The 144,179-nt window shown below is 32.4% G+C and overlaps 1 protein-coding gene across 1 annotated transcript; it reads right to left on the reverse strand.

The window, feature by feature from the left end:
* Positions 1 to 1,371: 1,371 nt before the first annotated feature.
* On the reverse strand, positions 1,372 to 76,772 carry KCNJ6 (potassium inwardly rectifying channel subfamily J member 6). The gene is made up of 2 exons (XM_031959278.1): positions 75,824 to 76,772; positions 1,372 to 3,487 (listed from the first exon to the last, which is right to left on the reverse strand). The coding sequence occupies exons 1-2, from the start codon at positions 76,719 to 76,721 to the stop codon at positions 3,165 to 3,167; spliced, it is 1,221 nt and encodes a 406-aa protein (XP_031815138.1). The 5' UTR covers positions 76,722 to 76,772; the 3' UTR covers positions 1,372 to 3,164.
* Between the last annotated feature and the right edge of the window lie 67,407 nt (positions 76,773 to 144,179).

The raw sequence follows: 144,179 nt of genomic DNA on the forward strand, positions 1-144,179 counted from the left end.
AGTTGTGAAGCATATTGTGGTGGGTATGAGAATACAAGGATTTTAGTCGGTATCTTGACGGAAATCTATTCCAAAACCCCTTGCCCCAGTAAGGAGACATTCATTCAGAATCATGTTCTGTCAGAATATGAGCAGACACTCTATGGTATTTTAGCCTAGTCTCCTACATCTCCATAAATTCTTAAAAAATTTACCTAAATGAATCAACAAATCAAAATATTAATTTGGGAGAAACTCTTGTTTATAGTGCAGTTACATTAAATCAAGTATATATTTTTTAAAATATTGGGTAAAGAATAGAGTGGATAGCAATTGTAGCATAAATAGTAATGAAAAATACCATTCAATACTTGCCACTTGGAAAATTCAGTCTTAATAACATTTAGTTTTGAAATTTTGATACTGAAGTTGAAGTATTGACACAAAATACATTGTTAAACTGCTTAATAATTGTAGAAAAATAGAGGCTGTTTGATAGGGACATTCTAGTACAAAGTTTCTGTGAAGCTTCCCCTTTTAAAGCCTAGAAAGCTCATGTTACAAAAAAAAAAAAAAAAAGATTTGGTAAACTTTCTGTCTCATACTACATTGATACCAAAGACACTGAGAGGGAGAGACATTAAGTTTTAAGTACCACAGTCACAAAAATAGAAGTTACACATGCACATGCCCTCAATGGTATAAAGTTTGTTTTCTTTTTATTTGTGCTAAAGGGCATGTAAAAGTTCAGTAGGACCCTGAGCTGCTCTTTCAACTCAGCTAACTAGGAAGATGTTTGAGAATTAAAAGTTAGAGGAGGGATGAACTTTTGATCACAGCTTCTTTTACTTTGCCCTAAAACCCAAAGCTCCAGAAATATTGATCCTTCTGGGCACTGTTGGTTATTTCCCTCACCACGAGGCACTCTGCTTATAAGGCTATCATTGATTATCATTCTCCACCATGAAATTGGTGATGGTGGTTTTCTTTCTGAGAAGCACACAATTGCTTTAGCATATGAAATGCTGAATTCTCTTTGCCTGGAGAACAGCCTTACATTTACAGTGTAAGTATGAAGAGAAGTATTCAATAGATACTCAATGCATTGTCATTCCCAGCAAAGGGAAACAGCCAACAGCAAATACAGCTTTGTTTCACTAAAGGAAAGGGCAAGAAAAAAGTTATCTTGGAGCAGACTCACCAGAGTAGGTGAAGACAGACCCTAGTCTTCCTCCAGAATTGTCATTTACTTTGGGGGAACCACACCTGCTTCTCTGTGAAGTCTTTTATGATAGACAAAACCTCCACCCCTACCCCAATATAGCAAAGGAATGTGTATCTCCATTGGGGAGGGGAGAGGAAACAGAAACAGTTTTGATCTCTTTTGATCTAGATGATGTAGAATCTCAAACAGTGCAGCTGTAAAAGCGGAAAATAAACACATCCACTGAATGAATAAGTATGATGGGCCACTGTGTTTAGGGACAGATAGTTTATAGATGTGAAATTAATGTGAAAGATCTGTCACAGTGCAAAATTTCCACCTGCCCACTAAGTTTCTCCTGAGTTTTTTTTTTCTTTTTGTGTGTGTCTGTAATTGTCACTTTATAGTTCAAATATTCTGTACAAAAAATACTTTAAAAAAAAGTGAATCCTTCTTTTTCAGACTAGGCAGATAAGATATATACATGCAATTTTAAAAATTAAGGCTGTAGTTCTTTTGTTTTGATTGAGGGGGACTTTGGGGTCAGATTTGTAACCTTCTACCCAATTCCAGAAATATTTTCTCAAAGGTAATGCAGATTAATAATCTAATTCTTGATTTGTAGTTCTTTCAGGGGAAAAAAATCCAGATACAAATCCTTTGTGACTGTCATATTCTTTTATATTGGTTTTATGTGATTAGTGATAGAAAAACATCTGGAAGGTGAAGGAATGTGTGTGAAGTAAAGATAGTTTTTTTTAAAAACATTCAAAAACCAATAAAATTACTAAGACCTTAATAAATGTCATTCATTGAATCTTTTCATGAAATCCTATAACTTTAGGTCTACCATGCCCACAACTAGCATATCAATTTTCAAAATTTTCAAATGATTATTCTGGAACTATTTGGACACAAAAAAGCTTTGAAAAAAATTTTTTTCCCCAAGCTATTATTCTTTAAAGGAAAAGGCTGATAAGATGTATTGATGGTTATGTGGGAAATAGCCTTATTCCCAAGAAACTATCATAAACCAGGTTGGTAGATGGATTGGTAGATGAAGACTGTTTTAGAATGACAGCTTTTCCTAATAAGAAAGATTAGTTTAGTAAATATTTTACAATATTCTGTAAATTTGTGGTGCTTTCTTCACCTCCTAATTCCAGCTACCCCCAGATCTATGGCTTTTTAGAAAGGATCAGTAAAGAAACATTGAGGTGATTTAAATAGCTGCCAGTGTGGAACACTGAAGAGAGGGCCATGCACCAAAAGGCCAGATAATTAAGGGGGACTAAAATAATTTGAGAAATACAAATGTTAAAACAGAAATTCCTACTATACAATGTTTGGTAGTTTTTTTTTTTTTAATTATTTCTAAAGTTAGGTGTCTAAACCTACATAAGTTGCACAACTATGTACATTATTTAGGTCTTCACTACAGTACCTGTGTACATGCTGGGTTTTATCACTAAGTGTGAAGAGAAAAAAAATTACATAAGGCATATGTACAGTGTCTTGTTAAACTGTAGATCTTTTAACATAACAGCTTTAGAAAGGCAATGCCCACTTTTGGCAAGCACATCACCCTATCTGTGAAATTTGCTGAAATATGTACAATTTAGAGCTACTTTCTACTCACTACAAGAATGATTAGGCACTAGAGATGGCTTTTCATGTTCCAGGTATTAAATATGACCCTCTTTTTTAAGCAACCTGGTATCACAGATCTCATGCACATCTCCAGCTAAAATCTACAAGAGTTTGAAAGTATGACAGTCTGAGAGGAGACCACTAACAGAGGTCACTGCCACTAGATCTTTAACTGCTTTGTGAAGCTCTGTGTTTGAGAATGGGCAGGCAGATATTTCACACCTTGAAGATTTCTTTTTCTTTTTTTTTTTTTTAAACACATTAAAATGAGGGAAAAAGAAAGAAATGAACAAAGGTTGTATGAGGACAAGGGGATGCTCCACCCAAGATTTTAAACTTTGGATTCATTCTCTAGTTTTGTCACATCACCATTTCTCTCTGTTTGTTCTTCATGATTTTTTTCCTCTTCAGTTTCCAGTTCAGCATGATGGTTGAGTTTGCTGGACACAGACCAACTTAGAGGCAGTTCAGCCCTGTTGGATAATTCTGCCAGCTCTTTGGCACTGAGAGATGGTGTGCTGGTCTCATAAGTTTCATGAAAGCTGTTGTAATCTACTTCATAGAAACCATCCTCCAGTGTCAGAACAGGAGTAAAACGATAACCCCATAGGATCTCACTGGTCACATAAGAACTGCGGGCTTGGCATGTCATTCCTGTGAAGAGAAGGAGAAAGCTTTAATACTTGTGAATGAGGACATTTCAGGAAAAGATGAATGAAATTTTGGTTTGTTTGTTTGTTTGTTTTTAACCAAGAAATCTCAAAATAAGAGAAGTCCTAAAAATTTTGGGAAACTCTGGTGCTGGCCAAATGGAATATTTTCATTTTTGTGGCAATATTACATTGTTCATACTTCCTCTAAAGAGTAAACTTTATGATATTTTTCAGAAAAGTGTATAGATTAATAACAAGTTAATATCATTTGCCACTGTGTGAGAAACATAAAAATGGAGAATGGGGGAAAAAGCGAGAGGGAAGGGGGAAGAGAGAAGATACTTTTCATGTCTTTAATAAGCTTACCTTCCAATCCTTTTTTAAAATGACAAAACTTATGACTTTTAAAATTCATAAAGTGTCAGTGTTATTCTTACAAATAGTAAGCTTTCCAGTAGGGGATGAATTTAATGGAAATTAAGACAACTCTGAGGTACTACTTCACACTTCTCAATTGGTGAAGATGACAGGAAGAGATAATGATAAATTTTGAAGGGGATGTGGGAAAACTAGAACATTAATGCATTGTTGGTAGAATTGTGAAATGATCCAACCATTCTGGAGAGCAATTTGGAATTGTGCATTGCCTTTGATCTAGAAGTCTCTACTAGGTCTGTATTCCAAAAAGATCATAAAAGAGGGGAAAGGATCCACATGTGCAAAAATGTTTGAAGTAGCCTTTTTTTAAGTGGCAAAGAATTAGAAATTGAATGGATAGCCCATCCATTGAAGAATGGCTGAATAAGTTATGGTATATGAATATTATGGAATATTGCTGTTCTATAAGAAATGTTGAGCAGGATGATTTCAGAAAAGCCTGGAAAGACTTACATGAACAGATACTAAGTGAAATGAACAGAACTAACAAAACATTGTACACAGTAACAAGATTATGTAATCAATTGTATTAGACTTGGCTCTTTTCAACAATTCAGTATTTCAAGGTAATTCTAATAGACTTGTGATGTAGAGAGCCATCTGCATCCAGAGAAAGGATGACAGGGACTTGTAGATCACAACATAGTATTTTCACTTTGTTGTTGTTGTTTGCTTGCCTTTTTCTTTCTCATTTCCCCCCTTTTGATCTGATTTTCCTTATGCAGCATGATAAATATGGAAATATGTTTAGAAGAATCGCACATGTTGTTGAATTATTTGTTGTCTAGGAGAGGGAAGAGGTGATGGGGGAGGGAAAAAAATTTGAAATACAAAGTTTTGTAAAGGTGAATTTTGAAAATTATCTTTGCATGTATTTGGAAAAATAAAATACTATTTAAAAAAAAAGTTGACTATAATTTCATTGTGGCCTGACAAAAAAGTATGTCTTTCTATATAATACAAGGTTTACTTGAGACAAATCTTTTAATTGAATGTTTTTAATAAGGAAAAATGATTTGTGGTCATAGGATTTATATATTAGAGATAATCTGGTCCAATTCTCTTATTTTGCAATGAGAAAATGACCAAATGAAGTTAAATGATTTGACTAAGATCATGAATAGAAGTAGTAAGTAGCAGAGTCAGGATTTGAACCCATGACCATTTAATTCTAAATTCCATTTTTCTTTCAAATAACTAACTAGTATTTTTGAAAAAAAAGTATCTTAGGTTACATCCAAGTCCTTTCCATATTACCTGGATTTTGAATAGTGTCTGTGTCTCATAGTGAAATCACTAGGCTGTGGAAGAGATAGTATCATACCCTTCATGAAAGTTATATGTTGTAACTAATAGCTCCTGTCACATAACCAATTATAAGAAAAATGTTTCTTTGTTTATGAATAAGAAAAGCCTTTGCAGTGGTAACTTAGTCTCTGGCATCTCCTTAACCCATCAAGGCAACTTCCTGCCTTCTTAGACCTGGCAGATTTTTTTGTGCTAACTCTGCTACACTCAAGCATGATCTTCTTGGAGAAAAAGAGAGACAAGGGAAGATTCTGGCTCCAAATTCAACCAGACTGAATCAGAATTAGTACCACCAACAGAGCAAGAGCCCTGTGTTCCACTAAAACTAAATCAACCTATTCTTTTGCAAAGCCAATGCTTGTGGATCAGTCATTTATAAAACCTTGATATTTAAAATTAGAATTGCTGCCAGCCCATTACATTTGGCACTGTGAGGAGGAGGATGAAAATGATTTCCTAGTTCCAATGAGGACAACAGGAAGACAAAGAATTGATTCTCTGAGTTCAGAGAGAGGATACACTAGCACAAGTTCTTATGGGGCACAAGAACTGTGGGCAGTTTTGGAGAAAAGCCACGAATGGAATAAAATGGGATACTCTGCCAAACCTCAGAAATTTGTGTGGTAGGTGTAGAAAAAAAAGAGATGGCGAAGTAGAAATGCAAGGCAATACCTCTAGGAATGAGAAAAATCTCCTGCCTCTCTGAAACATGAGGTTAACCCTTTAATCTTAGGACAAATTCAAGTTGATGCTCTGTGTTTCTCATAAAAGAGAAGTTTTTGATTTTATGTTTGTTCATTGTTGGGACTAGTGAACATATGTTGACAACAATACCTCTCTTCTGCATGTGATTTTCTGGAAAAATTTCCTTTTCTTGTGGTTTGATTTACCAAAGAAAAAAGATAGGTAAAATGAGAGTTTTTCAGCTAAAAGTTTCCAAACACTTATCTTTTCTTTGAAATCTAATCCTGGCCAGTTTGGAATGCAGAGATAAAAGATAGATAAAAGTTAAGGAAAGAGAAGTGCTCACCTTCCCCAACCAGTGGATTATGGCAGAATAAAACTGCACATAGACAATCTAGTGATTCAGGAACAATCTTTCAATTATAGATTTCCCAACTAGAACAGAAATCAATTTTGACTAGTTTTATGTGCTAAAATATCCTAGTGAGAATTTTGAAGATGCAGCTCTCTGGAATTGTTTACTAAAAAGTAGAGATTCTATGGAATTTATATACAACACACCTATATTTCCCCCTTTTATTCTTCAGGGAACTGGGAATATGTATTGTTTTATTTTATCTTAGGAAGGGAGTGAAATACAATTCTGAGTTTGTTTTTTGAACTATCTCTCACATTGAAATTTAATACTCTACTCCAGGCCCAGACTGCAACCAGAGCATTGGAAAGTTCTATTGTTCACAGATATTGCAAAGTTAATAACCACTGTGGATGGAAAGCTAAGCTGTTTTTTGGGATAAGGACAAAAGAAGTCTCATTATCTGCAAGAAGTTCTGTAGGAACTTATTAGCCTCTCTGAAATTTTGGCCTTGGATACATCACAAAACTTTACCGTTCTGTGAGAGAAGCAACTTCAAGAATATGTGTGGAACGAAGGAAAGTCCTTGTCAGTGTTTAACCAGAAAATGTATACTATAATAAAAAATGTATACTATAATAAAAAAAGATTCAGCTATGTTTTTTACTTGCTCCATTTGCTAGTTATAAAATGTTGAAAAATAGGGCAAAATAATGAAACAGCAGGTAGTTTACCTTTAGACCAGTAGGAGGAAGCTGAAGCTTTTTGAGTTTCTGAGGGACAATGATTTTATATGGAAAGCATTTCATTCCTAGACCATACACAAACATAGACACTCTACTTCAATATATTGAGAAGAGAAATGGCCCTGAAATCTACTAAGGAAAGGTACTCAGTAGAGACCATGCTTTCCCCAACTTCCAGGATGAAGAATAGGAGATCGCTAGACTGGCTAACGAGAGCATTTAGAGTCTTAAATAAGTGAATTCTCCAGAGTCTATTTTTGTAATAGCAGTTTTTGTAATTAACTTTGTACTCTGCTTTTTTGGAATTTGTTTAGAATGTTGCATTTAGTAACTAAACCATTAAATATTATTTTGAACTAATTAAAACTTCAAGTACTGGGTTCTCAAGGATGGGTGAGGTCATGGAATGACTGCTCCTTACCACAATTAAGGGGTGAGATTTAGTAGACCAAAGCCAGGATTGCATATTAACTAGTTTTAAGTGGACCCTCTGATCCAGAAAGAAATTTAAGAGGGATTTCCTTGGAATGTGGAGCAAATAGCATTACAGACCAAATAGTGATTATAGTATGATGTTGATCCATATTCTCTATCATGTAGGCAACTATAAGAGAAGGGTTTTTTTGTCTTATATGTAATAGAAAACTAAAGACTTTTCCTCAGTCCTTATTCTTAACTTCTGCATAGCCTTGGACACTGTGCAAATTCTTCCTTTTGATATTTTCTTCTCTACAGGTTTTTGGAGCACTTTTTTCCCCTCTTGGTTCTCTTTCTTCTTGTCAGACTATTCTTTTTTTTTTTTTTTTTTTTTTTTTTTTAAGTATTCTTTTCTAGATCTTCATTATGTTCACTGTAGGGGTTTGTTACAAAATGTCAGAAGAGGAACTCTACCAACTGGAATAATCAGAAAAGGTGAATCTTGATTAGTCCAAAGACATAGAAGTCAGAGATGAAATGTTTTTTTTACAGGGAACAACTGGAATGTCTGTACAGTTGGGGAATGGATGTACAGCTGGAAGAGATTAAGGAGAAAACACCAGATCTTTGTTAGGAGCAAGATAGCAGGGAGTATACTATCAAGAGAAAGTGTAAAATTTTACAATTTATACTACTACCTGAGGCAAGCAGGGAGGAGCACTGATAGCATTATCTATCAATCCTTTTGTTTTTAAGTAGGGCTTTTGTTTCTTGCATTGACAAAATCGTCATAACACTAAATTTTGCTTCCAATCAGGAAGCCAAATTATGATGTCAACCACCAAGATTGTATTTCCCTATACTACTCTATTTATAATTTCCCTCCCCCCTCACCCTCTCAATGCTTATTGGTAACCTAACTCCTTTTTAAGGTTAGCCCACCAGTCAATGGCATAATCCCTTTCATTGCCTTTTTCTCCTTGTTATAGCTAAATTGTAGGAATTTAGAGGCCAGTCAATGGCATAACCTCCCACTTGTCTTAATGGCATCTTACTCCTGATTAATTGTGAGTTCTGCTAGGGAACTTAGTTCTCCTCTTTCCTCTTAATTGATAAAACCACCTTTTTTGACTAAAGACCTTATGGATTTAGCCTGTTTTTTTTTTTTTTTTTTTTTTTTTTTTTTTTAGCAGTTTAAGATTATAAAGATTATAAAATCTTTGTCCTTTAATTTGGAGAAGGTATGTCTACAAATTCTTTTGAGACACCTTACTATACCAGTCTTTGACTCCAATAAACTTTTGAGGTTGAGCACCCCCTCTATCCAACAGTTGATGCCCTAACCCCAACAGAATCCTATTGTAAAGTATTTTAAATACTTGTGGATTTTGTAGTTTATTCTGTCCACAAAAGAGTATTAGTAAAGCTTCTTGTGTAAAGTTGTGATTTAAACATATCAATTTGGAGGAAGGTAAACCAGATAGGGGAGACCTGAGTGGCAAAGAAACCAATTAGAAAGGGCTATTGCAATAGTTTGGGAGAGAGGTACTGATTTCTTGAGTTAAAGAAGCTGTTGAATGGGTGGAGAGAGAAAGGATGCAGGAGATGTGGAAACTTAAACACTTGGCAACTGATTTGATTTGAGGACAGGAATGAGAAGGAAATCTGGGGATGATTGCTAAGTTTCAAATTTCTTGACTGGAAGAATGGAGAGTTTCTCAATAGAAAAAGGGGAGCTGGAGAAAGTTTAGAGAGAAACAAAAGAAGTTCAGTTCATGTTGAATTTAGGATGCCTGCAGACTGTCATGGGGAGATGCCTAGCAAGCAGTTTGAAATGTCAGTCTGATACTCAGGGAATATATGGAAGCTTGTTTTATAGCATGGATGTGTATGTGTGTGTGTGACACATACACACACACATACACATACATATTCCCCCATACATATAAATATATATATTTCAGATGATGATTGAAATCCTGGGGACCAATGAAATCATCTGTAAAGGGAAAAGGAGAAGGTAAAGGAAAGAACATGGACAATGATCCTTCAAGGATGACTGAGAAAGATCAGTCATAAGAATAGAAGTACAACTCAAACAAAAACTTGGGAAAGAAAATTTAATGTCCAAATATCAAAAATGGGACGAAGTAAAGGCCACTTGAATTGATAATCATTGGTAACTTTGTGGATAGTAGTTTCAGGCAAGTGATAGGCATAGAAGATGAATTACAAAAAAAAAACAAAACAAAAACAAGAATAATTGGGTGGGAGGTAACAAAGTGACAGCTATGATGCCAACGGCTTTTTCTAGGAGTTTGTGAAATGGATGAAAGTAATAAAACAATAGCTTGAAGGGATGGTAAGTTTTTTTGTTTTTGGGGGGTTTTTTTGAGATGAGGGATATCTGTTTATGCTTCTAGGCTTAGAAGTTGAAAATTAATGAGCTAGGTATGATTAAAAAAGCAAGTTCCCAGAGAAAATGAGAACACTGAATTAAAGTCACAAGTAGAGCAGTTATTGGCAAAGATAGAGATCATTTCATTTTCTGAGATTGGAAAAGGGGAGAATAGAACAGGAGTTGATGTTGAGGTGATTCTATTTATTATATAACATTAATTCTCTTGATCTTCTGTTTTCCCCTCTCTATCCAAGGCCAAAGTAATAGCTATTTAGATTTCTGGTAGTTCTCCTTTCCTTTAAAGCACCTCTTAGCCCATCCCCCAAGAACAAGCAGTGAAATAGGATATTGTGTTCAGAAAGGAAATTGAAATACAGGGAAGGATGCCAGAGTGTTGTTCTGCATAGTTTATCTGTATAAGATTTCTGTGATTTAATATTCCTTTAAGACTAGACTGGTTGCCTTTTTCTGAGAAAAGAAATTTTGGAGCTCAGTTTAAGGGAAAATATTACTGGAGATAGATCTTTTTCAAATAATTCTGTCTAACCAGGTATCCCTAATTTTGTACTTTTAAGTTGATTTATTAAATCCAAGTGTAAAACTTTATGACAATTATAGTTTATATTCACAGATTTAGCTCAGTATTCTAAACTGTTAAGATATTTTTTCAGTCTGATTCTGTCATCTAATAGGTTAACCTTCCAGATATTTCATATGCAAATTTGATTTGCACGTCAATTATGTTTTTCTTCAAGTCAGTTAAGAAAAAGGTAAATAGCAGAGGGCACTCTAAGATAGATCACTCTATTAAGACTTCCAACATAACACTATTAAGCCTCTTAATACTATAACTCTATTAAGTCCTTCCAACTTAACATTAGTAATAATTACTCTTTGGATCTAGTCTTTTCCATTTCAAATCCTTCAAATTCTCTTATTCCCTACATCTTTATTTGTTAAATAAAGAATGGCAGAAGAGAGATTGTAAAATATTTTATTAAATTGTAGATGAGCTATCATATTTCTTTAATCTAGTAAAAATGAAATGAGGTTAAATGGTAGAGTTTATTCTTGATGAAGCAAGGCTGACTCATTGTTCACTGTTTCCTTCCCACCAAGCTCTTTTCCCTTTTTCTCTTTTCCATTCTCCTTTCCTCCCTTCCCTTCTCTTTTTCTTTTTCCCTTTCTTCTCTTTCTCTTATCATTAGTGATTTGGATCACATTTCTTGTGGAGCACTTCTTTTGAGAACTGTGTGTTCATTTGCATTTGACCATTTCCTTTATTATTTCAGATGCATTAATTTTGTACGGAAGTTTTTTTTTTTTAGAAGAGAACATTGTATACAGTAACAAGATTATGTGATGAAAAACTGTGATGGACTTGGTTCTTTTCAACAATGAGGTGATTCAAGGTAATTCCAATAGACTTGTGAAGGAAAGTGCCATCTACATCCAGAAAGACAAAGCATTTCCAGAACTATGTCAAATAATACCAGGGAGAATTAACATCCTTGCTTCACCCTCATATTTATTGGAAATGTTCCCTTGCATTATTCCAATTGCATATGATGCTTCCTTTTGATTGTAGATAGATGCTTATGATATATATATATATATATATATATACACATATATATATATATATATATATATATATTTTAAAATTTTTTATAGGATTTTTAGTATAAAAACTGATTCACTTTGTCAAAGACTTTCTGCATCTATGAAAATAATGTGTAGTGGATGTTTTGGTTTTTAATATGATTATGCTGATTTTCCCCTCCTAATGTTGGACCATATTTGCATCATTTGTATAAAGCTCACTTGGTCACCATGAATCATTTCTTGGACAATTCTTTGTAGTCTGTTTGATGGGATATTGTTTACAAATTTGAGTCAATATTCATTAATGATTTTAGCCTATAATTTTCCTCCTGTGTTTTATCTTTCCCTGGTTTATTTCCCTAAGAATATATTTGTCTCATAAAAGAATTCTGGTAGGTTGCTTTCTTTCTCAATTTTTGAAGCTAATTTGTAAAGCACAAATGGGTATTAATTAATTTTTAAGAGTTTAATAAAATGCTTTTATGAATCTATCATCACCAGGAGTTCTCATGTCCCCTATCCTGTTTTGATGGTTCCTTTACAGCTAAATCTATTTTCCTATCTGAATTTAGGTTATTAGCAATCTTTATCTGATAGTTTGAGTGTTTTATATTTTTGAAGTTTTTTTCTATTTTGTATCTTCAATTTTCTTAAGAAATCACTGTACATAATATATTCTGATTTTTCTTTTCATCTCTTCTGGTTTTGATATTTTACCTTATTCATACCCTTGACTCGGATGGCAGTTTCCTTGGAGGCTAAATCTCAAAGTACCTCAGCCTCAGCTCCTTTTCCAAGTTGGGCAAATCACACTTCATCATCCTATATCTTGGTCCCAAATGAGTTTTTGGAGGGTGGAGGGAGGAAGACGCAGAATTGTTCTTCAGTGTGAGATTGAGCTCTATTTCGAACCCATACATGTGTCCTGTTCCTTTTCCTGAGTTCCTCTGTTTCACTGCAGAGATCTAATGCAGTCCCAAACACTGATTCTGTGGAGCTTTCTATCAGTTTCAGCTCTAGCAAGCTTCTGCAGACTAGACTGCTGCCACAGTGCTGGTTGAGACTTCTACAGCCTGGAGCTAGAATCTCCACAGCACAGAAAAGGGGGATGGGGTTCTATGGTAGAGGGTTTGTATATTAGATCCTTGAATTTTGTTGCAAGCCTATCTTGAATTTTTGAGTTAAATAGCTGTTTTGTAAGTTGCACGGTGGGTGGTAGGGGAAGGGGGGTTAAATTAATTTAGAAGAGGCATTAGTTCAATTTTTAAAAAAAAACTTTTGGATTCTGGGTGTCTTAGACCATAGAGATAGCTGAAGTTGCTTTATCTTTTGTACATAATTTCTGTTTCAGAGGTATTTGAGACTATGTGGAAAGTTTAGAAAATGTTTAGTACTCACTTTTTTTGGTTTTGTTCCCTAGATAGTTATTATTCATCACTTTAATAATATATTCTAGAGTTTTGCCAAGAATAGATGTTAGTCTCATCAGTCTATATTTTTCATATTCTACTTCTCCCCCCTTCCTTTTTTTCCCTACTGAGTACTATATGTCCCCTTCTTTAATCCTTTGGCACCTCCCCTAGTTTCACACTTTCCAGAGATCACTGACCATGGCTAAGCTATCATATCTGCCAGTTCTTTTCCTGTGTAAATCATTTGGGACTACACTGGTGGAAGCTTGTGAACTACACTGACCTAACAGAAATACTTCTAAAATCCAAGGCAGGATATGGGGACCCAAAGTGCCAGTTCAGACCAGAATTGGAGGAATAAGGCCAGGGAGAGTGTTACATGTCTTTAAAATCTTAGTTGGTCAGTAAATTTCCTATGTCTTTTTAGATAAATTCATATTTCTTCTGTACTGGAATTGTTTTCCTTTGTGTCTTTTGAGAATTTCATTTTTGAGCCTTTACTATCCCTTCTAGACTGAGAAGTCATATAATTCTTTAACTCTTATCAAGAACAGGTACATGATACATATATTGTATTTAACTTGTACTTCAACATATTTAACATGTATTGGTCAACCTACCATCTTGGGGAGGGGGTAGGGGAAGGAGGGGAAAAGTTGGAACAAAAGGTTTTGCGATTGTCAATGCTGAAAAAATACCCATGCATATAACATGTAAATAAAAAGATATATATATAAAAGAACAGGTACATGTACTGCAATTAAACCTAAATAGATTGTTTTGCCAATATTATCAATGCATCTGGGTCATGATAAAATGAAGAAATAATGAGATGACATTTCTGGAAAATAGTTGGAAAATACAAAGAAATAATTGTATTATATATGAGCTATTTTTGGACGTTACTGAGGCAGCTGGGTGACTCAATAGATAAATAGATTGCTGGACCCCGGGTCAGGAAGATTTAACTTGAAATCTAGCCTCAGAGACTCATTAGTTGTGTGATATTAGGCAAGTCACTTACTCTGACTTAATCTACTGGAGGAGGAAATGTCAAATTACTCCAGTATCTTTGTCAAGAAAACCTCGTCCTGGTCAAGTAGCATTAGGATATGACTGAATGACTGAACAATATAGAAATTACTATTCTGCTGTAGATTTCTGGTAATCTCTCTTGTAGATTACCTATATGCATACTCTGGAAGCTCCTATTTTCCTCTTTCTAATAAACTCTGTTATTTCAAAGATTATCTTCACATAGGTTTATTTTAAATCTAACAACATAGTATAATCAGCAGGATTCTTAGCAGTGAGGGAAAAGTGAGCAAATTCTCCATGGATATTTGTGGCTGTCTTCTAGTAGATATAAGATCCTGCTTTTTTTGTCTCCTTCATCTCCTCTTTCACCCCCTAACCTCTTTGTTTAATATCTCCCTCTTACATCTGGAAAGTTGATATTTATTAAAGTCCAGATTTGCAATAAATAAAAGAGAGTTCACTTAAAGAATGTAAGCTGCTTTATCAAAGGGAATTTTTAGAAAATCTGTATCCAAAGCAAATAGATATGGGATATTTTGGGATGGTTATATTAAGCCTTCAAAAAACTTAAGAATGAATTGGATTGGGATGGGGTGGAGCCAAGATGGTAGAGTGAAATAAGCAATTTTGCCTAGCTCCACAACCAAAACTTTGTAAATTCTCATTATTTATAAATTTCTTTGAAGACTTGCCACATTCTCTTAATTAAACTTGTCAAGTTCTCTTGATCATTAGCTTTATCAAGATTATAAAATCTTATCAGCTCTGTGAAAGAAGGAACTGCAAAAATGTGCCTTTTTCAAATTATTCATTTTTATACCAGGATATGTTTAAATTAGAAAAGAAAAGAAGCATGTTGAATGAATGTTTTGGGAAAAATCTTGTATGTACTTAATAGGTATGAAAGGTAAATGTTTTTTATTTATTGTTAATTTTTATTGCAAAAACAAGAAAAACACCTGTCTTAATAGTGAAACTTGCTGTGTGAGGTGAACTTCCTTGGAATTGTAATATGATTTGTTCTGAGTTTAATTCAGCTATAATTATTTTGAATTATTATGAACTTTCCAACATTCAAGGGAAATTCCATGAGCTACTTAAAGGAAGATCCATCTGGACTATAGATGGATGTGGATACCTGGGCAGGTTGAGAAGACAGATTTACGTAGGTAATGGCAAGAGTCTCTTGAATCAGTTTCCCTATCAATTCTGAACAGGAATATTTCCCACTTAGTTGATTCAGAGCCTGGCTATGATACCCTTTAAATAATGTAAAAATAATGTAAAATCTTTTGCATACCTTCCAAAAGGTATTTATGATTTACCTGAAATCAAACAGAGCTATAGCAATTTTGTCCTGGTATACCTTTGATAGGTTAGTCTATAATTTTAAACTTAGGACTGAGTTACTCACTGTTTTAGTCACATCCTTCTTCCTTTAAAAAATTAATATTTTATAATGGATTTTTTATTACAATCATGAAGCATCTCAACTAAAAATATGAAGGATTATATTGCTTTGATTTTACTGTCCTGAGTTTATGACCATTAATTAACTTCCTAGCATAGGCAGCTAAGACCAATAAGGTTTTAGACTTGCTATATCCTTGCTCTTTTGCTTAATAGTTCATATAATTCATGTAAAAATTATGATATACAGCATTACTTATCAATTTAATGAAGCGAGAACAACATATATCCTCAAAGGGGTGATAGAATAAAGATATGATATGTGTAAAAATTTCAATTTTAGTGAATTAGCAAATATCATAAAATTAGACTAGTTTCATTTGAAAGCTAAGAGGTAAGTGCCTGCCTTTTAAATGTATCTTATTGGGTTCTTAAAGGTCTTATATACAATTAAAATTGCTTTTGCAGCATTCTGCTACAATAAAAAACAATTAAAAAGGCTAAATAAAAATAATGATACTAAATAATATGTTTTGAATTTTATTCTGCAGGAATAGGTACTACCAAATTTTCTTTCAAGTTTACTTGAATATTCACAAATACTTACCTGCACCCGCAGACTAAATAATTTCTAAAGTTTCCTCTGGTACTAAAATCTATAAGGCTCTGTATTTCACAAGCCTCTATTCACCAACATAATGATGATAATATTGACATGGTTACTAGGAAAAGGGCATACTAAATATGCTGTACTGAAATCCACATAAAATAAATATATATATTGTTGGTTATTCAATTGTGTCCAACTCTTCATGATCCCATTTGGGTTTCCTTGGCAAAGATATTAGGGCAGTTTGCCATTTCCTGAGGAAAGTAATGTAAACAGGGTTAACTGACTTGCCCAGGGTCACAAACTAGCAAGTATTTGAGATTGGATTTGAATACTGGTCTTTCTTATTCCAGGTCTAGCCTGGTGTCTTCTACATCATTTATCTGTTCCTAAAAACAAATATTCACTAAAACTTTTAACAGATGACTTGTTTTCCTGAAATTTAAGAAATGATTACTAAAGATAACTGTAATTACATAAAAATTATTTATGTAGAGGCTTATTGTAGGTTTTTATGTGTCTTTATGAGTAAGGAATCATAAGAAGAAAGACTATTATGTTTTATCTGCTATGATTAACAGATAACAATATTTTTTCAAGTGAAAATTTGAGAATAAACAATCAATTAATTACTCCTTTCTCAGAAAAATCCATTTTTTAAAAATAACAAAATGCCCTTGGTCTTAATCCATTATGATAGAAGAGAAGAAATGTTCCAAATATATTGGAAGAGCAGCTTTTAAAGAGTTTCAGGGGACAGAGGAAACCAGCTCAGGAGGGATAGTAGAGGCTTACGATTGAAATTCTGAAGACATTAGAAGAAACAAGTAACAATGAGGAGGAAAAATAGATTTTGTCTCTTGAAAACTTGAGAACTCATCAACCAATTTTTAACAAGGAAGCTCTAGAAAATGGAAACATCTAAGTAAAGATGAATATAAAAATGTGGAATTGTCTTGTTTCTAATACAAACAAACAACAAACAACTCCTTCAAACCCATCAAAAGTACTAATGATCACACTGAGCTTTGGTTGTCAAAAGAAGCTACAGACCACAAAAAGAGATTTTCTCCATCTCAGATTGGGGAAAAAAGGAGAATCTAAGGTAAGGGATCTATCAGTCTGTGATTGTAAGCTTAGATCTGAAGAAAGAGTCTTGATTTTGTTATGACAGTTTCTTCTTTTTATGGCAACTTTCTGGTTGGCTTAGGGAAACTAAAAATATATTATAATGGACCTTTTTGTTACAAACAGCAAGCATTTCTGACTTGGAGTGCGAGTATGGAAGACCCTTTTGCTTTACTTGTACTCTTAAATTTCTGACCATCTTGCCTCAATTTCTTATCTGGATGACTATGGAAAATCAGTTCTTAGACTTCCCTTATCTCCTTTCTCATTGATTTAATAGTTATATATTAATGTATAAAATTAGGTTTAAAAGTTATGTATTAATGTATAAAACTAGGCTTGTAAACTATTAGATCTTTTATGTATGACATAAATATATAGAATATATATGTGTGTGTGTGTGTGTATTTGTGTATATATCTATCCTCAAAAGGGGATAGGACAAAGATGTGATGCAACATAAAGATAAAACCATAAAAATTTTACTTTTAATGGAGTAGTAAACTTCTCTTTGGAGACAGCAACATGATTAGATTACTTCTACCTGAGAACTAGGAAATACATTATTGACTTTCAAATGTTTCATTTCAACTGATTGATTTCATTTATTATTCTTGTGAATAATAATGAAAAATATCCATTTAACAATGATAATCCTAAATAGTATATCTTAAATTTTGTCTTGGAGGTAATAGGAAACTACTAAGTTTCTTTAAGGCCAAATTGACTATGCAGAGATACATGTCTATCCATGTAGATGCCTAAATAGATAATATATATTTTATATTTATAAATATATATAGTACATACTTTAGTAAGTAATAGATTTTTAATATGTTCTACTAGGTTTTAGATTTTTATAATATCTGCTTTTAGATATGTTTTATTGATCACTTATAAAGTCTCAAGTTCAATTTAAGCTTTTACATGTAGAATTTAATTGTCAAAAAAATTTTAATACTATGATTTGATGCTATATAGATTTGAATAAAAGAAGGGAAACACCAGGATAAACTTATATTAAATAATACAATGGGTCTTTACAATCACACAATCTTAAAAAAATTTGTTTTAGGAAAAAGGTTTGTCTCAATATGTTGAAGTTAATATATTAAATGGGCCAGTTGTCCATAGCATTTCAGTATGTACAAGATGGTTAATTGGATGTTTAAAAATAATTTAAAGTCTGAAGTGTGGTTTAATTGCATGTTTAAAAGGTCCATTTTCAAATTAGAACAACACTAGAGTGTTTCTAATTATAATACTATATATTTTAAAATAAAGCTTTTATTTTGTAATCTGTTCTTAAATGGATTTTTTTTTCTGTTTGTACTCTCTCACTCTGATAATATCAAGAGACAATAAAGACATTATTGTTATTATTACTTTTTACAAAATCTGATTTTTTAGTCTATGGATAACATTATTCACCTGAACATTATAGTGTTCAGGTACAGACAGAACAAGTGGTATGTGAAAACTAAAATTTATTAAGCTTTTCGATGAACTCTAGGTAGCCTAATTTGATGTTCTTCCTATAGATGTACTATTTATAAAGTAAGATCTATTAGGTTTGAACTAGCTTTCATAACATGAATGTGAAAACAAATGTAATTAGATTTTGTCAGGTTCTATTGAATTATACTAACCTGCTGTTATTACCAGGTTTTAGTAGCATTACTTAGGCAACAAGTGATTTGCAATCTTGGAAGCAGATCTATTGGGAAAAACACCTCTCCAAAATTGCCTTAGGAACAATGCCTATTTTAGGTATTGTTAATAATAATGTCACAATTAAGGATGTTGATTCAGAGCTGAGTGTCTCTAAGACAGAGTGAATGGAACCCAACACTTTGTGAATAGTGGTCAAGAACAGATTCTTTTTGCCTTAGAATTTTCAAAGGAAAATGTTACCTAAAAGCAGATGACTTTATGAGGTAGAAAGCTAAATCCAAGATGACAGGATAAGAAATATGCTACTTAAATGGTCATTAACTAAATATTGCTTATATGTATTTGACCAAGACTGTAATGTTTCTTCGGTATCTAACATGCTTTGGGGACTTAGAGAAGGGTGTGGAGAATATTAAATATCTAGAGACATCTGACTGGGATATTTGGAGTCAGTTGCCAATAAATGACTGAATCAAAAAAATTTTTTAAAACTCTGTAAGCCAGTAATTGTTATTTTGTTTTTGCTTTGCTGTTGGATTCAGTGTTTCCTAATATCTTTATTTGCTCATGGAAATAGTAACCACAAATTTGTACTAAGACTTTGAGAGAGGAGGGCAATAAGATGTAAATACATATGGTCAAAATGCACAGATATTATGTTCATCTATGATTACAAACAGGAAATGTCATGAAAATTTTTAATATTGCCATTTGCTTGAGACAGTAAGTCACATCAGTAGGTAAAACTTGCATTTCAGGTAATTAATTAGTGATAGAAGAATTTCTGTTCTAGTTTTATTCTCCCTATTTACTTAAGCTATAAACTATCAACTATAGCTTTGGTTCTTTCTGGGTAGTTCCTGTTTTGCCTGCAAATTCCAGTTAAATCTTCTAGTATTTGCTGATCAGATTATTTTATTTTACCTGATATAATTCTTCCCCTTTGTGCTATCAGTTCTTTGATGTATAAATCTTGGTCTTTCCTCTTACCCTCTGTAAAATTCCAACATACCCACATTGCTGATATAACTAAGTTTAAATTTAAAGTTGTTGAAAATGTTATTTGGGGCCCATTGGTTTCTGTGTGCCGTAAGATGCTCTGAATATATAACAAACCAGTAATTAAAATGTTTTTTAATATTGATAAGAATGATTGACTACAGTACCTGTCAATAACTATCTGAACAATTTTATGCTAATTATCTATTAATCTATCATGCTATAAGGTTTACAAAATGTTTTCCTCAGAATGCTACTGTGAAGAAGATAGTCCATAGTGTGCATTTATTTATTGGCAGAGGTAAATGTAGGAGTGGAGAGAAATATGGATCTATGATTTCACTTGTTTCTTTAGGTCTAACAGAATTGTTTGGGGACTCAGGAAAATTAAGTGATTTGTCCAGTCATCCTGTCAGTATATGCCGGAAACAGGATTTGATTACAGGTCTTACTGTACCATGCTGCTTGTATTATCATCTTCACTTTGTATATGAATAAATTAAGCAACCTTCCTAAGTCATCCATCTAGTAAATGGCAAAGTTGGATTTGAATTCAAAGCTTCTTACATCAAATTCAGTGCTCTTTCCATTAAACTATGCTCATCTCTGTTATATTTACTGAATAGAATACTTTATTTAGTTTGTATTAATCTCTTATTTATCCAGAAAACATGAACTAAATATATGATTTTTTTTTATAAAATTAATGCCTGTAGTCAATAACAATTGCCTCATATATTAGATGTTTTGTTATTAACAGAATTAAAAAAAATTAAATAACTACCTTAGAGAGGCCTTGAAATGATACACTTCTTAACTCAGTCACTGGGTTTATTCCTAATACATTTCCCAATGCCCAGCATCATAGATTCATAGGTGCATGACTAAGAAGGACTTTTAAGTCCTAATCCCTTAATTCATAGACAAGGAAATTTAGCTCCACTGGAGTGAAGTGATTTATCAAAATCATACAAACCCTCTTCCCAACCCCACTTTTTTTTTTTTTTTTTAAAGGGGATTAGTGGTCTATCAGTAAGAATAAGAAGTGAAGAGTTCCTAAGAGATAGCTAGAAAGGGACATATGATAAGTTAGAAACAAAGATTAGAGATGATTCATTGCTTTGTTGTGGCTTTTATTCAACTAGGTTCAAATGTGATTATTTTGAATTATTCTAGTGTCTTAAAGAAGAGAAGATTTCAATAACTATTGAAAGTTCTGTGATTCAGTGATCTATTATTCCCAATTTTGCCTGCAAATCATACTGGGAAGATGTCGCCTAATTTGCAGCATTTGTATTACCTACTATCTGTCACATACCAGGTCACCCCCTCCCTACCTACATGTTAGGTAAAGCCTAACATGCATTAAACTTCTCTTATAGGTAATTGAGGAAAAGCTAAGATGCAATGGCTAATATTCTTTTGCTGACATGGACCTATCCACATTTTTAAAAAAATCTCATTATGAAATTTATTAATAAAAGCTGACCTCATTTTGAATCATTTGATGATCTAGAGTAATCAGCCTGTCAATGTGTTGCTACTTTGAACTGTAAGAAACTCCAACTCTTCCCCCCCCCCCCCCCCACCCCCCCCCCCCCCCCCCCCCCCCCCCAAGTTTTGCCTCATTAATCAGAACAAAAGCCTGAATACAGAATTTTCCTTTTAACAACTGTGAGTCAACAGTGACTTTTAAGGGTTTTAACCTCTGGCAACAGTTGTGGGTGTACCTGCTCTATCCCAGGAACTAGTAATCAGGTGCTTCCTGATAGCAAGATGGAGTGGAAACATTTCCCCTTTTCCTCCTTCTTCTGTCCATATTCTCCCTTCCTCAATGGTTAATTAAACCATGAAATAACTGATAATTAAGTTCCCCAAAACTCAGGATATGTTCCCAAACCCAAATTTTGATCTTTTTTGAAATTTGTTCATGAAGAAGGAAAGGCAAAAAGTGTGAGCAGGTGAGACAGGAAAAGCCTAACATACATTTGCATGGAAATAGTATATATAAAGAGGAGTGAATTTTCTGGAACTCTGGGTAAATGATTCATTAGGGAGCAGGAAGGCTTCCTAGAACCTCGCAGGTAGAAAAGGTGTAAGAGTTTGGGGAAAATCCTGCTGGTTTTGATATTCACCATTGATAATCAGTAATGTTAGGACTTCCACCCCAAGACTCTTCTCTTTTTTTGCTATTAATTAGTAGTCACCTTGTTTTCTAGAGCAAAGTCCCAACAAGGAAACTGTGCCCTGAGTTTGGCAAGGCAACAATCCTTTACATTCACCTGCAATGAACTCTGCAGCACCTAAATTACAGAACTGGCTCAAACCAGCCCCAGATGGTCCCTGAGGTGGGCAAGTCTCTGATCATAAAGCCCTGCTTTGAATAGATTTTTTGTCACTAGGCAAACTTGCCATATTGTTGCCTTATTTCTCACTGCTTGATTCTTGACTTGTCAGAACTGTTTATATTTGCCCAAATAAGTTATATGAATATTATGGAATATTATTGTTCTTTAAGAAATGACCAGCAGGATGATTTCAGAGAGACTTGGAGAGATTTACATGAACTGATGCTGAGTGAAGTGAGTAGAACTAAGACAACATTGTATACAGCAACAAGATTATGCAATGATCAATTCTGATGGACTTGGCTCTTTTCAACAGTGAGGTGATTCAGGCCACTTCGGATAGATTTGTGATAGAAAGAGCCATCTGCATCCAGAAAGAGGAGTGTGGGGACTGAGTACGGACCACAACATAGCATTTTCACTCTTTCTGTTGCTGTTTGCTTGCTTTATTTTTTCTTTCTCATTTTTTTTCCTTTTGATCTGATTTTTCTTGTGCAGCATGATAATTGTGGGGATATGTATAGAAGAATCGCATGTTTAACATATTTGGTTACTTACTGTTTGCGGGAGAGGATGGGGGAAAGGAGGAAGAAAAATTTGGAATACAAGGTTTTCCAAGGGTGAATGTTGAAAACAGTCTGCATATATTTTGAAAATTAAAAGCTAGTATTTAAAAAAAGAAAATGTAAGAACATAAACAAACAAAACAAACAAACAATAACAACAAACAACTATCTGTGTCAAGGTTTATTATTGCTGTCTTGGGTCTTCTCGGTTCTAGAGCAGATCCCAGAACATATATCTAGTTTTCCTTCCTTCAATGGAATAAGAAAACTTTTTGCTTTATAACTTCTGGGTGCTCTCTGATACTTTATTTTTTTTCCACAGTTGACAGTGGGAACTGAGAAAATTATGGTTTTTTGGCCAGATAAATTTTTTTGGCTAGATAAAGGACAGGACCTAAGGAATTGTATTCAGTCAAATATACATCCTAAACATGAATGGAAGGATATAGCCTAGGCAAACCTGGTATTTTCAGTGATGTTAAGAGAGCCTTTAAAATGGCAATTGCCCTCTATTATAAGAAAAGGGCAGCTAGATGGCACAGGAGTTAGAGTATGGAGTCTGAAGTCAGGAAGACTCATCTTTCAGAGTTCAAATCTTGCCTCAGACTGGCTATGTTATCCTGGGTCTAGTCATTTAATCCTTTTTGCTTTAGTTCCTCCTCTATAAAATGAACCAGAGAAAGAAACTTTCAAATTACCTCATCATCTTTGCTAAGAAGACCAAATAAGTTATAATCAGACATGACTGAAAAGCTACTGAATAGCATAATTATAAGAAAAAAATAGAAAACCCTCAAGGAAAAAAGACTAAGGGAAGCCATCAAGGAATAGAAAGGGAAATTTAGAGAAGCAAGGAAGAAGGACTAACCAATCCATCCATCCTGGGCTCCAGCCATCACCTGGGCTCAGGGTCTATTGTGGATGTTTTCAAAATGACAGAAATCAGTGGGAGATGCTTAGGAGTTAGGAATACCTTTTGGGAATGCTGAAGTAGAACTTTCAAGGTGTAAACATAAAAAAGTATCTCTCCTTTTTTGACTGTGGCCAACTTGGAGGGAAAAAGAAATTCAGTGGAGTGAGAAGTAGTTCTATCATCTGGGATATGATTAGTAATGGAAGTGTGAGATCAGAATATGAATAAAACAAGACAGATGCAGTCTTAAGGGACTTTAATCTAAGTTTTAGAAAGGAGTTTAAAAGCCATAGGAGCTGGGAGTGCCACCATGTGTCTTTAAAAATGAATTTATTGATAATAATGGGCTATCCTTTTTTAAGCTCAATAGTAATTGGCCCTTGGATGTGGTGAGGTTTAAGTATTGCTATTAGCTATTTTAAATTGGGACTTGATTTGGAACTGAAACTAAATCATACTGTGGTTTCATTTATAATGAAATTCATTCTTCAGTGAATAATTGTGGTAAATCAGAATTCAATGCATAATATATTCATTGTTTGGCATTTAGACAGATAAATAAAAATAAAAAATGCTAGAAAATGAATAGACCAAGGAAACTTGAGTTTCACTCTGATCTCATGGAATTTATTAGTTGTGTGACATCTTTAAAAAGTTACCTTATCTTGGCTTATTAATCTATAAAGTAGTAAAGGTATTACCTACCTTGAGGATTATTGGGAGAACCAAATGATATAAAATGATTGTGTAGTGCTTAACAAATTTGATAACTCACTGTATTAGAAATACTGTTACAAAGATGGGATTCTCTTTTAATCTGGTTCTTTTGTTAAAAGAATGATGCAAAATGTTTGAAAACTTTACTTAGAAATACAATTGATGTTAATAATTTTTTTGTTCTAAATTTGATATAGCAAAGATCTTTTAAAGATGTATTCATATCTGAAATGTAGAGCACTAAGATCTTATTGACCTTGTTAACAGTTTAAAGTGATTAAATTTCAGAAATAATGCTATGCACTTGCATCATGCTAACTGGGAGAGATTTCAATACTTTACTGTTTTGTTGGTTGAGTCTTTAATGAAATTTGTTTTGTACTAGTATGTTTCAAAACTATGAGGATTAAAAAATTAAAAGCCATGTATGATTGAACGTTTTTCTACAAAAATAATTTAAATAAGACCAAAAAACTAATGCAATTTGTCATCTGACTAGTAATGTTTTGTTTCTTGTTTTAAATTTGTGATATTGTGAATATTACTGTTATGTTTCTCAATTTTCTTGAATTGTAAATTCTGATAAACCATTGTTTAAGTGATGTTGTTTAGGGAATGATAAAATTGTGCCACTGGAGAGTTTAATTCCTTTTGATTCAGATACTGTAAGATTATTAAGTTATTAGAGACTCTTGTCATAATGTAAGAATCTATTGCATATTCATTTGGATATATTTTATTTTTTAGAATTTCATTTCTTATTTCAGTAAAACCTATGTGAATACACATTGAAATGAGATTACAATGAAATATAATATACTTTAGATGTTGAACACACAAACTATTACAGATTATTAATATTATAATATTATTTATATATAATAATATAATATGACATATATTATGTTCAGAATTGAACACTGGTACTTTACCTCATTTGAGCTGAACTGAAAAAAAAAAAGAGAGAAAGAAACAAGTTTAAAACTACCTGACAAAAATTCATGCCCAGCATGAACTTTCTAGTGAAAGAGTAGATTTGAGACTCAAATATATTCACAGATGCCAAGACTGGGTGAGTGGCACAGGCATATGTCAGCAAAGGCCAGAGCCAGATGCTACTATGTTCACAATTTAAAAAGTGACAGACTTATCACTACCATCCAAAGTATGTTACACGTAAATTCTCTAACAATAGGATGCTAAGTACAAAATTAAAAAAAAAAAAAACTTTTAATAAAAAGTGATTTATACAAACAAACCATTAGCTTATTTCAAGAAAGAAAAACTGAAAATCAGCCTAAGGCTTTTGTTTTTAATAAGTTTAAGCTTATTGTTATGATACAAAAATTTTTTTTAGGTCTCTTTCTTTGTTCTGTTGTCCTCTTTCAGAAGCTTTTAGATATTTGGATATATTTTTAAAAGGAAAATTGATAATTACTATGTGGGGAAAAATATAAAGATTTTGGAAAATCTTATTTGTAAACTTACAAGATTTCTTGAGACCATTGGCGTGATCAAGAACATAAAGCCTGATGAGATTCCTAACCAATGAATTGGCTTACTGAGAACATAGGATCCCAAATTCTACCCTTTGCAAAAATGGGGGTGAAAATTTCAAGCTTATTTATAGTGAAGAGTTTCATTTAAGATTATTTGCTTAATAAAATATATTAAAAATGCATCTTGACCCAAGTCAACAAACTCCAATCTTAAAGATTTATTTTTGCCTAAAGAAGTGAATATAAAATACCTTAAGAGATGGATATCTGTTAGTCTACACTTATATAGCAATTAGCTAGTGTTTTCCTAGGTTTTTGAATTAATTATCATATATTAACTATGTGAAATTCCAAAATGTGATTGTTTTCTTGATTTCTAATGGTTGATTTTTATATTAAAATGAGTTCAATCTCAAGGAGAAAAAAGAAAAGGAAAGGAAACAAAGGATGTTGAGTAGATGTTTAAAGGCCTGGTAAATATTTGTTATTGAAACATTTTGAGATTCATTATTTAGTTCTATACTATAGTTGGTTAAAATTACTATTTTAAGTAAAATCTTGTGGGACTGTAATCTGATATTATTTTGTTTTGATTTTAGATAATTTTCTGCATTGTCAGGTCAGATGTGTATAATTCTTGAACATGTTATGATAATAAATTCTAAAAATTGGATTTAAGCTTTTATATGCAGAATTCCATTGATAATTGTGAAGAAGATATAAAAATTGAAAAACTTCTGAAGTTTTGTAAGAATTAATGTGTTTTTACTTTTATGTTCTTCTTATAGCTAATATATATAGCTTATAGTTAATAAGACGAGAATCATGAAATTCTGGCTTGTTTCTACCATCTAGTTATTGGAAGAAGAACTTACTATTGGTAAATTTTTAGTAGAATTATCTGATAATCTATACAAGTGACCTGAAATTTGGGAAGAAAATCCACTGGAAGGAGAATTATCCTAAAAATGAAGCTTATTGTGGAATATCTAGAGGAAGATGGTTCCAAGGACCAGACAATTACTGAGTGGATGCCCATCAGTTGGAGAATGGCTGAATAAATTGTGGTATATGAATATTATGGAATATTATTTCTGTAAGAAATGACCAACAGGATGATTTCAGAAAGGCCTGGAGAGACTTACACGAACTGATGCTGAGTGAAATGAGCAGGACCAGGAGATCATTATATACGTCAACAACAGTACTATATGATGACCAGTTCTGATGGACCAGGCCATCCTCAGCAATGAGATCAACCAAATCATTTCCAATGGAGCAGTAATGAACTGAACCAGCTACGCCCAGAGAAAGAACTCTGGGAGATGACTAAAAACCATTACATTGAATTCCCAATCCCTATATTTATGCCCACCTGCATTTTTGATTTCCTTCACAAGCTAATTGTACAATATTTCAGAGTCTGATTCTTTTTGTACAGCAAAATAACGTTTTGGTCATGTATACTTATTGTGTATCTAATTTATATTTTAATATATTTAACATCTACTGGTCATCCTGCCATCTAGGGGAGGGGGTGGGGGGGTAAGAGGTGAAAAATTGGAACAAGAGGTTTGGCAATTGTTAATGCTGTAAAGTTACCCATACATATAACCTGTAAATAAAAGGCTATTAAATAAAATAAAACAAAAAAAAAAAAAAAAAAAAAGAAAAAAAAACCAAAATGAGCAACAGAGATTAGGATGATACAGTTGAAGAAAAAAGGGTGATATAAAATCAAATGTGGTTTTGCTCCATACTTGTTGTGGTTTTTTGCCATATATACAGTTAATACCAAATGGGAAGATTATTGAAAGTTAAGCTGACTCAGTGACCTATTGTTCCCAGGGATGCTTGTAAATCAGTGTTAAGGAAGTCTCTGTAGCTTCATATTAACTGCCTACTTCTCATGTACCAGGTCTTGCTTACCTACCTGTCAAACATCATGTACAGGGAATGGAGAATCTGAGATGCAATGGCTGGTTTTTTTTTTTTTTTTTTTTTTTTTTTTTTTTTGATATGGACCTGTTCAAATTTTCTTTATTTCATTATACAAATTATCAATAAAAGCAGACACCATCTTGAATTTCTTGCTGATTTCTAGTGATCAGCCAGTCAATGGCTTGCTACTTTGATATATTAAAAACAAACCCAACCAAATAATACTTTTAATTATTTCCCGCCTGCCCTGAATTTTGCCTCCTTAATCAAGGTGAAATCCCAAAGAAAGAATTTTCCTTTTAACAATCCCTTCAACTAGATTGTGAATATACAGAAGTAAATAATTCTCATATGGTAGTTTTTGTCACTGACATTCCAAATCCCTTCCAAAATCCCTTCCATGCTATGATTCCATGATTCTGGGCACTCTGAATTGTGTATTATCTATAATGACCTCTTTCTTTTACTTGCAAAGATATATTTCACTCAGAAATTTGATGTTCTAGTGGTACAGAATCAGATAGGCATTCTCAGGATTAATATGTTAATTTGTTTTTCTTGACTATACATGTTTGTTTCAAGAACAGCATCTATACATTTTAGGGAGTAGGAGAGGTGAGTTAAAAATGATAGATATTTTAAAGAGGAGAATGGATAAAAAACTTTTAATGTACAAAAATAAGTATAGAAGGAATAAAAATAAATTTTGTTACCTTGTTAAGCTTAATGTGTATATTCCTTTTTAAAAAAATCAACATTAACAGAGACAATTTCTTGCACATTCTTCCTGATTTTTTTTGTATTTTGAAGTGTGTGTTGATGATAAAGTTTAAATAAAAATCCTAAAAATGGAGTGCTATCTTTTAAAAAATAACAACAATGATAAATTCAAACACTATGAAAGTATATTAGAGTACAAAAAAATATGGTATGATAAAAGATTTGTGCTGGCAATATATGATAGCTGGTTCTGAGTAGGTAGTACAGGACACACATTTAAGTTTAATCTGTATTATTAATATTTTTCTATGATTAAGCTTAATTTACAAAAGAATAAATCAACTTTTATTGGTAGTATTTGCTAATTTCTGAGGCATAAATGCACACAATAAAAAATTTAACAATAATTTTCTGGCTTTCATACGCCCCTAAAAAACACATTGTTGAAAGTAATGCAAAAAAATCACCTTGGGAATTTGGGCTGAAAAAGACTATAGTAATATAATTGCCCCTAAATTTTCTTCTTCATGAAGGTTAATTGACTAAGACTGTCCCTCTTTTCTAGATATTCTCTTTAAGCTTTATTTAGCCTTTCAAATAATCTCTTCCTACCCCAAACTTCATTTGTTATTTGTTTTAACCTGATTTGATATTGCTCTAGAATGGGGATGTCAAAATCAGTAGAAATATAGGAAGGGGGAAGGCTCCTAATCCATTTATGAACATCCCTGAAGGCAGAATATTGACTTAGTTTTAAAAAGTAATGTTATCTATACTTTAGTTATTCTTATTTATTTTGTTAACTATTTACCATTTTAATCTGGTTTGGGCCTCAGGAATGTTGCCACAGTATTTAATAATTCTCTGGTGACTGAGCCTGAATGATGTGCCCAGCTGTGGTATTTCTAAAATTCAGGACTAGTAGTTAGTTGTATTACCCTTCACTGTCCTTTGACATACATCTTTCATGTATGTATGTATGTGTGTGTGTATACCCTTAATTTAAATTAAATTAAAATGTTTTTGTGTATAATATGATGAAAGATTTTTTTGTGTACTTTTGCTAGATGTAAAGGATCAATATGTTGTGGTGGATACAAAGTAGTGTCCGTACCTGCCCTCAATAGAACAGTATAAGTTGGGGAGATACAATAATATAAATTGTTAATAAAAACATACATTTCTAATGTTTTAGGTTTGCAAAGCATTTTCATTACAACAATCTATGAAACATCGACTAAAAATACATTGCTATATTTGTTGAGTGTCAAATAAAATGATATGGACAATAAATGCTATAAGAGAATAGAATGAGAAAAAACGAGTGTTCAGAAGAGAAGTGTCAAAAGTATTTTCTCATTCCTCTTTTCCTCATTTCCTCTTCCTCTGTTAACACAATACTTTGTCTCTACAATTATTGTTGCTTAATCTACCTTAATGCAGCCCTATTAGTACAATCTCTCTTCCCTTCACTTCAAATCTTACCTCTCTTGTTTGTTACCCCCTTAGTTTTTGAGTTTCACTTAACTTGTTGATTCCTTTTTCTTTTTTAAATTTTACTTTGCTATCTAATTCTTCTCCCTTTTCTTTTTTTCCTCTGTTAGTTAATTAAAATTCTCCCTCCTTCCTTTCTTTTGTTTATTTTCAAAAAAAGTTTTCTGCACCCTTTCCATAAAGAATTTATTGACTTTTCTCTCTTTTTAAATTCTCTTCCCTGTCTGTCTAAATATCTTCTTTTAAAAATGATCTTTATATTTATTTAACCTCTTTGTATTCTTCATTATTTTTAAAGTAACAATTTTGAGCTCCCTCTTCTAATTTCTGTGTTATTACTTGGTTGATCTTGCATCCTTACTTTTTTTTTCTCTTGAGTCTTAATTACTAAAGTTATTGATGAGGACCGAAGTATTGTCCCATAATAGAAATTTTCCCTTGTTCCTGATCCAATTTAGGGGATATCTTGTGCACTCAGTGATCATTTACTTTTCCATTTGTATTAGACTTTTCTTTATGAATTCTTCCATCTTCTTGCTGACAGGGGCTGATTTCCTTTCTCTTGGGGAAAGATGTTGATTGACCATGTTGACCAATCTATAGGAGAAAGTGGTCTTTCTGGACAACAAATCCCTCTAGATTATAATCATTGTAAATTTTTTATTACAGAATATAATTCTCCCCCAATGAGAGTGTTCCTTAATTCTACTACTGAGTTGAGATCTCTCTTTCTCATTTCAAATTCATTTCACTTCACCTGAGAGACTCTAGGAGGTATTTTCCCTTATCTATTTGTTATTTAAGTTTAAGTTTGTTAAGGTACATTATTCATCTTCTCTATCTTTTACTTTCCATTTCCCTTTTAAGCATCCTCCTATTCTGTAGTTTGATCCCATAAAGTACACTAGTTCACCTGCAAGAAGGATATTGTCAGGTTTTCTCCATTACGTATTTGTCAGGCTTGTTCCTACAGTCACTTCTGTTTCTTCAAATTCTATTTTTACTTTAACCCTTTATATGCTTTTGTAAAGAAATCATTTCATGGTCCTTTTGTTGTTATTTCTCTTAAAAAATCTCATAGGTATCTTTTCTTTTTATTTATTTTCTTCTTCTTAGTCTTAGAGGGTGGCATAGCTTATTGCATCATTTGTGCTTTCCTTGGTAGTTGTATTTTCCTCTTGCTGAGATGCTTGCAAGTCAAATACTTTGCTCATTTCTTTTGTTGTTGGTTAATGCCTCAAATATATTTTGTTGAATATCCATCTTTTTCATTGATGATTAAGTGCAAGTCTGCAGGATGTGCCATTTTGAATTGTATCTTAAGCTCCTTTGTTTTTGGGAATATGTTTTTCAGTTTTATTTTTATTTATTTATTTTTAATTGTATATTGGAATCTGAATTATTTCAATTTGTACTTTATTTTCTATATCAGAAATTCTAGGCAGTTTTCTTATATTATGTCTTGCATTACTATGTTCAGCTTTTACACTTGCCTTGTTCCTGTGATAAAGTGTGATGACACAAGTTCTTTGACTGCATCCTTTCTTCAAGATTAATACATATATATTAATATTCTTTTAATATTAATGCTTTTTGATTGTCTTCTAGTTTATCATTGTTAAATTTAAAAATAATACCTTTTTATTTTTTAAAATGCATGCTAAGATAGTATTTAACATTCACCCTTGCAAAACCTCGCATTACACTTTTTTCTCCTTCCCTTTCCACTCTCCCATCCTTTAGACAGCAAATAATCCAATATAGGTTAAACATATGCAGTTCTTCTAAGCATATTTCCACATATTGTTTTTCATTGATAGCTTTTCCACAAAATAGTTACCCAAACTTTGGTATCAGTTTGACTTAGATTAAAAAACTAAGACGCTTTATATACAATTTTTGTCATAGCTAAGAAATGGAAACAAAGTAAATGCCCATCAATTGGGGAATAGCTAAATAAACTATGGTACATGTATGTAATGGAATTTTACTGTGCTATAAGAAATGATGTATATAATGAATATGGAGATGCAAGATAAGATCTATGTGAACTAATGAAGAGTAAAGTAAGTAGATCCAAGAAAACAATAAACACAGTAACTACAACAAAAGGAAAGAATACATGGAAAGCAAATAGAAAGAATAAAAAATTACAAGTGAATTTAAAAAAATCACAAAGCTCAAGCAGGACTCAAAATGAAGACATGTGAGAAAATACCTCCAACTTATTCATTTGAAGGACTTAAACATTGCATTTTGGACTTTTCTCAATGTATTGATCAATTGTGCTGATGGGTTGGCTCTCTGGAAGGGGAAGGGGAAAAGATACATGGAAAACTATAGTAATAAGCTAGAGGAAGCTCTGTCAGAGTTACATGACTGACATTTTAAGTCTGAATGCTAAGGTTGTGTTTCAGTTTTGAAGAGCAAAAGAACTAAAATATCACTACATACTTTCTAAATACAGAAAGAAATAAGAGGGGAAGAAGACAGGGAGAGGGAAGGGGTAAGGATGGGACTTGTAGAAGGAACCCTACTCACATCAGATAAAGAGAGGACAAGACATACATTTAGAAGGGAATAAAAGTCTTCTAAATTTATAAAGAGGGTGAGGGAGGGGAGGTGTATAATTAACAGTAATGTATTAAGGTGTGTAGATTAATGGGAATGAGATAGAGAGCAACCAGTATTTGGAAAGCTATAAAAATATAAATTCAGAAAGAAAAAGGGCAAGAGAAAAAGGAGAAATTAAGCAGAGTTCTTTACCTTTTTAATTCTCTCATATTCTACCATGTACATGGCAAGATAGTAGATAGAAGTAAAGCAGAGGAATTTGGAGGGATAGGATATAAGAGATACATTAAACATAAAATAAGGCTTAGGAGTAAAATTTATTAGGTTAAAAAAAGCAGGGCTAGTAATCATCATCTTAGATAAAATTAAAACTAAAGTGGATTTAATCAAAAGAGAAAAAGAGGGAAACTATACTATATCAGTCATATTAATTAATAAAAGTTTTTAGGCTATTTAGAATAATCAGACAATAGAAGGTTAGAATATTACTGTAATATAGGAAATGAGTTGGTAGATTTAGAAAAACATGGAAAGACTTGGAACTAAGAAGGATGATGGTATCCACTGTACAATCTTGCATACATGTGAATGTATGAGTATATATGTGTACGATTATAGATATCTATGCACATGCATATATGTATGTGTAAGTATTTGTTTGTATGTATATGTCTATGTATCTATATATCTCTATGTTTCTATATATCCATGCTTAATTGTAGCTGCCTTGGGAAAAAAGGGAAGGAAAGGGGAAAAAAGAAATAAAAAGTGCACAACAGAGAACAAAAGAAAATCTGTAAGGAAGCAAGGAAATGCCAGACAGCTCTGGACACACTGTGTAGTATTTCCTGAAATGGAAATTTGCTCACTTTTTATTTTTCAATTTTGTTTTAAAATTTTAAGTAAATCAATATTTTATTTTTTAAAAAAGAAAGGAAGACGTACTAATCTGGGAGGCTTTGTACTTCCCCTATGAGCAAGTCAATCTTAGAATTGGTCACTTTTACATGTAAAATAAGGTCTCATATTTCCTTTGTCAGAAACCACAAGATGTGAGCCTTTTTTGCAATGATATTTTATGAGGCAATCAAATGGGAATTTGGCACACAGAATTTATGTTGAAGAACCATAGACCGCTTCCTTTTAAGTCCTAAGTCCCCACCAAAGGTAATGAAAAACATCTCTATTTGGTGTATTTGTAATGGATTTGAACATGGATTTGACATGCATTTCTGAAGTATTGATTTCCCTTTAGTCCTCAAGAAGATCAGCAAGAATCTATTTCTTGCTGTTCTATTTATTAGATTGCTGTATTTGCTGTATTTCTGTTCTATTTAGTTAAGTTTGTGTTTTGGCCTGACATTTCTACTTTATTTGGCACTGATTGACTTCTGAAGAGTCAATCTTCTTCATTCATTTATCTATTTATCTATTTATCTATTTATTTGCCTATTTATTTGTTTGTTTGGAGAAAAAAAGGAATTGCAGGGCTGTGGCACCTTTGGTAAAATAACTCAGAGACTCTCACTTTGGTAAATTCTGTCTTCCCAGCCCCCCATCTTGCCTGTGCCCTGAAATAAGACTGTGTTGTCTTTATTGGAGTCTTTAAGTTTACGTAAGTGGGTGGGAGAAGGAAAGCCTAGCTGCAACTGAGAGATGAAATACAGAAATGGCAATTTTAGGCTTTTAAAGACATTATCCCAATTAATGTGCAGAGCTTTCTTTCCAATCCGCCAAACTTTTCTAAAGTGAGCTATGATCCCCATCTGTTTTGACAAAACCAAAGGGGAAGAATATCCAGGGAATTTAAAACAGTTTAATTTTCTTTTGTGAAACTCTAAAAATTCTAACTATCCCTGAGAAAAAACTTCCAGAACCAGATTGGATTGCATGAGAAAAGGCAGTGTCTCCAAATCTGGCACAAATCCCAGGAAAAATATGTTTTTCTGTGTAAATGTGACTTCCACCAGACGTAGACATACATTTATCTCTGCCAGCAGGATTGGGAAAAATGTCTAGTCCTCCAGAGAGCTAAAGTGATGCAGTGGATAGAGTGTTAGCTCTGGAGTCAGGAAACTCAGTTCAAATTTGTCCTCAGATACTTAACTAGCTTTGTGTTTTATTTACCTCAGTTTCCTCAACTGTAAAGTAGAAATAATAACAGCACTTATTATGAAAATCAAGTAAGATAATGTTTATAGTGTTTGGCACAGGTCCTGATACATAGTAGATACTATATAAATGCTTATTCCCTTCCCATCCCCCTCTACAGTGTCTGAAAACTGTCCTCATACTGATCAATCAGTTATTGTTTACTTGTTTCTTTGAATGTTACAGACACTTGGGGTGGGGGAAAGTAGAACACTTCTTTTTCTGAATTCAAGGAATTATATCTGTTCACTTTCTTCCTCCCAATTTGTAAAGTCCCTAATTTTTCATCTAATTAGAAATTAGATCACCTAAAGTTATTTTGTTTCCTTTCAATTTGATTGGCCTTATTTTTAATGTATAAAAGTCTGTCTTCCCCTATATTTGGAGTCCAGGCCTATGATGAGGAAGGTCCTGATTTGTTGGGCAATCACCATGCATTGCTTAATAAATCAATTGTGCAAGGCAAACTGATCTTATATAAAATATTGATCTTATGATAAAGTATTGATCTTATTATAGATTGTTAGATTAGAAAGTAAGAATATTAATGTTTGCAATCAATCTTAGAGTAGTATTATTTTATTTCTTACTGATTACTCTTCAAATGAAAGATCATTTTGTTGCGCTATTGCTTTTATGTTCTTTGAACTAACTTTTTTTCTAACATTGACAAAGAATGTTTTGTGTTCAGAAAAGTTCTACTTTTGTTTGTGTAAGATATATGTGTAAGAATGTAAATTGTGGGACACCTAGGTGGTGCAGTGGATAGAGCACTAGCCCTGAATTCAGGAGGATCTGAGTTCAAATCTGTTCTCAGACACTTAATACTTCCTAGCTGTGTGACCATGGGCAAGTCACTTAACCCCAATTGCTTCAGCAAAAAAAAAAAAAAAAAAAAAAAAAAAGAATGCAAATTGTGTATGTGATTATGACTTCATTTCTAATTAAAAAAACTTGAAAGAAAGGTTAATAAGTAGGGCCTCACATAAGCTTTAGGAGATTGGGTACTGAAAATTTAGTTTCCTCAATTAATACATATATAGGGAGGGCATCCTTTAACTCTTAAGAAAGAGATTAAATTAATATTTATTATTATTGCTTTGTTTCTATCTCAAGATATTTCATGAATTAGAAACTCTGTTTTTAAGTTATGAGATGACTACCAGAAAATTTTCAAGATAGGTGTGCAGTTAAATTCTTGGGAAATGATTATTTAAAAACATTAAAATAAGATGAATTTGGAACATCATGTTTTCTCTAAAATTGTCTAAATATTTAGATTGTATCCTAGTATGCTGGGAATTAATTTAACTATGGGGGAAAACAAGAAAGCTTTTATGAATTTTGTCTTGAGAAATATAGACCATATCAACTAGAAATTATAATTCAGATTATATGATTGCTTTTTTTGTATAAATTACTATATAACTTTTGAAAATTTATTTAAATATAAGCTTGTCTGAACAATTTTTGACTATGGATGGAAGACATAATATTTGAGTCACCATAATGTAGGGACTATTTATTATTTAAAACATGTCTTGAACATGATATAGTTCAAAAGGACTGTGAATATTTTGAACAGAATTAAATTGTGAAAAGATTCCTTACATATTATTAGTCAAGAGGGGACAATTTTGATCAATTGATTTCTTTTCAGTCCAGCAAATGAAATTAAAGAAGAGACAGATAACAGAGGTAGCATATTTAGTATTAAAATCTTAAATAAAATATAAGGAAATGTATATCAGAATTTTTCAATTGAAACTGATGGAATTAAAAGGTATTTTAACTTTAAAAAGTTAGACATTTTCCTAAGTAGGCTGATGAAGCAGAAAAAGCTTTGAGGAAGTATGACCTCTGGTTTTGGAAGAATAATCTCTGGAGGGAATTTTTCTTTGCCTTTCCAGGTGAAACAGAAGAAATTTCTTTCTTTCCTTTTACACTGCTTTCCAAAGGTGTTATTCTTCCAGTGAGAGACACTGGAAAGACTCCATAGCAGGCCACTTCAGTCAAGGCTTAATACCAAAGAAGGGCTTTGTAATTTGAGAAGAGAAAATATTCTTGCTCATTTAGAGTTGAGATGAAGAAGCCCAGGGAGCTCGATTAAGTAATGTGATTAGTAGAAGTGCTATGGTTAAAGTGATCTATATAACACCATAAAAGGAGAAAAAATATCAAAGGCTTAATCTGCCAATTAATAATGGATTCTGTGTGGGCTTCTACTCTTCCTGATAACTCTGTGCATAGATGAGAGCTAGTTTATGTGGAGAATGGTTTCTTAACAATTTCTTTGTGAAGACATAAAAGCTTTGCTTTGAATAAATTTTGTCTGCTAGCTAACTGCTAAAGGTAAATACATTAGTTGGGATTTTCCAGCAATTTCACTGAAAGCGCCAACAGCAAGAAAGTGACATTATTGTGGAATCATTACATTGTATAAAATGCCCAGGGCCCTGAAACTTGCTTATAATACAATTTGACAGCTGTCTTCTTTACCTGATATTTAACCATTTATTTCAGAATATTGAAATACCAGCTTCAAAGATGCACACTTCCTTTTGGACATTCAGAAGTGACAAACATGTTGTGATGGCATCAATCATATTGTACAATTGTTTAAAAACATAAATAAGGGTTATTTCAATTTTTTAAAAATACACAATACAGGTTATATACTTTTAAATCTTGTAAGTTAATAATTTAGGAGAATGTGGACCCTCAGTGTACTTTAAACCTGGGGGCACTCATTTTCTTGGGGACTCAGTACATGAATTCAAGTTAGGAGGGGTATATAAATGACTTATTAGTTGAATAATTAATATAAATAGTGAAAGACAGTATTTTAATGATGCTATTTATTTCCTCATGATTTAGAATTGACATGTATGTACTGAATTATAATATCGAAAATATATTTAGTTGTATTATGGAGCTGGATTCTCAAAGTATGAATTCAGTCTGCTATTTTATTGTGAGAATGGACTTTCACTAGTAAAATCCATAAAGTCGGACTGATTGACGTTATTAACTTGCTAAAATATACTACAGTAAATTGTGACTATGATTTAAATTTTATGTATTTTAATATAGAATCATAGAGCCATAGATTTAGAAATTGAAAGGACCTTAAAGGCCACATAGTTTAATTCTTGATTTATATATAAGGAAACTGAGATTCAGAGAGTTTGAATGATTTGTCCAAACTCAGTCATGTGATAGAGACAGAGCTAAATTCTGAACCCATGTGCTCAGATCAGAGTCAGTGCTTTGTCCACTATATCACATGTAGAACCACAACAATTTATTTAATAATTACAGCAATGTAAAGGGATATAACTTTGAAGGATATAACAACTCTGGTGAATGAAGTGATAATTACGACTTGAGAAGACTGTTGATGAAGAGAGGTGTAGAAAGATATATACTTCAACCTTCCCATGAATAGTCTAAATTAATTTCCTAAAGTATTGACTAATCTGATCTCCTTCTGTCCAAGAGATTCACAAGTCTTCTACAACCATAAATTGAAAGTGTCAGTTCTGTGACACTCATCTTGCTTTGTAATCCAACTTTCACAGTCACTTTTCACATTGCTATTGTATAACTGACTATACAAATCACTTTTGTTAGCAAGGTGAAGTCTCTGTTTTTAGTATGCTCTCCAGATTTATCAATGTTTTCTTTCCAAGGAGCAAGTGTCTTTTAATTTCATGAGTGTGTTGCCATCTGTAGTGATCGTTGAGCCCAAGAGTATAAAATCTGACTCTCATTTCTTCTTCCTCTCTTTGCCAAGAAGTGATGGGACCAGTTGCCAAGATGCTAGGGGTTTTTTCACGTTTAAACTTCAAGGCAGTTTTTACACTCTCCTCTTTCATCTTCATCAAGAGACTTTCTAATTTCTCTTTACTTTCTGCCAGTAGAGTGATATCATCTACTTATCTGAGATTTTTGATATTTCTTCTGGGAACCTTAGTTCTGGCTTTTGAATCATCTATCCTGTCATTTTGCTCTTCTCATAATTCTTTGTTCATATATGGTTGAACCCTACCTTACAGAACCCTAAGTATAACCTTGCTGGTGTGTCAAAGGGAGCAATTGGTCAGTAATTTGAGCATTTCTTGGTATTGTCCTTTAGGTTTGAGAAATGAACTGATTTTTTTCCCCCAATCCAGTGACCACTGTTGTATTTTCCAAATTTGCTGGCAAATTGAATATAACATAAGATATGCCATCATCAGGCATATCTTAATGGATGGAGTCAGGTCAAATAAGTGTCAGTTTAAGAATTCTCAGGCCAACAGCCTCATTGTTCCAGTATAGGGCAGGAAATCTCAGACCACTATGCCATTGCCATCCTAGCACATTGGGGTGACAGTTGACCCTGATAGAGTGCGTATGGGCACAGACAAATGCTTTAATAGTTCTGGCTAGGCAATGAGACATGTGGGCCAGAGGGAGAGCAAACAGTAGATAGACTTCTTGAATACTAGAGATCATAAATGACCAACAATAGCTAAAAGATCAGTTAAATGTTGGAAGGTCTCCTAAGAAGAGCCTACAGGTATTATGACCAAGGGATGAAGTGTAGACAATATTCTAGCCCCTCCAGTTTTTCCTTAAAAAATATTAAAACATCTTTCTAGACTTTGTTAGCTTATTCTTTAATTAATAGCCAAAGGATATGAATAGATGATTTTTCAATAAAGAAATCAAAGCTATCAATAGTTATATGAAAAAATATTCTAAATCATTAATAATTAGAGAAATGCAAATTAAAACAACTATGAGGTATCATCTCAACTCTGTATCAATGAAATCACAGATCCATTCCCTATCCTTATTCTAGTAATTAAATTTCTCTGTTTGCCTTTATCTCCTTCCTTCCTTCCTTCCTTCCTTCCTTCCTTCCTTCCTTCCTTCCTTCCTTCCTTCCTTCCTTCCTTCCTTCCTCTCTTCCTTCCTTCTTTCTTCCCTTCCTTCCTTTTATCCCTCCCTCCCTCCCTCCCTTCCTTCCTTCCTTCCTTCCTCCCTCCCTCTCTTTTCCTTCCTTTCTTTTTCTTTTTTTCTTCCTTTCTTAAGCCTCTCTGTTATTAGTTTTGTGTTTGTTTGGTATAATTTTTAGTGAATCTGACTTTGGGGGCACTTTTTTCTATTATACAAGAAATTACTAAAATGGTTTGCTATATTATGAATGTGTATACCATTAATGAAGCAATTATTAAGGAAATGGAACATGATATGGGAACATGAGACATGATTCATAAGGTTTGGAATAAACTGTCGACATCCCTTTCTTTTCCTTTATAATTTTTTGCAACATTGATAACATCAAATATATATATATATATATATATATATATGTCTCTATGTAGACATATATATGTCTATATATATGTATATTTATTCCATACAACCTAATGTTACTATTTACTTAACTCATTCCTTAATTGCTCATATCCATTATTAAATTAAACACAGAATCAAAGGAGGGATTATTGAGGTTGTTGCTTATTTTTTATTTTTGCTAGTGATCAGATCTGGATTACTGTTTTGAGGTTATTATTGAATTTATTCCACTTGAACCCAACTAAAACTTTTATATCATTTTCTAGATAAAGCACTGTTTACCTATGCCTTCCATAACTTGTGAAACTGATTTTTAAAAATGATATTCCTATTAAATTTCATCTTGATATATTTGGCTCAATATTCTTATTTGTCATTTTCTTTTTTGAATCTAGACTTTGCCATCTGAGGTATTAATTATCCCTAATACTTTGTGCCATTCATATCTTTTTCCAAGTCACTAATACGTTAAATAGCACAGGAGCATTCCATTAGAGATCTCATTTTAAGTTAACATTTAGTCATTTTTTCTTTGGTTCAACCATTACCAAATCCAGTTACCTATACTTTCATCTAACTCCTATTTCTTTTCTTTCCATTTTGTCCATAGGAATAATGGAAATCATTCTGGAGAGCAATTTGGAACTATGCCCAAAGGGCTATCAAAATATGCATACCCTTTGATCCACCAATTTCTCCTGATCTTATTTCCCAAAGAGATCTTAAAAGAGGAAAAGGAAACACATGTGCAAAAATGTTTGTAGCAGCCCTTTTTGTAGTGTCAAGAAACTGGAAACTGAGTGGATGCCCATCAGTTGGAGAATGGCTGAATAAATTATGGTATATGAATGCTATGGAATATTATTGTTCTGTAAGAAATAATCAGCAGGATGATTTCAGAAAGGCCTCAAGAGAACTACATGAACTGATGCTAAGTGAAGTGAGCAGAACCAGGAAATTATTATACATGGCAACAACAAGATTATATGAAGATCAATTCTAATGGATGTGGCTCTCTTCAACAATGAGATGATTAAAGTCAGTTCCAATTGTTCAATGATGAAGAGAACCAGCTACACCCAGGGAGAAGACTGTGGGAACTGAGTATGGATCACAACATAGCATTTTCACTCTTTTTGTTGTTGTTTGCTTGCATTTTGTTTTCTTTCTCATTTTTTCCCCTTTTTGATCTGATTTTTCTTATGCAGCACAATAATTGTATAAATATATATGCATATATTGGATTTAACATTTATTTTTTAACATGTTTAACATATATTACATTACTTGTCATCTAGGGGAGGGGGTCAGGGGAAAGGGAGAAAAATTTGGAACACAAGATTTTGCAAAGGCCAATGTTGAAAAATTATCCATGTATATGTTTTGAAAATAAAAAGCTTTACTAAAAAAGAAATTAAAAAAAAATTAAAAAGGAATAGCATAAAAGACTTTTTAAAGGATAGTTAGATGATCTCTTTTTACTTAAAGTCAGCTTTTTAATAACCATTTTTATTTCATCTTTTCCTGTTCAAAAGCACTTTTCCTGAGATATCATGCTCAAAATCAGAATTGAGCAATTTTGCTTTTTCTCCTTAATTTGTTACCATTACAACACATTTTGTAATAGTTATATCTTTTTTTTGTACTCCTTCCCATCTCACCCTATTCCAAAAAAAAAAAAGTTAAAGAAATACTGTTCACTATATCAGTGTCTTTTCTTATTATTGTGCCTAAGTTACTTTTGGGCTTTAATTTACATGACAGTATTGTAATAAAATCAAGCCTTTTTTTTAAAAAAAAATATTTCTGACATTCTCTTTTTAAAAAATGTTGAGTTCCAAATACCTATTGAAAAGGCAAGCAATATGATATCGATTACACATGTGGAATCATGCAAATATATTTCCATATGAGCCATGTTGCAAAAAGAAAAAAGGAAGAAAACAAAGAAAATGAAAAAAATTATACTTCAGTATGTCCTCTGGAGATGGAGAACATTTTTCATCATAATAGTTTCAGAATTATTTTGAATCATTACATTTATCAGAATGGCTAAGCCTGTAATAGTTAATTCATCATTATCACAAGGTTCTTATGACTGCACACAATGTTCTCTTTCTGCTCACTTCATTTTGCATCAGGTTTTCCTGAATTCATTCCCTTCCCTCTTCCCTCCAACCTATAATTCCTTTTCCTTCCTATAATTTCTTATAGAACAATAGTATTTCTTTACAATCATATATCATAACGTGTTCAGCTATTCCTTAATTGCTGGGCATGGCCTAAGTTTGCAATTCTTTGCCACTACAAAAAGGATTGTAATAAATATTTTTGCATAATTGGATCTTTTCCCTTTTTCTTTGGATTAGAAATCTAGTAATGATTTTGCTGGATCAAAGAGTATGTGCAGATTTCTAGCCTTTTGGGCATAGATTCAAAGTGCTCTCCAGGATGGTTGGATTGGTTCCACCAACAGTGCGTTAGTATCCCTATTTTTCCACATCCCTTTCAGCATTTGTCATTTTCTTTTCTGTAATGTTAAACAATCTGATAGGTATGAGGTAGTAGCTGCATTTCTCTAACTAATAGTGATTTAGATCATTTTCATAAGAGTATAGATAATTTAAATTTGTCTTCTAAGCACTGACTACAGTAGGCCTTGACCATTTATCAACTAGGGAATGGCTTGTATTTTTACAAATTTGACTCGGTTTCTTATATTTATTTTTCCCAGTTACATATAAAACAATTTTCAACCTTTGCTTTAAGTTTTAAGTTCTAAATTATATCCCTTCCTTTTTTTCCTTTCCTCTCCCTAGGACAGGAAGCAATCTGATATGTTATACATGTGCACTCATGTAAAACACATTTCCATATTAGTCATTTTTGGGAGAAAATTCAAACTGAAAGAAGAAAGAAAAAAAGAGGAAAAAAGTATCATTAATTCTTTCTATGGAGGTAGACAGCAGTTTTCATTATGAATCATTTGGGATTTTCTTGGATCATTGTATTATTGGGAATAACTAAATCATTCACAGTTGTTCATTATACAATATTGCCATTACTGTGTACAATACTCCAGTTCTGCTCACTTCACCCTTCAGTTATTTTAAATGAAATTTCTCTTTTTATCTCTTTCTTCTAGAGAAATGCTGATGATTTATGTGGATTTCTTTTATAACATGAACTTTGCTAAAGCTGTTAATTTTTTAAACTAATTTTTCAGTTGATTCTGTGAAAGGTGATATTTTGTTTACTCATTGCCTATGTGTATACATAATAATCAGAATGACTTGATTGCTCAAAATTATTCTTAAAACAATATTGCTGTTACAACATTGTCTTGGTTCTATTCATTTTGTGTTTTATTGTTTTGTGCAAATCTTTCCATATTTTTCTAAAATCAAAATTTTTTATAATGAGTAATATTCCATCATGAGTACATACCACAGCTTGTGTAGCTAAATTTTTGATTGACAGACATCCCCCAAATTTCCAGTTTTTTTGCTAACATTAAGAGACACACAGATAGAATCTTTTCCTTTTTTTCTCCTAATCATCTTGGGAAACAGTCTTAATAGTGGAATTACTGGGACAAAAGTATAGGCAATTTAATAACTCTTTGGATACATGTCAGATTGCTTTCCAAAATGGTTGGATCAGCTCATCGAAGTATCAACAATGAATTAAGATCCTAATTTTTCCATATCCCCTCCAACATTTGTCAGTTTTCCCATCTATCATTATAGCCAACCTAAAAGCTTTAAAATGATATCTCAAGGCTGTTTTAATTTGCATTTCTCTATTCAATAATAATTTAGTGCATTTAAAAATTATGCCTAAAGAAAATGGAAAACGAGTGGGATGCCCATCAGTTGGAGGACAGTTGATTAAGTTATAATATATGCAATGTTAGGGAATATTATTGTTCTATAAAAAATGATTGGCAGGATAATTTTAGAGAGGCCTGGAGAGAATTACATGAACTGATGCTAAGTGAAATGAGTAGAACCAGGAAATCATTATACATGGCAATAATAAGATTATATGATGATCAATTCTGATGTATGTGGCTTTCTTCAACAAGGAGATGATGCAGACCAGTTCTTGTGATGAAGAGAGTCACCTATATCCAGAGAGAAGAGTGTGGGAACTGAATGTGGATCACAACATTGTATTTTTATTCTTTGTTGTTGTTTGCTTGAATTTTGTTTTCTTTCTAATTTTTTCCCTTTTTGATCTGATTTTTCTTGAGTAGTAATATTTTCTGGAAAATTATAGAAGAATTGCACATGTTTAACATACATTGAATTATTTGTTGTCTAGGGGAGAAAGTGGGAGAAGGGAAGGAAAACATTTGGAAAGGTTTTGCAAGAGTGAATGCTGAAAATTATCTAGCATATGGTTTGAAAATAAAAAAGCTTTAATAAAAAATAATATAAAATATGCCTATAAATCATTTTAATTTCTTCAATAGAAAATTGCCTGTTCTGATACTTTGACCATTTATCAATTAAGAATGACTTTCATTCTTATAGATTTGACAAAGTTCTTTGTATTTTTTTATATGCAGCCTTTATCTGATAAACTGCCTATAAAATCCTTTTCCTTCACCCTTACCCAGTACTTTTCTGCTTTCCTCCTGATCTTAACTACAATTATTTATTTTATATCTCACAATGCTCTATCTCATTTGTTCACAAATTGTCCACCTATCCATAAGTCTGCTAGACAATATTTTCCGTGTTCTTCAAGATTTTTCGTAGTGTCTCTCTTTAGTTCTAGGACATATATCCACTTGAAACTTATTTTGGTAAGTGGTATAAAATATTGGCCTATGCTCAATTTTTACCAGATTTCCCAGCTTTCCTGAAAATTTTTTTTTAATTAAATAATGCATTCTTGTCCCTCAAATTTAAGTCTTTACACTTATCAAACATTAGGTTTGTGGCTGTAAAATGTATGTTTATTCTGTTCCACTGATCTACTTTTCTATTTCTTAGCCAGTACCAGATAAATTTCGTAATTACTGTATTATTATATAGTTTAAGGTCTAGTATTGTTAAAACTCCTTACTTGACATTTTTTCAACATTAGTTCCTTTGAAATTCTTTTTTTTTATTATAGCTTTTTATTTACAAGATATATGCATAGGTAATTTTTCAGCATTGACATTGCAAAACCTTTTGTTCCAACTTTTTCCTTCCTCCTGACCCCTTCCCCCAGATGGCAGGTTAACCAATACATGTTAAATATGTTAAAGTATAAGTTAAATACAATATATGTATACATGTCCTAACAGTTATTTTGCTGTACAAAAAGAGTTGGACTTTGAAATAGTGTACAATTAGCCTGTGAAGGAAATAAAAAATGCAGGTAGACAAAAATAGAGGGATTGGGAATTCTATGTAGTGCTTCATAGTCATCTCCCAGAGTTCTTCCTTTGGGTATAGCTGGTTCAATTCATTACTGCTCTATTGGAACTGATTTGTTTCATCTCATTGTTGAAGAGGGCCACGTCCATCAGAATTGATCATCATATAGTATTGTTATTGAAATATATAATGATCTTCATTTCACTCAGCATCAGTTCATGTAAGTTTCTTTAGGCCTTTCTGAAATCATCCTGCTGATCATTTCTTACAGAACAATAATATTCCATAATATTCATATACCACAATTTATTCAGCCATTCTCTAATTGATGGGCATCCACTCAGTTTCCAAGTTCCTTTGATATTCTTGACTTTTTTCCTTCCAAATGAATTTTGTTATTTTTTTTCTCAGTAAATTTTTTTGTGCTAATTTAATTGAGATAGCATTGAATATATAGATTAATTTTGGTAAGATTATCATTTTTATTATATTGGTTCTGCATACCCACAGAAAATTAATATTTCCCTATTTAAATCTAATTTTATTTGTATATAAAATGTTATTAAAATTGATTTTGTTCATATATTTCCTGGGTTTGTTTTGGCAGGTGTACTCCCAGTTATTTTATACTGGCTAGAGTTATTTTAAATGGAATATCTCTTACTGCTTCTTCCTGTAGCATCCTATTGGTAATATATAAAAATGCTCATAATTTATATGAATTTATTTTATATCTTGCTATTTTGCTGAAATTATTGATTATTCCAATTAACTTGTTAGTTGAGTCTTTTGGATTTCCCAAATATAGCATCATATTGCTTGCAAAAAGAGATAGTTTCACTACCACATTCCCTATTCTGATTCCTTCTGTTTCTTTTTTTCTCTTATTATTATTGCTAGGATTTCTAATACAATATTGAATAATCAGTGGACATCTTTGATTCACGCCTGATCTTACTATGAGGGCTTCTAGCTTATTCATTACAAATAATGCCTGCTCTTGATTTAGGTAAATGCTTCTTATCAATTTAAGAAAACAAATCGTTTACATCTAATTGCTTTGATTTCATCTTCATTAGTGGTATATTACTCCTTTTCAGGATTTCTAGATATCTGTCATATCTTTTTTTTTTTTTTTGTCATATCTAACTTACCTAAAATTTTATTCATTTCCTTGATGTCTTTTTCAATTTTTTTGGGTTAGATTTATCTAATTCTGAGAGGGGAAGGCAAAAGTTGCCCACTATTATAGCCCTATTATTTATTTCCACTGCAATTCATTAAAATTTTCTTTTAAAAATTTGGATACTACATCATGTGGTGCTTTTAGATTAATACTGATATTATTTCATCATCTATGGAACCTTTTATCATAATGTAGTTTCCCTATTTATCTCCTTTAATTAAATCTCTTTTAGCTTTAACTTGTCTGATACTGAGATTGCTACCTTTTTTTTTTTTTTTTTGCATTGGGCTGAAGCCTAATAAATTTTATTCTAGCCCTGTATTTTAACTTATCTTTTACTTTTAAATGTATTTCTTATAAGCAATATATTTTTGGGCTCTGATTTTTAATCTATTCTGTTATCCTTTTTTCCTTTTTATTAGTGAGTTCATCCCAATCACATTCTATGTTATAATTATTCTATTTCCATCCATCCTATTTTTGCTCTTTATTCTCTTCTCAGTATCTTCTTTAACCTTATCCCTTCTGTTGTTTACTTTCAACCATTGCCTCCCTAATCCACAACCTTTTAAAGGATATATCTCTTAATCCTCCTATTCTTTATAAATACCCAATCCTTAAAGTCCCTCCCTTTTCCTCTTCTCCCTCTTTGAAATCTCTATTTATATAGCATCCTAAGAGCCTTCCCCCTTATCCTATCCTATTGCCCTGTTATTTCTTTATAAATTTAGAAGACTTTTACATTCTTCTAGATGTATACGTTGTTCACTCTTTAACCTAGATTTTATGAGAGTAAGATTTTAGCACTATCAACTCTCAACCTTCACCCATTTCCTCTATATCAATCCTTCTGCTCATGCCTCATTTGCATAGTTGCTCTCTCTCTCTCTCTCTCTTTTTTTTAACCTTTTCCTACCTTATTTTATTTTTTAGAATCACCCTATCATATTCAGCTTGGCCCCAACCTTCCTTTTAAATTATCTAGGTACTGATGACAGTCTTAAGTGTACTGATAACATTTTCATATATAAGAAGTGAACAGTTAGATCTTGTTGAATTCCATGTAATTGGTCTTATATTTGTCTTATATTTCTCCTGGATCTTATATGCCAAATTTTCCACCCAGTTCTGGTTTTCCTGTGACAAATGCCCCCAAAGCTTTCAATTCATTAAAAAAAAAAAAATTTTTTTAAATTCAGGATTATATTAAACTTTACTGAGAAAGTTATTTTTGTCTACAATTCTAGCTCTTTTGCTCTTCAGAATATAGTGTTCTAAGATCTTCAGTCTAGTGACTATTAAATCTTGTGTAATTCTGATTGTGGCTATGGAGTATTTTTTCTTGTTTTGCTGTTGTTGATCATAATATTTTTTCCTTAAGCTGGGAGCTTTGAAACTTGTCTATGATATTCCTGTAGGTTCTCATCCTGGGATCTCTTTCACATGATGATTAATGAGTTTTTTCCATTTTAAAATTTATACTCTAGAACTTCAGGGCAAATTTGTTTAATTATTTCTTGTAATATTGTATCAAGATTATTTTTTGATCATTTCAGTTAGTCCAATAGTTTTTATGTTGTCTTTTTTCTATCTGTTCTCTAGATCAGTTGTTTTTCTAGTTAGGTGCTTCACATTCTCTTTTATTTTTCATCCTTTTGATTTTGTTTCATTATTTCTTGGTCTTATAATGTCATTTACTTCCCTTTGCCCAATTCTAATTTTCAAGGAGTTGTTTTCTTAAGTTTCTGGTTCTTTTTTTCCCCCCAGTTGTTTGACTTTTTCGTAATTTTCTTAAATTACTTTTATTTTTTCCCTCATTTTCCCTTGCTCTTTCTTATTTGTTTTTTAAAGTCCTTTTAAAATTCTTTCTGGGCCTGGCCCCAGAATTTGACATTTTGGGATAAGAGTAGCTTTTTAAAAATCATATATATATATATATAAACTATATATACATTATATTATCATATTATTTATAATATATCATGACATATTATATTATTATATATTATATGATAATTATCATATAATACATAATATATATATATATATATATATATATATATATATATACACATAAATACTTATCTCAAATTACCATTCTGGATCAGGAATTAAGAGAGAGGGAGGGAGAAAATTTTAAAGGGAAAATTTTTTTTAAAAGAATGTTAAAAATTGTTTTTACTTGTAATTGGAAAAAATATTTTTAAAAGATTATCAGTTTATTGGCATAGAATTCATTAAAATATTTCCTAATACTTGTTTTGATTTCATCTTCATTTGTTGTGCATTCACTTTAAAATTTTTTGATACTTTTAAAAATAAAATTAATGATTGCTCTATTTTATTATTTTTCCCATACAACTAGCTCCTAATTTTATTTATTAGTTTGCTTAAAAAGCTTTTATTGATATGTTCTTTGATTATTCAGGATTTCTATTTTGATGTTTGAAGAATTTTAAATTGTTCTAATTTTAAAAATTACATCCTATTTGTTCTCGGTCTCTCTGTCTCTCTTGATATGAACATTTAAAGGTATAAAATTGCTCTTAAGTATTGCTTTATTTTCATTTCACAAATTTTAGAATGTTGTTTCTTTATCATTATCTTTAATAAAATTATTGATTATTTCTGAGTTATTCTTTGACCCACTCATTTTTTAGGATCAGATTATTTAATTTCCAATTAATTTTTAATCTATGCCTCCAGAGCCTTTCATTCAATGTAATTTTATCACATTTTGGTTCTGCATTTGTTTGTGAGGTTTTTATTCCCTTATGCATGATCAACTTTTATAAAGGTGCCATGTCTAGCTGAGAAAAAAAGCATACTACTTTCTGTTCTCATTCATTTTTTTCCAGAGGTCTTTCAAATATAACTTTACTAAAATTCTGTTTCTCTCAACTTTTTTCTAGTTTAGTTTATGATTTGATTTATCTATTTTTGAAAGAGGAAACTTGGTGTTCTCTACTAGGATAGTTTTGTTATCTATATTCTCCTTAAAACTATCAATTCTTTGCAGATGATATGATGTTATACGTAAGAGAATCCTAGAAAATAATACAACACCCTACTTGAAACAATTCACAGCTTTATCAAAGTTGCAGGATATAAAATAAAGTCACACAAATCGTAAGTATTTCTATATATTACTGATAAAGCCTATTAGCAAGAAATAGAAAGAGAAATTCCATTTAAAATAACTATAGACAAAATAAAATATTTGGGGGTCTACCTACCAAGACAAATGCAAGAACTGTATGAACACAATTACAAAACACTTCTCACACAAAGTCAGATCTAAACAACTGGAAAAATATCAATTGCTCATGGGTAGGCTGAGCTAATATAATAAAAATGACAATTCTGCCTTAATTAATCTATTTGTTCAGTGTCATACAAAACACACTGCCAAAAAATTATTTTATAGAACTAGAAAAAAAATAACAAAATTTATCTGGAAGAACAAAAGGTCAAGAATTTCAAGAAAATTAATGAAAAAAATACAAATAATGATGGCTTAGCAGTACCAAACCTAAAACTATTTTATAAAGCCGCAGTCATCTAAATCATTTGGTACTGGCTAAGAAATAGAGTGGTGGATTGATAGAATAGATTAGATATACATGAGACAATAATCAAGGCCTATTGTAATCTAGTATTTGATAAACCCCCAACTCTAGCTTCAGGAATAAGAACTCACTATCTGAAAAAAATTGCTGGGAAAGCTGGAAAATAAGATGTCAGAAACTTGTCACTGATCTACATCTCATATCCTGTATCAAAATATGGTCAAAATGGGTACGTGATTTGGGCCTAAAGGAGTATACCATAAACAAATTAGGAGAGCTATGGGTAATTTACCTATCAGATCGTTGGAGAAGAGAGGAATTTATGACCAAAGAAGAACTAGAGAACATTATGAAAGGCAAAATTACATTAAATTACAAAATTTTTGCACAAATAAAACCAACAGAAACAAGATTGAAAGAGAAGTACAAAGCTGGGAAAAAAATCTTTATAGACTGATAAGGCATTTCTAAAATATATAAAGAACTGTCAAATTTATAAGAATTCAAGTCATTCTCCAATTGATAAATGATCAAAGGATAAGAACAGACAATTTTCAGATGACAAAATTAAAGCCATCTATAGTCATATGAAAAAATTCTCTAAACCCACTGTTGATTAGAGAAATGCAAATTAAAACAATTCTAAGGTACCACCTCACACTTCTCAGATTGTCTAAAATGACAGGGAAAGATAATGATAAATGCTGGAGGGAATGTGGGAAAACTGGGATGCATTGTTGGTGGAACTGTGAAATGATTCAACTATTCTGGAGAGAAATCTGTAACTATGCCCAAAGGGCCATCAAAGTGTGCATACCCTAGCAGTGCCATACACTGATCTGTGTTCCAAGGAAATCATAAAGGAGAAAAAAGGCCTCATATGTGCAAAAATGTTTGTAGTAGCTCTTTTTGTGGTAGCAAAGAATTGGAAAATGAGTAGACGGGGAATGGCTGAATAAGTTGTGGTACATGAAGATAATGGAATATTATTGTTCTCTAACAAATGATAACCAAGATGATTTTAGAAAGGCCTGGAAAGATTTGCATGAACTGATGCTGAATGAAACAAGCAGAACCAGGAGTACATTGTAAACAATAACAGCAAGAATGTGCAATGATCAACTATGAAAGACTTGGTTATTCTCAGTTGTTCAGTTATCCAAAGCAATCCCAATAGACTTTGAACAGAAAATGTGTTTGCATCCAGAGAAAGAACCATGGAGATTAATATAAATCAACACATGCTATGTTCACTTCTTTTTTCTGTTTTTTTTTTTTTTCTCTCCCATGATTTTTCCCGTTTGCTCTAATTTTTCTCTCCCAACATGATTCATAAAGCAATGTGTATTAAAAATAAATAAATTAAGTGTAAGAAGAAATACAATGTTGGTAGAACTGTGAACTCATTCAACTATTTTGAAGAGCAATCTAGAATTATGCCCAGTTTTAAAACTTCCTATACTCTTTGACCCAGCAATAGTACTATTAGTTTTCTTTCCCAAGGTGATCAGAGAAAAAGAAAAAGAAACTATATGTTCTAAAATATTTGTAGTGGAAATCTTTATGGTGGCAAAGAACTGAATATTGATGGGATGCCCATTAATTAAGGAATGACTAAACAAAATATGGTATATGATTGTGATGAAGATACTATTGTGATATAAGAAATAATGAAATGGTTGATTTTAGGAAAAACATGGAAAGACCTTTATAAAATAATAAAGAGTGAAACGAGCAGAATCAAGAAAATGTAATATATAATAATAACAGTAATGTTAGAAAAAATAAATGTGAATGACCAAGTTATTCTGAGTATTATAAATACTCAAATCAACTACAAAGAACTCTGATGGAAGATTCTATCCTCCTCCAGAGGAAGAACTGATAAATTGAAATATGTGTAGTATGTTTTTGCATATTTTTATAAACCTCTGAAATGGTGGCCTTCACTAGTGCGGGGTTAGGAGGGAGAGAGTTTAGAATTTAAAATGTAAAATGTAAATTAAATTAGAAAAAAAAGAAATATAGGGGATGATTTTATAGAATACTTTATATGAACTAATGCAAAGTGAAGTGAGCAGAATCAGAAGAACAATTTATATTATAACAGCATTGTAAAAATAAGCAACTTAAAAACAAAACAAACAAACAAACAAAAACTTTGGAACTCTGATTAACACAAAAAACCATTGTTCCAGAGGACTTGTTAGGAAACATATTATCCACCTCCAGTTAGAGAGATAATGGTGTCAAAGTACAGAGTGTAGTGCAACCCCACTCTTTAGTCCTAATCTCACATGAGTTTCCATTCTTCTCACAATGGGAAGAAATGCAACTAATTCTTGGGATCTTTAATGACTGTCATTCAATTATTTCAGTTATGTCCAATTCTTTGTGATCCTATTTGAAATTTTCTTGGCAAAGATACTGGAGTGATTTGCAATTTCCATCTTCAGCTCCTTTTACAGATGAGAAAACTGAAACAAACAGGATTAAATGACTTGCTCAGAATCACATGGCTTGTATCTGAAGTCAAATTTGAACACCAATCTTTACCCATTTGCAGTTATGTTTAACAATTACATTTGTACTATTCCCCCAATTAGATTTAAAATTTCTCATAGGCAGGGTATATAATTTATGTTTCAGTACCTACTATTTAACTGACCACAGAGTAGTTATTTAATAGATGTTTGCATAATATGATTATTCCTGGCTGTATATTGCATAATTAAAACAGTCACAGCATTAAACATGAAATTTATTTTGTGACCCAAGTTTAAGTTCACAAAATGAACCACATCAAGGCTCCAATTCTTGTAAATTCATGATTACAACAGAAAAAGAAATTGATTTTCCCACAATGACAAAAGTTAATTAGTTGTAAGCAGGTAGAAGACAATTAACAGCTTTTAAGATGGTTGAAAATTTATTCTATGAGAATAAGTGGAATATGGAAGAAAGATAAAGACAACATAGGCATATGATCAAAATTAACAAATTGAATTGGATGATTAAAGTATTGATGCTTAGAATTGAGTGATTTTAGAATTTAACTGGTGTGATGGAAGTATTACCTCAAAGGATCTCTTTACACAGGCAAATATCTTTGTAAACTTCACACTGATTTGTAAATGTTTAACGTCATCAAAATATCTGAAATTCAGAAAATTTCACAAGCCTTGTCCCTTTGATAAAATGTCACAAGAACAAAGAAGTTTGAGATTTTGATAGAATAAGTATGGTTTAATCCTGAATATGGTTCTGTGATGCTTTTTTAAAAAAGTGTTTGGTGTTTTTTATTTTATGTTTTTATGAAATTGATAAAAAAGTTTTATATATGTGATCATCAAGATTCTCAATACTCATTTTGGAGTTCAATTGCCTGAAGAAGAACTGAAAGAAAAAGAAATAATACTGATAATGTTGATTTTATTTTTCGCTCTGTAGAATGATAGTATTTTAAAGCCTTGATTTATTTTGTGCACAGGGAAATAAACACAAAGCAAAAGTAGCTAGGACCATGAAGTCCAGGTCTCACTTAGGCCTGCACCTCACTTGGACAGGTGGCAATATACTTTCTGTTATGTATAATCAGCCACCAATATTATGAGGCATTTTAAGGAAAACTCATCTAGCTGCTATGTTGGATAGAATGCAGGGCCTGAAGTCAGGTCTGCTCATCTTCTTGAGTTCTAATCTATCTTCAGATGCTTAAGATGTGTGACCCTGGGCAAATCCTTTAACCCTACCTTCATTTCCTTACCTGTAAAATAAGCTGGAGAAGGAAACGGGAAATCATTCCAATGTTTTTGTCAAGAAAACCGCAAATGGGATCACAAAGAGTCAGACATGACTGAAATTCCTGAGCATAATAAAAACCAATCAAAATATTTGCAATTCATCTTATAATAATAACATTAGGTCCCTTTAAATGGTAGGTCTACTCCCTACGCCTTTTGCAGGAGGAAATGCCCTTTTATTGGCAATGAATCTAATAAGCTCAAAAATCAAATTAGTATTCCTAATGTATAAGACTGATCATGACACTTATACCCAAAAAACTCTAGAGCCTGATAGTTCTCTGTAGGGTAAGATGCAAATGCTTCCATTTGGCTTTTAATTTTATTTATTAGGTGCTTATCAAACATAATAAACATGAACATTTGATACAAAGAACCAAAAAGATGATTGTGTGTAAAATCATGAACTTCTGTTAATACAACTTTTTTTTTTTAAAGTATATACTACATGTAAAAAATAATGCCACCTCTGTCTTTCTGAATTGTCTTCTACTCCAGGTATGTGTACATATTTGTAAATGCATATATAAATACACATAAATATATCTATCATTTTAATATTTTATTTATCTTTTTTCTTACTTTTTATCACTGTTACACACCAGTTCTTTCCCAAGCAAATCACACTTCAAAATAAAACTGCAATGAATTGTAATTACATGTAATAATAATACATGCAATATAGTAATTCATGTAACTAATAAGTATAGTCAAACCAAAAAAAAAAATCAATATATTGGCCATATCTGTTAACTCATGTTTCATTTTGCATCTCTAATCTATCACTTTTCACTGGATACTGAATTTTGTGTTGGACGTAGAGTTGAGGAAGACAAGAGTTCAAATTCTGCCTCAGTTACTTACTAAATCTATAATAGTGGAAAAGTTGCCTAGCCTCTCCCAGCTTCAGTTTCCTTATCTTTTAGAGGGGAATAATTATAGCATTTACCTCCCAGTTGTTATGAGGATAAAATCAGATAATATTTGTGAAAAACTTTGCAAACCATCAACTTTTATATAAATGCCAACTATTATTATCACTGCTGGTGTCATTATTATGTTGTGGTTGCCATCAAGATATAAGAAGCAATCTTCTGTAGTCATTATTAATCATTGCATTTCCTAAAGTACTGTAGTCCTTTCAACTTATTGTTTAAACTATTTTTCTAGTTCTGCTCATTTCACTATTCATTAATTAATAAAGATTTTCCACATTTTTCCAATCCATAACTTTCAGGTGTAGTATTATTACTATTAATAACATGTCATCTTCATATACATAATTTGTTCAGCCAAATTGATGGTCCATCCAATTTGTTTCCAGACCTTTAATAAGAGAAAAAGTGCTGCTATATATAATTGTGTACATGTGGATACTTTTTGTTTATCTTTGATGCTTTGGGGGAATATGCCTTGTATTATTACTGTTGAATCAAAGGATATGCACAGTTCAATGGCTTTGGAAGTATAATTCAAATTGTTTTCTATAAAGTTTAGAAAAATTCACATCTCAGAGATCATTTTACATGGCAACAACAAGACTATATGATGATCGATTCTGACGGACATGGCTCTCTTCAACATTGAGATGATTCAAACCAGTTCCACTTGTGTAGGGATGAAGAGAACCATCTACACCCAGGGAGAGAACCATGGGAACTGAGTGTGGAACACAACATAGCATTCTCACTCTCTCTGTTGTTATTTGCTTGCATTTTGCTTTCTTTTTCAGTTTTTCTTTTCCTTCCTTCTTGATCTGATTTTTTTTTTTTGTGCAGCAAGATAACTGTATAAATATGTATAAATATATTGGATTTAACATGTATTTCAACATATTTAACATGTATTGGACTACCTGCCAGCCAGGGGAAGGGTTAGGGGGAAGGAGGGGAAAATTTGGAACAAAAGGTTTTGCAAGGGTCAATGTTGGAAAAATTATCCATGCATATGCTTTGTAAATTAAAAAAACAAAAGAAAAAAATACACATCTTTATTAACAATATATCATCATGCCTGTTTTCTGACAATTCTTCCAACAATTGTTACTTTCCTTTTTTTATTTTTGGTCATCTTTGTCAATTCAATGAATGTTAAATGAAACCTTAGAATTGATTTTAATTTACATTTATTTTGTTAGTGATTCACAGTATTTTTTTTTTTCATTTAGTTGTTAGCTTGCATTTCTTCTTTAAAAACAGCCTATCTATGAGAATGTCTGATAATTTGGTGTATTTATATTATGTTATGCTACATTACTAATTGAAGTTACTAAGTGTTTAAATTATTTTTAGTTGAATCTCTAGGATTCTCTAGGTAAACCACCATTTGTTTTACAAATATGAATCATATTTTTCCATTTTTGGACTACACTTATTACTTCAGTTTCAAAAATTTTATTTTATTGTCATAACTTGAATTTCTAGTATTATATCAGAAAATTATGACAACGGAAATTCTTGATTTACCTGAAATCATTAGAAAGGACTTTAGCATCTCTGGTAGAGATAAAGATTAGGTTTTGGTTTTCAATATATACTGCTCATTAAGCAGTTTGTTAAGAAAAGCGGTTTGTTAAAAAAAGGTCTATTTAGTCCTAGGGTTTTGGTGCTTAAAAAAATAAAGTAGGTATTTTGTACGCTGTCAAAACACTTTTGGTATTTATTCTGCATCTATGATTTTTATTGTTTTTATCATTAATATACTCTATTATGTTCATCATAATTTTCCTAATGTTTAACAGCATTTCATTCTTGGCATAAGTCCAGTCTGATCAAATGTATAATTAAAAAAATGTTTTTATATGATCTTTGATAATGTTCTTCAATATTTTTATTGATATTCCTTAGAGATAGTAATTATATTTTATTTTTCTACTTTATCTTTCTTAGGCTTAGGTATCAGGAATCATATTTGTTTTATGGAAATTTGGATTAAGATTTTTTTTCCAATTTTTCACAACCACTTTATGAAATATTGTCAATGTACTTTGTTAGATTTTGCTTTCTAATCCATTTTAGTATGCTCTTCTATTTTATGGGTGAGTTAATTTCATTCATTTTCATGAATTAATTTACAAGGTTCATTGTGTTTTTGCCTTAAGGCATCATCTCCCATTAAAATTTTTTTTCATTATATTCCATTCTCTTATTATAAAGAAAAAGGATGGGGTGAAATAAATGGATTTGGATCAAAACCAGTAATCCATCATTGGAGTTGTATGATCCTACTTGGTCCTTTGGCTCCTTTTAAAATAGTATTTTATTTTTTCTAATTATATGTAAAGATAATTTTTAATGTTCATTTTAACAAAATTTTGAATTCCAAATTCTTTTCATTCTTTCTTCCTCTCTTCTTTTCCTAAAGCAGTAATAAAATAATTGGAACTATGTTATATATGTATATTCAAGTTCTGAGAGAGGACAGTTGATGTCCCCCAATAATATAGTTTATTCTATAGGATTATTCTTTAGGATTAGATTATTTAATTTCCAATTTATTTTAAATCTGTTTTTTTCCACTGCCTTTTGTTGAAATTTTTTTATTGCATTATGATCTTAAAAGAATGCATTTAATATTTATGCCTTTCTAAATCTGATTTTGAAATTTTTATGCCATATTATATGGTCAATTTTTGTGTAGTTTCCTTGTACTGAGAAAAAGCTATATTTTTCTATTCTCATTTAATTTTCTCCAGAAGTCTGTTATGTCTAATTTTTCTAAAATTCTATTCACTGACCCCCTCCCTCCCAGTTTCTTTCTTGTTTATTTTGTGACTGGGTTTATCAAGATCTGACAGGGAACATTGAAGCTCCTCACTATTATAGTTTTGCTGTCAGTTTCTTCCTCTACTTCATTTAACTTCTCTAAGAATTTGGATGCTATACCACTTGGTGCGTATATGTTTAATATTAATATTACTTCACTGACCTTTTATCAAAATGTTGTTCCCCTCCTTACTCTTCTAATTAGATCTATTTTTGTTTTGTTTGAGATCATCATTGCTACCTCTGCTTTTTTTCACTTCAGTTGAAGTGTAATAAATTCTGTTCCATCCACTTAATTTTACTCTTTATGTACCTCTTTGCTTTAAGAGTATTTCTTGTAAACAACATATTGTAGGATTCTGATTTTTGATCCATTTTGCTATCTGTTTCTGTTTTATGATAGAGTTCATCCCATTCTCATTCACAATTATGATTACTAAATGTATAGTTTCTTCTATTTTTTCTCCTTTCTGTCCTTCATTCTTATCTTTCAATTATTCCCCCCTTATCATTGATTTGCTTCTGCTCATTGCCTTCCTTAATCTGCCTTCTTTTATGGCAGTTTCCTCTTTTATATAATTCACTCCCCTCTTATTTCTCTATAGAATAAAATAATTTTTATACCCAACTGATTGTATATATTATTACTTCTTTGAGCCAATTTTAATGAGAGTAAGGTTCAAGTGATGCTCACTGCTCACCTTCCCCTCCATTCTATTAGGTCTTTCACATCTCTTCACGTGAGATAATTTACTATATCCTACTTTTCCCTTCCTTCTAATCCTAATGTAACCCTTTCCCCCCCCCACCCCTTAATTAATTTTTAATGTCCCTTAAATTCGCTTTCTACTCACATACTATGTATATACTTTTTCTAATTACACTATTAGTGATACAATTCTTAAGAATTATGAATATCATCTTTCCATGTAGGGATGTAAAGAGCCTTACCAAATCCCTTATGTTTTCTCTGTTTTTTATGTTTTTCTTGAGTCTTGACATTAAAAATATGTATTTTTTTGTCCAGCTCCTGTCTTTTTCTCAGAAAAGCTTAAAAGCCTTTTCATTTCATTGAATAACCTTTTTTTCTGCTCTTGAAGGATTATGCTTAATTTTAGGTGATTCTTGATTGATTGAAGTACTATCTCCTTTGCTTCTGGAATATTGTGTTCCATGATCCCTCAATTCCTTAACATTGCAGTAGTTAAGGCCTGTGTAATTCTGACTGTGGCTCCCCAATATTTGAATTGCTTCTTTCTGGTCAGTTAAATTATTTTTTCTCTTTTTCTAGGAGTTCTCTGGAATTTGACTGTAATTTCCTGGGATTTTTCCTCTTGGGAATTCTTTGTAAAAAGTGATCAGTGGATTTATTCAATATCTATTATTTCCTCTGATTCTAGGACATGAAGGCAGGGTTTTTTTTTTTTTAAATAATTTCTTAAAGTATTATGACAAACTTCTCTTGTCCATCATGACTTTCAGGTAGTCCAATAATTCTTAAATTATTTCTCTTGCATTTGTTTTCTGGGTCAGTTGTTTTTCCAATGAGGTATTTACATTTTCTTCTGTTTTTTTTTTTTTTTTTATTCTTTTGATTTGAAACTATAGAGTCATCAGTGTTTACTTTTCCAATTCTAATTGTTATTTCCTTTAGTTAGTTTTTTTTAATCTCCTTTTCCATTTGGCCAATTCTACTTTTTATGGAGTTTTTTTTTTTTTTTTTTCAGTAAAGTTCTGTACTTCTTTTTCCATTTTTAAAATACTTTTATCTAGCTATTGGATTTTTCCCATGATTCTCTTGCATCATTTTCATTTTTTTCCTCAATTTTTCTTCTACCTCTCTTATTTGATTTTTAAACTTCTCTTTTGAGCTCTTCTATGAATTCTTTTGAATTTGGATCCAATTCAAATTTTTCTGAGAGCATTAAATTTAGACATTTTGACACTGTTGTCCTTTTTTGAGTTTGTGGTTTGATCTTTACTGTTTCCATAATAACTTTCTATGGTCAGATTTTTTTTTTTTGCTTTTGCTCACCTTTTCTAGCTTTTCCCTATACTTTTAAATTTGAGTTCTGTTCTTGGCATTGAAGGGAAAATGTCCCAAGCTTCTTATATTGGGCCTGCAGGCCATGACCTGGTGCTGCACTGAGGATAGAGTGGGGAGTGACTGATGATGCTGGAGGTGCAGGCATCTACTTATTCACCTGGCACTGATCTGAGGCATAGGGTGTTTCTCAGTGTTGGCATTTGCCTACTTGCTTGGCACTTAACTGGGGCTTAGGGCCTCCCTTTGGCTTACTGAGGATGTGATAAGGTTGCTTCCTGTCCTGGAATGCACTCCCCTTTTACCTTTTAAGACCCTTAATGCTCACTTTTCAAGTTTCTTGGGGAGACCTGTTTCATTTTGATGTTTTGCTGGTTCTGCCATCCTGGAATTCATTTTGGCATGCTATTTTATAGTTGTTTGGAGGTAAAAATTGGGGAGTTAGGCAATTTCCTGCTTGCTCCACCATCCTGGCTCCTGAAAATCTCCATCCTTTGCATTTTCATTCAACTTAGAGACATATCATGGATTCTTATACTATAGTACACATTTTTTGGTTTATATTCTTTTCCCAATTTCATGTTTCCTTTCAGACTTCTCTTACCTCTTTTTATTACTGCCTATTTTGTTGCTGAATTTAATGTATTTCTACATGAAACTTGTGTTTTTGACTCTGCGTGTGTTTAATTTTCCTTTCCCTGATTTATGATATCCCTGATTGCTGAACAACAATCTTTTTTTTTCCTTTTCACACACCTAATTTTAATAAACAATAATTTCTTCTCTTTTCCCCCTTATTTTTCCTCATGCTTTTTTTCTTTTAAAGAAACCATCAAAAAGAGCAAAAAATAGTATGTTTTTAGTTTCTCTTTTCTCCTATGTTTGTGTTTCATATATTCTATTTATCTCTAACCTCTTCATTAAGAATTTTAAAAATCCTTTATTTTATTAAGAGTTCACTTTCCCTCTATCATATTTTACTCAATTTTGCAGGATAAGTTATGGTTGATTGAAAACATTTTTCTTTTGTCTTATATTATATTCCAAGTATTTATATTCTTTGTAGAAATTTTAGTATAGTCATAATCTTGTATGTCTGTAATTGTGGTTCCATGGAATTCATTTTCTTTTCAATTTAGAGTTTCTTTTAGGAGTGTACAGGTAAATTCTTTCTATTTTCACTCTGGTTATAATGGTTGTGGGCAGTTTTTAAAAATGGCTTCTTGAATTATTATATCTAGATTTTTTGGGGGATGGCAGAGTTTTTTCCTAAATTCTCTTGTGGAATTGTAATTTAAAGCTGGAAAGAATTTTAGAGACCACCAAGTTTAGCCACCTCATTTTACAGGTAAGAAAAAGGAAATACACGGAGAGATTAAACAAAAGAGAAGTTAAGTTAGTAACTGTCTGAGGAAAGGCTTGAACCCATGCCTTTCAGAGTTTAAGTCCAGTATTTTAGCATGCTATTTCTTATCTTTGGTAATAGCTACTTACATGTTCTTCTTCTAATTAATTTAATTAAGAAGTTTAATTCTTCTTTCTCCATCTTTATCTTTCTTCTTCTTTTTCCTTGTTTCTCCTTCTTGTTTCTCCTCTTTCTCCTTTTTCCTTTTCCTTTTTTTCTTCTCCTCCTCCTTTTTTCTCCTCCTCCTTGTCCTTCTCCTCTTCTTCCTTCTCCTTCTACTTTCTCCTCTTCTTTTTTTCCTCCTCCTCTTCTTCTTTCTCATCCCCCTCTCTTTATATATGTATCTGCCTATCACTCTTGGGCTGGAAATGCAGTTTACTTCCCAAGCTGGTTCCCATTATAGATTATAGAGCTTGCTCTATTTCCAACTTGGGTTAGTTTACCTCCTTTAGGAAACCTTCTGACTTCTAAACTTTGTGTGGACTCACAATCAACATAACCCATTTCAGTTTAGAACTCCTTAGCTTCAGTCTTCCAGTGGGACTAAGATTACAAGCATGTAATCTTTCTGCTATGGTGGATGCTGTCTGGATGGGTGGTTCAGTTCTTTTCTCTTCATGTAGTCATTTGTAAAAAATTCTCTTTATCAAGTGCTGTAGCCCTAAATAGATATTGGGCTAGCTTTAGTCCTCTTGGCAGAACCTGAACTTCCTAAACACTTATTTCTTTATCCTTGAATATAGCTTTGTCTTGTGCTTCAGTTCTGATAGGCCAGAGTCAAAAGCCTCTTAGCTTCAGACCCTGTTACCAAGTATAGAGCTGACTTCAGACACCTATTATATACCTGTTATTTTATTTTCTTATTTTTGTATACAATTAGACTTGATAGGTGAAGCAAGGGGGTAATACAGTGGTTAGAGAACCAAGCCAGGAGTCTGCAAGATCTGAATTCAAATTCTCATTGAGACTCATGAAGGGTGAGAATGAATGAAACACTAAATAAATAGATTTGATAGAAGAAGTTAATTGTTTAATAGAATCTTTGATTTATCTGGTATACTTTTTCCTAGTTCCTGGGATATTTCTCAGGTACTCAGGGTTTGGATACAAACTTTCACATTAACACTTTGCTGGAAGTCATTTATTTGGCTTTTAAAGCAAGCATTTTTCAATATGGATGTAGCTAATCTTTCTGGAGTTATTGCATTCTAATCTTCATAACTCACTTTATTTTCTAGTCAAATTGACCTAAATATTGGTCACCGTACATAATTTCTATCTTCCATTTTCATGCTTTTGCCCATTCTTGGAAATGAGTCCCTCTTGACTTCCACTCTTTTGAATCCAGTTTCTTCAAGAATGACTTTCAACACAAAACTAACCCCAATCCTTCCAGTTGTCATTGAACCCCACCCCCACTCATCAAAAATATTTCATATTTTATTTGTGTTTATTTAGTATTTACTTGTCAGGGTTTATACTCTTCCCTCCCCATAGAATAAAACCTCTTTGAGGGTAGATGATGATTCATTTTTATCTTTTTAAATATAGCACCTAGTAAAATGCCTAGCACATATGTTAAGTTTCTTCAACTATAAGAAGAAAGGATTAGACTAGAGTGACTTTCAAATCACTTCTATCTCTAACTCTGTGAACCAGACATTTAATAAATGCTTATTAAATAAATGAATGACAATGAGATTTGGGAAAGTTAATCTACTCCTTTTCAGAATCTTTATTGAAATCTTATCTTGGGATTCAGCCATCTTTATTAGTGAGTGAATGTAATTTAACCCATTGTTTTTAGCTTGTTTCAGACTCTACACTATGGTGTAGTTTTATAACTATAAAAAAATTATATGCCTATGGGTGCTTTTACTCTTTCTTTGGTCTCTTTAGGGAATAGACCTTACAGTGGTTAATTCTGGATCAAAATCTAAAGATGCCTTTTTGGACACTGTTCCAAATTGCTTTCCAGAATAATTAGTCCAATTCCTAGCAGGATCTATAGTGCATTAATGAGATCCTTTATCCATAGTTTTCCAACACAAATTATTATTCTTTTTTGCTGATTTTGCCTTGGATTTGGCTTTAATTTGTATTTTTGTAATTATTAGTGATTGGACGGATTGTTTCACATGGCTATTGAATTGCTTATTCATATCATCTATTTGTCAACTGGGGAATAGCTCTTATTTTTACAAATTTGAGTTGGTTTCTTATATAACTTGGAGATGAACCAGATAGGAGAAATTTGTTGCAAGGATTTTTCTCCCTCTTCCTGCTCCAGCCAACTGTATTCTTTCTAATTAGAAAATGCCCCCACCCCTGCAAATATTATTTATTTTATGTAATCAAAATTGTTTAGTTGTGCACTCTTCCCCTTCAATAAATCTTGCTCCTCCAATTTGTTTATGGTGTCTTTGCGTCTAAATCATGCATCTAATTTGAGTTAATCTTGGTATGTGGCATGAAGAAATCTAATTTCTGCCATAATACTTTTTTCATTTCCCCAATAATAATTGTTAGATAATAAATTTTACCTAAGTTGTTGGGATCCTTGGTTTTAACAAACATTAAGCTACTGTGTTCACCTCTGTTCTTTATATATCTAATCTATTTCATCTAATCTAATCTTACCCCTCTTTTTAAATCAAGGTCAAATGGTTTTGATGATTAATACTTTATAGTAGAGTTTATGAATCCCTTATTCTTTGTAATTATTTTTGTGTTTCCCTTGAGATTCTTGCCTTTTTTCTTTAGATGAATTTCATTATTATTTCCCCCAATTCTACAAAGTAATCTTTTGACAATTACCCTAAATGTTTGCATTTAATATTTCTCCAATTATTTAGGTCAGTCTTTATTTGTGTAAAGAACATTTATTGTTTGTTTAAAAAAAGAATGCTTAAAATTTTGTATATGCTAAAATTTTATAAACTACTAATTTATTTTTATGTTTTACTATTTTAAGGTTTTTTCTTTTTTTTTTTTTTTTAAATCATTACATTTCCTAAACTGGCATTTGTATGATTCTTGTTTTGATAAATAGACTCCTAAATATTTACCTGTTCTCATTTTGTTTTAAGTGGAATTTCATTTTTTACATCTTGTTGCTGGATCTGTTGGTTATGTACAATCTTCGTGTGTTGTTATTTATGTGTGCTTATTTTATGTACTGTACTTTGCCAAATTTATTGTTTGAAATAATTTTTAGTTGGTTTTCTAGGTTTTCTAAGTTAACTATTATACCTACAGAACAGATTAATTTTGTTTTCCCTTTCCCTAGGCTTATTCTTTAAATTTTAAAAATTGTATTATTGCTATAGTTTGAATTTCTGGTCTCTTTTGAATCTCTTTGTTTTCTTTGATATCTTATTGGAAGGAACTTTATTTTGTTTTGCTCATTCTTAATATCTTATTTTCACCAATTACATGAAAATATTTTACCATTCATTTTTTAAAGCTTTAAATTTCAAATTCCCTCTTTCTACCCTACTCTTCTCTCATTAGGAGACAAGAACTTTGATAAAGGTTACATGTACAGTCATGTGAAATATATTTCCACGTTAGTTTTGTTATGAAAGGAAACAGAAACCCAAAAACCAAAACTTTAAGTAAAATAAAGTTTAAAAACGTTTGCTTCAATTTGTGTTCAGACTCCACTGGTTCTTTTACTGGAGGTTGATAGCATTTTTCATCATAAGTTCTTCAAAATTGTCTTGGACTGCTGAGAATAGCCAAGTCATTCACAGTTAATCATTGTATAATATTGGTTACTATGTACAACGTTCTCCTTGTTCTTTTTACTTCACTCTGAATTAGCTTATGTAAGTATTTTCAGGATTTTCTGAAAACATCCTGCTCATCATTTCTTATAACATGATAGTATTCCATTATAACTATAAACAACAACTTGTTCAGACATTCAGGGAATTCTCAATTTCCAATATTTCACCAACACAAAAAGAGCTGCTATAAATATTTTTATTCAAATAAGGTTGTTTTTTTTTTTTTTTTGAGTTAGTAGTGGTAATGCAGGGTCAAAGGATATGCATAGTTTGGCATAATTTCAAATTGCTCTCCAGAATGTAAGACTAATTCACAACTCGAACAACAGTGTACTAATACCAATTTCCCCACATGCCCTCCCACATTTGTCATTTTCCTTTTCTGTCATATTAGTTAATGTGAGATATGAGATTATATTTCAGAGTTGTTTAATTTGCATTTCTCTGATCAATAGAGGTTTAGATCATTTTTATATGACTATAGATAGTTTTGATTTCCTCATCTGAAAACTTCCCGTTCCTATCTTTTGACCATTTATAAATTGATAATGATATATTCTTATAAATTTAATCCAGTTTTCTATATATTTGAGAAATGAGGTATTTATCAGAGAAACTTGGTATAACTTCTTGAGTTATAATTACTGTGTATTTCTCTCCACCCTATTTTCTCCATTTTTCTTTCACTCTCCTTTTATACTGCCTTTCCTTAAAAGAGTGTTTTGAAACCTTTTGTGAAACAAATATAGTTATAATACCTAAACTAAGGAAGGTGAAAACACAGAAGGAAAACCATAGGCCAATATAATTAATAAATATTGACTCAAAAATTTTAAATGAAATCCTGTTAAACAAACTATATTGATTTATACCAGATATGCAACATTAGGAAGACAATCAGCATAATTAATATTAATTACTAAAACCACATTATTCTCTCATTAGATGCAGAAAAACCTTTTCAAAACATAATATCCATTTATGCTAAAAGACCTAAAATGTAAATATGGAGGAATTTTTTTTAATATCAAAAGAAATATCTGAAACCAAAAGAAAGCATAACATATAAGAAGTATTTACCAGATCCTTTTCCATTAAAAAAGAAATGGAAGCAAGGATATCTACTTTCTCCAGTAGCTCTGGAGATACTAGCAACGTTAATAAGAAAAGAGAAAGAAGTTAAAGATATAAAGACAGGAAAAGGGTGTTAAAAGATGGCATACATGGAAAATCCTAGGGAATTAGCAAAGACAATTAATAGCTTAACTAAGTTGCCAGCCACAAAAATCAACTACATTTCAATATAATAATAACAAAACCCGAGGAGCAAAAACAGAAAGAGAAATCCTCTTCCAAATACATACAAAATGCAAAGAAAAAATCTTGGTGATCTCTTGAAGCTCTAAATCTATGACCTTATTATTTTGCAAATGAAAAAACTATAAAAGTATGATTATAGAATAATCTAGTGATCAAGCCAGTAATAGAATGCTTTTTTCTTTCCATAATTTTTTTTATTCAGATCCATTTCTGTGATTAGCATATAAACCCACCAATTACCAGAATTATTAATCTTGTACTGGTTAATTCTATTTCTGTCCAAATAACTGGAACAATGGTTCATCCCACTGAAGTTTTGATCTCCCAGTTACTAATTTGTGGTTTTAAGAATAGAGAATCTATGTCACAAATGATATGCATTCCTTATCTTCTCCAAATATATTCAAATAAATGGACACAGGTGAAGGTGGGCAGAATGAATTCAGAGAACTGTTTGGACCACACTAGTTTTCTAATGGTATAGTGCTTAACAGCACTTCTGAATGCTTCATGAAAACCACATTGAAAGCAAAGTCAAAAATGCATCTTTCCTTTGAGGGCACATTTGCTTTTCATGCTAAAGCCTATGATACCAGCAACATCGAAGACTGCTGAATATATAGGGAGTGCACTTTGAATAGTGTAGCCCTAAGGAACAATTTTTAATGATATTGTTATGAAAGTAACCAAATATTCCAGTCTCAGTGAATGTTATATGAGCTCAGTTTTACTCTTTTGAAATGAACAATGCATTAATGTTGTTTTGCCTAAGATAGTTTTCCACTTGGTGTATGCGAAAGCAATTTATGACAACAGGAAATTGCCAATGAAAAATGTGACATTTAAAACCATTGCCAGAGGCAGGTAGGTGACATAGTGGATAGAGTCAGATCTTGGACTGTGTTCAAATCAAGCCTTAAACACTTATTGGCTATGTGATCCTGGACAAGTCATTTAACCCCGATTGTCTCAAAAATAAAAAAGCCATTGCCAACTCTGAATTTTGAGCAATTACCTTTTTTTTTTTTAAAAAACTGAATGAGGCTAAGCTTTCCACATCTAGTGATTCACACAAAAGGTTTGACAATAGTTGAGATGAGGATAAGAAGGGAAAGAAAGGAAGTAAGCATTTATTTAGAACCTACTATGTAACAGGAACTGTACCAAGCACTTTAGAAATATTATTTTATTTGTTCATATTTGATCAAATATTTCATTCTATGTCTCACAGAAAACTACATTGAATTGTTGATCTTTTCGGAATGTCTCACTCTAAAAACATTAGCCCTGATGTCATTAGAAAGACATCTTTCACCTCAGGAAAAATTCTCATTTATAAAAAAATATACTTATTACATATCCATTCAATTTCCTATAATGGGCTCTACTCTTGTAATCAGTGATTTCAGATCAGTATTAGTAGTGGTTGGTTGGGTAGTGGTATGTGTACACAGTGTTAAAAAAGAAATAAATTTCTAGTGTTTAGAAATGATTTTATAAATGACAGTGGTAGCAAGATTTGCCATCCTTTTTTCTTCTATTTCTAAGGAGATTTTAAAAATCTCTCATGTCTAAGAAACTGATTCAAATATATAGGTATCATATTTATTCATAAATTCATAAATATTTGAAGGATGTAAAAGTATTCAAAGGAAGAAATCCAATCTATCCATATGAAAACTGCTCCAAATCTTTAATAGTTAGAGAAATATACTTCTAAACATTTTGAGATTCCCCCCTCAGACTCAGATTATCAAAGATCATAACAAAGGATGACAAAAAAGATCACAGATCGGGGAAGAATTCTGAATTGGTTTAACCATTCTGGAAAGCAATTTGGAATCATACTCCCAAAGTTACAAAACTGTGAGATGAAAGAGAGAAATAAAGTATGTATAAAAGTGTTCATAGAAGCTTTTTGTTAGTTTTTACTAAGGATATGTTCATCAGTTAGGAAATAATTGAAACAAGATAATGATATATGAATAGATAGAAATGGCACTAAAAGAAATTTACAAGGTGAGAGAAAAAAGAAGGGACAAGATCAGAGAAATCTAGGTAGATTTGCATGAACTAACAGAGTAAAGCGAGTAGACCAAAAGAACAGATTATATAATAAACACATTGTAAAGAAAAATAATTTTGAAAGATTTGAGAAATTGAATCAATAGTGTAAATGACCACAATTCAATAGGACATCAATCATGTTATCCTCCTATTCATAAAGAAATGTTGTATTGAACATATAGAATAAGTTATACATTTGGGGAAAGGTCCCATGTAGGAATTTATTCTTTTTCTTTTTTTTTTTTTGCATTGGGGGAAGGAATTAAAGAGGAAAAATAATTGAGCAAAAAGGTTAATCTTTTTGTAAAAAAGTATTAAGAACTGTGTTCAATGCAATGACTTTACAATTCTGGAGGACTAATAAATGAAGCATGCTATTGGCTCCTAACAGAGAATATGGAATGAAAATGAAAAAATGAGACATAAATTTTCAGACATTGCCAACAAAGGAATTTATTTTTCTTAGTTATCTTTGTTAAAAGGATTTTGTTTTATATTTCCCACCTTGGAATAAGAGACATTGTGAAAGAGAGAGAGAATAGAAGTCGGGGTAACAAAAACATTAAAATAAAAAGAAAGAAAAATCTTTGAAGCATTTTTAAAAATACATAGAAGAGAACTGGACATACAAGTATAATTTTTAAAGTTGCATGATGAATTTATTACATACTTAATAGGAAAAAATTATTCCTAAGAGACTTTTGTATAAGGTAAATCCAGAATTTTTAAAAAAGAATTTATATTAAGTGTCTAAAATATAAAAACACTTTATGTGACGACCAGTTTAATCTGTAGAAATCTGAGCTTTAGTAATTACCACTAGGGGGAACTAAAGTTATTGCACTGTTAAATAGGAAGTTTCCTCAAATGTGCTCCAGGATGTTAAAGATTTCTGTGCTTTCTTGATTGAGTGTTTTAGTTTCCTTTTGAGTGATTTAAACCTGTAAACTTCTCTTACAACTACCATTTCAACTCCTAAAACAAGTACAACTGCCATAGTTCCTCCTGAAGTTCACCTCCATCCTCTCAGCTGAGGATCTTGGTTTATAATTGGTTTATAATTTATAATAATAATAAAAATATTATGGCCATTCTCTTCTCTCTTCCTCATATCATGTAGATGTCTCTTTCTACTAATTCTTCCTGCAATAACATTTCTTTTGAAAAAGTTATTGTTCTTCATTGTACATAGTAACAGCAAGATTATATGGTGATCAATGTGTGGACAGGAATCTTCTAAACAATGAGGTGATTCAAGACAATTCCAATAGATTTGTAGTGGAAAGTGCCTTCTGCATCCAGAGAGAAAACTATGGAGTCTGAATGTAAATTGAAGCATAGTATTTTCACCTTTGCTTATTATGTTTGCTTTTTCTTTCTCATGTTTTTTTCCCCTTGTGATATGATTTTTCTTGTATATAATGACAAACATGAAAATCATGTTTAACCCATATTGAATTGCTTGTTGTCTTGGGGAGGGGGAGGTAAAGGAAGGAGGGAAAAGATTTGAAACACAAAGTCTTACAGAAATAAATGCTGAAAACTATTTTTACATGTATTTGGGAAAATAAAATATTATTGAGAAAAAAGAGAAAAAAAGCTCAATCTCTTCCTTTACTGTCTTTTAAGGAGTTTTGACTTAACGGTTGCTTTTCTATCATCCCCAATATCTTTGTATTTACTAGCTATTTTCCTGTTGTCAACAAATATATTTATAGTGATCCCATCATAAAAGCCCCCAAATTAAAAAAAAACCCTTCATTTTTTCTGACCATCCCTGCTATATAACTTTTACATCTCCCCTCTTCTTTGTGGCTAACTTTTTTTAGAAGCCCATCTATAAATGTTGCCTCCACTTCCTGCCATTCTTTTCTAAAGCCTCTGTGGTCTATTTTCTGACCTTATCAACAATTGAAACTGTTCTCTCCAAAATTACCAATAGTGTCATAATTGTTCATCTATTATTGGTGTTTTCTTAATTCTTATCTTTTTTGACTTCTCTAACACTGACTTATGCTGTCAATCATTTTCCTGAGTAGTTTCTCCTCTCTCTAGCTTTTCATGATAGTAGATTTTTCTGATTTTCCTCTTCCCTAATTTTCTTTAAAATTCAATTCAAATCTTACTCTTCAAAAGGTCTTACTAGATATGTTTCATCTTCCACACATCCCATTCCTGTCCTCTGAGACAGGAAGTCATTGGATGTAACTAATATATTTTATATGTACAAAGTTCTTTGCATGTTTTCCCCTCTTAGAATATAAGCCCCATGGGGACAGAGACCCTTTTTGCCTTTCTTCATATCTTCAGAACTTAACAATTTCAAACCTTAGCTTAGACAAGCACATAGTAAGTGTTGAAAAATGGTGAAGAGATGATGAACTATGGCCTTCATGATGATAGTTGGTCTGTTGGTCTCCACTTGAAATTTCCTTGTTCCAGACTGTTTGCAAAATTCTTACAATTCAGGGCTCCCTCGGTGCCTTTGTTCTTTTTTATCCGTGGAAGATTACTTAATTTCATCCAGTTATTCATTCGTTCACCAAAAATTTAAGCACCTACCTCATGCAAATTTCTCTTGTCCAGTGCCTGTTCATTCATCAAAGCCCAGATCAAATATCACTTTTACTCTGTTTCTTCTATATCAGGGGTTCTTAATCAGGGGTCCATAGAATGGAGTCCATGAATAGATTTCAGAAGAGTCCATAGACACAGAAATTATGTCTTTATTTCCTTTATGATATTGTGTATTTTATTTTATGCATTTAAAAACATTATTCTGGGAAGGATTCAATAAACTTTGCCAAAATACCAGAGTAGTTCATGAAACGGAAAAAAAATTAAGAACTCCTAATCTGCATGGAAGTGATTATGTTCTCTTCTGAGCTTGCATAACATCTTGTACTTCTCTTACTGAACTTCAACATTTGGCTAATATTATAGCTGTTTGTATAAGGTGTAAGGCAGATAACGCAACATATAAGGCATTGGGACCTGATGTCAAGAAGATAAGAATTCAAATCTGATTTCAGATACTAAATGGCTTTGTGACCTTGGGCAAGTAAATTAACTTTGGAATGCCTCAGTTTTGTTGTGTAAAATGGGAATAATAATATTATCTATCTACTGGGGTTGTTAGGATAAAATTAGTTAATATTTATAAAGAATTTTGCAAGCCTTGAAATGATGAATAAATGCTAGCTACTAAAAATGCTTTTCATTAAATTTTAATAAAAGGCCAGTGCTTTTGAGTTATGTATTTTTGTATAAGTGTTCAGATGTGCTTAGCACTATATTTTATAGAGGGTGAAGTAAAATTAGTCAACTACTCTAAAGGTTTTTCTTTCTGAAAGTGATGTCTAGCCTGGAGCAAGAGAGCTAGACCAATTGACTTCTTTGGATCTTTTGAGGTCTAGTAATTGTCCAGCATTATAGTTTATACATACTGTACAATCTTTGATAATTTAAAGATAATTTACTTTTTCATTTTATTTTCATTATTTCCATAAACCTTTGATTTCATTTGTGGGGATATGCTTCTTTTCCGATACAGATTATGATACCGTATGTTTTATCATTGTTTATGATTCTTATTCATATGGTTACACAAATACTCTAGCTTTTTGGGCTGCGTTTGTTGATTGGTATGCAAGAAGAACCTCAATTTAGGGTAGTTGGGTGGTGCAGTTCAAGGCCCTGTTTGACCCTCGACAAATCATTTACCCTGTTTGCATCAGTTTCCTCAATTACAAAATAAGCTATAGGAAGAAAAGGCAAACCACTCCAGAATCTTCGACAAGAATTCTCTTCCCCCTCACAAAGAACTTCAATATGAAAATAACAATAACTATGCAATAACAATAAGGATTATATTTATATATTACTTTAACATTTATAGTTTTTTTTCTCCAAACATCCTGTGACAAATTGTGGTATAATGGAAAGAGCATTAAATTTGAATTCATAAAACCTGAGTTCAGTTCTCATTCTGTTACTTATTATCTATGTGACCTTGGGCAATCTTTTGGTTCAAGTTTGCTCATATGCAACATCAGGGTGTTGGTCTCTAAAACATCTAAGGACTAAGGACTTTAGATTTATTACTTAATGTTCTTCAGTTCTATGAAATAACCACTAACATGATATCTTTTTGTTCCAAAATAATGTGATGTTATGTTCAAAGTTTTCCAGTGACAAATTGAACCATGGGCATTATTTTTGTATGATGCATGCTGACTTTGAAAGCTTACAAGCAATAAAGGAAAGGTTTTTTAAAAGTTAAAGTTCACATTTGGAACAGGGAAGAACAATTAAGAAATTAAAAAAAAATAATAATGAATTCTGTTTATATTTCTTCAAGAGAGGATGCCCCAGAGAAACTAGAGCAAAATATTATTGATGGTCTATAGTGGTTACAATAAAGAGACATAGAAATATAAACAAGACAGCCAGTCTTCAGATGAAAAACAGATCTTCTGACAGTCTAAAAGTTGGGAGCTTTCATGCTAATGAAGAGACGACCTAGACAATGGTATTACCTCCAGGGCTTAGGTTACATACCAATGTGTCTAGTCACTAACTTACTAACTTAACTATTTCCAAAAGAGCAAGGTGCAGTGGCTTAAGAATTGTTCCGTAGGGAAGGCAAGCCTTTTTAAAAATTTCCTACTTGGAGGTAAAAAATAACCTCAAAATTAAGGTTATCAGGATTTAAAAGATAAAATAGGTCCTAAGTTAAAATTAACTAGTCTTTGTTCTAGATGAAAAACAGCAAGCATTCCAGTTGAAAAGAGCATGCTAACCCTCAAAACTGAACATACTGGCAATCTCTCTGGCTCTAAACAGCAGCCACTATCTGGTGAAAGTTTGGCCTACCTAGCCAAGACCCCAGGAGCAGGGACAGATAGTGAGCAGACACAGCAACCTGCTCCATCCAGCCAAGCATTGGATTGTCCCATTCTTCTGGACACTGCACCCTAGTTCAGTTGCTCTTTTTATGGAAATTTTGTGCCCTGAGAAGAACCTAGATGAATACCACAGCTACCTCTTGTAGATGAATTCATGTATATGAGTATGTCATCTATTGCATCCTTTAAAGAAAAAGGAAAAGTAATGAGAATCTTCAAGGTGGGAAGGAAATTAAGGTCTTGAAGTTTCAAACTTTATTTATTTACTTAAATGTTTTATTTAAAGCTCCATACTTTAGAAATGCATTGGCCACATGTGTTATATTCATACTTCACTAACATTCTATTCATGATATTTATTAACACCTTCCTTCATATTAGGTTTATTTGTAGGAGAGTGCATGTCTAATGTTGGGGGAAATGTTTTGGAATTACTATACTGTTTTTTCTATCCCCTTTGAGTAAACACCTTTTGCTAAAGAAGTGGATTTATTGATTATTGTTAAGAAGCATTTCTGTGAGGACTGTGGAAGAAATGAATAAAACTTGTATGCTGTTAGTGTTTTTTTTTTTTTTTTTAACATCTCTCCTGGGGGGGGGGGGGGAACAACTTTAGAAGTAAAAAAATAGAGCTCCATCTGTTGTTGTGTAAATAGAGACATACCCTCATTTTGTATTTTATTCTATTTAGAATGAGGCTTCCCATCTCTTAGATACCTCCAGGCCCAGTAGCATATTCCAATAGGATTAACTACAGAGAAAACATTCTTTACTTGTACAAATCTGATTTTTGGCAATTCCTGAGGAACCAAAGATTGACATTTTCTTCAAAATTATCTGACATCTTGTTCTTATTATTCAACCTCCTAAATAAGGAAAATATTGGAGCAGTCTCATCTGATAGACTTTTTTTGCATCCAGTAATTTTACCTTTAAACTGGTCTTTGTTATCTACTTGGCAACTGACAGTCAGTTTATCATAATGAAACCTTTTCTTCTAGCCTTGCCTCTGGATTTTTTTTTTTAACTTCCAGAGAGAGTGGGAGGAATTACTCTCTGAGAGGATCTTGGGACCTCTAGGTTGAGGAATTCCTTTACAAGGCAGATGAACTATTTTTAGAATGAGAACCACATGCATGCTTACTCCTTAGAGTATTCCCTCTAGAAAGTGGCAGTCAGTCCTCTGAGGACCTAATCAGCCTAGAATGAGTTGATCCATTGAGTCCCAATGGAGATATTATATTCCTTTTGCGAAGGACAATCATATTGGTTCAGTTAAGAAAATATATGCCTTTATTATGGGTACCAATCTGGACAAATATTGACTGAACCTTGTTGGGAAGCATAAAATGTGTGGAATTCATACTTACATAATTAAAATACATTTTTGCTTAGTCCTTTACTTGCTGCTTTAATGAAAGCTTTCTTAAACCAAATAATTAATACCAATAGAAGTAAAATGAAGATTTGAGAATGAACCCGATTAGAGAGTATGTTATGAGGAGAATTTATACTTTAAAAATTCAAATACAGTTTTGCTACTTATGCACTTAAAGCTTTAATGAAAGATTACTTTAAATAGATTATATTAATAGGAATATAAATAATATTATCATCACTTAATTTTATAATTCTTCTTTCTTGTTGAGGACATTTAGTCAATGTTCAGTTTTATATATGCATTCCTTTTCAATAATGTTTCTTGAGAATTCAATAGGTAGATTTGGGAGGGAGACAGTAGGCTAGAGTTATTCTTCCATTATCTTTGAATAGATTATAGTATGCATATGGCATACTAAGGGGATTGTTAACATCTTTCTTTTTCTTTTTTCTTTTTTTTTTCTTTTTCTCAGAAAATTGGGGTTAAGTGACTTGCCCAGGATCACACAGCTAGAAAGTGTTAAGTGTCTGAGGCCATATTTGAACTCAGGTCCTCCTGACTTCAGGGTTTGTGCTCTATCTACTTCACCACCTAGCTGCCCCTGGTTCATTTATTATTAACCTAGAAAGAAGTTAAGTCTTTTAGAGGAAGCCAGATAAACTGTTTTGCCAAATTCAATCTGAAATTGTCTTTGAAAGGTATTAACAGGGGCAACTAGGTAATGCAGTAGATAGAGCACCAATCCTGAAATCAGGAAGACCTGAGTTCAAATTTGGCCTCAGACATTTAACACTTTCTAGCTGTGTGATCCTGGACAAGTCACTTAACCCCAATTGCCTCAGCAAAATAATAATAATAATAATAAGTGAACCAGAAAAAGTTTCTAGAAAATATTTGAGAGCAGAATTTTTTGATAATTTCAAAATGACAGATACATTTTTTGTAAGAGGAGATGATGGGAAAATTTTAACTTGAAAACATACATATGCCATTTCTTTTAAAGCAATATTTACTTTTGTCTTCTGTTGATAGATTTTAGGTCTTAGAATTGTTTCTTTAGTAAAAGAATTATAAAAATTAAAAAAAAAAGATTAGTGTTAAGAGTTCAGAATTTGATGCCCAGTTTACATTTAAATCATGAGTTTTCTTAGGAACTAATCACATCTGTTCATCTTAAAGCATGAAAACAGAGATCACAAAAGCCCAAGAATATAAAGAACCTTCTTACCTGTTGCCTCCACCATTCCTTCTAGGATCACAACAATTTCTAGTTCCTCTTTGGGCAGCTGAGCTTTGGAGATCTCCCAAAAAGGACTCTGTTGATTAATTTCATGGCTAATGATCAACGGTGACACGAGAAACAGCCGATCATCCCCTGTGTAATAACCCACATTGATATCTGTCTGGTTCAGTGGTATGAACTCTCCTTCTGTGGTCTGTTTAGATTTGATCAACTTGGCTCTAATTGAAGCCTCAACGATGTGGGAATTCCTAAGGTCCCCCACCCGGAACATCAGGCAAAGCTTCCCATCCCGCATGGAGATTACTGCATGAGTAGAAAATACCAGGGTCTCTGCCCTCTTCTTAGGCTGCGATATTTTTACAAACATGCAGCCTACCATGAATGCATTGACTATAGACCCCAACACAGACTGCACTAAAAGGAGGATAATTCCTTCAGGACACTTGTCTGTGATGACTCGGTAGCCATAACCAATGGTGGTTTCTGTCTCTATTGAGAATAAAAAAGCTGAGACAAACCCATTGAGGTTAGTGACACATGGAGTCCATGTGGGGTCCTCTATATGGTCCATATCTCCTCGGATATAAGCTATAAGCCACCAGATCATGCCGAAGAAGAGCCATGTCACTGTGTAAACCATAACAAAGATCAACAGGTTGAACCTCCATTTCAGATCAACTAAGGTTGTGAAGATATCAGTCAGGTAACGGTAGGTCTCCCTCACATTGCCGTGGTGAACATTGCACTTTCCATCTTTCCTCACGTACCTCTGGATTTTTCTTTTAGCTCGGTCTCTGCTGATGTGTTTTGGCAGATCATCTCTGGCTTGCTTAGGCAATTTTGGCTGGTGAATGGTTACTGGACTTTCTACATCCTGTTCCATTGAATCTCCCTCCAGGACATTAGCTGGGATTTGAAGAGAAGAAAAGAAAAACTGCTGGTTGGTTGTTTTTGGATATTAAATAAATTTTGCAGTGACCACAAATGCTATTTACATGGTTACTAATGTAGTATAATGTAGTATGCTTAGATTGTTTGACCCAGGGATTGAGATGGTTTAGATCAAATTTTCCCTAAGGAATTGGGTGGTTCAGATTTAGATTGTTTACCCCAGAGATTGAGATGGTTTAAATTTAGATCGGTTACCCCAGTGATTTGGATGGTTTAGGATTAGGATTAAGTTTTGGTTGCAAAGACTGCCTTATTGAGAGATTTCACTTCAAGGTATTTGGATTAATCTCTCCCTTTTCTTTTCTTCCTCTAATTCATTAAGGTATAACATTAATTTTCTTAAATTATAAAATTATATGTATATATAATCTTAGAATTAAAAAGGAACTTTCAAGTCATCTAACTACATTACATACATATACATATGCATATGTATATAGTAAGTACATATAGTAATAATGATAATATAGTACTTTCAGGTTTGCAAAGATGTTTATAAATATTATCTCATTTAATTATCACAACTACCCTGGGGTGTATTGATTTTACAGATGAAGAATTTTTTTCATTAATTAGGACATTAAGGCAGGTAAAAATTATATGACTTGTCCGGGGTTATACAGCTGGTTAATCCAGCTGTATCCAGATTTGAATTCAGGTTTTCTTGACTCCAGATCTAGAGCTCTATCTACCATGCCATTAAGTTACATGTATAAAAGCTCACAATTTATCCCAGATAAGATATTGATCATCTTAGCAAATTTTAATGGATGGAGAGACGAGTGATTTGTCTTAATGTGTTTAAATTTTGAAAGTTCTTGATGTTTGTGCCATTAATTGAGCTTAGCATTATATTAGCAAAAATAGTTAAAACTGGAATCCTCTTCTAGCTTTGTGATACCCTATTCTCTATCAAGAGGACCTTTTTTTACCTGAAATTCAAAGTTTCTCCCCAGGATCTCTCTAATGCAATGCAAATGCATTTACCTTAAAAAGTTTATATGAGGGCACTTATCAGTTTTAATTTGCCATGTGTTTTGTTGGTGTTCTCTTCTTTGGACCTCTTCTTTATATCCTATATTTTCATCCTGAAGCCTCATTGCAACCATGTAATTCACCCTTTGGAAGTACTCTTCCCTCTTCAGCCTTTGCTTGTGATTGGATGGCTCCTTTCAGAACCTGCCTTTAAGGAGGGCATTCAGGCCAGCCATGTCCCATTCCTCTTCAGGTTGTGCTGCAGACTTCCTCTATCGTACAGTGCTTCTTTCTTTCAGCTACCTTTTATGTGTTATCTTCCTCCATTAGAATTTAAGTTTTTTTTTTCTGTTTGTATTCACATTTTCAATACTTAATGCTATGCCTAGCGTATTGTTGTAATACTTAATAAATGGTTCTGATTGGTGCCATAACTAGATATGGCTCTGAATGTCAACTCCTGGAATCAGTAATTGAGCCTCCTGAAGATAAATAAAAGATAATGTAAAAAATTAACTTATGAATTGAGTCCAGCTATCATTTCCTACTTTATGGGTTCACATCTGTGTAATCATTACTTATGTTTAACAGAGACTTGAATTTGCACACTAAATAAGAATTATAAGTAGAGGGAAACACTGTTAAATGATAAGCTCCTTGAGGACATGAACATGTCTCTTCATTATTTTGTATCTACTTTACTTTTCTGGATATTATGCAATCAATACTTTTTACCTGGAATATTAATTGGTGGATTAAGATAACAAGGACAATTGTCAGGTAACATGCAAATCTATTATTATCAGATTACAAACTTTAAAGATAACGTCAACATTTATCTATCGAACATTGGTATGTCCTCACTATGTACTTATCACAATCCTTCCACACTTTTGTAGACTATTTTTCCATAATACAAAAAAATAGATTATCACATGCTGGCCAAAGTTTTGTTAACAATATTATAAATTCAGAAATGAAAAGATACTTAAAGGTCATTAGCTCCATGCTCAATGCCATTCATTTACCCTTGAGCAAACTAAGATTCAGAGAGATTAAATGATACCAAATTGATAGTAAATGACAGAATCAAGATTGTATTCAGGTTTAAAAGTATGAGGGCTAATTTGGCTAAATTATAGAGCATGTGAAGAACCCAGAGTCAGAAGACTTGAGATCAAGTCTTAAATTTTGATACTTACTAGTTACATGAAATCATCAAATCATTTCACCTTTCTGGATCTTCTCAGTTTCCTCATCTGTAAAATGAGGGAGTTGTCTAAGTAATCTATAAGCCCAAGACATCATCCTATTGATGAACTTCTCCAATATTGGGAAAACTCTTGGATCATAGACATGCATTGAGAGGGCTGTGCTCAAGGTCTTTCTAGATTATAGGACCTACCAGAATTTACATTAAATTAGGAGAGTATTTGAGAATCTAGGACCATCTTTATGTCACAATGAAATATTGGAGTAGCATTTGTGAAATCTTTAGAAATATAGTAATTGTGCTGAAAACACTTTTCTTTTATTTTGGTTTAACATATATCTACATAGGATACCAGACAGCTTTCCTAAAATAGGAAAATCCCTTAGGAAGGTCAATGCATGGTAAAAATGCTAGGAGGTTCCTAGTAGGGGCAAGTGTCAAGAGAAATTGTAACAATCATGGGTACAATTCAGTTAATGGTTGAGCAAGGGATAGTGAAGAATTTTAAGTCTGAAATAATTTATTGTCATAGAGTGTTAAGAATTAGAAAGGACCTAGGAAATCACCTAGAATACTTCTTCACTTTACAGATGAGGGAACTGGGATCCAGAGAGGTGAAATGATTTGATGACTTTATGTAACTAGCAGATATCAAAGGTAAGACTTGATCTCAGGTCTTTTGATTCCTGATTCTTAACATACTCTATAATTCAGCCAGACTTTTATACTATTTTCACACACAATCATATAATCCATATCAACACTTCCCCTCCCTCTTCAGATTAAAAAAAAAAAAACTTTTACAGATATATTGTATTTATATACATATTTAAATTATATTTTATAGATTTTTTGTTAGGTTGCTTACTACTTAAATATTATTATCATTTCCTTCACAGTTGTTTCTTTTCATTTTAAAAGAGAACTAATGAAAACACAGAGTGATGTGAATCATATTTAGTGGGGCAGAGTTGCACAAAGTTGTCATCCTTAGTCTCTTCCAGAGTCATCAAAATTCAGTGGCAAGACAAAAATTAGGAAGACAGCGGAATGAAGCCAGGAAGTTGTTTGAGCTCTCCCAGTTTCCTTCAAAAACGATGTGAAACCAAGTCTCTGAACAGTCTGATGGAATGAAACTTCTCTCTAGTTGAATATAGATTGGAAAATTTTCAAGAAAGGTTAATTTCACTGGGGTGAAAAGGGTATTTAGCTCAGTTTAGATGGACTCTGGGAAAGCTGGTGAGAGGGTCTTAATTACAGTAAATCAGCCACTAAGACCCTCAGTCCTGGGCTCAGTGGAGGAGCGGACCAGTAGAGCAGCTTCCAGTACCAGCTCAGAAAGCAAATTCTAGGAAACTAGGCTGTTTTCTGGAAAGAGCAGATAAAGCTATCCTCTGCAAATACCAAGAGCCTCTGTGCTCAAAGCCAAGGCTCAGAGCTGCACAGAAAGCTTGGGACAGTGCTCTCTTTATCTCAAGGATAGAGTTTGATCATAAAAGCAAAAAAAAAAAAAAAAAAAAAAAAAAAGAAATACCAAAAGAAAAGGAAAGAAAATGAGCAAGAAACAGAAAAGAACCTTGACCATAAAAAGCTACAATGGAGATAGGGAAGACCAAAGCACCAACTCCGACAAAAACAAAATGTCAACAGAGGAAATCTCAGAATGATATGAACTGGTCTCAAGCTCAAAGAGGCTTCTTGGAAGTGCTAATAAAAGACTTTTAAAAGCAAATATTAGAGATAGAAGAAAAAATGAGAAAAGAAGTGAGAATTATGTAAGAGAGTGTCAACAGCTTAGAAAAGGAAGAAAATTCCTTAAAAAAATACAATTAGCCAAATGCAAAAAAAAAAAAAAATTCACTAAAGAAACAACATCTTCAAAAATAGAATTAACTAATTGGAAAAAGAGAATCAAAAACTAATTCAAGAAAATCACACATTAAAAACTAGAACAGAGCAAATGGAAGCTGATAATTCTATGAAATATCAATAATTAGTCACAGAAACTAAAAAGAATGAAAAAATTACATTTAAGAAAATGTAAAATACCTCATTGGAAAAACAACCAACCTGGAAATAGATCCAGAAGAGATAATTTAAAAATTATTGGTCTACCTGAAAACTATGACCAAAAAAAAGAGCCTGGATAATGTTCTTCAAGAGATCATTAAGGAAAACTACCCCGATTATTCTAGAAACAGAGGGAGAAATAGTCATTAAAAGAATCCATCGATCACCTTTGGAAAGAGATCCCACAAGAAAATCCCAAAGAATATTGTTGCAAAACTCCAGAACTATATAATCTCAAGGAAAAAATCCTGCAATCTGCCAGACAAAAACATTTCAAATATCAAGCAGCAATAATCAGGATTACCCAGAATCTTATTTTATACTTACTTCTAAATATATTTCTTTATATTGACCTTTTTTGTTGTATAATAACATTGTATAGTAATTATATTCCTGTATCATGACTAGAGTAGACATTCTCCATTTGATGGGCACATATTTATTTTGTTTTCAGTTCTTGATTACCACAAAAATGTTACTATGAATATTCTGTATGTATAAGGATATACATATAAGGAAATTTACATTTTGTCTTTGGCCCTATTGTTAAATATGAAATAGTTTGTCACTTTTAAAAGCATCAAAATTTTTTTGGAATTATTAGACTAATTCATAACATCTTCAACAATGCATTAGTGTGTCTGTCTTTCAACAATCTCTTTTATGTTGACTACTTTCATCTTCTGCCATTTTTGTCAATTTACTTGGTGTGAAGTGAAGCCTCAGAATTGTTTTGATTTGCATTTTTCTTCTTATTAATGATTGAAAATTATCTTTTACAAGGTTATTAATAGTTTGCAATTATTTTCTTTGGAACTGTTTTTTAACCATTCATCCCTAGACTCATTTCAGAGATACTCATTCAAATATCATTTCCCAAAGAAAATATTAATTTTGCTTTGCAAAATTTATAAATTTAATATAAGGAAAATTACTTTATCTTTTCTGATTTACTTAATCAATTGCTTGGTAAAGATATTTTCATATCTGGGAAATGAACCTTTATAATATATTCTCTCTTAATTTTTATGATATGTCCTTGAATATTCAAATTATTTTTTCAATTTGTGCTTATGATGGTATATGGTATAAAATGTTGACATAAACCAAATTTCTATAAATTGCTTTCCAGATTAATTAGCTAGTTCTTCTAGCAGCTCTTTTTCAGATAATTTATGTCCCTTTGTTTACCAATAATGAATTATTGAGTTTGTTTCATATTTTTTCTTATGAAACTTATTCCATTAATTTGATTTTTATTTGTTAAAAAACACTAGCTCATTTTTATTACTATAGTTTTATAGTTTGTTATTCTCCCTACATTCTAATTTTTGTTTTATTATTTATTTTGGGACCGAAGGACTTTTTTCTCTCTTCAAATATTTTGTTATTATTTTATTTAGCTCTATGAAGTATCCCTTGGTAATTAGTATAGCTTGTTATTGAATCATTTTGGTCATGTGTGACTCTTGGTATTTGGACTTTCTTTGCAAAGATACTTGCAATTTTCTTTTCTAATTCATTTTACAGATGAGAAAAATGAGGAAAACTTGGTTAAGTGACTTGCTCAGGGTCACACAGCTAGTGATTTAAACTCAAGAATATTAGTCTTTGTGACTTCAGACCCAGCATTTTAGTAATTTTGTCATTTTTTTCAACATTTTTATCAATGATTTGGATAATGAATAAAAGGATATATGATATATTCACCAAATTTTCAGGTGCCTCAAAGTTGGCTCATTTGTTTGACACTAAGAATTCCAAAACAAATACTGCTGTAAACCTGAATGTAAGACAGAGTCTAATATATTAAACTTAATAGATACAAATGTAAAATCTTATGTTATTCTTATAGACAAAAAATAGGCTTAAGAAAACAAGATAAAAGCATTATGGCTAGAAAACAATTTATCTGAAGAAGATCTACTGGGTTTAGTATAATGCTAAAAAATCTTACGTTCCTTTTAGAGAGTCATAAAATAAGGAGTCAAGATGGTAGAAAATATATTCATAGCTCAGCTCTTCCATCACACCTCCTCCACAAAGAATTAGAAAATGTACCAGGCTGAATTCTGATTGGAAAATCCAAGAAAGAGTTACAAGTAAGTAATCTTTCCAGGCAAAATTAGAAATGAAAGACATAGAGACTTGGAGGTATAGGGGACAGGATCTGGTCAAAAGTGAGGTGCCCAGATTATTTTAGTTCCCAAGGCTTAGAAGAAGACTGAGGTTATGTAACATGGAAGGGAAGCACCAGTGTAGAAAGATGTCTTGGGGGTCCCTGAACTAGTGCAGGATATGGGAATAGATATTATCTTACAATACTATTGCTCACCATCCAGGTCTGTGTCACAGATTTAGGGCAAATTTAAGAGGGATCCTTTGTTTAGGGTGTGATGGAGATGAGCAATCAGGCTCCAGATATATACTGGGCAAGCAACAAGATCAGAAGCAAACAGTAACTATGAGGCTCTAACCCTAGGAGCAGAGTAGGGACTCAGTTTTAGACTTCAGTCGGGGGTTGAAGTCCATCATGATTCTAAGGTCTATAATTAAATACAAAATATATACAAAGTAAGTGGCTTTTTGTGATTTTGTATAAGGAGGTTACTAGCAACTGAAGGGATCAGGAAAAGCCACATATAGAAAGTTTGTATCATAGATCATAATGGAGACATTTTAAAAAAATAAGTTTCTAACACAAAAAATTCAGATTAAGCTCAAAACTCTAACTCAAGTTTCAAGGCACTAAGACTGATTTTATTTTGTAATTTGTTTGCTCATTATTTCAACCTATTTAGTAACTTTGGATTTTATATTAGGGTCCCCAGGCTCTGCATACTTTTGGGATAATGTTTAAGCTGAAATTTTGTCCTCTTGGTTCCTTTTTACAACTTTCTTGGTCTTGCCACATGATTCCAGGATCTCAGGGACAGTTTAGGCTGAAGACCTATGAGTTTTCAGTGCTCTAAAAGTGATGTGATCTAAAGCAAAGTCAATTGACTACTCTTCTCGTTTCAAGCTCTACAAGTTCCCGATTCAGAGATTTGGGTCTGAGTAAGATGTCTCTCTGGTTAGAAGTTCAGCAGATTGTTGTTGGATTCAATGACTTTCAGACTACTGTGAAGCTCTTCATTTTTTGGTCAATGTTTTCAACATTGTTTCCTTGGTAGAGATCAGAAATTGAAACTCTTTCCAATGCCTGGCACATGGTATGCTCTTTGGTTGATTGACCTCACTAATATGTGAAGACCTTAGTGAAGGATTTTTCAGGATAAAAAGCACACAAATAATTCCAGAATTGTAAAATAAGGGGATTTAACTAAAAAAACTTCTAAGGTCCCCATAAACTCTAAAACTATAATCTTATGAATTTATAATTTAAGAGTTAATAGAACTTAGTTCTTTGTGGATGAAAAGTGGATATGGACCACTATGGAAATTTTGATTGTATTTCTTCTGAGTACAGCTTTATTGCAAGAAAGCTTGTGAAATTCTTTATAACCTGGTGTCACTAGACCTTTCCAACTTTGTTATACATTATTTCAGTACTCTACTGATTGATCTTCCAGATAGTTTTGCACTGGACTGAAGGATAAGAAAGGAGGGAAAGACAAAGGCAGAGATTAAGGCAGCAGTAATCAGGAGCAGAATGGCAGCAATGCTAGTTATGTTGTCATGATCTCCCATATATAAAGAGAAGGAGGGAAAGTAAGGGAGCAATAGTGAGAAATATATAGCTATTTTGTAATATATATAGCCTTTGTGGTTAAACCTTTATTCAGAAAGAAATGTCTATGCAATGGTTCTCTCTCTGAGAAAAATAAGTAAGTTCGGGAAAAGATTTTCCAACCTCTCTTCCCCACTACGTTTGATTTTTTTATCAGACTTTTTATATGCTTGTTTTTCCGTATTTCCTTAAATTTTGCCTTATCCTCACTTTGGATTTCCCCCTTCACATAAAGATTTGCGTATGATCATGAATGCTGTATACTTTACCTTGTGGGAAAAGCAAAGAGGTTAAGGGTAGGTATAATGATAAATTGAAATAAGCACAGAATTTAAGATAGATCAGAGATTCCAGTGTCTGGACAACTGAGGGAATTATGTCTTCAGGGGACATAAGCTATTATAACTTTAGTCAATAAAATACTATTACTACTTTGTCCTTTTTAAAAAGATAGCTAAGTGGTATAGTGGCCAGAGCATTGGAGTCAGGGAGCATCTTCATGAATTCAATTTGGCTTTAGATACTTACTAGCTGTGTGTCTTTGGGCAAATAAACCTTACTTGTCTCAGTTTCCACATCTGTAAAATGTACTGGAAAAAAAATGGCAAACCACTCCAGTGTCTTTGCCAAGAAAGCCCCCAAAAGAATTATGAAGAATTGGACACAACTGAAAAATAAACCTTTTGTTAATTCCTTAAATTAAGAAAGGAAAGAATACACTCACACCCAGACAGTCAGCCTGAACTGTGTCACTGGCCAGCTGGAGTAACAGGGAGTGAATTCTTTCTATAAATTTTCATTTGTTAGATCAATCAATGAATTACTATTATTAAGACCCCACTATTTGGTTTGACTTGTGATTTATTGGAGTTAGGGAATTTGAAGAAGGAAGGGCACTTATACTAAGGCATATCTTCAAATATTTTGCAATTTACAGTTTTAGAAAGTGAAAAATAGATTAAAAATCAAAATCCAAAAATGTGCTGTTAAGAAGAAACATATTAATTCACCCAGAGTTCAACTGAAGGACCAGAACAGAATTTGTTAAGCCTCAGGCAAATTCAACAAACCTGAGGGGACATTATGATTTTTGTCAGGACAGCAACATTAGACATGGCTAAAAGACATAAGTTTGGAAACTGCATAGTGCTTAAAGGTACTGTAGATAATGAAATAATAATCATGCTAATTATAAAGGTACCATATTGTATAGTATCTGAATGCCTAAAAGAAAAGCCAAGTTGAATTGCAGAGAAAAAAAGCTAATTGCCAGAAACTTTTACATTCTTCTTTCAGTCTTAAACAAATCTATTAAAATAGCATTTAAATGTCTGGATAAAATTTTAAGTTAGTTAGATATGACAGATCTATGATAATTATTAAATAGGAATTGAAAGAAATCTATTTAATTCTAAGTGATTTACATTTATGATGGATAAAGGAATGAAATTAAATCCTTTAAAGACCACAGCACAATTAGACCCCCTCAACAAATATTATTTGAAAAAAGGTTCACATATAAATGTAGATTAAATAATATAATCTTAAAGTACATATAAATCAAAGAACAAATTAAAAAAAGATTTTATCAAATAAAATGATTAAAACTTTTGAAATTCAGTCAAAGCAGTTCATGTGAGAAAGTAGCTATCTCTTAACACATTCATCAACTTTTTAAAAGAGAAAAGCAAAGAACAATGAACTGCAACTAAAAAATAGACAACATAGAAAGGCAACATATAAGAAAGCACAAAAAAGCACAAAAATATAAAATTTGAAAATAAAAGAAGAGGTAAAAGAAATGGAAACAAACTAAGAATTAAAAACTAGCAAAATAGGAAAATAGCTAACTTGATAAAATAGATCATATCTAATTAGATAAAAAAGGAAATGAAAACCAAATCTCTAACATAAAAATGATAAGGAAAAAAAGAGAATAGTGAATAAAGAAAAATATTTCTAATACTGGTTATGCTTAGTTATATGCTAATGCAATTTATAGAAATAGAAAATATCCAGAATAAAAGAATGAACTGGAGAAATTAAAATTCAGTCTTAGAACAAGAAATTAAATAATCTTTAAGTGAAGAAATGCAATTAAAAAAACAAAAATGAAATAAAGAAATTAAAAAAATCAGTCATTCTCATGGAGCCAAAAGAAATTTGAGGAAAAATTCAATTCAGATAGATTCACAATATATCTTTTGTGAATATAAAATTAAATATTAGCAAAGAGCCTACAGAAACATGGTCAAAGGATTGTACTTTATGTTTATAATAGGAATGCTAATATAGGGCAAAATTAGAAAAACTATAAATTATAAAAAAATTAAAAAATATATGATTATATAAATAGAAAAAGAAAAAAACCTTTGTTTAAAATGCAACATTGATTTATAGCAAAATATTAAAAAACATAGGAAAAATATAAATGCACATTTTATAAGAATAATAATAAAAGCAGAATTGTAGTGAAGCACAAATATAATAATATGTATCCAGTGCTTTGCAAACCTAAAAGCACTGTATAAGTGGTATTGTTATATGAAGTGTTCTTCAGAATTATAAAAGTATTTGTCAGAACTCAAGGACTACTAGCATTAGTTGAATGAAGAATCACTTGAGATGCTATCTGCAGCTAAAGATTATTTCATAATCATGAAATAATATATAAAATATATTTATAACTATATGAAGTAGTATATAATAATTACAAATATGTGTGTCTAATAGTAGCTATCTCTAGGGCAGAGTTGACAGAAAAGAAAAAAAGGGGAAAAAAAGAAAGTTACATGATAACTTTATTATATATTTAAAAGGAATAGCAAGTTGTACATAATAGACTTGCAATTTGGTGCACACTCTTAAAAAATTCTATTTTGATATGGAAATGCTTTTATGTCATAACTTTAAAATATAGAGAATATATGCTCAGATATTGGTTAAATAAAGTTATTTTTGTTTAAAAAACATTTGAGACATTTCCCTTTTTAAAAAGCATAAAGCAAAAATGTTACTGTCAGTACTATTACTTAATTTAGTTTGAGAAACAGTAAGCATAGAAATAAGATCAATGACATTCAGGAAATATGCATAGGCAAAGAACAACAAAATTGCTACTATTTGCAATAAATTTTTTAGAGCACCTTAGAAATAATCAAAATGATTAATTAAAGATAAAATCAGTGTGAGATAGCAAGCTATAAAATAAACCACAAAAAAATCTCTATATAGCTTCATATAGATAGTCTTTCTATATATTACTGGAAAACAATAATCTAATAGGTAAAAGAAAAAGGAATTTCATTCAGAGAAAATACAGAATATACAAAGTATTGGGAAATTCTCCTACCATGATATACCCAGGAATTAGTTGAATATCTTTGGCTAAGAGTCTGTAAACATTTATTAAACACTTATTCTATGCCAGAAATTGTGTTTAGTATTGAGGTTACAAGGAATAGCAACATATGGTCAGTGAGTTCAAGAATGCCCTTCATTCTAATGGTGAAGGCAACATTAAAAAAAAAAAAAAAACTGTATATGCAAGATACAGCATAAATGGAAAGTGGTCTCAGGGGAAAGGCACTAGCAGTAGGTGATTGAAGGAAAATGTTAGTGGGGCCAAACATGGAGAGTACTGGGATAAATTTATTGCAGAAAGTAGGGTGTGAGAGTAGCCTTGAAAGAAGCCCGAAGAAGCCCAATACCTAGAAACAAATGACAATAATATTATAGTATTTAATTAACCCAGAAAGACTAATTACTATGATAAGGATTCTTTATTTGATAAAAATTTCTGGGAAAACTTAAAAGCATTCTGGTCAAAAGACTGAAAAAAGTAAGGTTTGTTGTTTAATCATTTTAGTTGACCCCCTTTTAGGGTTTTCTTAGCAAAGATGCTGGAATGGTTTGCCATTTTTTCTCCTTCCAGATCATTTTATAGATGAGGAACTGAAATAAATCAGATTAAGTGGCTTTTACAAAGTCATATAGGTAGTAAGTACCTGAAGCCAAATTTGAACTCAGGTATTCTGGACTCTAGGCTTAGTGCCTGTTTTCCATTGTGACACCTTGATAGCCTGAGTGTAAGATATTTCCTATCAAAAAGAGATCAAGGAGAAATAATATAAGAATCATTGAATTAACTGAAAGCTATGACCAGAAAAAAATCTCACACATTATATTTCAAAAAGTCATGAATGAAAATTGCCTATACCTATTATAATGAGAGGACAAAAAGACATCAAAATGAAAACTTTCAAATTCAGAGTTCCAGGTCAAAGAAAAAAAATTATATAGCCAGAAAAAAGTTCAAATACCAAAAAGTCAAATTGTGATATACCAATACCACATAGAATTTAGTATGTTGCCAATACTATATGATGACCAATTCTGATGGACCTGGCCATCCTCAGCAATGAGATCAACCAAATCATCTCCAATGGAGCAGTAATGAACTGAACCACCTACGCCCAGAGAAAGAACTCTGGGAGTGACTAAAAACCATTACATTGAATTCCCAATCCCTATATTTATGCCCACCTGCATTTTTGATTTCCTTCACAAGCTAATTGTACAATATTTCAGAGTCTGATTCTTTTTGTACAGCAAAATAACGGTTTGGTCATGTATACTTATTGTGTATCTAATTTATATTTTAATATATTTAACATCTACTGGTCATCCTGCCATCTGGGGGAGGGGGTGGAGGGGGTAAGAGGTGAAAAATTGGAACAAGAGGTTTGGCAATTGTTAATGCTGTAAAGTTACCCATACATATAACCTGTAAATAAAAGGCTATTAAATTAAAAAAAAAAAGAATTTAGTATGTTGCACTTTAAAGGAGAAAAGAACCTGGAATATATTATTAAAGGCTTGTAACCAATAATGAGCTGCTTTAAAAATTGAGCATAAACCTACAGGAAGCAAATAGATTTTTAATCAATGGAAGAACTAATAATATTAGAGAACTAATAATGTTAGAGAATGAGTAGAGAATGGTAGCTGATACAGTCTCCCATGTGGAAGAGATTAAGGTTCCTGTTTACAGAAAAGCAATTATGATGTACAATGAAAGTTCCCTATTCCCCAATTGAAGCACAATCACAGGTTTTGTAATTGATTCTGCTCTGCTAATGATGTAATGTGGAGACAGATTGTGGATAGACTGTGAAACCAGAACTTTTGGATCTTGCCAGGTTGATCAGCATTGGAGAAAGTATGGACTAAAACCTTGTACTCAGGATTTCATCAGAGCCAGGGAATAAAGCTGAGAGTGTATGGCTCTATTATTATTTCCATCTCAGTTATGTCTATTCTTTCCTCTTATTAGATGAAGGAGACTGGACTTAGCTACAACTTTTGAAAGTCAGAAGAATAAGCCATGAGGATAACAGGGAGTGTAATAAATACCAGGATATTGGCAGCCTGATGATGAAGAGTGAATTCCAAGTGGTCTGCTTGGTCCATTACTATCATAGATGTGAACTCATCCAACCATTGGCCATGATTCTTTTAGAAGTAAACGTCCTGAGGATAATGCTTGGCTAAGTTTGACCCCAATCTGCCCAGGGACCAAGAAGGTATAGAGGAGGAGGGTGTCTCTTGGTACTGGAAAAATCTTACTTCTATTGTTAGCAAATATCCATTTTTGATGTTAATAACCCTAATTGATGCTAATATGAACTAGCATGTGCAAATACACAGTGATGTAGAAATACATTTAACTAGGAAAATAAAAGGGAGCAAATAGGGAGGAAATTAGAGGAGGGTTAGGTACAGAAGATTAGTTCTAAGTAAAATAACCTCTAATTTCAGGGTGTCAATTGTGAAGTAGGGTTTAAATGGAAAGAAATCAGAAATTTGTGAATAGGATTTGAGAGAAGAGGAATAGGAGAATGGAATTGAATGACATCAAACATAGAACAATGGTATTGAATGCACTCTTCACTTATCACCTTATCCCTTGTAAAGAGAATGCAAGAAGTAAAGATAAAAGAAGCAGCAGAAAGCAAAGGTATAAGAGAATAAGCTGGAGGGACCTTTCAACTAATGATCATGACTAGGAATGTAAATGGGATGAACTCACTCATAAAAGACAAATGGATAGTAGAATGGATTAAAAATTGAATTCAGCAATTTGTTGATTTAAAGAAACGCACTTGAAAATTAAGATTCACATAATTAAACTAAGAAGTTGTGACAAAATTCATTATATTTCAACTGAATTTTAAAAAGCAGGAAGTACAATCATGATCTCAGAAAAGATAGACGCAAAAATTACCTAGATCAAAAGAGATAAACAGGGAAAAGAATATCATGTTAAAATAAAAATAATTAATTTATTTTAAACATATCAATATTAATTTCAACACCTTAATATATTCATTGAATGATAATCTAAATATTCAAAGTAAAGTTTTATTGACTACAGGGAGAAATAGTAAAAGCATAGAGAGGTACCTCAGTGTATTACTTTTGGACTTAGATAAATCTAGCAAAGAAACAAAAAGAAACCAAACTAAAACAAACAAACAAACAAAAACATAAGAAAGAAGTTAAGAACTTAAATAGAATTTTAGAAGAGTTAGATATGATTGATCTCTGGTGATTACAGAATTGGAAGAGTCACAGACCTCTTGAAAAATTAGGGCACAAAAACATCATAGACAAATATAGAAAAGTATAAAAATCAATATTATGTCATGATGACAGTTCACTAAAATTATATTAAAGGGCTGTTGAAAAAAGGATTAAAAGTTAATTGGAAGCTAGAAAACATTGAATCTATAATTAACCTAAAATTTTGAACTGAGAACAAATCATTGAAATAATTTCATAAAAGAATGGCAATAATGAGATAATATTCCAAAATTTTCATTTTCTATGCAAAGCAATCCTTGTTTATGTCTCTAAACAATTTCATCAACAAAAGAGAAAGAATAAGTTAATGAATTAAGCATGCAAATTTTAAAAACCAAAAAAAAGAACCAATTAAAAAATTAAATTAAGCACCAAAATGGAAATTCTGAAAATAAAAGAAAATTAACAAAATTAAAAGCAGAAATTGAAACAATTTTTGTAATTGTCCTTTAAAAATAATAACAAAATAGTCGGCACATTAGATAATTTTATTTTAAAAAGAAGAAAACCAGATTACCAGTATCAAAAAATAAAAACAATTTCTAAGAAATTGAGAAGAAATAAAGGAAATAATTTAAAGTTATTTTGATCAACTATATCACAATGAAACTAATGACAGATGCCCTGGAAAAGTATTTACAAAAAGTAATAGCATGTATTATATCATATATTAAAAAGAGCAGAAGATTTAAGTAATCTGTGTTCAGAAAAAGAAACTGAACAAGCAATGAAATTTCAAAAGTAATTTTAAAAAATAATTTCTAAGAGTAATTCATCATATTGAAAACAAACTGTAAAAAAAAATTGGGAGAGCTCTTATTCCTATGATGCAAATATGTTTTTAATACCAAACCAGAAAGAGTTGAAGCAAAGGAAAAAAAAACTACCAACAGACCAATATCACTAATAAGGACTGATTCAAATTTTAAATATACTCCAAATTTTTAAAAAGTACACAACAACATTTTAAATAGATGATACTTTATTACCAAGTTGGATTCGTATAAAAAATGCAGAGGTGGTTCTAAATGTGAAAACTATAAATACAGAAATAAGAGTTACATTAATAACAATAAAATCACATCAGATCAATAAATTCAGAAAAACCTTTCAAAAATTGAATATTCATTATCATTAAAACATGAAAAGGAATAAAGGGAATTTTTCCTTTATGGTATGGTAAGGGTATTATTTCTAATGGGAATAGGCTAGAGACCTTTCTAATAAAATCAGTTGTGAAGGTAGACTATTCATTATTATCACTATTTGATATAGTACCAGAAATGCTATTGCAGCAAGACAAGAAAAATAAATTGAGATAATAAATATATCAAAACTAGAAACAAAATCATCACTTTTTAAGTTTACATAGACAATTCTGAAATGTCAACTAAAATTACTTTTAAAAATTAATAACCAGCAAAATTGCAAGATATCAAACATATCAAATCAATCGTTTTATGTATTAACAAATCATTAGTCTTTTTATATATTAACACCAATACCCAGTAAGAAGGAACAGAAAAATTCCATTTAAAAATAGCTGAAGACTATCGTGAGGTAGTTAGGCTCAATGGAAATTGCATCTGGAATCAGAAAAAATCTGAGTTCAAATCTTTTCTCACTATCTGTGTAACTCTGGGAAAGTAATTTAACCTCCATTTTCTTTAGTCCACCAGAGAAGAAAATGGTAAACCATTCCAATATTTTTGCCACAAAAAACCCACAGACAGTAAATATGGTCCCACAGGGTCATAAAGAACTGAACATGGTTGGATGACTGAATAAAAACAGCATCAAAGAATGTAAAACAAAACAAAACAAAAACCTCTTGGGAGTAAAGTACCAAGATACACTACAATTATTTAGTCATGTAAACCGCAACAAACCACTCTATAGAATTAGAGAACTAAGCCATGGTAGAAGTATTAACATAAATTAATTATGGTTTTAATTAATTAATTTAATCCATTTAACTAATCGTGCTTTGTTTAAGACAGCATAGGCCAAATGATAGTATTACTTAAAGTAATTTCCAAATTCAGTGCTGTACCAGTTAAATTGCTGCTGCTGGTAGCTATCTATCCACTGATAAGAGTCTTGCCTGGAGTCAAAGAGAACTGAATTTGAGTCCAGATTCAGGCAATTACTATCCGTGGAACCCTTGCCAATTAATTTTTCCTCTGTTATCTGTCTCAGTATCCTCAAGTGTAAAACTGTTAATAACACCTACTTAGAGCTCTTGTGAAAATCAAATGAAATCATTCTTGTAAAGTGCCTGAAACATAGTAGGTGCTGTCAAAGCTTATTCTCTTCTTTCTTTCTCTTCTAAAACTACCAAAGTATTATTTATAAAACTAGACAAAATAATAATAAATTTTTTTTTGAGAAACAAAATATTAAGAAGAAAAAAAATCAAGAATGAAGGAGGTAGGACTAGTAGTATTATCTTTATAACATTTTCTGGTATAGTATTTAGAATATAATGTAGTAACCATCAACTTGATTTGATTCTGGTTAAAAAATAGTGAGGTCCATCAGTATAAAAAATCAAACATTGTAGCCTACACCCACCTACTGGGATAAAGCCTCATCAGAACTGCCATGAAAATTGTAAAACAATTTGATATAAATTATTTTTAGGCCAATAATAACTTGTTTCAATATATTAAGAATAGTTCCAATAGCTACATAACTTTGATATAAAAGGTTATCTCATTAAGAAATTAAAGGAACTAGGGAAGATTATTTTTTATATATGTAGATAGGAGAAGAGTTTGTAAACAGTTATATTTTACAAAGGAAAAGTGAGCAATTTTGATTACATAAAATTAAAAAAGATTTTGCACAAATCAATGATGCTTAAGTTAGAAGGGACATAATCAACCACCAAAAAAATCATGATAAAAAATTTCTCTTATAAAGATGTCATCTCTCACATACAAACACACACAATACATATATGTAATATCTTTCTTTGAGAACTACTTACTCTTTTGACTGTTCTTGTTCTTATAAAGTTGAATCAGTTCCACATATAAACATATATTTATATATGAACACATTTATATATGTATGCATACATGTTTATAAATTCCTCTCTTCTTCACTCCCGCATATTCAGTAAGTTGTCAAATGTCATCGTTTTCACTTCCATAACATCTGTCTGATACGGCACCTTCTCACTATTCAGAGCAGGATATTTATCATTTATAGTGTTACAACAGCCTCCTAAATGGTCTCCTTGTCTCAAGTCTTCTCTTCAATCCAACTTCTGATCTACACAACTGCTGAGGTAATTTTCCTGAAGTGTTAGTCTGAGTCATTCCCTAATTTGCTAAATTCCCATGACTACATACATAGAGAGTGGGAGAGAATGAACATCTTTTGGTCAGTCAAGGAAAACTATAGAATAACTGTAGATTTATAACAGATCCTGTGATGAATAACCACCGCTTCCTGTGATATGAAGAAATCTTCAGGGAATTGTAAACTAGAGTGACATATGGGAACTATATGGGAACAGTCTGCTGAGAATACTGGAAGCAAAAGATACTAAAAAAGACATTTTGCAGAGAAATATTGGAACAATGGAGGAAAGCACCAATGTGGAGAAGCTTTTCCAGGAATAGCTTCTGAGGTTCTAAAAATTACTAGAATTTATAATAGCTAATGTTTACAATTGCTATTACTCATATAATACTTTAAATTTTGTAACATCCTTTATACATATTAATTCATTTGATGCTCACAACAATCTTGTTAAGTAGGTGCTGTTTTATAGATTAGGGAATGGAAGCACAGAAAGATTAAGTGATTTGCCCAAAATCGAACAGCTAGTGTCTAAGGCAGGATTTGAATTTAGGTCTCCCTGACTCCAGGTTTTACACTCTATCCATTGCATTATTTATCTGCCTTGCTTTCAGTAGAATTGTGACTGAGGCCATCAGTAAAAGAATTGCTTAATGGTGGATTTTTCCCCCCTATGAGCTTTGAGAAAGCCCTATCTGTTTCTGTTAATGCATAACTAAAATTGTTCATTTTTGAGCTTTGTGAGCTTGGAGAACTGGGAGATATATCCTGGTGGTGAAGGTACCATATATGAATTTTCCAAATCACCAGTGAATTAGAGAAGTGAGATGCTCTCATTCTCCTCAAATTACCTTGTATTTGCTATCCATTCCAGAAGAATAAAAAGTTCCTTGAAGGCAGACTTTCTTATTTCTCTTTTTATTAAATAGTGAGCACCTGTTGAAGGGAATTAACTCAATTTTTTCAGCCTTGTTGTCTCAACCTACCCTCCCAGCCTTTTTTTCATATCACTCCATTTGTAGTCCAGCCAAACTCTAATACTTTCATTTCCCAAACTTGCGAGATATTTTTGGGTACTGTCACAAGTTATTCTTTAATTCCTAGAATATCTTTTTGCCTCATAGTCCTATTTTGGATTTCTTATCTTCATCCCTCAGTATTCTTAAGGATAAGGACTATTTGGACTTATTGACTTGAAAGGGAAAAAAAGTAAGTCAGGAGACTTAACTGGGTATACTTACACACATATGTATTTAACATAGGGCAAGAGGCTGTATGACAAATGGGAGCCTTCTTATAGCATTCATGGCCTTCTGGCACAGGCTCTTGAGCTAATTTTAAAATTTAATTTTATGATTTAAAAAATTATCAATAATGTATTTTCCCTCTATCCTCCCCATAAATGAACAAAAAAGATAAAAGAAAACAAACAAACAAAAAAAGGAAAGCTCTAATAGTAAGAAGCAAAGTGAATTTCTGCCTTGGTCATATTTCTTTCTATATCCTGAGTTCTCAGGTTAATTGCATGTGTATGATGAAGAGAAAACTAATAAGCCTATCACAATTTTTAAAAATTATTTTTGATAATGGTGGTGGTGATAAAAACAAGTTATTATTTATGTATCATTTATTATTTGCTAAGTGCTTTATAAATATTATCTCATTTGATCCTCAAGCAACTCTAGGAATTGGATGCTATTATAATTATTATTTTAAAATGAGGGAACTAAGCATTTATTAAGTGAATATTTTGTGCCAGGTATTGTGCTGCATTTTAAAGGGAGAAAACAAATGTTTATATTTGGGGAAACACTTGACAAAACCAATTATATTACTTTGTCAATTATATCATTTATCCCTCTGCATGTACCCTTGACCTCACCCTCTCCTGAATTTCCAGAAGATTGTTCCTGTATTACATATACTTTGTTATTAATCTTAAATTTTCACCTAATAAATTCTTTCCTACTCTTTACGAATACATTCATGTCTCCTTCACCCTTAATAAAGTTTCACTTGATCCATCTAGCCTTGCTAGATATAGCTAGCTGTATCCCTGCTTTTTCTCCTCTCTTATGGCTAAACTCCTTGAGAAGCCTATCTATAGTTGTTGCCTTTAATTCTTCTCCTTTCTTTAATTCTTCCTTCAAACCCTCTACAAACTGGCTTTCAACTTCATAATGGAACTGAAACTCCTCTCTTATCCAGTTATCCAGTGGATAAATACAATGGCCTTTTGTCAGTCCTCATCCTTTTTTGTTCTCTGCAATATCATCTGTGATTTTTTCTCACCTGGCCTATTCATTCTGTTGCCAAATCTTTTGCTATTTCTAACATTATATCTCATACATACTTTTCCTTCATTCCTAATACATGGCCACTAGTCTGGTTTAGATCCTTATCATTTCATATCTAGTCTATTGAAATAGCTGACTGGATAGTCTTGCCCATCAAATCTTGCCCTGTCCTAGTCCATCTGCCACTCAGCTGCCAAAATAATCTTCCTTAAGGGCAGATGTCATAAACCACCATTCTCCCTCTCTACCATCAGTAATCATCTCCAGTATCAAATATAAAGTCCCTTGTTTGGTGTTTAAGACCCTTTACAACCTGGCCATTTTCTATCTTTCCAAGTTTTCTTATTCTTTACTCCCTAAAAGGGAATGCTACAATCTGACTTTAGTCTTCATACTCCATACATGACTTCTATTTCCTGACTGCATTTTACTTTTTGTCCTATGCTTTTGAGATATCACAACCCTTGATTTCCCAGTCTGTATTCATCAGTCAGTTAATAAGTTTTTATTTAGTATTTGGGAGAGTCAAGATTTCAAAGTAAGAGAAGATACTACTATCTACCTTCCTACTAATGTTCTTCCACAAAAATCTAGAAAATGCATCAAAATCTGATCATATTGTACACAAAGCATTCTGGAGTCGAACGCCTGGAAGAGAGACAAGACTGGCAGCAGAGGAAGAAATACCAGGGCAGAAACAGATCACTCCAAGGGGAATCGTTGATTTAGTACAGGAATAGATGCCATTTTGGCAGCTCTGTCACCCATCGCCCAGTTCTGGGTCACAACTTTAGGGCAATAGTCATAAAGATGAACCTTATCTGTGTCCTTAGCAAAGACTAAGTTCCAGAAGTAAAAAAGAGTTTTGGTTCTAAAATCAGAGCCTGGACTCAAAATAGAGGTTCCAGACCAAAGGAGAGCCTGCAATTCAATTGTTCTTAACCTGTAGAAAACCACAGTGGACTAATAATGGCTGGGTCTAGTTTTCAATCCCAAATAGGGAGAAGCTGAGAGATCCAAATCTAATTCTAGAGCTTAGACCAGATTTGAGCAGACTTCACCCATGTTCACACTACTTTGTGCACCAAAAACTAACAGCCCCCAACCTGAGTTCTAGAATCAGTCAAAGGGTGTGAGGAAACAGAAGCTGAGGCCAGAATATCACCCCCTTTCATCCCAAAATTGTATATAACAACACTCTGAATTCCAAAGGCATGAAGTATAGAAGAATGACCAAACAACAACAAAAAAAATCTTACTATAAAGTGCTATTATGATGAGAAAGAAGCTCAACACACAAATTCAGAACAAGAGAATTATTGAAAACTATATATAAAGAAAGCTTCAAAGAATACAGCTTGAATACAAATCCAATAAGAATTCTTAGAAGAATAAAAGCAAGAACTTAAAAGAAGTAAAAAATGATTTCAAAAACCAAATGAGAAAAATAGAAAAAATGAGAACTAGGAAAGAAAGACATGAAAAGATAATTAACAATTTTGAATTGGAGACACAAAATTTTACAAAAGAAAATAATATCTTGACCTCAGAAGTGACCAAATGGAAGCTAATAATTCCCATGAGACTTCAAGATATAATAAAATAATCAAAAGACTGGAAAATATAGATGAAAAATATGAAAAATAAATGAAAACTTTTAGTTAAGGGAGCCAGTCAAAAATAACTAGAAACATATAACACACATATGTAATATGTATATATGTATACCTGTTAGATAGGATTTTATATTTGATCTAGGAAGTAATAGGGAGTCATTCAAATTAAATGGAGCTAGAGACCTTTTGTTAATAAAAAACCATTAGATTTAGCATTTAAGAGATCATTGGTAACTTTAAAGATAGAGAGAAGTTCTTTGAATGATGAAGTTGTAAAGAAGAGAATGAGAAAAGAAGTGGAGACTCCAGTGTAGATCATTTTCTTAAGGGCTGTGGAGGTAGAAATTAGTTTCCAAGCAGGAAAATATTCTGTATCTTGAGATAGGGTGAACTTTGAAAAGTTCTTCTGAAAAAAATTTAGTTTTGGCAACTCTGGAATACTTAATTACCAAATTTTGTAGGTTTAGCTAATCTGAAACAATTGATTTTAGTTGCTGGATGATGAAACAAGTCATGAATCGAAATGAAACAGGTAATCTCTCAAATAGACTTACAGGGGCTCTCTCTCTCTATATATGTCCATTTTTTTTTTTTTTTTTGTCCCATGTGGGTTGATGATTTTTGCAGTGTACTATGTCTGCTGCTCAAATGGACTTCCTTCAAACCAGGCTAGTGATATCTAGTAAGACACCGAATAACAGCTGACCCTAATAAATGTCAGTTATTTTTATTTATTTATTTATTCAGAATATATTTTAGTCTTTGATGATACAGAAGGCACTTTAGTTTCTTGAAGTTTGTTCTACACTATCTTTATGCTTATGCATTATTGTAGGTGCTGGGAATTGTCAGCAAGAAGAAAGATTTCTGATTGATAGAGTGAAGATTGTCAAAATCAAAGTATGACTGATTGTAGTCAGTCAGATACAAAATGAAGGCACTTTTTTAATGTGGACAATGGAATTCTGACTCTGTTCTATAGCATTCATATTTCAAACTGTTAATGAGTTGAAAAATTCATGGCTTAATGAACTGCTTAATGGAGCACATTATGAAAACTCAATTAATAGTTTAAAACCATTAATATTTTTAAATCTCATTTTAGTTTGTATAGAAGTACAGAGTATGTGTTAATTGCTCATTGTCCTTGTTTATTAGTATTTTACCAAATGGATAATTTTGTCTTCATTAGTCATGGATACCATCTAAGTCAGTTATCTTTCTCATTTCATGTTTGACCTGAGTTTAGTCCTCCAGACCTTTATTACATTCATGTGTAAATTAATACAAATTCACACCGTTAATTTGATTAAGCTGTTGCAAATAAAAGCAGATTTCTTCATCTGGGACTATTTAAAAAATCACCTTGCTTCCTGTTCCTTTTTTATTTTTCTTTCATAACTTTGGCAGTTTTCATTTACCATCTGTAATTATTCCTTTACCTCATTTGGCATTGACATATTATGTGGAAACTTGCAGAATTAGATCAAAGACAATTTTATATTCCTTCTCCTTACTAGGAAAGAATATTGAATATTGAATAAAATATTGAATACAATTCCAGTTTGATTTGTACATCAGAAAGTTAGATAACAGAATCCAGAGGAGCTAGATTTAAGTCCTGACTGCCACTTAAGTACCCATAGGACCTAAGGTCAGTTAATTAGCCTTTCTAGGTCTCAGTTCCTTTATTTGTAAAATGAGGGGATGAGATTAGCTGACCTTTTGAGAGATCTTTAGCTCTAGAGTCAGGCAATTATATCTCAGAGGGAGAAGATTTCCTTAACAAACCATTTTTCAGAGAAGAAGAAAAGAGAAATGCCAATGAAATTGCTCTATACTTGCAGAGGTAATGTCATTTATTTCATGATCGTCCAGGAGATCTGGACCTTGCCAACCTTTCATGATACTTGTCAGTCCTCCAAGAGGTGTGTGGACAACGTGTAGAGCTGATGTGAATGTGAATGATGAGATTGGTAGATCTATGGACTAATTTTTTTTTTTCCCTCTGGGAAGAGTCTAATGGCCCATTAGACTATTTCAGTGCTTTTGCTTTTTCCATCATTTTCTGTAGTAAAATACATTTTTGGTAAATAAACCAAGAATTACACATGATATACCAAATCTGTGAGTGATATTTTGAAAAGTCCAGATAGGGTCAAAATGAGCAAAGGTAAGAATATACTGACAGAGTATTGATTCTGAGTCCAGAATCTTTGGGAGGGAAGGTATAGGACATTGAAAACATCTAAAAAACATCAGTTTTCAATATTTTCTAGAACAGTACCATAAACAAGTAAATATCTAATGGATTTTTGCAGAATTGGACTGATCTTAATTGTCATTAAGAAACTCTAGTCCCATAAATGAAACATAATGTAGAGCTGCATACAAATAAATATGAAAAAAGTAGTGTGTGTGTGTGTGTGTGTGTGTGCGCGCGCACGCATGTCTGTGTGCATCATCAGTGCTATAGGAGTTCAGACAAGGATGATTGAACATTAAAGGCTGGAAAAGTTGAGGAAGGCTTCATGGATAATGTGGACTTTAAGCAAGAAAGGACAAATAGGTAAAATAACAATATAGTTTCTTTCTGGCATTTCTGCAAATGAAAGCCAAATGTGTTCACCATACTTCCTCATTAACATGCTATATAAATGTTTGTAGGATGGCTGGGGCTGCCTGTCCATTTTGTGGATTACAAGGTATTACTTGTCTTGGGAGGATTTATGTTTGTCAAATCTATGATTGTCTTGTAATAATTTATATTGATAAATGCAATGTAAGGTGACAGGCCAATATTGATCCCAGGTTTTTATGAGATCTTCAAGATCTCACATGGAAACCAACAGGCAGCTAATATGGAAGTTGTTTAAAGGAAGGACATTTTGGCTGGTGAGTCATTTCTAACTCTTAACTGTCTTCATGCCACTTGAGATGCAATTGGTCAGCATAACCTGGAACCAGATCTGAGCCCTTGGAAGAGTATCTCCAATATCTGACAACCTATGACCTACAACTGCAACTGTCCTTCATTCTATTTGAATACCAATTAGTAAATGTGTTTGTATTGGGCACTGTACTACAGAGACCTTGCTCCTCTGTCAAGGTGAATCTAGAGCCCTGCAGAAACAAACAAAACAAAATTTGAAATTGCAACTCTGCTATAGCCTGTTCTCCTTTCTATTTATAGATTGCAATAGGATTGTGACCTTTTAAAAATAAAATTTAAGTGAACAGTAAGGTCGATGGTATTTTGGGGCTTGGATAACAATTGTGACTTTGGATGTTTCCTTGTATCTTTGAAACAGGATTTTTGAAGGAATCTGTCCATGTTTCTCCATGAATGCCATATATTTCTAGTGTCCTGTTTATAGAAGAAAGAATCTGTCACAAGTTTAAAAATAAAAGGAAATAATAGCTGGAGTCCAGGAACATAGCTTAGTGATAGGTCCTAAAACTATGCAGACACTTAAAACTTTTAATATAATAAAGTTCATTTTCATTTATTTATTCATTCAAAGCTGCTTCTCAGAGAAGACTCATAGTTCTATCATCACAGATTCATAGAATTGTAAATTTGGAAAGCCCTCTATAAAGTATAAATTCCATTGAATGATATTTCTGGTAAATATTGATTCATCCTTAAGTTGGAAGATGAAAAATTCTCTCCCAGCCTCCTGCCCCCAAACCAACCCATTTCATTGTGTGATGTGTGTTTGTGTGTTAGTTTTAATTATTAAGTTTTTCTTTACTTATTTCTGAGATCTACTTTCATGTAAATTTTATCCTTTAGTCCTAATTTGGTCCTCTGGATCCAGGTGGAAAAAAAAAAAAAAACCAAGCCCTTTTCTGCATATAACCCTTCAAATATTTGAAGATTATAATCATATCCTTTGTGCCTTTCTCCTATCTCACTCCCTAGTTTCTTCAGTTGTTATGATATTTATATGGTATTAAGTAATTCCCTCATCACCCTATATCCCTTTTCTAGAAATACTCCAGCTTGTTCAGTGTAGAATGTGCCTAAAATTGGATGTTCCTCTAGGACAGAGATGATCATTTTTCTTATTTTAGACACTATGGTAAGGAAAAGGAATACATGCTTATTCAGTAACTTACTATGTGTCAGGCATTGTTCTAACCACTTCATATGTTTATTTGATCCTCACAATAACCCCCTAAGGTGGATATTGTTTATTGTGATTTTACAATTGAAGAAACTGAGGCAGATAGCAATTAAGTGTCTATAATAACACAGTACATGTTTGAGGGCAGACGAACTCAAATCCAGACTCAAAACTCTATCTACTGTATCAACCAGGTACCTACACTTTGATTAATGTAACCTGTCTACAATAACCTTAAAAAAACCTAATTTATCACCTCATTGACATAGATTACTTAGATATCTTCTCATTTCTCACCTGACTTCGGGAATTCTTTGACTGAGATTTCTCCACTATGTCCCAAGAACTATAATATCTCATTCATATTGGTACTCCTCCTGTCATGTTTTGCCTCTTTTATTAGAACCTGGAGTTATGAACTTCAAATCTCCATTTTAAAAAGATGGCTCAGCTGAGACATCGCATTTCTCACTTGAATGACACTGACTTTTCCTCTATATTCTCATGTTGGATACCCTTTCCTTTTTGTGTTTTATCTTCCCTCATTAGATTGAAGTCAAGAACTATCTTTTTTTTTCCTGTATTTATATCTTCAGTGCTTAATAAATGCTTGCTAACTTTTGACAATTGTAGAGATATTAAGATTCTATATTTTATAATGTTATCAAAATGGTTGCTATCAATTTGCATTTGACCCAGATAGAGTAGGCATTATGGAGAAGGGTTGGTCTCCATTTGGCACATTTTCCCCAAATGATATCTCAACTTCTAGATATAGCTGAGCCTTTGGAATTGTTCCTAGCTGACTTACTATAATTCAGAAGAGTACATACAACTCTACATGGAAAAAAAAGTCTTTAAAAGACTTTGTCTTTTAAATGTCTTTCTAATTAGTACCTTATTATTTAAGTAATTTTCAGACTAAAAGCCTGTCAGGTGCTAGTCACAATAGAAAATTATAAGTTAATCTTATCTACTGAGCTTACTGAATTTGTTAGATAAGACAGAAATTGAGATTGAATTTTCTATTTTGTAAAAAGGAAAATGCAGATATCAGTACTGTTATGTTAGTGATGGTCATTTTCAATCCTCACTGAGATCTTGAGGTATCATTAGAATAGGAGCTTTGTAAGTCCGAAGGAGATTTGGATGTGGACTTTCATAGTATTGCTTTCAACAAGAACATGGAGCTGTGTTATTAGGAAACTGTTGAGGCCTCTTGGTAAAAAGGGAAAAAAACACATTTTATAGGTCTTTTCTCATCTTTGCAATTTACTACAAAATGATAGCAATAACTTGCATATGAAATCTAGTGAGGAAGATCTGAAACAAATATGGGGTCACTAGTAGAATACCATGCACAGAACAGTCTCTTAGAAAATATTTTTTGAAGTGAATTGAAGGCTATTTCTTTAAATATAATAGCAACAGCATAATTCTTATCAATCTTCCACTAAAGCTCATATTTCCTCTGTTTTTGTCATGCTTTCATTCTCAGAAGTAAAGCTCAGACAGCTGCTGCTGCTGTCTCCCATAGAAAGAAGATTTGGGAATAGACCTCTGAGAGTCATGTGGTGGTAAGTGTCTTGTAGAAATGGTGCAGCACTTGTAGATATTTTGTAATTGGTTCCTGATTGCTAACTGCATTTTGGATAGCATCTTCTTTAATTGGCTTTATTTGCAGAAATGGAACTGGCAATGCTTTCAAAAAAGACCTTAGCTTTGGTGTTTCTTTCTCTCTCTGTCTCTCTTAAGTCTGTGTCTTTCTGTCTCTCTCTGTGTCTCTCTGTTTCTGTCTCCATTTCTCTCTGTCTTTGTTTCTATTTATCTGCCTCTCTTTCACTGCTTCCTCTTGAAGACCTATTTGCTAATGTTATATGCTTATAATACTTTAAGTCCCACTAAGACTGACATATGATCCACGAGGTTAGGAAGGTAAATAACCAGCATTCTACCATCTCAGTGTCTATGATTTGCAATCAGCTTAGCACTTTCCTGAGGAGCAAATAGTGACCTTTATAAGTAATCTTCTGGATTCAGACCACTTGAGCTGTGATAAATAAATACTCATAATCTTAGGCAAATCAATGCTGCATAGATTTGAAAGTAAGCTAGGTTTGTATACTTCTCCCAGAGAGAGAAGAAAGATAAAGGAGAATATATTCCTGAGGTACTTAGAGTAAATATTTGTACTTTTAATTTTATCACAAATTTGAAGTCAATCCTTTGGTGAAAGTTAACTTAAATGGGTAAATGGAGCTAAAGCCTAGTTACTACCATCTAACAGTGTGTATGGCAAACATAGTTAATATATGAACAGATGCCATTAGGGCAAAGATGTTCAATCCCTCAGCTACCCTAGAATTTGGTGGAAAAGGTGTAGTGGACCTTGCTCTAGAACAATGAGATCAGAGCAGAACATACATTCTATATTGGTACATGTGCATTTTGTGGGAAAATGTTTTTTTTCTTTTGAGTCTTTTCTTGAAGTTTTAGAGGTATTTATCCTGTTCTTATTCTAGATTTTTAATAATTTGTGACTGTTTTCTTTGGTTTTCTGATTTCTTCATTTCTTTAAATTAGTGCTTTCTGACAGGACTAAGTCTGTTCTCTGCTGTGTTAGGGAAGATCCCATCCCTGCTTAATTTTACTCTTAAGTCACATGTGTTTCTGTGATGACCTCTCCCTCCCAGGATTAAGTTCCTCTTATCTTTGAAGTTCAGAGTGTTGCATCTTCTGGGTCTACACTGGGATCTCAAGATAGAATACTAGGGATCTCAGAGAACCTTGTTCCTAGGATGTTATAGTATGAGTCCTGATATGAGACATTGGTCACTATCTGTCGTAGTCCCCATGGCTTCCAAAGTCTCTACTTTGGGGCTTTTGGACTCTAACGCAACTTTTTTGGAAAGACTTCTGTTCTTTTTTGTTTGTTTATTTTTATTACACATTGCTTTATGAGTCATGTTGGGAGAGAAAAATCAGAACAAAAGGGAAAAACCACGGGAGAGAAAAAAAAAAGAAAAAAGAAATGAATATAGCATGTGTTGATTTACATTCAATCTCCATAGTTCTTTTTCTGGATTCCGAAGGCATTTTCTATCCAAACTCTATTGGGACTGCTTTGCATTACTGAATCACTGAGAAGAACCAAGTCTTTCAGAGTTGATCATCACACATTCTTACTGTTATTGTGTTCAATGTATTCCTGCTTCTGCTTATTTTGCTCAGCATCAGTTCATGTAAATATTTCGAAGCCTTTCTAAAAACTGTTTGTTCATCATTTTTTATAGAACAATAATATTCCATTACATTCATATACTACAACCTATTCATCCAACTGATGGGCATTTACTCATTTTCCAATTCTTTGCTACCACAAAAAGAACTGCTACAAATATTTTTGCACATGTGGGTCCCTTTCCCTCCTTTATTGTTTCAGTGGGATTCCAACCCAGTAGTGGTACTGCTGGGTCAAAGGCACAGTTTTACAGCATAAATACATTTTTTTGGGGGGGGGGGCAGGGCATAGTTCCAAATTGCTCTCCAGAATGATTGGGTCATTTTACAACTCTACCAACAATGCATTAGTGTCCCAGTTTTTCCCATATCCTCTTCAACATTTATTTTCATCTTTTCCTGTCATCTTAGCCAATCTGAGAGGTGTGAGATGGAAAGTCGGAGTTGTTTTTAATTTTCATTTCTCTACTCAATAGTGATTGAGAGCACTTTTAAATATGACTATAGATGACTTTAATTTCATCATAGAGCCCTCTGTTCTTAATATCTTTAGACACAGAGACTTGCAGGCTACACATAGACCTAGCTATCTTTCATTATGTTGTGCAATGCTCTGAACTGGCAATGCCTTTTCCTGGAGGATATTGAGGGGAAAGGAGACTTTGATTTGGAGCTTCTGGATGACCTTTTATGCAGTTCTAGGATAAAAGCAGCCACTTACTGTAGTTTCTCATTGGGTTTATTATTATTTAGTCTGGTGAGAAGTCTGCTTCCTTTTCATGCAGCCATTCCAATGAAAATCCTTTTTGGAACTCTAGTAACATCTTTAAAATTTAATATCTATGTACCAAAGTATATTGATATTTAATATTTCTATTCTCTCATAATAGTGACAACATATTATTATATATGAAAAATAGTGACAACTCTCAAAAAGATAGACATGTAACTTTGTTCATATGGTGCTCTGACCACTGTCTCTTTTTGGCTCAAGGTGGCGAAGATGATGTAGATTTAAAAGTATGTAGCTAGTTGGCACAGTGGGTGACCCTGGGCAATTCCCTTAACCCCAATTGCCTTGTCAAAAACTTGATTTTATTGCCTTTCACCCACTAATCAAGAATTGACTTCTGATGATCATTTTCCTATATTTTGTTGTCTGGGAAAATATGCACTTACCAGAGATAAGAAACCATGTGAAAGAGGGGTGTGAGAGAGGTGTTCAGCTGTCTACATCTGAAAATTCCTTTTTTTTTTTTCCCTTGAGAGAGATTTATGTCGTGGCCATAAAGATTGTGACATACTTTTAACCTTAAATCTCCTCCTCCCCATCTAGTCATGATATGGTCAAGCCACCCATAAAGAAGGTAGCAAACAAAACCCCCCAAAAAACCTAAATTCAGGAATGGATGCTGGCTGACTTTGAGTTTATTCAGCACCCACTCCCCACCTTCTATCCCACTGGTGGCGCGACCCACTAGCAGACTTAAGGACCTAACACAGACTTAGATCAGAAGCCTGCACATCGTTCCCCCGTTCCTCCCCTTTCCAGCGCCACAGAAACCTTAGATACAATTGTGGAAGTTATCTCAAGCCTTGACAGCGGCTTGGCCACAGTTCTGTCACAGAGCAAAATGCACTAGGAGGCTGCAACCTGGAAGCACCAGAGCAGCAAAGCTCCGAACAACTGACAGGGGGAAAAACAAGCCCTTGAAATGTTGACACCGGGAAAGTAGGCTCTGAACTGCCTGTGCTGGGCCAGAGAACAAAGGAACAAAGGGAGTCGGACCCGTCACGAAGAGAGGAAATGGTCTATGTGGGGAGCTGTGCCGCACTGCACTAAGCCTTAGGGAAAGAGCACGGCATGCACCTCAGCCAGTTCTGATTATCCAAAAGTCAGCTGGGGCAGAGAAGTCATCTGTAAATGGAATTTCCCGGTGTGGGAGGAGGCTGGGAGTCCAAGGAAATCACAATTAGAGGAGAGTCAGGAAATAAGTAATAAGGAATATAAGGAGAAGGGGAAAGTCTGAAAATACTAAAGATTTCAGGAAGAGGAAATCTCAAAAACTTTGAACCAGTGAAATAAAGAAATGTAGTCTCTAGACCTAGAAAGCAAGTGTAGGCATAAATGAATAAATATTGCAAATAAAGAAATATGATCTAACATTTATGAGACAGAGAACTCTGTAGAATTTGAGGTGAACATAGGAACCACAACACAGTATTCCTGAGTGATTTAAAAGAGAAATGAGTATTATGAGAGGAAATTTTTATGGCCTGCACAGCAAAAATATTGAGCAGAATAGGAAAACTGGAATCTGTAATGGCAAACCTCACCAAAGAAACAGATGAATGGATTGGGTATCAAATATACAAAAGTGATATTATGTAGACAATATAGAAAGAAATGTAGAAAGGAAACATGGAAAAAGAAAAGCAAAAACCAAGAAAATGAGTTTATTATGCAAACAAAACATGGATCTCAAAGACAGGATGCAGAGAGAGACAACCTGAAGATCAAAGATCTCCCAGAAAAATCTGAGTATCAGGCAAAAAGCTAGAAGATTACTTAAGGAGGAGGTGGGGGAAAAAAAGGGGGGGGGTGGTACAGAACAGAGAAGGATGTGCCAGAGTCAAATCAAAGGTTAGAAAGGAGGGATAGGTGATCTTTGTCATTTCAGAAAATGACAGGAAAAAAGGAAATGGATGAGGAAGTGGGAGGGAAAAATTCAAAAGAGAGAGAAAGGAAAGAAGCCTTCCTTTGATAGTGGGAAGAGGTTCCACTGATGACTGTTTTTATAGGTGAAGGGACATGAGGACTTAGAATAGAGGTCTGGGAGATTTCATGCCTGAAAAATCTTGTCTTGGGAGGAGGGGAGTTGGAACCCCTAGGGGAAATTGGCAAATATAAAAAAAAAAACTATGTGTGTTTGTATGTATTTAATGGGTGTCCAACTATGGGATGCTGTCCTGTGTAACATCAGTATTTTTCTGAGAGTAAGGACAGTGGAAAAGGGGAATCCATGGAGATAAGCCATGGCATTGGCAGAAAGCTCCTAGAGGGCAGAATCTAAAATGAACCCTTGGAAGCTTTGAATATATAAAGACTACAGAGAAAAGAGAGAGGACAATGAATTATAAGGATCATGAATCAGAGAATAATATAGTGTAAATAGATCCTCTCTTTATTGAGACAAAACCTTTTTGGAAAAATAAAAGAAATTAAAAAGCTAATGAATAGGACTAGGTGAATAGGAAGAGAGGAAGGGGGAATCTACTTGACTAACTGAGAGGAAGAAGGAGAGAAATATATAATAAGATGAAAGCTAGAGAGAAGAGGAGATAAGAAGTGAGAAGAGAAAAAGTGGGAACAGAGCCACCTTAAAGAAAAGTATCATAATTGAAGGAATATAATATTATGTTTATAGCAGAAGTGGGAAAAATAATAATGAGAAAAAATGAAATTTTAGAGACAGGTGGAGGAAAATATAAACTTTACTCATAACTTTAAATATGAATGGATTAAAAATTCAATAAAATGAAAAGAAGTGACAGATTGGATAAAAAAGCATAATCCTACACATCTGTTGCTTACAAGAAATATATTATAAAAACAAATACATATACAAAATAAAATAGAAAGAGAAGAAAAAAACCTTACTAGGCATCAAGTACATCCAAAAAAGTAAGAGTAGTCATCATGGTAACAGACAAAGAAATAGTTTACTTTCAAAAATTAAAAGGGATAAACAAGGAAACTATATTATGTGGAAAGGAACCATAGGCAACAATTTCAGTAATGAACTTAGATACTCCAAATGCCTTAGCATCCAAATTCTTAAGTGAAACATTATCTGACTTTCATGAAGATATAGACAGTAACACAACACTGTTAGAAGATTTCAATATCCCTCTGCTGGTTTTGGATAAATCTAAAAGAAAGATAAGGAAAAGGGAAAACATACAAGTGGATGAATTTCTGGAGAAATTAAGAGTTAAAAGATATGTAATGTGTTTTAAATGTGATAGCAAAAGAATACACAAATTTCTCTACACTATATGGAACTATTACAAAAGTTGACTATGTGCTAGGGAACACAGATATTGCAAATAAATGTAAAAAAGGCAGGAAATAATATGTCCTTTGCATACCATAATGCAAAAAAGAATATAAATTAGTTCATAAATAACAAACTAAAGAAACAGAACCAAATAGAAATTTAACAAAATAAAAAACAGAATCACTAATGAATTGAATAGACATTTCTAAAAATTAGAAAATAAGTTAAAAAACTAAAATAAGTACAAAATAGATGTTAAAAATTAGAGGAGAAATAAAGTGGAAACAAAATACTTCATAAAAACGATAAAAGAATTAAAATCTAGTTCTTTGAAAAGACTAGTAAAAATGGATAAACCTTTAGCTAATATGATTAAAAAGAAAACAGAAAACCAAATCAATAGCAAATGAGCAGGATAAAATCACAGTAAAATCAGAAGAAATAAAAGAAAAATCAGAATATGTTATGTATAATTATATGCAAATTAAACTGAGAATACCTTCAAAAATATGAGATAAACAGAAGATCAGATAAAGGTCTTAAATTAGGTTATGTCAGAGAATTCTATTGTACTTCATAAATTATTCTCAAAAATTGAGAAAAATAGCACTCTACTAAAATAGTTTTATAAGACATATAGTCTTGATACCCACATCTGGGAAAGATAAAACACATGAACATTGGCTCAAAAATTTCAACCAAATGGCATCAAACAGACTGCAACAATTTACCCAAGAAATCATTCACTATGATCAAGTGGAATTTATGTCAAGGATGAAAGGATCCTTCAACACAATCAATCATATCCAAATATTTCAAACCACATGATCACCTCAATTAATGATGAAAAAACTTTTGACAAAGTACAATTCTCTTTTCTGCTACAAACTCTATATAAAGTATAAGCACAGCATCTATCTAAAATCCCATTCCAAATAACTGAAAAATGCATAAAATATTTAGGTATCAGCTTCCCAAAGCATACAAAAGATTTGTAATAGTTTCAATTATAAAATATTCCTTAAGGAAATAGAGGGAGCAACTAGATGGCACAGTGGATAGAGCATTGGCTCTGGAGTCAGGAGGACCTGAGTTCAAATCCTCTCAGACACTTAATACTTACTAGCTATATAACTCTAGTCAGATTACTTAACCCCAATAAATAAATAAATAAATAAAGAATAACCTAGATAGTTGGAGAATTTTCAGTACTCATGGCTAGGCCATGCTAATAGAAACAAATGGATATAAATAAAATTTTAAAATGGCAATATTACATAAGTTAATTTCATTTTTATCTGCTATACCAGTTAAATTGCCAAGAGGTAAATTTACAGAGCTTTATAAAAATAATTTTAAAAATTTAAAAAGCCAAATTATCTACAATATCAAGGAAAGTAAAGAGAACACCATTTTCACACCTCAAACTATGTTATAAAACCATAGTTATTAAAACTATCTGTATTGTTTGAAGTATAGAAAAATAGATTAGTGAAATAGACTAGATGAGAGGAAATTCAGAAACAATAAAACTCAATAATTTAGTGTTTGATAAAGTAGAAAGCATAAGTTACTAAGGAGAAAAACTTCTGAAAAAACTGGAAGTCAGTCTTGCAGAAATTAGGCTTTACCTACACAACTTAGCAATACATTCTAAATGAGTATGTGACCTTAATATTAAAGATTATAATATAAAAAAAATTTAGAAGAGAAACAGATCATATATCTCCTCACAACTATGGGTAACAAATGTTTTCTTTAAAAAATGAGAGATAGAGACAATGTCAAAAAATAACATTGATAATTTTGATTTCTTGAAATTGGAAAAACATCTGCAGAGACAAAATCAATGTGCTTTAACATAAGAAGGGAAGTGGATGATGAATGGAAAATAAGTTCATATCAAATTTCACTAATAAAGTTTTGGTATCCAAGATATATAAACAATAAATATATTTAAGACTAATAGTTTTTCTCCAGTATGTAGTCAAAAGATATGAACAAAATTCTCAAAAGAATTATAAGTATTCATAAACATATGAAAAAATGCTCTAAATTATTATTAATCAGAAAAATACAAATCAAAAGAACTCTAAGGTTTCACCTTGTATAAGTAAATAACAAATGAAAATGAGTAAAATGACAAAAAATGGCAAGAGTCAATGTCAGAGGGCTTGTGGGAAGGTAGATAGTAATGTAGTACTGGTAGAGCTGTGTAGTAGTATAATATACTCATTTATAGTATAATCATTTTGGAAAGTAATTTGGAATTATGTGAATGAAGTGATTAAAACATCCATATCTTTTGAACCAGAGGCTTCATAACTTCATAACTAAGCTTGTAGCCTAAGAAAACCATTGAAAAGAGAAAAGTCCCCATTTATGCCAAAATATCTCAGTAACACTTTTTGTGATAATGATTGGGGGGAAGGGAAATGGATGCTCATCAATTGAAGAAAGGCTAATGAAATTGTTGTACATGAATGTAATGGAATACTACAATTCTGTAAGAATATATTTTTGATGAATACAGAAAAACATGGTAAGATCTACATGAATTGAGATAGAGTGAAATAAGCAGAGCTAAGAAAACAATATACATAGTTACAACAACAATTTAAATGGAAAGAATGACACACCAAAAAATTAAAGGTAAACCTTTCAACAAAATTATAAGTGGGATTTGAATAAAGGGATATAAGAAAACTCCCTCAATCTGTCCTTTTGTGGAGGTGGGAGATTCACAGGTGTTACACATTGCACATGTCTTTAGATCTAAAAAAATCTGTCAATTTGCTGACTTTTTTCTTTTCTTAAAAAACATTATTTGTTATATGGGATGACTTTTAAGGAGGGAGATGGGGAAAGACATCTGGAATATTATGATGTTATAAGATAGAAAATAGTAAGAATTTATATAAAAATAGTTTATCCAGCCATCAATATCAAAAGGTTAATGCTGGTGTGCTGGTAGCACACTATATTTATGACAGTATGGAAGGAGAGGAGTTGGAGGTACAGACAATTAAGTATAGAGTTCACCTGCTTAGAAAAAAACTCAAGGCAAATCAAGGTTTGCCTTCAATAATATATCAAGAGAACACAGATGATTACTTGGCTATCTTGCTGCTACACCAATGAGACAAAACTCATGAAAATTAAATAGGAAATAGGTCCCAAGTTAACATTTTAGCTACTGATATTTGACGATGTTTTTCTTAAGGGCACCCTTTTGTCTTTAATTTGGCAGGCTAATGTAGAAGAGGACTGAATTATGACAAATTCCAATCACAGTTTAAAATTTTTATCATCTAACCCAATTGCCTTTATTGTAGAGGTCATAGGAGATAACCCATCATGGGGGAATTGCAAGATAAGGACACTTGACTGGTAACAGAATAACATTCAATCAAGATAATTCAGAGTCCTGGGTGTTCATAAATGTTATCAGGTAAATTTCCTAAAGAATCTAAAAGCACTTTTTCACAAGCAGTTTAAGTGATTCCCAATACTTTAAATTAAGAACATAATTATGATATTATGTAGACATTTTCTTGATGACAACTCAGAGGAAGTTCTGGTCCAGGACTTCATTAACACTGTGCCCAATTGGGCAGGAAGGATAATCAGTGGTCTCTGTGAGAAAAACTTTATTTTAATAATATTTATTTTTAAAACCTCATTAAACCTTAGTCAAACCTTACAGAAATGTTGATGTTGATTCATATACATCTCAATGTGAATTCATTGTGCCTTTCTGTTTTTGTTTGAACACTATAATATAAAACTTACAAAGACTGGGGGAGCAGACAACACTTTCCTCTCTTTTTTTTTTTTTGGCTCTCCTGCCACACAACTTAATAAATTAAAAAAAAAAAATCTTTTTAACGTTCGGGTTTGTTCTCAACTGTCACTTTGGTGTCAGAGTGGGAGCCTGAAGATTATCTGGGATTAAATCTCCATGATCCCAGAATTAAATTTGGGAGGGACCAACCTATACAGGATCTAATTGGGTATGATGAGAATCTTATTATTTCCCTGGGATTCAGATCAAATACAATCAAGGCTCTGAATTAGATTTTAGGATTAAGGACTTTGTGTATATAGAAAGCTAGGGGGCTTTGGTCTTGACACAGAGAATGATTCAAGTGAACCTGGCTGTTCTGTTCTGCAAACTAGTAACCTCCTCAAAGCAAAAGTTAAAGAGTTCTGTGAGTAACAATACAATATTTCGCTAGTCCTTCAAAAGATCTTTTTCTATATTTTTCTTTTTTTCCTCTTAGCACATTTTTTTCTCTCAACCCTTCCATGACTATTTGCGATAAAGATATAAAGTAAGATTGGAAATCTAGGGTTTTCACTTAAGAAATTCTCCTATGTGCACAATGTTATATTTACCCTGAAGATTATAAAAGGAAATATCCAGTCAAGTGATAAAGAGTGCTCTCCACAGAAAGGGAAGAATAAGAAAGATGAATGAAAATTCATACCCGAAACAATTCTCCCAGTTTTTTTTTTGGTAATTATTATAATTCTGCTGTTAAACCCTCCTTTTCAATAATCAGAGATTTGGTTCCATTGACCTTTTGACCAGACTTTCAGTAGGAGATATGGTTTCACAATAGGCAGAAAAAAAAATACTGCAAGATACTAACTTGGTCTTTTCAACCCTGGCCAGGTTGAGATTGCAGAGATAAGACATGAAAAGAAAGAAAATCTTTTTTTCTGGTTTGTAGAAATTTCTGGCATTACAAACTAATTAGAGATTAAATCTGTTATTGAAATATATCTTTACACTTCTAAATTATGCTTAATTATCATCATTATTTATTATTATTAATATTTTTATAAATGCTAAATTATCTTAATGAAGTTTTTGGAGGTTTGCTGCTCCCTCAGACTAAGACTAAGACCTTTTTTTCCTTTATATCTTTTATCTGAGGTTGAGGGTGCTATAGAATGATTTTGTTAGTATCAAGAGGATAATTTACCTTCTGCATTTTCCTCTGTGAATAATTCAAAAAGAATTAATAGTTTAGGTACATCAGAAGCAAAGTCATCTATAAAATAGAAATAGATTATGCAACTTGAAATGTGAAAGCTTTACAATTAATTAGCATATAAGAAAATATGTGCAGGAGATATTTAATGGAGTGTTAGATTGGGATATGGTTATCAAATAAAGATGAGATGGACTAAAATTTGTAGGGCTTTAATTAAAATCTATGGGCAGGGAACCAGAGTAAAAACAAGAGAGGCAAGGTTTAAGCAAGTAAAAATAAAAATTTGGAGTCCATTTGCACTAACTGTGAATATTGGGTAAGGGTTTGGAGATTTGGAAAAAGAAGTTTAAGGAGGCTTTTGATCTCATTGAGATAAAAAAGGATATGAGAAATAATCTATGCCTGTAAATTTGTGGATATCAGTTGGAAAATCCTGTTGGCAGTTTAAGATAAACAATATTCTACCAATGTACAATACTTACCAAATGGAAACTATACAAATAAATTTACTGCATGATACTATTTAAGAATAGCAGACTAAAATTCTGTCTTTGAATAGCCATTAGAAGGGTATGTTCCAATTTTTTAGAGGCCTGTGGGCTCCAAAAAAGCTGAGAATGTGAGACTGCCACAATAAATCTTTGGAACTGAGCTAATTGAAAGCAATAGTCCCTATAATTTGAGGAGCTGACAGCTAATTGCCTTTGGAGAAATTGCTATTTGAATGATTCTATTTGTGTTTGTAAATCCAGATTTGATTTGGTTGAATTTGTTCTAAAACTAAATTAAAATGTCGTTTCCTATTAGGATGATTGTGATGTTTGACCCCCTATAAATAGAACAGCTCTTAATTTAAAATACACTTGATACTTGGTATTAAGGCAATATTCTTAGAACTTGCACGAATAAAAATCAAAAATGTAATGGCTTCAACGTTATCTTATATGGGTTTTTGAAAATGATTAGTATAAAATGCTAAATTGATAGATCGATAAGTGATTTTCTATGTAAGATGATTCACAAGTGTCTTCCATTGATGTTATTTGACTGGCAATAAGTTATGTGTTATCCTTTGAAAAACTATAATATTGTTTATAATTAAGCCCCTATTTTTTCTATTATTGTGATTCTTTCTGGAAATCATTGTATAACAAATGCATTGAAAAATGATACCTAAAGTATGGTAAAAATTGTAGCATTCGAAAATTAACTTCTCTTTTAACTGGATCTGTTAGATTATGAGTTGAGCAATTAAGAATATTTTCAAAATAATTAAAAAACTGCCAAGTATTTAATTTGAAAATATTTTGTTTTATAATAGATAATAATAATTGATAACATTAATACTAATGATAACTTACTCTCTGGGGAAAAGTGCCATAGACCTTATAAATTGTCCTTATCTTTGGAGTTTGTTGTAACTTTATATTTGGGCAGGGTCACAAAAATCTTATCAGCTCCATGAAAGAAGTTGCTAAAAGAATGTTGTGAAGTTCCACTACAATGAATTGGTTTGTTGAGAAACTGGGACCACTTCTTCCATTAAAAAAAATTCAAAGCCGATGTGGGGGACATAACAAGTATGATTTTTTTTTAAAAATAAAGAATGTTTTTTATCTGATAAATTGCTTATATTTTGTCTTAGGGCCAGAGATTCTGTTAACTTCACAGATGGTCTTGACACCATTATAGGTAATGTAGCCAAATGTCCTGCAGCTATCTTTTACCTTATTGTGGATACTGTATCTACTGAAGAGCAAGCAGGTTTTAGCTCCACATGTGACTATATGTGATCAGGGTCATCAAATTCACCAAAGCCTAAGAAAAGGAGCATTCAAATTCTACTGATTCTAGTGGGGGAGTAACAGGCTAGCTATCTGGACCAACACTGGTAACTTTGTGATTGATAAGAGAGCTTTGAAGTTTCTTAACAATCTTGTCATTTTTCTTATTTCCTATGACTCCTACAATTTCCTTCTAACAAAACTAACCCTCTTAGGCTATAGGGCCTGATTCAAAAATTTTAGGAAGGGACAAGAAGATAAATTCAAGAAAATGCCATTAGCCCCTGGTCATCCTGAATAAAAAAAGATTTAATCAAGAGAGAAATATACATTAAATTATATAGCCAGAGACAAACAAAGAGCAATTGCATCTCAGCACCTTTCCAAATGCCTTTATGTGAGAGATAGGTGATGTTAAACAGATACAAACAGGCAAAAGGTGACATTGTACGTGATAAATAGCAGGTAATACAAAGCTGCAGAGTGCATGACTCCTCTCCTAACACTGATTGACAAGTAGCCATATTAATATTGTTTTATATGTATGTGTATATGTGTATATATGTGTGTATATGCATGTATGTAGCTTTATGTATGTGCATGTATATGTGTATGTATATACATGAATGTATCTGTGCTTAACTGTAACTTGCTTGTGGGAGGGAGCAAAAGGGAAAAAATAAAGTACAAAATGTACAGCAGAGAACAAATGAAAACCTACAAGAAAGCAAACAATAGATGGATAGCTATGAATACAATATTTAAATGCTTTATTGAAATTGAATTTGAATTCTGACTGATGTTCTTCTGGGCCCACGATAATTTTTTTTCCTTTTTCTGTCTTTCTTTTTCTTTGATTTTATTATTTTGTTTGATCTTATTTTTCATCTAAGTTTTAGATAAATAAGTTTATATACATATATACACATAAAAAAACTCCTACTATATTAACTGACAATTTTTATATTAAGTAATTACTGTGTTCTGAGGTTTCCAAAAAGGATTTTGTCTCAGGCTACATTCTATCTCAAGCAATTGAATTCAATTCTCATTCTTAACCTCCGAACTTTTTTTTTTTTTAATTTCTCTCCATATTTATATAGCCAGAGACAAACAAAGAGCAAACACGGACCATTTAAGCTTTTGTTTTGTTCTTGCTCTCAATCTGATAAAAGATAGATATCAGCTTTATAGGTTAGAGTCACTCCTAATCTGTTTTTCTTAGTTTTTCTCTCCCCTTCTTCCACCCCATCTCCAATGACCTGCTTAAATTTTCCAAAATGTCTTGCTCTAAATATTTTTAAATGCTGATTTGTTTAAATGAAAAAAAAAATCCTTCGTATCTGTAGGTAATATCAACAAAGGAGAAAAAAATCAACATTGAAATAAATCACTTAATCCATCAGATTCCCGTGGTATCTAATACATAATCTATAAAGGGGAAATTAATGAGAAAATTTATAATGTGACATTTTAGAATGTAATACTCCTTGCTTGAGACTTCCTTCTTATTATGAAGGAATCTTATATTTTTATTCACATAACCTTATTTTCAACTTCTACCTTTAAGATAGAATTTTTGATTTATCCTATCTTCATAATAACATAGTTTTCTATATTAATACACAATGCAGTATTGACTTAAATTGAAGATGATTTCTATCCTCTCCCATTCCAGATAAATCTTAGAGCTTTGATTTTTCTATATTGTATTTCTTTCTTTTTTTAGTCATATTGACCTTTTATTAAGTGATGGTAATTTAAACACTAATTTCCCAGAAGCTGAATGATGTTATTTTCATGGGGATCTAAAGGGTAGGAAACAGGGTACTGAAATAGTTAATCCTGTTTATGAAAAGAGTTAACTTAAAATTTTCAGCTTATTTTTGACAAATAGGAATCTGAATAACTGAAATGAAAGACATGAAAACAAAATTAATTTATAAAAATAATTCAAGATTTTTAAAAGATATTTTCCTTCTATATTTATCTTAAATGTGTTTAAATAAAAATATTTAATTAAATAGTTTGACTTTTAATATTTCACTGAATTATTTCAGTTTTGCTCTCACTGAATCAATATTTTATATTTGTTCAAAGTACTTTGTTTTTATTATTTATGTATTTTGTTTTGTTGTAAAAAAAATATTTCAAGTCCATTGCCTTGATCTGTATCAATATCTGAATATGAAAACATCTAAGTCCTTTGGGTAAACAATTAGTTAGAAGATTCAAATCTTGTCTAAACATTCACTGGAAGGCTCTGGAATTTTCAATCAGAAATAAATCATTGAAGGAGCAAACTACTTTGTAAGATATAAAGGACATCTCTTCATGTTCTTTGGCTTTCTTTGCCCTTGAATTTCCATAGCAATATCGTTAAATATTTTTTATGTCAAAGGCAGTTTAACCTGGCTGAATTAATCCTTATTATTTTAAAAACTTGCTTTTAAATGTTTATAAAAAATTGGGATTGGTGAATTCATAAGTGGAATTCTATTCTACTAATTTTAAAGGAAACTTTGAATTTTTTCTTTTTACAAAAAGAAAAAAAATATTTTTTATTCTTTTTACAAAAAGAAAAAAATATTTTTTATTCTCACTAATATACTGTATGAAATCTCTGGGCTTATACAGTAGCCTTAAACATGAGGCAGTAGGTGGTACAGTGGAGAGTGAGGGATCAGGAGTCAATAAGACCTGAATTCAAATTTAGATTCAGACACTTACTAGTTGTGTGATCCTGGGAAAGTCATTAATCTGTCTCAGTTTTCTTAACCATAAAAAGGAACTGGAAAAGGAAATTCAAACAATTCCAGAATATTTGTCAAGAAAACCCCATGGACAAACTCCTTGGGGTCATATGGAGAAAGACATAATTGAACAACTGAACAACAATCTAATAAGCACCATTTTGAACATATGAATCTCTGAATTTCCCTGCCATTACTAACCTTAATATAATGATATTTAAAGTCTTTAGAATGTCATTCTTAACAATCTTGAATCTGGAAAGTAGATTTTTTTTTCCCCAAAGATGATGGAATTCTTCAGCTGTTCATTCATATGAAGCATACCACTCCTTTTGTCCATATGCTGCCATGGTAGGGAGTCAATGTCTTAACATTCTCTACCAATCTAGGATTTTAATTTGTTCAAAGATTTAATCAAATTCTTCAGCCTTTCAGGATTCTGTCAAATAATCTCTCTGAAAACAAGGGAGACATAATGAGTGCTTTTGATCCTATGGGAATAGTACCTGCTGCCACACCTAGTATGCATGACATTAGAAAAAGGAACAGCAGGGTAACTAGGCAAAACAAGATGTGAAAGGGATGGGGCCTACATGGAATGAGCAAATGGGTAACAGATTATTTTCTAAAAATATACCAAAGAGCTCCAGCCATTCTTGTTGGGAATATTAAATGAGGCATACAGAACCAAAAGAGAATAAAAAGTAAATTCCTTAGATAAAATGCTTTTATCCATCCTTTTCTAAGAAAAGGACCTTTTGCTCTCAACTGTTTTTGCATCCTTCTGCTCCTCCCTCCCCTCTCCTCCCCTGACTTTCTGTATTCTGTAGAATTCTGATTTTAAAAAATATCTGTATTTTATATTCAAACCTCTTATTATTTGTTCACTTATATTTTAGGTAAAATATTAGACTCTGCCTTACTTATCCATATGTTTTGCATTTTTAATCTATCTCCACTTATTTCTAAAGTTGGTAATCATGTTGTTCCTGTTGTCACCCTTCCTAAGTAAACAGAATATATCTCATATCCCTTTGGGCACTTCCCCCAAATTAACATTTCTACCTTTCAGTCTTTTGCTCTTTGGGGGAGAGATCAAGAAATTTATGAGGCACGTAAAAGTGTATTCCACAGCCTGACCTAGGTGCACTGCCAATCACTTTATATTCCATCAGGTGTATCCTCTCACTTCCCACCATTGTCCTCTTTGGGGTGAGCAGAAAGCAATGTTTGATAAATGGTGTGAAGAGTGGGAAAGAGAGATAAGAATGGCAATTGGTGGGAGGGAAAGGATTGTGAAATAAAGTGGCAGGCTGTGGGAGGGAGGAGTAATATATTGGATCCAGGTGGCAGGTGGTGGGAGGGAGGATGGAGGATAGTGAAACTGGGTGGTAATTTGTGGGAGGTGGGTAAGGAGAACAGAGGAAGTGTGAGTAAAGAGTTTAAAAATGTATTTGTTTATTTTTTACTTTAGGTTGAAACGATGTAAAATGGTAATAGAGGAGAGAGAAAGAAGGAGGGATGCAGAGAGAGAGAGAGAAAGGAGAGAGACAGAGACAGATGGAGGGAAGAAGGGGAGAGAGAGCGGGGGAGGGGAAGGTGAGAGACAGAGAAAGACGGAAGGAGGAGGGGAGGAGGGAGAGAGGGGAGGAGAGTGGAGGAGAGGAAGGAGTGAGAGAGAAAAAAGAGAGAGAAGAGGCAGAGAGGAGTGAGGGAGGTAGAGAAAAGGGAGAAGGGAAAGGGAGGAAGGGAGATATACAGACACACACACAGACAATTAGAGGGAGGGAGGTGAGAGACAGACAAATAGAGATGGAGTGGGGGAGAGAAAGAGAGAGGAAAGGAGGGAGGAAGGGAGATAGAGAGAGACAGACAGATAAACAGGAAGACAGAGGGAGGGAGATGAGAGACAAACAAACAAATAGACAGAGACACAGAGACAGAAAAACAGAGACAAAGGGAGGGAGGTGAAAGAGAGACAGAGACCCAGAGACCCAGATAGAGACAGACAGACAGACACAGAGAGAGAGAGAGTGCCAAAATTAAACTCATTGTTTTTCCAAGTCTTTTTTTAATATTTTGAAGAATACAACCATTCTCTTAGTCACCCCAGCTCACAACCTAGCAGTCATCTTCAACTATTCACGGTTTCTTTTCCTCCTACCTCCCCATATATGAGCTGTTGCCAATTCTTGAATCCTATCTTCATAATTTCCCCCCATATATGCCCCCTTTTCTTTTCTGGCCACCACACTGGTGCAGGATCTCATTACCTCACGCCTACTGGTCTGTCTGCCTAGGGTTTCTCTCCATTCCAGTTAATCCTCCACACAGATACTTAAATTGATCTTCTTAAAATGCACATCTATATTGTTGGTGGAACTGTGAATACATTCAGCCATTCTGGAGAGCGATTTAGAACTATGCTCAAAAAGTTATCAAACTGTGCATACCCTTTGATCCAGCAGTGTTTCTATTGGGCTTTTATCCCAAAGAGATCTTAAAGAAGAGAAAGGGACCTGTATGTGCATGAATGTTTGTGGCAGCCCTCTTTGTAGTGACCAGAAACTGGAAACTGAATGGATGCCCCTCATTTGGAGAATGGTTGAATAAATTGTGGTATATGAATGTTATGGAATATTATTGTTCTGTAAGAAACGATCAGCAGGATGATTTCAGAAAGGCCTGGAGAGACTTACATGAACTGATGCTGAGTGAAAGGAGCAGGACCAGGAGATCATTATATACTTCAACAACAATACTATATGATGACCAGTTCTGATGGACCTGGCCATCCTCAGCAATGAGATCAACCAAATCATTTCCAATGAAGCAGTAATGAACTGAACCAGCTATGCCCAGAGAAAGAGCTCTGGGTGATGACTAAAAACCATTACATTGAATTTCCAATCCCTCTATTTTTTGTCCACCTGCATCTTTGATTTCCTTCACAGGCTAATTGTACATTATTTCAAAGTCCAATTTTTTTTTTGTACAGCAAAATAACTGTATGGACATGTATACATATATTGTATTTAACTTATACTTTAACATATTTTACATGTATTGGTCAACCTACCATCTGGGGGAGGGGGTGGGGGGAAGGAGAGGAAAAATTGGAACAAAAGGTTTTGCAATTATCAATGCTGAAAAATTACCCATGCATATATCTTGTAAATAAAAAGCTACAATAAAAAAATAAAATGCACATCTATCTATGCTATGGATGTAGATATGTACATATATATATATATATATTAAACATTAAACTTCATTAAATTGAACAAATCATTTTGCTTTTTAGGGCCTTGATTGCCTATTATGTACAAAAAAGAACAATCCTCTGAAATCAGTAATCTCTTGAGAGTCTTTTGAACTCATCATTTTATATCTGGCTGCTTCCCTCCACTTCATCATCTCTAGAAATTCATTAAATCTGCAAGATGAAATCAGTATACATCCTCGGCAAACCCTCTCTATGGAATTTCTCCCTTCCATTTATTGAAGAGGGTGAAGAGTGGACTCCTCTTAAATGCTCTATCACAGTGGTTCTCAAACTTTTGTTTTCAGTATCTTTATCCTATTAAAAATTATTGAGGATCTCTCCAAAGAGTTTTTGTTTATCTGGACTATATTTATAGACATTTACCATATTGGAAATAAAAACTATTTTTGAATTTGTAGACCCTCTAAAAGAGTTTCAGAGATCCCCAGGATTCTCTAGACTATACTTTGAGAACCACTGCTCTATCATTTAAAGAGGATAACCAAGGAGTTCTTATTGTTTCCCATTCAACTTCAAATCTCCCAAACTTCATCATTTCCAGATTCTTATTTTACTTCCCACTGTGCTATTTCTAAATATTTATTTATAAATTCTTTTCCTATCCATAAAGTAATGTGTTCCATGCTATTCTAATTTACTTATGATATCTCTCTTTTTATTTAGGTCATGTATCCATTTTGCCCTTATCTTGGTAAATGGTTTAAAATGTTGCTCTATACCCAATTTCTGCCAGATGGCTTTCTGGTTTTTCCAACCTTATTTTTTTTAAATCAAATAGTAAATTCTCCTCCCACAAGCTTAAATCTTTACGTTTGTCAAACACAAAGTTATTATAATCATTTACTACTATGCAGTATATGTCTACTCTATTTCACTAATTCAGCTACTATATCTTAGCCAGTACCAGATAGTTCTGATAATTACTGCCTTATAATATAGTTTAAGATCTGGTGTTGCTAAACCTCTTCTCTTTGAACAGGATATCTTTTTAAATTTTTTTTTTTTGCTTTTGTGTTATCTTGAAGTGCTTTGCACTAATAAATGCTTATTGATTTAACTTTGACACTTACTACTTAGATGACCTCAATTAATCTCTTTGGACCAAAGTTTCCTCATCTAAAATGAGAGCTCTAGATCCATAATCCCGTGATCTTATTGTATCATCTGCAACTAGGGATATTTTAACCCTTTCATAGATAATGCTTACTCCTATTCTTTGATTTTTCTCACCTGTAGTATGAGGGAATTAGACTAGGTCATTTTTAAGACTCCCTCTAGCTTTAAATTAATGGAACCCATCAAGTTTATAATACTATGTATGAATGTTCCACTAGTGGTTTGTGTGCTATGAATAAACCCCAATTGTGAAGCTTTCCCTCTCCAAGGGAAGCATATTCAGAATTTCCCTTAATGGTTCCTTATAATATTGGAGCTTTGGGTCTGACATCCAGGTATGTACATAGCTGAGGTGCTTGTACAGAGATGATGAAGAGTCTCCTAAACTGATGACTCAATGGATGTATAAAAGGGATAAAAACAGCAGGTCAGTTCTAGACTTTATATGCTTCCCTTTTCTAGATGCAGGCATTACCCAAATTACCAAGCAAGTAAGAAGCACTCCACTAGATTTTCTTTCATATAAATGGGGATAAAATTATAGTAGCAAAAGGACAATGAGCAAAGGAGAGAGGGATAGTTTGTTTGAATAAAAAACAGCCAGTGTCTATGTTTTATTGTTGTTCATTCCTCTCTGACTCTTCATGATTCCATTTGGGGTTTTCTTTGAAAATATAATAAAGTGGTTTGAGATTTCCTTCTCTAGCTCATTTGACAGATGGGAAACTGAGGCAAACAGGATTAAATGACTTGCCCCAAATCACACAGATAGTAAATGTTTGAGGCTGGATTTGACCTCACCAAGAAGCTTCTTCCTGATTTCAGGCCTGGTACTTGGTACTAGGAACGAAAGTCTACCTACCAAGGGAGGAAAGAATATAGGGAGGGACGAGGAGATAGAAGGGAAAGGAGAGAGATAAAGAAAGATAAAAGGGGGGAAGCAGAGGGGAGGGAAAGGAGGGGGGAAGTGACAGAGGAGGGGAGAAGAGAAGGAGAGAAAGAAATGACTGAGAGACAGACAGAGGTGTGTATGTGTATATATGAAAAGACAGAGAGACAGAGACAGACTGACTGACAGAGACAGAGAGCAATATCTAAAAAAATGTTATGAGTGCTTGATCCTGGCAGGGAGAAAAGCTTCTTTTGCTTCTGAAACTTGAGCAAAGGAAGAAATAATAGGATAATATATAGAAATGTGAAGTCTGCCATGTAGTGCAAAAACAATGATAGATGGCCTTAACTTTCTCAGTAAGTCGGGGACAAGGTTATTTGTTGAGAAAGTGGGGGCTGGTGATTTTTCAGATGCAATGATCATCCTTGTCCAAGTGACAAGAAATTCTTTTATCTTGGATAAAGAAGGGACTAAAGAGGAAGAACAAGGCCAGCTTCATCCCATAGCAATAAGAAAGCTTTACTGATTCACAAAAGGTCACACTTAGAACCAATGTGAAATACATGTTTTTGCCAAAACCATAAGGACATCTATGAAGCAAATTGTTTTAGAATGTAAAAAGAAAGAGCAAACATTTTCCCTCAGTGATTACTAGACTTGTCCAACTTGCCAGCATTCTTCCATCCCCCAGAAAACAAAACAAAAAACTATAGAAATATATCACTATCATGTCAAATGGGAACAGAGCCAACTTACAAATAAAACTATGTTTGGCATATGTGATTTTTTTGATCTGACACACCATGTCACAGAATCATAGTTACAAAGACTTACAGAAATTTGAAAGGAATATTAACAATAATGTGGTCCAACACATATAAGAATCTCTTTTATAACATAAGAACCAAGTAATTGCTCAGCTTCTGCTTGTAGAAGTTTATGGAAGAGAACCTACCAATTCTCAAGACAGTTAGATTCAAAAAACTGGAAAGTTTTTTTTTCCCCTGACATCAGGTCTAAATTTCCTCTTATGACTTTCATACCCAAAAATCTTCTGTGGCCAGAGTAAATTTAATTTCTCATTCACATAGCCACCCTTCAAAAATTTTAAGATAACTATCATATCATCAGGCTAAAGATTACAAACTCCTTTAACCAGTATTCATATGACAAGTTCTTAAAGGTCTTCACTATTCAGATTACCACTCCTTTGGACACTCTCCAGTTTATTATTTTAAAATTACGATATATAACCTAATTGGGAACATTGAGTTCCATGTGATATGGACAGAATATAATGGAACTATCACCTCTCTATTCCCAAAAGTTTTGTGTCCCCATGTGACTCCATTGGGGAGTTTCCCTGGCACAGATACTAGAGTGATTGACTATTTCCTTCTCTATCTCTCTCTCTCTTTTTTTTAAAATAGGTGATGAACTGAGGCAAACAGAGTTAAGCATTTGTCCAGAGTTACAAAGCTAGTACATGTGGGGTCGGATTTGAACCTCAGGAAGATGAGTCTTTCTGACTTCAGATATAGACTTTATGCACTATGTGCCACCTAGATGTTCTCTAGAAGTTATTTCCCTTTTAATACAGTCTTAAGATCACATCAACCCTCATTATATAGCTGCAAATTTATATTCCTCAGATTATTTTCAAAATAATTGCTCAGCTTCTGAAGTTGAGTTTTTTTTAGGTTGAAGTCAGGAAGACTTGGGTTCAAATGTGACCGAATCCATTTGGATCTTAACATGTGTTATTGACCCCTCAAAACTTTGCATCATCCAAGAATTTAATGAACCATCTATGCCTTTATCTGATAACCATTGATAAAAAAAGCACAGAGCCAAGCATAAATCCTTTGGGTACTTCACTAGAGAATTCTTCAGTGTTGACAATTGACATATTGAGAGTTATTTTTGAATCTGTCCATCCAACTAGTCTTAATCCATCTATTATATTCAACCCATTAATTATTTATATATTAATTATTATAATCCAATCCATTATATTATATCCATGCTTCCTTGTATTATTATTCACGTATTTGTTATCTAATCCATATTTCTCCATCTTCTCCAGGAGAATAGTATAATGTGCTTTATCAAATGTTCTGTTTAAATGTAGGCAAATTATATCTACAGTATTTCTCTCATCTGCTAGCGTAATAAGAAATAACTGTTCAAAAAGGAAATTAGGTTAGTCTGACAAAAACTGTTCTTGAAGAAGTCATACTGTGTTTTTTAAATAACTGCTTCCTTTTCTAAATGTTCATCAACTATCTCTTTAACAATTATTTTTTTTCCCTCAGAAATTTAAACCAAGCTCACTGGTTTATAATTTGCAGACTCTTTCCTTTTTCTTTTGGAAAATTCTAAGAGTAGTTTCCCTTCTGCAACTTGTAGCAAATCTTCTATCATTTATGCTGTTTCAAATATTACTACTAGAGAGTGAATTAAAAATTGTGTCGACTAGTTTTGCTACAGGAAAAAATGTAGTTTTAGTAAGATGTGGAGCAGTTGAATGAAAAAAAAAAACATTTAGAGTAGGGATAGAATCAAAGCACATTTTAAAGACCAATCATAGAAAGACATTTTCTTTCTAATGATAACTGAGTTTCTGTAAGATTGTCATTTACTTTTGCAAGTGAAATACATATGCAGGGAAATAGGGGGAATCTTTTGATTAGTGATTCCATAGTTAGGACTATATACTGACAATTTTGTTCAATAGGGGAAGGGGAAGGCATCTGCACAAAAATATTCATAGCAGTGTAATTTGTTAACAGCCAAAGAAATGGAAAAAAGAAAAGAACATAGTAAATTGCTAATAGTTGAACAAATTATGATTGATGCATATGATGGAATGATATCATGCTCTAAGAAATGACAAATATGAACACTATATATATATATATATATATATATATATATATATATATACTGCTAGAAAATAATTTAGAGTTAAAAAAAGATTCAAGATAATAGTATAACCCCTGACTATCAATTGGACTTTGAGTTAAGAAGACTTGATGTCAAGTCCATTCTTTGACATTGTGTGACTGTAGACAAACTACTTAATTTCTGTCTCAGTTTTTTCATTAGTAAAGACAGAAAAATAACTATTACATCTACCTTGAAGAGTTGTTGTGAGAATCAAATGAAATAGTATATGTAAAGCACTTTGCAAATATTAAAGCATGACATAAATATAAATTACAACTATTAAAACAACTGCTATGCCCTTTTTTGTAGTGGCTAGAAACTGGAAACTGAGAGGATGCCCATCAGTTAGAGAATGGCTGAATAAATTGTGGTATATGAATATTATGGAATATTATTGTTCTGTAAGAAATGACCAACAGGATGATTTCAGAAAGACCTGGAGAGACTTACATGAACTGATGCTGAGTGAAATGAGCAGGACCAGGAGATCATTATATACTTCAACAACAATACTATATGATGACCAGTTCTGATGGACCTGGCCATCCTCAGCAATGAGATCAACCACATCATTTCCAATGGAGCAGTAATGAACTGAACCAGCTACGCCCAGAAAAAGAGCTCTGGGTGATGACTAAAAACCATTACATTGAATTCCCAATCCCTATATTTATGCCCACTTGCATTTTTGATTTCCAATTGTACAATATTTCAGAGTCTGATTCTTTTTGTACAGCAAAATAACTGTTTGGTCATGTATACTTATTGTGTATCTAATTTATATTTTAATATATTTAACATCTACTGGTCATCCTGCCATCTGGGGGAGGGGGTGGGGGGTAAGAGGTGAAAAATTGGAACAAGAGGTTTGGCAATTGTTAATGCTGTAAAGTTACCCATACATATAACCTGTAAATAAAAGGCTATTAAATAAAAAATAAATTAAAAAAAAAAAAAAACTGCTACTACAAAACTGAAATCCAGAAAAATACAGGTAAGAAAAAATTTCAGATGAGCTCAAGGAACAACAGGATTTTTTTCATTAATACATTGTTAAAATTAACATGCTTATTTAAAATTTTTATATATAATGCAGTTTATGCTTTCATATACCATTATATTTATTTTTATTATCTTTGTTTATTACAGTATATATTTTTGTGGATAGGTACTATATTTAGAATACATTTTTTTATTTCCTGAAAATGCCTGAAAAAAACATATTTGCAAAAGTATCCATTTTCAAAGCAGTTTTTAAAAACATCCTGTCTTTTGATGCATTTTTTTAAAAACTGTTCCTTTTGCAGATGTTTCCATACTTTTCAGCTTCAAGAGTAGGAATTTACATTTTTCATATGTACTTGACATTAAAAAACAAAATATTAGTGTAGAGATCTACCGAAAGTCCCAAATATCTGTCTTGTAAGTTGACTATACTTCAGGGACATCATTTTTATGGCTGTTTTTTGAAATGTTCGAACCAGCATTTATGAACAAATATATTTCCTCTTTTGTCTCACATTAGATACCTCTACAGATTTCAAGTAAATATAGTGACAGAAAGCCCTTGCTGCTTTCCTTGCTACTTGTAGAACTCCAGCTGATTCCAAGAAAGAGTTTTGTATTAAAAGCATTCAGTAGCTTGCTTTCTAGTGCAATGATTTAAATTAAGTTTAACCCATATTATTTTTTTTTCAAAGACTTACTGAGTCATTCTTTCATTACAGCCTTCTGGCCTACATTCAACTAACTTAGGATAATATAATGGATTAATATGGTACAAAATATAATAGATTTCCTTCTCTCATTAATTACATTTGCTACAGTGTAGCATTTAATATAGTTGGAAGAGGTGGGAGAATTAGAAACTCCTGTTAAATGTAATGACAGATTTTAAAACATTTTGTCTTTTCTTTAGGGTTTTTAAGGCTAAATAAATGTCAAAGGTACTTACTCATGGACTCTGTTAACTTGGCCATTGTCACCATTTCTATTTTGTGATTCACCTGAGAATAAAAAGAAAAAAAATATGTACATATATATATATATATATATATTTATGAAACATATCTTCAATGAAAATGCCATTTGAAATACTTTGATTTAATTACTTCTCCCTTTTATTTTTAGGTCACAATTTAATCTTTAATTACTAAGAACTTGAAAAATCAATTTAGAATGGAAGAACTATGCCATATCTGTACTTATTTAAAACATTTCTTTTATTTTTTTAAATCTTTATTTTACTTTTAATTTATAGAATAAAACAAACATTCCAAAACATAGCATAATAAAAAGATGATTGCACATGAAATTGTAAATCTATTATGTACAAACTGCCATTTAAAAATATAATAGAATCATGTAAATTTCTTTTTTCCCTCTTTTCCTCCCACCCTAGAAATGACTACTATTTGACACAAACACACATATATGTAAAACATTCTATAGATGCTTCTATTTTTTTCAGTTTTTCCTCTGGATACATATAGAATCTTCATTCATATGTCCTTTGTACCTAACTTGGAGTTCCCTTGCATCATTGATACTTTCTTTAGTATTAAGAGTTTAGACCATAGACAATCAATAAAGGAATAAATTAATCCTTGATTTATAGTATTTATTGATTTCTAATAAATGCAGTAAATTGTTTATACTTCATATTCAACAATTCAGACAGCCCGTTTAAATTGGTTACAGCACCCACCCTCCCCTTTTCTTTCCCTCTCTAGGTAGGTCCTGAACTGGAAATTCCTAACCTTGGTAATAGTACTGACAGCTTCTAGGTCATTAAATAGTGACCAATTGGCAGGAAAAGAATTTCCTGCATTGGACAGTATGACTATTGCCAGGAAAGGAAACCAAGCCTTATTATGACTGGTAAGAATCCTCTTAAATTGCCTGAGCCATTCCATGTAGTAGTTTTTTAATCTCATCAATTATGGTAGACCAGCCAAAGGCAATGACACCTTGGCTTGTAGGATCTAATTTTAACAAAAGTAAAACCCACACATGCTAAATAGGGAAATGCAATGACAATGCAGGTCCAAAGCAATCTTTTGGGGGTGGGGCCAAGATGTTAGAGGAAACACTTATCCAAATGCTCCTCAAATTTTTTTCCAAAAAAATTTTTTTATTATTTTTAATTTTATTTATAAATTTTATTGAATTTTAATTTCTAAGCTGTTTCCCTTCTTCCCTCTCTCCCTCAGTAGTGGTCCCTCCCGTTTAACAGATCTTTCTCTCCTTCTCTTTCTCTCTCTCTCTCTCTCCCTCTCCTTCTCTTTCTCTCTTTCTCCCTCTCTCCCTCTGCTCTCCCTTTCTCCCTTTCCCTTTTCCTCCCTCCCTCTCTCCTTTCCTTCCCCCCTCTCTCTCCCCCTTCTTCCCTCCTCTCTCTGTCTCTGTCTCACTGTCTCAAGATGTGTGTGTGTGTATATATATATATATATAACTAGCTAAATGAGTAGATAGATATCGATACACACACATATATAAAACTATACTATGAATACTGCTATTTATCAGTTCTTTTTCTGGAGGTGGATAACAACATAAAGCTCAGAATAAATCATTTATAATCATCCTTTGAACATTGCTGTTGTTATATACAACATTCTATTGGTTTTGCTCATTTCACTCTTCATTATTTCACGCAAGTCTTTCCATGTTTTTCTAAAATCTGTCCACTCATCATTTCTTAGAACATAATAGAACCATATCATAATTATATATCATATTTTGTTTAGCCATTCCCCAGCTGATGGGCATTCTCTTAATTTCCAGTTCTTTGCCACCACAAAGAGAGCTATTCATCTATATATACATATGCATGTATATATACATATACATGTATATACACATATGCCTATATATCTATGTATGTATACACATTTATACACTGTCTATATTTCTTATTTATTTACAAATTCTTCTCCTATTCTAAATTTTTAGGTAATATGTTCTTTTAATTTACTTATGCTTTCTCCTTTTATATCTAGGCCATGTATCCATTTTGATCTTATCTTAATAAATGGTGTAAGATACTGGTCTGTACTCAATTTCTGCCATATAGCTTTTCATTTTTCCAACGATTTTTTGCCAAATAGTAAATTGTTATCTCTCAAGCTTAAATCATTACATTTGTAAAATACAAGATTAGCATAATCATTTACAACTTTGTATTATATGTACTTTTTTGACTGCTCCATCTTCTATCTTAGCCAGTACCAGATACTTTTGATAATTACTGCCTTATAATAGAGTTTAAGAACTGATACTGCTAAACCTCTTCTCTTTATATTTTTTTTTCATTAATTGCTTTGATATTCTTGATCATTTGTTCTTTCAAATGAATTTTGTTATGATTTGTTTTTCTAATTCAATAACATAATTTTTGGTGATTAAATTGTGATGACACTGAATAAATACTTAGAGTATTAAATTAGAGTAGACTTGCCATTTTTATTATATTGATTCTGCCTGCTCATGAATAATTAATTTTTCTCCAATTATTTAGATTCAGCTTTATTTGTATAAACAGTGTTTTTATATGTTCATGCATTCTGGGTCTGTCTTGGCAGGTAAATTTCTAGACACTTTATGCTGTCTACATCTATTTTAGATAAGATATTTCTTACTATCCCTTCTTTCTGATTTGGTATTTAATTGGGGGTTTTAACTTGTTCTTTTTCTAGTTTTTGAAATTGCACATTCAATTTATTGGTTTGTTTTTTCTCTATTTTATTGATGTAATCATTTCAAGATACAAATTTTCCTCTGATTACTGCTTTTGCTGTATCTCATGGTCTGCTGTCTTGTTATTATTATTATTCTCTTTAATAAAATTATTTATTGTTTCTGTGACATGTTCTTTAACTCACTCATTCATTAAGATTAGGTGAGAGGGGGCATTCTGAGAAGATGATGGCATAGTTCAGAAATATATAGGCTCTCCAAATTCCTCCAGAAACAGACAAAATATCACCATAAAATAAATGGAAAACAGCAAAAATAAAGGGGCAAGGTGGTTGAGTTAGAACCTGACCATAGAAAGCTATCATGTTGTAAAAGATCTGGGTTCATAAGTGCAGGAAGATAGTGAGGTTTAAAAAAAAGCCACTCCTACCCTAAAGAGTAATGTCAAATGATCATAAGACCAAAAATAGTTCTTGGAGGAATTTAATTTTTTTTAAATGGAATAAGACAGTTTGAGGAAAAACAGGATAAAATGAAAACAATCCAACAAAATTATGAAAAGAAAGTTAACTAATGGAAAGAGATCCAAAATCTTAATAAAGTAATTTTTTTAAAACTAGAATTGGCAAGAGAAATCATATGACATTATAAGACACCAAGAAATAATAAAACTAGACGAGAATCTAAAATACCTCATTAGAAAATCAATTGTTCTGGAGAATAAATTAAGGACAGACAATATAAGGAACTGGTGGACTACCTGAAAGTTATGATTTTAAAAAGAATTGATACAATATTACAACAAATTATTAAGGAAAATTGCCCTGAAGTTCTAGAAAAAGAGGGCAAAGTAGAAATAGAAAAAACAAGTCTAGATTCACCAACTGAAAGAGATTCCAGGAGGAAAATTTACAGGAATGTCACAGCCAAGTTTCAAAGCTTCCACATTAAGGGGAAAATATTGTAAAAAACAAGAAAAAAAAGTTAAATAGTATGGAAATACAATCAGGATTTCACAAGATCTAGCACTTTCTACATGAAAAGACTGCTTAGAGCATTATATTTTAAAAAGCAAAAGAGCAAGAATTGTGACCAAGAATAACTTACCAAGAAATGTTTTGAATAATCCTGAATAAAAAATAGAAATTTGACAAATTGAAAAACTTAAGCATTTGTGGAAAAGACCGTAACTCACTAGAAAATTGATTATAAAAGATCTAGAAGAAATATAAAGAAAACATCCAAGACTAATTATAAGGGACACTTAAGGTCAAATTTCTTATATATGAAAATATCAGTCTTCTTAAGAGTGTCATCATTAGTAGGGTAGTTTGAAATAAAAGTTGGAGATGACAGGAGCGATTCTTTAAAAATTTAGTGGGAAAAGATAAAAAACAACAATTATTTTATACAAATGGGATGTGAAAAGAAGAACTGAGGAAACAGGTGGGAGTGGAGGGCTGGTAATATTTGAGCTTTACTCTAATGAGATCTGGATTGAAAAGGAAACAACATGTACATCTGAAGGGGTATAGACATCTTTTGAACTTGTAGAGAGATGAGAGAACTTGTGGCACCGTGGGAGGGAGGGATTTACAACAGGAAATATAATTAAAATTTAACAGGTTGGAGGGAGAGGATTAAGGAGGACTCTTAGATGGCTGAGTAGAAAAAATTATGGGAAGGTAAGAGGAGAAAATAAGGTAACGGTAATAGAGTTAAGAGAGAGGCTGAGAAGAGGGAGGGAGGAAAAAGGAGAGAGAGAGAGGGAGAAAGAGAGAAGGAGAGAGGAGAGAGGAAAATCCTATGGAAAGAAATTCACAAATAGGAAATTATATTTTTGAATATGAATGAGATGAACTCATTCCTAAAATGAAAATGGATAAAATGAGATAAAAAATCAGAATCCAACGATATGTTGTTTATAAGAAATATATTTAAGAATGAGAGATATGCACAAAATTGAAAGGGTTGAAGTAGAATTTATTTAAGGACCAGCTGATGAAGAAAAGGCAGAAATAGCAATTATGATTTCAAAGTTATGGCTGAAGTTCTTTAAATTAAAAGGGATATTTTGCTAATCTGTATCAATAGAAGGTAACTATATTTTGATAAAAGGTACTATAGACAATGAAACAATATCAATATTGAACTTACATGCACCAAATACTATAGCATCTAAATTTTAATAAGATAAATGAATTATGGATGGAGATAAATAGTTGTATAATAATAGTGGGGGCTTTAATCGTCCCCTCTCAGAACTAAATAAATCTAAGCAAAAAAAAAATGAGAAAGAAATTAAAGAAGGGAATATAATTTTAGATAAATCAGATATGATAGATATCTGGAGAGAACTGAATGGAAATAGAAAGGAATATACTTTTCTTTCAGTAGTTCATGACACCTTTACAAAGTCTGACCACATATTGATTATATATTAAAATTTTATAGTTAAAAGTAGAATCATTAAAAACATACTTTTCAGATCACAATGCAATAAAATTATATTTAACAAAGGACCATGGAAACAAAGATTAAAGCCTAATTAGAAATTAAATGACCTAATCTTAAAGAATGAGTGGTCTATAAAATAAATTATGGAGACAATCAATACTTTCATTAAAGAGAATGACAATAATGAGACAACATTAAAACTCATGGGATACGGCAAAAGCTGTGATCAGAGGGAAATTTATATTGGTGAATGCTTAAATCAATAAAATAGAGAAAGAGCAGAATAATGGAGTGTGCATACAATTAAAAGAACTAGAAAAAGAAATAAAACAAAAATCCTCAATTAAACACCAAATTTAAAATCCTAAAAATTAAAGCTGAGATGAATAAAATTGAGGGTAACATTTTTATTGACTTAATGAATAAAATTAGGATTAAAAAAAAAACCAAAATAAATAAATAATAGGTTACCTTAATTTTAAAAATCAAGAAGAAAATCAAATCACTAGTATCAAAAATGAAAAGAGTGAATATACCACTAATGAAGATTGTCAATTACAAGGAATTATTTTTTAAAATATTTATTTATTTAAAACTAAATACAAAATAAGAAAAATAACAAAAGAGAAAAAGACAGAAAACGAAACAAAACAAAACATTGTCATGTCTCCAGCAGAACATCAGGGAAGGTTCAAAATATGTAACAATAAAATTCCATTTCAAGAAAGCATATATAATAATAGAAGAGATTATATTAATGACTATCCCTGTTTTCTTTGCTTCCTTGTAGATTATTCTTTTGTTCTCTGTTGTTTACTTTTTACTTTATTCTGTTTTCGCCCTTTCATTCTCCCTACCTTCCTCAAGCAGGCTATAGTTAAGCATAAATATATATATGAACATACACACAAAAACACACACATATTCACACCCACCCATCCACATATCCTCTAATACATATATCTATGTACACATCCATAAACCTACATGCATACATATATATACACACCCATAGACATTTATACATATATAAACATGTATCTAAAACAATATTAATATGGCTGACATGTAATGCAGATTTCTTTCTTAATTGAATCTTTAAGTGTGACTTTGAGACAAATGATTTTTAGCCCTTTTTTTGTTTAATAAATTCTATTCCTGATCCTTGTTGTACTGTTTGTGTATATCTTCTGTTAAGTCTTTTACTTCCCCACCCACCCAATGTTTCTGGGTTATTTCTTTCTCTGCACTTCATTTCTATGTCATGATTATTATTTTTACCTTTTTTAAGATAATTTTGGTTTTTTAGAGACATATACTCAGCTCTGCCCAATTTTTCTTTGGAACTACCCAATTACTGATGTCAATCTTAAACATATGGTAACAAATATTAACAATTTATCCTTGTTGAATGGATATTAATTGAAATTAATCTTTAATGTTAGCTCTTATATGTTAAATTCTCTATTAAGTTCAGGTTTGGTTGAGAAAAAGTCCTGAAAATCAGCAAATTCATTGAATGCTCTTTCCCTCCCCCCCATTCAGTATTATGGTTAGTTTTGCTGGATAGGATATTTTTGGCCACAGGCCTAATTCTTTTGATTGTTGATACATATTATTCCAGGACTTGTGGTCTTTTATTGTGGCTGCTGATAAATTCTGTACAATTATAATTATAATTTCAGCATATTTGAACTTTTTCATTTCTTTCTTGAAGAATTTTCTCTTTAATTTGGGGGTTTTGAAATTTAGCGACAATATTGCATATTGTGTAGCATAATATTACAAAATAAGATTAGTAATAAAATCATTAATATTCCTGTGTGTTTTCCATGCAGGATCTCTGGGGTTTTTTTGCATCTAAAACAATGTTAATATGGCTGACATATAATGTAGATTTCTCTCTTGATTAGATTTTTAAGTTTGACTTTGCCTTAGGTCAATTACTAGTCATACTTTTTGTAGAGGGCTGGGACTCTGAAAAGGTGTACTTGAATCAAGGACAGCAGGGTGCTCATAGTTAAGCATCTACTCAGTGTGAGATAATGGTTCTCTAAACATATACTTAATGTGATGGTGATGTAATGGGCAGTAGGCACATGCTCAGTTGTAGTGATATAATGGTACTGAGGTATTTAAGAGAGAGTCTCTTTCAGACAAAGAAGAATCACAGTCACAGACACAGAGAAAACTGGACACTCCAGATTCCAGGCTCTGGACTCCATCTTTGATTAGCCTCATGTTGGCTGTCCTGCCTTCATCACTTCTCCACTTAAAGACCAAGGCCCATACAGAGATCCTCCAGAAAGCTAGCCTGAACATTACAACTTTTTATTCTTAATAGATTCTACTCCTGATCCTTGTTGTAGTGTTTGTGTATATCTCTTCTTTCCTAACTCTGCTAACTCTTCTGCTTTAATTCTATTCCTTAACTTGTTTCCCCCCATCCATGAAATCCCCTTTGTCTTCTTCCCTTATTCTTTGCTTCCCTCTTCACCTAACCCTCCCCCCCCCTTATTTCTTCATAGATTTTAGAGGGTGCTATATTCTCCATAGTATATATATGTAATGTGACTATTTTGTCCATTCTCCATGTAAATATGAGCCCTCTAATTCTTATATTTTTCTCTTTTTGATCTGTTTCTCAGATCTATTGTTTTTCTTATAAGATGTTTCACATTCTGTTCTATTTTTCATTCTTTATATTTTGTTCTGTTATTTCTTGGTCTCATGGATTCACTGCTTCCCCTTACCCAATTCTAATTTTCAAAGAGTTATTTTCATCTTTGAGATTGTATCTCCTTTAGAATTGGATAACTTTTTTTTTATAATCTTCTTGTTTTTCTTGGATGGCCTTATTTTATATTTTAGTTTTTTCTCAACCTCTTTCACTTGATTTTTGAAGTCTTTTTTGAGGTCTAAAAATTCTTTCTGGGCAGGTAGCCACTTAACATTATTCTTTAGAATAAGAAGAAACTTTTTTTTTTTTTTTTTTTTTTTTTTTTGCTTCACTGTCCTTCTTTGAAGATGAACCCTAGTCTTCCCTATTCTTAGAGTAAGTTTCTGAGTTTAGGTTCTTTCTTATTCATTTCTTTTAATGAGAACTATTAGAGTAAAAACATCTCTAATTAAATATTAAATGCCATCTAAATTAAATTACCAAAAGTTATTTTACTGAATTAGAAAAATAATAGCAAATTCATTTAGAAGAACAAAAAGTCAAGACTATCAAAGGAACTATTGAAAACACATAAAAGTAAAAAGGTTTAGCAGTATCAGATCTTATATTATGTTACAGGGCAATAATTATCAAAATTGCTACTGGCTAAGAAATAGAAAGGGAAATTAATGGAACAATGTAGAAGTACAATTTATAGCAATAAATAAGTATAGTAATTTTGTATTTGACAAATGTAAAATCATAAGATTTTAGGTTAAGAATTAATTATTTGATAAAAATTGTTGGGACAATTGGAAAACAGTATGGCAGAAATTGGGCAGAAACAACTATTTTATACCATTTACCAAAATAAGGTCAAAATGGAAACATGACCTAGATAAAAAGAGAGATATTACAAGAAAATTTGAAAATCATAAAACATATTGCTTATCAGATTTAAGAATAGGAGAATTTATGAATAAACAAGAAATATGGATCAGAATGATATACAAAAGAGAATTTCAATTATGTTAAATTTAAAAAGTATTTAAATTTTATTTATTTATTTATTTTTACAAATAAAACAAATGTAGCCAAGATCATAAGGAAAGGAGAAAATTGGGGGAAAGATGTATGGAGAGTTTCTCACATAACAATTTTTATCAAATAATTAATTCTTAACCTAAATTCTTACGATTTTACATTTGTCAAATACAAAATTACTACACTTATTTATTGCTATAAATTGTACTTCTACATTGTTCCATTAATTTCCCTTTCTATTTCTTAGCCAGTAGCCAAGATCATAATTGGGGGAAAGATGTATGAGAGTTCTCACATCTCAAATATTTAAAGAACTTTGTCAAACCTCTAAGACTATGAATCATTTCTCAATTGATAAATGGCCAAAGGATAGGAATAGTCAGTTTTCTTATAAAGAGATAAAAAACAAATTGTAGTTATATGAAAAAAAGTCCCTAAATCATTGTTGATTAGAGAAATGCAAATTAAAAAACATGGAGATATCATTTTACATCTCTGCTAAGTCTATTTCCAAAGATGATTTGAGAAAAAGGAAAAGAACTTCTATGTTATAAGATATTTATAGCAGCTGTCTTTGTGGTGGCAAAAAATTGTGGGAATGCCTTTCAATTTGGGAATGGCTGAACAAATTGTTGTATGATTGTGATGGAATACTACTGTGCTATCAGAAATGATGAGCTTGATAACCTTAGGAAAACATGGATAGACTTGTACAAAATAAGGAAGAGTGAAATGAGCCGAGCCAAGAGAACATTGTATACAATGATAGCAATATTGTTTTAAGAAGAACTTTGAGTGATTAAGTCATTTTGACTCTTATAAATACTCAAATCAACTACAAAAAACATATGACGAAAGATGTTATCTGCATCCAGAGAAAAAACTGATAAATGAAAGCATGCATAGAAAGATTTTACACATATTTACATATACACACATATATTAAATATATTATATTACACACACAAATATATTTGTTTCTGACCATCTCTACAGAAGTAGAGGGAGGGGAAAAAAGAAATTTAGATGACAATTTTATTACATATTTAAAAGGAATAGCAAACTGTATGAAATAGATTTACAGTTTTATGGGCAACATCTTTTTAAAAAATTATACTATATTATGGAAATAGTTATTGTATTCAATACATTAAAAATAAAATTTTAAAAGATTAAGTTAGCCTCAAATTAATATTTCATCCGTGTTTCCATGGTTCCTTAATAAACACAATTTTTATTATGCTATGATCTTAAAATAATTCACTTAATATTTCTGCTTTTCTAAATTTAGCTACAAAGTTTTTATGGCCTATAAATATATGGTCAGTTTTTGCAAACTTACTATGTACTACAGAGAAAAAGCTATATTCCTTTCTGTTATCATTTGATTCTTTTCAGATATCAGATATTCTTATTCATCTCATTGACTTCTTTCTTATTTTTTTTGGCTAGATTTATCCAGTTCTGAGAGAAGAAGGTGGAAGTCCCTCACTATTAAATCTATTTCTACTTGTAATTCTTTTTAAAAATTTGGATGCTCTAACATTTGGTGAATATAGGTTTGGCATTTATATACTTCATCATCTATGGTACCTTTTATCATTATGTAACTTCCCTTAAATCTATTTTAGCTTTAACTTTGAGATTATGATTCCATTCCTGCTTTTTTTTTTTATATTAGCTGAAGAAGAATAAATTCTATTCTAACCCTTTATTTTTATCTAGATGTATTTCTTCTTTCTTAAAATGTGTAAACAATATATTGTTGGATCCCAGTTTTGAATCCATTCTGCTATCCATTTCCATTTTATGGGTGAGCTTATGCCATTCACATTTAAAGTTATAATTACTAGTTGTACATTTCCCTCCATTCTATTTTTAGCTTAATTAATTCCTTTGTTTCTTTCTATGGCTGCAAGCTTCAGTTTACCCCTATGCCCTGGAACCAAAACCAGGGACTCTTATTTTCTTAAGAGTTATCACAATTAGCATAGTGCCCACTCCTCTTTGATCACACTCACTGTATATTTTCTCCTCCTCATCCACAACCACAGCATGGGACTTTGATCAGCACACTTGGACCTTTTGTTTGGTGTTGGAAGAGGACCCTAAAATCTTTGCCTGCTCAGTCATCTGACCTCCATATTGTCGGAAGTGAAAGTTCCTGTAGGGCTCATTTTTTGTTGATTCAGAAGTATTTGCCAGGAGGTATCTATACTTCAATAAGGCTAGAGAAAATCAAGTTTTCCTAAAATGCTCTGAAGTTGTCTTAGGCTGGATAATTACATTATCCTGAATTTTAAATTATTTCTGCTACTCTAAAGTATACTTTAGTCATTAATTGAAATTATATGTGGGGGAATTGGGGAAAAACAGGTAATTTTCTGCCTCATACTGCCATTTTCCTAGAATCTTCTCTTCCTTACAAATAATTTTAAAATCATACATCAAATTGAAATCTGAAATAGCAGAGTCAACAAAAGGGAAAAGTGAGTTTTTTTTTTTTTAGCATAAGACAACTAAGGAAGTTTAAAGGAAAGATCTGTGACATGGAGATAGTGTGTGACCCAGAGACCATGGATGTAACCCCAGTGGTGGGACTAGATTGTAGCAACAGAAGCAGAACTAGTTTCAGGAATTCTCAAGCAATGACAAGGTAATTAGGCAGCTAGTGAGAAAGAGATTATAGAGTACCTCTGTGCTAGCATTATATAGGATCAGAAACTATTGTCAATTCCATTATCATGCCTACTTCTAGATCATAGTTCAAGGATACTTTCAGTTAAAAGAACCAGATACTTTGAGGAGCAGTATCACTTCTGGCCCCAAAGGATATCTGGTCCTGTTTCACAATCTTAAAGTTCTTTAGAGAGACCTTGAGATGTCCTTGTCTTAATTCTTCTGACCTCTGTGTGAGTTCTCCATAAAATAGTCTTGCCCTGTGTGATTCTCTGTAAAAGTCTTTTAGGCAAACAGACATTTGTCCTTTGAACTTACATTACATGGCCAGCCCATTGGAGTTGCATCCTTTGAATGCTTAGCAGTTCAGTTTTAAAAAGAATTAAAAAGAATCTCAAAATCTTGCCATGTGATCTTCAGAATCTTTGTAAGACAATTCAAATAGAAGTCGTTCAATTTTCTGGAACAGCACTGGTATGCTATTCAGGTTTCACCTATGTACAGCAATGAGATGAATACAACAGCTCTGTAGACCTTTAGTTTAGTAGGCAGATTATCTCTTTTCTCTCACTTTCCTTTAGAATCTCCCAAGCATTGAGGTAGCTTGGGAAACATATCCTCATCATCCTCATCATCCATGAGTGCTTCCCTGAAAAGTATACTGTCAAGGTAAGTGAATTTATCCACAGCATTCAAAATTTCTCCATTTGCTGTAACTGATGGTTCCATGTATAGATGGTATGAGACTGGTTGATGGAGAATCTCTGTTTTCTTGGTGTTGTTAGAACAAAATTAGTACCAATGGCAGAAAATCCATCCATACTTTGTTTCATTTCAGTCTCAGAGGCTACATTGAGTGCACAATTTCACACCTACTCTCCCTCCACTTTAGTCTTGACCTGTAGCCTTTTTAAGTTAAATAATCAGCTGTTAGTGCAGTAGCTGACAAGGCTATTTTCACCCTCATTGAAGATGTCCAATAACATCACTGAAGACATCATGCTAAAAAGCATGGGATCAAATGCAAATACAAATGCCTGATTCACTCCATTGCTGACTGGAAAAGCATCAAGAATATTCATTATCAAGAATCTGTGCAAGTCATGAAACTGACATACAATATTGATGAACTTCTCTGGGCAACCAAATTTTTCCAAGAATTTCTACTAGCCATCATGACTGGAAGTATTAAAGGTCTTGATCAGATTGATAAACGTTATATATAAACCTCTGTTCTGTTTCTGTTTTTTCTCCTGTAGTTGTCAGGTAGTAAATGCTATATCAAACATTTCCTAGATTTCTATCTAAAATCATTAGGCTCAGATAGATGGCTGTTTTACAGGGGAAGGATCAATTTATTAAGGAGGACTCTGGAAAGAATCTTGCCAGCAATGATTAAAGACCCCATTGTGATTGTGATAAGACAACCTATTTCCTTTTCCTTTGTAAAGATGAACAATGGAAGCATCCTTGAACTCCTTGGGAAAACTTCCTCTCGCCATATAGCCTGGAAAGTTTGTCAGTTTTTGTATGTGTGTTGCATCTCCACCTTGTAAATCTCAGCCAGAATAAAATAGACACATTGCCAAATGGGCCTAATGCTATTCAAAACTTTTACACCAGGTGGAAGTTTGTTTAGAGAGGAATTGATTTCAACCTGAGGTATATATAGTCAACGGCTTCAGCACTGATTGATGACAGTCTTTTAAGAACACTCTGGAAGTGTGTAGCCCATCTCTCTGGGATCATATCTCTATAACTAATCCATGTAGCTCCATCAGCCCTGAGTTGATATGCACTAAAGGTTTTTGGCCCATAAATAGCATTGTATTCAGGACATTATAAAAGTGCTTTGGATTGCTACTATTAGTGTAAAAATGAATTTCATCTGCCTTCTTACTGAGCTAAGAATCTTGCATCTCTCTAAGTTTTGCTTGTACTCTACTTTTGATGGAGTTAAACTCTGACTTCTTAAAGACAGATGAACTATCCTGCTGGTAAACTCTATGGAATTCATATTTTTCACTTAGCAGCTTCTGAATTTCCCACCAACTTCATCAAACCAATGTTGATGTTTGTGAGTGTTCTGATGCAGATGAGCAAATGCAGTGTTATACCAAATTTCTGAAAGCCGCTCACTCCTTTTCTACTCTACTGTTGCCGACTCTGTGTTGGCTCAGCCTTTCCTCCAAATAAGCAACAAACTATTTGCATTCACAGAAGTGCTCTAATCTTTTGACATTAAGTATTCTGGTAGTCATCTTCTCTTGGGGTCCCTGCTTTCTTTTTTTTTTTTGAATGTGAATGTTTAGTTTGAAGAAAATAAATCTATGATCAGATCAGTACTCTGCATTACACATAACATTCACCATTCTCATATCCTGTTTATCGCTTCTCCTTGCAATGACATAGGTTATTAAATGTTAATGTTTGCTGTAAGGATGCATTCATAAGATTTTATTGCATTTAGGTGAATGGAAGATGGTGTTGGTGATAAGAATGTTATAGGTTGCACAAACCTTCAGTAGTAAGTGACAATTTTTGTTGCTGTTTTTGGCTTCGTTCCTCCCAAGGACTCCCTTCCATGTCTGACAGTCTGTGTCTATTCTGTAAATAAAGTCATCCAGAATTTATCAGCTTGTCCTCTTTCAACACATTGGTGATGAAGATTTCCAGTTCTTCAAAAGTTTTTTTCTTGGACTTCAGGGATTACCATAATAGAAGTATATACACTGATTGAGATAATACTCCTTTCCAGAGGCATACAACTTATTGACTTGAGTA

The sequence above is a fragment of the Sarcophilus harrisii genome, chromosome 3 (assembly GCF_902635505.1).
Source record: "Sarcophilus harrisii chromosome 3, mSarHar1.11, whole genome shotgun sequence".
Taxonomy (NCBI): Eukaryota; Metazoa; Chordata; class Mammalia; order Dasyuromorphia; family Dasyuridae; genus Sarcophilus; species Sarcophilus harrisii.

What these genes read in the sequence shown, in the direction of transcription:
- KCNJ6 (XM_031959278.1), bottom strand. Translation starts at nt 76,721, where the DNA reads ATGGAACAGGATGTAGAAAGTCCAGTAACCATTCACCAGCCAAAATTG. An exon ending in AGGAATGGTGGAGGCAACAG is followed by an intron (nt 3,488 to 75,823) that starts GTAAGAAGGTTC and finishes TTCTCTTCACAG; the next exon opens with GAATGACATGCCAAGCCCGC.